General features: G+C 50.2%; 6 protein-coding genes and 1 pseudogene across 13 annotated transcripts; 5 read left to right on the top strand and 2 right to left on the bottom strand.

Moving 5' to 3' along the window:
* The first annotated feature begins 15688 nt into the window (after nucleotides 1-15688).
* Nucleotides 15689-16393, top strand: LOC101519815 (large ribosomal subunit protein eL15-like; annotated as a pseudogene).
* Nucleotides 16394-25201: 8808 nt separating this feature from the next.
* On the top strand, nucleotides 25202-39962 carry GOSR2 (golgi SNAP receptor complex member 2). 2 transcript variants are annotated; one of them, XM_004597289.3, is made up of 6 exons: nucleotides 25202-25465; nucleotides 31720-31784; nucleotides 33128-33236; nucleotides 34000-34132; nucleotides 36480-36620; nucleotides 39301-39962. In XM_004597289.3, the coding sequence occupies exons 1-6, from the start codon at nucleotides 25437-25439 to the stop codon at nucleotides 39460-39462; spliced, it is 639 nt and encodes a 212-aa protein (XP_004597346.2). In that variant the 5' UTR covers nucleotides 25202-25436; the 3' UTR covers nucleotides 39463-39962. The 2 variants fall into 2 exon arrangements, with proteins under 2 accessions (XP_004597346.2, XP_058531885.1); XM_058675902.1 differs by lacking the exon at nucleotides 25202-25465 and adding an exon at nucleotides 25663-25726.
* Nucleotides 39963-61343: 21381 nt separating this feature from the next.
* RPRML (reprimo like) lies at nucleotides 61344-62351 on the bottom strand. The gene has a single exon (XM_004597288.2). The coding sequence runs from the start codon at nucleotides 62021-62023 to the stop codon at nucleotides 61655-61657; it is 369 nt and encodes a 122-aa protein (XP_004597345.1). The 5' UTR covers nucleotides 62024-62351; the 3' UTR covers nucleotides 61344-61654.
* A 15177-nt stretch (nucleotides 62352-77528) lies between these two features.
* On the top strand, nucleotides 77529-80523 carry LYZL6 (lysozyme like 6). Its single transcript, XM_012930393.2, has 4 exons — nucleotides 77529-77747; nucleotides 78899-79057; nucleotides 79915-79993; nucleotides 80248-80523. The coding sequence occupies exons 1-4, from the start codon at nucleotides 77609-77611 to the stop codon at nucleotides 80315-80317; spliced, it is 447 nt and encodes a 148-aa protein (XP_012785847.2). The 5' UTR covers nucleotides 77529-77608; the 3' UTR covers nucleotides 80318-80523.
* A 2433-nt stretch (nucleotides 80524-82956) lies between these two features.
* RDM1 (RAD52 motif containing 1) lies at nucleotides 82957-98104 on the top strand. Of its 3 annotated transcripts, XM_012930387.2 has the most exons (6): nucleotides 82957-83112; nucleotides 83390-83569; nucleotides 88826-88948; nucleotides 91234-91405; nucleotides 93542-93640; nucleotides 97945-98104. In XM_012930387.2, exons 1-6 carry the CDS (start codon nucleotides 83017-83019, stop codon nucleotides 98061-98063), a joined length of 789 nt encoding a protein of 262 aa, XP_012785841.2. In that variant the 5' UTR covers nucleotides 82957-83016; the 3' UTR covers nucleotides 98064-98104. The 3 variants fall into 3 exon arrangements, 2 of the variants coding, with proteins under 2 accessions (XP_012785841.2, XP_012785842.2); XR_009246927.1 differs by lacking the exon at nucleotides 91234-91405 and having other exon boundaries at nucleotides 97945-98081; XM_012930388.2 differs by lacking the exon at nucleotides 93542-93640.
* Nucleotides 98105-100597: 2493 nt separating this feature from the next.
* Nucleotides 100598-116458, top strand: MEIOC (meiosis specific with coiled-coil domain). 5 transcript variants are annotated; one of them, XM_058676435.1, is made up of 8 exons: nucleotides 100601-100890; nucleotides 101287-101418; nucleotides 104199-104353; nucleotides 106540-106644; nucleotides 108436-110299; nucleotides 110752-110886; nucleotides 113438-113618; nucleotides 114891-115937. In XM_058676435.1, exons 1-8 carry the CDS (start codon nucleotides 100825-100827, stop codon nucleotides 115097-115099), a joined length of 2847 nt encoding a protein of 948 aa, XP_058532418.1. In that variant the 5' UTR covers nucleotides 100601-100824; the 3' UTR covers nucleotides 115100-115937. The 5 variants fall into 5 exon arrangements, with proteins under 5 accessions (XP_058532421.1, XP_058532422.1, XP_058532418.1 ...); XM_058676436.1 differs by having other exon boundaries at nucleotides 100601-100830; nucleotides 114891-115934; XM_058676439.1 differs by lacking the exons at nucleotides 113438-113618; nucleotides 114891-115937 and having other exon boundaries at nucleotides 100599-100890; nucleotides 108436-108794; nucleotides 110203-110299; nucleotides 110752-110783.
* A 4304-nt stretch (nucleotides 116459-120762) lies between these two features.
* Nucleotides 120763-137351, bottom strand: CCDC43 (coiled-coil domain containing 43). Its single transcript, XM_058676278.1, has 5 exons — nucleotides 137089-137351; nucleotides 130283-130370; nucleotides 129061-129197; nucleotides 123128-123191; nucleotides 120763-121728 (listed from the first exon to the last, which is right to left on the bottom strand). The coding sequence occupies exons 1-5, from the start codon at nucleotides 137296-137298 to the stop codon at nucleotides 121541-121543; spliced, it is 687 nt and encodes a 228-aa protein (XP_058532261.1). The 5' UTR covers nucleotides 137299-137351; the 3' UTR covers nucleotides 120763-121540.
* Nucleotides 137352-139330: the final 1979 nt, after the last annotated feature.

Genomic DNA, 139330 nt, shown 5'->3' with positions numbered 1-139330 from the left:
CAGGTCCTCTGCCATGTATTCCTGTAGCAGGTGAGGAAGGCTTCAAGAGCATCCAATGGGGGAGGCACAGGGGGACTTCCTTCTTCGAAACCCTCAGCCAGCCTTGCCCCTGTCTACGTCCTACCCTGAGATTCAGCCCCAGAAAAAACTCCCAGCCTATCCTGCCCTGCTCTGGCCCTTGCTGTGTTCTGGGCTCTGTGAGGCATGACTTAGCGACCCTGATGCCTAGTGCTGCTGAGATGGGCCCAAGGTCAGTTTCTCTGCATCCTGTGGAGTGACCACGCCACCTGTCTGATTTCCGGCTGGCGGAAGATAGCCTGAGAAGCCAGGCTGTAACAGACTAGAGTGTGACCAGGACACTGGGGGCTCCTTGGCCTGTCCCCTCCCTTTGAAGTCCTATTCCTATCTGCACATACAATCACCGGGCGCTCCTGCACAAAGGTCTCAACATGACAAGCACAAATGGGTCCCTGGCTGTGTGCTGGGCCCCTGAGCCTCCCTGCCCCTGCCCTGGGAGTGCAGGGCTCAGCTGGCCTGAGGCCTCAGGGCCAGAGTGAAGGGGATCTGGGAGTGCAAGGCTGCCTCCTCCTCCTCCTTCCTGCAGAGTGGGGGCTGCCGCCTCTTGGGTGTCTCAGCCCCCACTCCCGGCCCTCCTGAGTCCCCAGGGGCTATGGGGCCTACATTCCTTCCCTCTCTCTTAGGCCCATTAGTGTGTTTACGCTGCAGCAGGCCCAGAGGACCCAGCCCACCCCCACCTCACGGAGAGTGGTGGCCCATGGCAGGGTGGAGAGCCGTGGGAGAATCCAAATTCCTGCCCCGCTGTCTGGGCAAGTCCAGGTCGGCCAAAGGCCCGGGGAACAGCGGTAGCCTGGGTCCCCCACCCCTTGCTGCTAGCTCTCGGGGCTGACAGCCTCTAATCTCCGCTGTCTTCACACAGCCGCCTCGAGCTGGGGGTCATTCAGAAGCTGGTTTCCCCTTGCTGGCAATGTGTCAGTTCTGGAACCCAGAGGCAGGAGGCATCAGGAGCCGAGCAGGTGTCCCGGGTGCCCCCCGCCTCCGCTCAGGAAGGATTAAGGGGTGCTGGGGGTGCACACATGCAATTCTCAATTCTCCTGTTGCCCCTGGGGGCTGAGGGAGGGGCAAGGCCTCAGCTTCCCTACTCGCAGAGGCTCAGAGGCTCCAAGTTTGGCAAAGCAAGAGGCTGCGGCTGCTGATAGCAATGGAAAGGGGCTTCCAGCATGTTCTGTACCAGGCCGTGCCCCCAGGCTCCAGGCTCCTTTCACTGCATCTGACTCTCAGGACAGCCCACCAGGTGCATATCAGCTCTGCCTTAGAGCTGAACAGATTGCAGCCCAGCAGGGTCAGGTCACTCAGCTGAAGCTGCTCGGCAAAACCACTGAGGCATTTGGAGCACAGTGGAGAGGTTTGGAAGGCAATGACCCAAGGTGCTGGGAGGGGGGACAAGGGAGCCAGACCTCAAAATGCTGCCTTCAGGATTCCCCCTGTTTCCTGTTCCTGCCATCCAGTCCTCCCTCTCCCGTTGCCTTAGCTTTTGCCTCCATCAGCTTCAGTAGGTAGATGAATGAATGAATGAATGAGTGGAAAGGCAAATGAACAAATGACTGGTGAGCCTTGCTCTCTAAGCTGTCCCTCAATCCCATTTCTGTCCCCACAGTGTCTGGTCACTGCAGGCTTCCTGGGAGGAACAAGGGGCTACACACAGAGGCGACATCAGAGATTCCTACAGCTTCAGTGGCCGCTGCCCATTCCAGAGACAGGAAAAGGGAAGTTCAAGATGAACAGGTGCAGACGTAAAGATGGGGTGTGCAGAAGTAAGGGCAGGACTGCTGGGCCTTTGGAAGTGCCTCATCCAGTGATGACTAACTGTGGGGATTGTTTTGGTCCCACCGGGAAAGTAACACAGGAATCAGGATTTGCTTCACAGAGGATGGTTGGGAAAGAGCAACAAACAGTCCTTCAACATCACATAATCAGTGTCCTGAGAGGAAAAGCCAAGTGGAAAAGTCTCCTTTCTTCTCAGTGCTCGCTGATGGAAAAAGGGAGAGAGATTTTCCAATAGAAGTCTCGCTATAGCTAGATACAGAGATAAAGATTATAGTTGGACACACATCAGCAGGTAGGCGAGTGGCAAAGGAGACAAAGATAGACGACTGGGCACAAATGATGTGCATGGCAGCATGCCAAGTGCCAGGCTGGAGCAGTTACAGAGACAGGCGCAGGGCCTGCTCTCAGAGATGGTCACCACCTGTCAGGATGATGGGACCCACAGGCCCACTTCCCCAGGCGGCCGAGCTCCGTGGTGGCTGGGAGTAAGGCTGGGGGGCGGGGACACCTTCCACTGTTTCTTATTGCTGCTTTTGAACCTCCATGCTTTGGGATGGTCTGAGTGCCACCTAATGTCGAGAAATAGAAAAGTAGGACAGATGAGGTGCAATGCACTTGTTTTCAACAGGTAAGATTTACAGGGCATTGTGGGAACGTGGAGAGAACCCAACCTGAGGCTACAGGGGGTGAGCAAGCAGTGTCCGTGAGTGGTTATGGCTTGAACCACATAGGGTTGCTGGGGGATAGGAGGGTGTTGCCAGCAGGCATCTGGGACAGGAAGTGCTAAATGTATTATTATTATTATTATTATTTTTATCTACCAGTTCTGGCTGCTGGAATTCTAGTGTGATACATTTCTGGATCCTCAGAAGTCCTGAGCAACAACCATGACACAGACCCAGGTACCCCAAAACCAGGAGGGACAGGGTCCCTCCCCCCTTAGACCCCCAGACAGGCTGGCATTCATCTGTCTGTGTACCTTGGGCTGCCCACAATGCTTTGCCCAGAACAACTCCTGACCCTCGGTGGGCCTTCCCAGGAGCAAGGGCCCATGACCACCACCTCCATTTCACAGATGCAGAAACTGAGGCCCTGCAAAACTCCAGAGAGCTTTATGAGGTCTCATGGCCAGGCCTCTTAGCCACTTTCTGGCCACAAACACCGCCCTCCTGATTTTCTGACGTGCCCGCCCAGCCTTTCCTTGTAGCGAGCAGGAAGAGCCTTTCTGTGGTTCAGCACAGCTGAACCCTCACCTGAGTCCTCAACTTAGAGCCCGTGAGATTCTGAAAAACTGATGTCCTAGGCCAGCGAAGCAGCATAGCGAGCTGAGCTGCTGCTGACGATATCGGCATCTCATGTTGGAGAAGCTGGGATTTGAATCAATCCAATCCCTGCTAATGCACCTGGGAAGGCAACAGAGGATGGCCCAAGTCCTTGGGCCCCTGCCCCCACGTGGGAGACCCCCAGATAGAGTTCTGGGTTCCTGGCTTCAGTCTGGCAAGATCCTAGTCATTGTGTGTATTTGGGAAGTGAACAAGTGGACTAAGACTTGTCTCTCTGTCCCTTCTCATCTCTCTGCCTTTCAAACAAATACAATGAATCTTTTTTTTTTTTTTTAAAGATCTTTCATTTGCTGGGTTACTTTCCAATACTGCAACAGCCAGAGCTGACTTATCTGAAAGCAGGAGCTGGGAGCTTCCCCAGGTCTCCCACATGGGTGCAGGGTCCCAAGGCTTTGGACCATCCTTGACTGCTTTCCCAGGGCACTAACAGGGAGCTGGATGGGAAGTGGAGCAGCTAGGACACAAACTGGCTCCTATACATGAGGTCCCAGCACTTGCAAGGAGGAAGATCAATTGAGTCATCATGCCAGGCCCTAAAATGACTCTTTTTTTTTTTTAAAGATTTATTTATTTTTATTGGAGACGCAAATTTACAGAGAAGGAGACCATCCGCTGGTTCATTCCCCAAAATGACCTCAACAGTCAAAGCTGAGCCAATCCAAAGCCAGGAGCCAGGAGCTTCTTTCAGGTTTCCCATGCGGGTGCAGACTCCCAAAGCTTTTGGCCGTCCTTGACTGCTTTCCCAGGCCACAAGCAGGGAGCTGGATGGGAAGCGGGGCTGCCAGGACATGAACCAGCGCCCATATGGGATCATGGTGCATGCAAAGTGAGGATTAACCTGTTAAGCCAACGCACTGGCTCCTAAAATGAATGTTTAAAAGAAGAAAATCTTGTGACATTTTGGGAACAATCAATTAGGGGTGGAAAATGGGGGTAGGGGAATCCCAGACTACACAAAATTGTATGATAAATTTCAAAAATAAAATTTTTTAACAAGATAAAAATAATAAGAAGAAATCTGATTTCTAGGGAGGCCAAGCAGCCTCTAGCAGGATGGGTATGGGGGTGTCATGCACTCAGGGGTGTGCCCTTCCCCCAGGAAGCCCTTCCCTTGGCTGGAAAGCAGCCCAGCTACAGAGGAGTTATGGGGGGAGTCAACCAGCCACAGGGAAGCACAGCTGTTCCAGGCCAGGGCCGCAGCTCCCTTCTTGAAAGAAACCAGAAGTTATGTCTTTTTTATAAAATATTTATTTACTTTTATTGGAAAAGAGGATATACAGAGAGGAGGAGAGACAGAGGGGAAGATCTTCCATCTGATGATTCATTCCCCAAACGGCTGCAAAGGCTGGAGCTCAGCCAATCCAAAGCCAGGAACCAGGAGCTTTCTCCAGGTCTCCCACGTGGGTACAGGGTCCCAAGACTTTGGGCCCTCCTTGACTGCTTTTACCAGGCCACAGGCAGGGAGCTGAATGGGAAGCAGGGTTGCCGGGATTAGAACTGGTGCTAATATGGGATCTTGGTGTGTTCAAGGTGAGGATTTTAATTGCTATGCTATTGTTTCAGGCCCAGAAGTTATGTTTTAACTCACTTCTTCATCACACCTTGATGGGGATCAGCAGACCTTCAGTGATCATGTCTTACAGCCCAGGGTGGCTAAATAGAAACCCTAAACCCTAACACTGAATGAGACCCCTATGCCCCCAGGACCCCTCTTGCTGGCGTCACCATCCACACCTATGCTGTCTTCTCTTTCCTTCTAAACCCTTAGTAGGGGTAAGGCCTCCCAGCTCTTCCTCGCCTTCCATGAAGCCCTCAGGCCTTGCTTTGTGCTGCTTTTCATTGACTCCTGAGTGGGACCTTTGACATTTGACCTCGGGAAGCAAAAGAAGGTAACCATGAGCCACCAGAGCCTGGCCCTGTGACCTGTACCAGGACGTGTTACTGGCAGCTACCCCATGTCTCATTCTCTGCGTCATCTATAGAGCTGGCACCACACACACCCAGCACCCTCATCGTGAGCACTGCCATCCCAGCGTCCCTCTGCACCAGTGCCTGGCACATCGTTATTCCCAACAAGTGTCCACTGCAGGTGTTTCACACTGCGTCTCCAGGCTAGCTATTTTCAGCCCACGGCATGAGCCCTGCTGGCGTCGCCACGCTGAAGACCCTGCCTCGTGTCTCTCCGCCTCTGCCCAGCCCTCCTAACCAGCCCCGCTACTCCTGCTGCCCTTGGCTGACTGTGAAAGCCGCTGTCAGTTCAGATTAGGGCCCATTACGTTCCTTCATCTCAGCTTAAAATTTTTGTGGTTTCCCAACCCTGTTTCAAGAGCAGAAGGCAGACCTGTGAACCACCCGGTGGGCTCTGCTGGTTTCCCATCACTAGCCAGGGGGCTGGGTTGTAGATGACCATAATCCCTGCAAGTCAAGAGCCGAGGCCCCAGGACCCACAAATGGGTGGTCTGGAAATGCAAGCCTCACCACCTTGGGTCTTGGGACAGACCCATTGCTTGAGGTTTCAGGACACACACTGCCAGCCACATTGGGGACTGCATTTGGTTGCTCAGTTCAGGGCTGTGGCTCCTGCAGCCCCAGGTGTGGCCTGTCCTTTGAGTGGTGTCCTCCATTTCTCAGACTTGACTGTGAACTGCTCTCTGAAGGTGTCACCAGCGAAGGTGAGGGAAACAGAGGCTGAGGCACGTGGGAAAGACTCCCAGTGAGAGACAAAGTCAGGGCCAGGGGATAAGGAAGAGGCTGAAAGCAAGGAATAGGGGTAAGACAGAGCAAGCACCACTCAGCACTCACGTTCATGGGCCCTGAATGGGGCCGGGGGCTTCGTGCCTTGTCCTGTCCAGTCCCCTGCTGCCCAAGAGGCACTCCTGTCACCACTGTACATGTGAAGAGGTGGAGTTACAGAGAAAACACCTGTTTCACCCACAGTTACAGTAAGCAAAGGGAAAAGCAGGGCTTGAATCCAGGTTGGCCTTTCACTATGGCAGAGCACCTGCCAAGAGAATGTGGGAGGAAGTCCCTGCAGGTTGAGGGCTCTCTCTCTCTCTCATCAGTCCCTGCCACTGAAGGTCCTAGAACAGACTCTGCCTTTCCAGGCTGGGTGACCCAGGATCTGAGACTCACAGTTCCATCAATGAGCTGGTTTTTCCACATACACATTACCTTTGATGACTCCTGTGATAGCCCATGACACAGAAAACTGGGGCCCAAGGAGGTGAAGTCCCTTGCCAAGGCCATGGGTGACAAACACCTGAGCCAGAACTCAAAGCCAATGAACCTGGTGGCTGCAGATGAACCTGGTGGCTGCGTGGCCAGTAGGCGCACCGCTCTCTGCAGCTCCCACGCCAAGTTGTGTTGCCCCCAAGGGCTGAGAAGCTTCTGGTGGGCACCCCACAGAGAGGTCAGCTTGGCTGTGGAGGGTACCTTGGAAGGAGTCCCCACCACCTTGAGCTGTGTCCCTCCACCCAACACAGCCTGGACAGCCTTCCAGCTGGAAAGTCTACACGTGAGACCCCCTCTTGCCTTGCTCCTAGGAATACTCCTTCCTTGTGTGCTGTTTCATGTCAGCCAGAGGACCCTCTGCCAGGTCTTCAGGGACCCCAGAGCTTCTTTGGCCATGTGTGAGTGGTCCCCGTGGCCGGTGAGGTAGGGTAAGGAGGAGGTCCTTGGTTGAGTCCAGCTGGCCATGCAGAAGCTCTGTGCTCCTGGCCAAACAGGGAACACCTTGCATCCAGGGCTTCCAAACATCAGAGACATCATTAATGTGCTCATGACAGAGTGGAGCACAGCTGGCTGCCTGGCCACGCTGGCCTGTGGTGGCCTTGACAACCTAATCTCCATCCATGGTTCATCTGGAGAACTCAGGACCACAACACCCTGCTCCATCCTTTCATTTACTACAAGGAGAACACCCAAGGCTTGGAGAATGCCATGCATGCAGGACCTCCTTAGGTGCCACCCTCTTGGCATCCAAGCAAGAGGCTCTTTCAGGGACTTCCACCCTGGCTCACCACACTGCAGTGCAGCCCACCAGACCACACCCTTCCCGTCCCTAGGCCTAAGGCTCCTGCTCTGTCACAACAGGGAGGGTCAGACACCCTGACCTTGGGTCCTCCGAGGCTACAAGCACCACCCCTTTGTCCCCACGTCTGGTCTTCACATGAGGTCACCAGATGAGGCGCTGGCGACTGTAAAGCTCTCTTGCGACAGGTGCCAGGAAATCTACCAATTGGACAATTAGGCCTGCCCCGACCCTGTGTCCCCTGAGGGGGCAACCTTGGACCTCGGCAGCCCTCCCCACAGTGGCGGAAACCCCGCAGGGGTCCCTTGGTGGAATGTGGCTGTGGTGGGCGCTGGGACAGAAGGCTCGGCTGACAGATCTAAGGCTGCCGCCTGCCACTAGGTCTCCAAGGGGTGGCGTGCAGGCCTCCCTCCTGTGGAATGGTGAGCCCGTTCCCCCCTGCCCAGCGTTTAATCTTTAATGCAGCGCCGGCTGCCCTGGGGCGGGACCCATCAACCCAGCCGCTCTGATAAAAGCGATAATTAGCTCTTTTTCAACTTTTCCCTTCTCCCCCTCCACACTGTCGCTGACGTGTGAGCATTGGGAGGATTCCAGCTAATGGCCCTGCCCTCCACAGAGTCCCCAGCTCTTGCAGTAGGGAATGCAGAGGGTCATTAGCCAGGCCTCCCGGGCAGGGGTCTGGGCGCAGGATTTACTCGCCCACCTGCTCTGGGGCGTCCTAGCTACCCGGGGGAGCAGATCCGGCTTCAACATAGCAGGCCTGCCCAGACCTGTTGGCCCCCACCTTCCTTGGTGGCAGCCACTTGCCCACACCTAGGCAAGGTCCCTCAAAGGTGGCCTGCACTTCCCCCTGGACACAGGGCCATCCATCCCAGAGGCATCACCCTGCTTGCAGGGCGGGGAGCCCACTGACTGGGTTCAGTTGCCGGTCAGTGTGAGGTTGCTGGCTGTGATCCCCGCCCCCGCCCCAGCTCTGGCTGATAATAACTAACTTGTACATAGAATCTCGACCCTGGCACACAGCTTCTGAGCGCCTCAGCTCAGGGCAGCTGCGGCCCAGGGTGTGGCTGACCATGCAGGCATGACAGCTCAGCAGCTCCCCCATCACATCCTTGGCCCCTGGTCTGTGTTGCAGGAACTTGAACCCGACTGTGTTGACGACTTGGGGGCCGTTGTGTGGATTCAGGGAGCAGGTGCAGGGTCTGCGGCCATGCCTCTGGGTTTTACAGAGGTTAACTAAGTGTGGCTTCCTCAGGCTTTAGCCTCACCATGGACCCCTTGGCTTATCCGGGTCCTGCAGCAACTTCACAAGCAAGGGAGCCCCTTCCCCAGGGTGAAGGGGTGGCTGACAAGTGGCGGGTGCCAGAAGGTTCCACTCAGCCAGGAGCTCACCTCCTTTCAAGCGGCTGCTGGAGAAGCTCCTCATCCCCATTCTAGTTGTGTGCACCCACAGCATATCAGGGCAGGGCCTGACCTGCCCCTGAGGGCCAGTGGCCTGGAGCTGAGGCTGGGTGGGGTTGCAAAAAGACCTGGAGGAGGTAGGGGAGCTACAGTTTAAGGGAAGGAAGACAGAAGTTGGTGCACAAGCCATGAGCTGCTGAGGCCCCAGCCAGGTCACCCAGGAGGCAAACATGGCTGTACTCTGGCTCTGACCCCACCCACCCATCCACCTGTGCTGCCGCCACTGCAAGGTGGCCCTTGTTCCTCATTGCTCCCTGTCTCTTCAGGACCCAGTGCTCCCACTGGGGCTCAGCATGTGGGGAGAGAGACTCTTAGGACACCGGGAGCTGGGCAGTGCCTGCCATGAGTCCAGAGCACTGAGACACTTTAGCTTGGCTATCCACTATGCTTTCCCAGAGGCTCCCAAGGGGGCTCCAGAGGACCCAGAAGTTGGCAGATGTGTCCCCAGACACACAGTATGAGACAGGACTGCACATCCCATGCAGGCTCGAACTGCCACTTAGGAGCACCCATAGACTCAGGTTCAGTTCCTTCTCTAGCCAGTGCCAGCCAGTGCTCACAGGCCCTCAGTCACCTAGTGCCTGAAGCTGCCAGCGCGTGGAATCATATGGGCCTTCCTCCCTCATGGCGCATGGTCACCAGCAACTGGATTGCCCAGGGTTGTTGTGTTAGGTCCAAATTATAGATGCTGACTCCACAGGTATGAGAGAACTTGGGACCCGAGGCCCCCATGAGCCAAGAACATCTTTACCTGCTCTGCTGACACCTGCCATCACCTAGGGCTCCTCCAGTTAGCCATGAATTCCAACTCCATGCCCTCTGCTCCACCCCACCCCTGGCTCAGTCCCTGGGCTCATCCTGAATAGGGAAGGTATGCTGGCTGGAAGAGCGCGGTCGCAGACTCTGGGCGTGCCTCCCCTCACTGCTGTCCTCTGTGGTGAACACTCGTGGAGACCCCTGGACCCCTTGTTCCACTGCCTGAACCCTGCTTGGCTCCAGAGTTCTCGCTGCGGACTTTCCAACAAGGAAAACAAGAGGCGTCAGGTGGGCGGGGGAAGGAGGGAGTGTCAGGTCTTCTAATGTGGTCTCCTAGGTTCCCAGAAAACACACTGGTGAGTGGGGTCAAAGGCCATCTGGGAGAGGAGGGGTGAGAATCCCTGGGGAAGGGCAAGAATGGGATGTGACCGCTGGAGTCACGAGCCGGGGCCACCCTCTCCATCCCGCCCACCCCAGGTCGACATTTCCCTAATTTTCCTGCCTTGAAAATGTTCCTACAGCCTGGCTGAGAAACCTCAGGAGACTATGTGGGGAGGAACTTTTCGTACTTTTCTTTCTACTTCCCACCCTCCCCCAGTCAGCTTGTTAGGCAGCAGAAGGCTAAGCAACGTCACAGATTGGCCTGCTGCCCCCAAGGGCTTCCATGGCCAAGTTCAAGGCTGCTTTCTGGCTGGCGGTGACTTGCATCCCATGGCTGTACTCCTGGGACCTGGCCTCATCTCTGGACCACCCAGGTCCTCCAGCTGCCCCCGGTGTGAGTGAGGAGAGCACAGGCAAGAACGACTCCAAGCCTGGAGGAGAGTGAGCGACAAGGGCTGGGAGAGGAGGTGGGTGGCAGGCAGACAAAGAGGAGAGAAACCCCAGGAAGGTTCTGCAGGGAGGCTCAGGCCTCACAGACCCCTGGCATTCTAGCAGAGTGTGGCACAATGACACCATCATGCGTGTCCACAGTGACAATAACAGCAGCCAGCAGCCTTCGCACCTGGAAGGCCTCTGCATTGCTGGCAACAAAGTGACAAGCATCAGCTGGGTGGTTAGGGGGTTGATCGCTGTCATTAAATTCCTACAGCGATCCCACATTGGATGTAGGGTGATGTCTACTGCTGTGGTCCAAGGCTATGGATGTCCTAGGAGATGTTGAGGGCACAGCCTTGGCTCTATCCCTTACTGATTCAAGGGCCTCAGAATAAGACTCAGGTCCTCATCTGTGACAGGGACACGTGGGTCTGTGTGCTATCCACATGTGGTTGTGGGTGTTATCCACATATAGGTCTGTATGTTACCCGCACGCAGGTCTGTGTGTTATCCATACATGCAGGGCACCCTGATGGCCAGAAACAGGAGTAGGCTAACAGTGTTCCACTGTCACAGCCTCCTCTTGCTCCGTTCTCCAGCCCCTTGGAAGTATAGTCACCCCTGGAGAAGGGAGCTGGTGAAGGAGAGGCATCCATGAGAGTCTGTATTGGCTTCTCTCATGCCACTGCATTCAGCATTACCAGACACAGTGGGGGCATCTAGCTCACCCGCAGTGAGCACCTCGGCAGCAGGTGTAGGTACTTTTTCCTTCCACGTCATCAAGAAAGGTGGCCAGGTCTGACGATGTGTGTGACACACTCACTACTGTACACTGTCTACAGACAAAAAGAGGGTGGAGCCAGGGCACAGCCTGCCCTTGTGGCGTCTACATTCTGGCGGGAGAAGGGGCAGAGATAGCAAGACACCAAGGGCAGGTGTTTGGCACAGCAGTTAGGGCATGGCCCGGGGTGCTGCATCTTGAACCAGAATGCCTGGTTCCGTTTCCAGCTCTCCTGCTTCCAATCCAACTACCTGCTCATGTACACCTGGAAGTCAGCAGGTGATACCTCATGTGGGAGACCCGGATTGAGCTCTGGGCTCCTGGCTTCAGGCTGGCCCTGCCCTGACTATTGCAACTAGCAACTGGAGAATCAATCTCTCTCTCCCTCTCTCTCTTTCCATAACTTTGATTTTCAAATACATAAATAAATATTCCAAAAGAAAGATTCCAAGTGTGGTATATTTTATGATTAGATATAATGCAATTGAAATCAGTCACATAAAGGACTTTGAGAATCCTAGATAGGGATTCGAGGAAGGTTGTCCCAAGAAACATTGCCGTCCAGGCGGGCAGCGTGGAATGTGTCAGTTTAGGCGATGTTTTCCCTTTGCTATAGGGCCAGCCCGGTCTTCGGTTGTAAATTGTCACGGAAGAAGTTGAAGCCCACAGGTGTCTACTCGGGCCAGCCCCAAAGGCAGTGCATAGTGGGTGTCCGTGGCAGGGAGGAAGGAAGGCCTTGGAACTTATATTTTCCCCATAAAATATTGGGAAACCCAGGTGAAGTGCTAGTGAATGGTATGTGTGTGATTAAGGGAGAGGAAGGGAGAAAATGTGGTGGCAGGAAGTTTTTGCTTGGGCAAGTTTAACAACAAACAAGGAAGTTTGTGGCCAAGCAGTGAGTGGAGAGGGAAAAACAAACAGCCCCAGCGGGGGGCTGAGGTAGCCAGGGTGGGCTCACCACACTGCTCCTGGGGCAGGGGCAGATATGGGGGTCCCTGGGTCCAGGAGTCAGCTCCGCCTTCTTCTTGGTAAGGTGGACTCGTTTGAATCTCTCATTCTCGGGAGTAGGATCCCAGCCTGCACCTGCAGCTCGGGGATAAAGCCTGACTCATCTACTACAGGTGTAGTCCTTTTTTCTCCTTTTTAAGAGATCAACGTAAGCCCGGGTACGTGATGCAGCGTCAGCCCCTGTGTCTTGAAGGAGAGTTCTGCTGGGGTCTGTGAGAAAGAAGCCACTAATTCCCACACACTTTGGTTCCGGACGGCATTGACCTGCTGCCCCAGGTTGTGTGGCAGCCATTTTGACACCAGGAGGTTGCTTGGACACAGGCAGGACTATAGACAAAAAAAAAAAAAAATCAGGGTTTTCAGCGATGCCACTAGCAGCCCCTGAACTGGTAAATGGGATGTGTTGGCCTTTCCTCTAACCTCATGGTCTGAAATAAGTTTTGACCTCATCAAAGCTGTTTTAGGAAGGGCTCCTGGATATTGTATGCTCATTGGTGCCAAGTCCCTCACTATGAAGCAGCTGGGACAGGAGCAGGGAGCAGCATGGCTTCTCCCTCCCTAGCTCTCAAGCACTAAACCAGGCACAGAGGACAGACAGACAGACAGACGGATGGACAGACAGCTCTAGTCACTCGAGGCAGCTCTGTCCCAGCCTCTGCTCTCCTGGTTCTCACAGCATCCTTGATCAAGTTCAGAGTGGCAGGAGAGGCCTTCCTGTGGACACAGGCCTGCATTCCACTCAGAGCCCACAGGGAAGTCTCCTCACCCCCTATTCCCTGCAGCACCCATCTCCCTGGGGCCCCTCCCTGGGCCTCTGCCTCCAACCACACCAAAGGGAGCTGCCCGGCCTCATGGGGAAGGAGCAGCAGCTCTGGGACTTGGGGCCTCAGTTTCCAAGTTTGGTTCAATGGGGACCACCCAGGTCCTCTGGAGAGGGCCTCACACAACCCCTGTCACAGAAAGTATTGGTGCCCAAGGAGATGATCCTTACCGTAACCTGACCCTCAGCAGTCCTGCCAGGCAGGAATGGGCAGCAGAAGGCCCGGAGCGGTAGCCTAGCTGCTAAAGTTTTCGCCTTGCATACATCAGGATCCCATATGGGCCCCAGTTCTAATCCTGGCTGCCCCACTTCTTATCCAGCTTCCTGCTTGTGGCCTGGGAAAGCAGTGGAGGGCAGCCCAAAGCCTTGGGACCCTGCACCCACATACAAGACCCGGAAGAAGTTCCTGATTCCTGGTTTCAGATTGGTTCAACTCTGGCCATTGCAGCCACTTGGGGAGTGAATCAGCGGACAGAAGATCTTCCTCTCTATCTCTCCTCCTCTGTAAAGCTGACTTTCCTATAAAAATAAAACCTTTAAAAATAATAAATAAATAAAATTAAAAAGGAATGGACAGTAACAGGGATTCCTTCCGCTCTCCCAGTGAACTCCCATGTCCCACAGGGTTGCAGAGCCAGCCCTGCAGTGTGGCATCTGTGACTGCAGAGCCCAGGATTCGCTGGGACTTGAGCTTCTCAGGTATCAGTCAACACCCAAGCCATCATTCCAGAAGGCCTCCGTGCATCCAAACCACGGGGCTGCACAGCCAGGAAAAAAAGCACATGCGTGCACACAAAGCACACGCGTACATGACTGTGCGTTTAAGCCCAGCCAGAGTCCTCTAAGGGCTTGCCTCCTTGTGAAGGAAAGGCCCTGCCCAGTGCTGACAGGGAGGCCAGGATTTCTTTCCACAGCATCTGGGAGGAACGGGCAGGGCCGGATGAGGGCCACAAACTTCTCCCTTCCTCCAGGAGAGGAAGCGCCTCCTGTGCCCCCTGCGTGCAGAGCGCTGGGCGGTCACAAGGGCGCTCCCGGCCTGGCGTCCCCTTCCTGAGCACCAAGGGGCAGCACAGCAGCCCAGCGCAGGAAGGAGCTCCAGGCCCTGGCCCCCGGCCAGAGCTGAGGGCTGACATGGGAGGTGCAGCCCGGAAGCCACAGCAATGCCTTCACCCCAACCTCTTCTGGAGCCTAGGGAGCAGTGGTAGGGGAGGGTTACTCTCCCAAAAGTAGATAGACACAGCATGGGAAAGGACTTTCCAGCACAGCGGGTGGGGGCCGCAGAGGGCCTGAGTAGGGAGTGGAAGAGGTGGGGGGCAGGGGACAGCAGGTGCAGGATCAGCATCTCCAGGATAAGAGTTCCCTCCCAGCATGAGGAACACATGCCATTGCTCATTCTGGGATTCTAGAAACCTCACAGCAGACCTTCAAGGAAGGTACTGCATCTGGTCCATTTTATAGACTAGCAGGTAGACGCACTGACAAGAAGACAAGCCACTGGCCCACAATGGCTCACATGACAGGTGGCAGAGTCAGGATTGAAATCCCAGCTGCTGAGCTGAGGGCCTTGACTTGATGCTGCCCTGTCTCCCAAAGGCACCAAAATTAAAGACCCTGCAGGAGCCCCATGTGTGCGCCAAACCCAGGAGCTGGGTCCTGTTGGGGCTCAGCACCTGGAAGGCTCCACTGCAGTGAGTATCAGGTGGCTCAGGCTATGCTGTGGTGGTGGCTCAGGCTATGCTGTGGTGTTTCCCCAGGACAAGAGAGGCCAGCAGGCCAAGGAGACCATCTAGACTCCGGTACTTTCTTGTTAGTTTTTTTTTTTGAGATTTATTGATTTTTATTGGAAAGGCAGATTTACAGAGAGAAGGAGATACAGAGAGAAAGATCTTCTGTCTGCTGGTACACTCCCCAAGTGGCTGCAACAGCTGAAGCTGAGCTAATCCTAAGCCAGGAGCCAGGAACTTCTTCCAGTTCTCCCATGTGGGTGTAACGTCCCAAGGTTTCGGGCCATCCTCAACTGCTTTCCAGGTCACGAGCAGGGAGCTGGATAGGAAGCGGGATCTCCAGGACACAAGCCGGCAACCATATGGAATCCCAGTGCATGCAAGGTGAGGACTTTAGCCAGTGGGCTACTGCTCTGGGCCTTTCCAGTGGCTTTCAAATACATGCTTTCCTTAGACTTTACCAAAACCCCCTAAAGAAACGCCACATCTGAGGAATAAAGTGACTTGCGCAACATGCACATCTGCCAGGGACCCAGTGTGTACGGGTCCACAACTGCCAGGAGAACCTGCCAATCAAGGAAAGGGGGCTGGGCAGAGAACTCAGGCAGCACACTCGGGAGAGGCAGCAGGAGTTAAGCCACTATTCCAGCAGTTCTGATGCCTCCACGAGTAAATGCAGACTTGGGGTCTTCACTGGCTCTGCTGCTCTAAGGACTGCTGGCCCCCAGCTGGGCTCCCCTCAGTGAGAAGAAGTCCATGATTTGTTCCCAGCTGGCCAGAAAGGGCTAACTGGCAGTGAGGAGAGCAGCTCCTGCTTGTCCACGGGAGACACCCTGGTCAGCACCAAGCCCTGCACGGGCTGCCTTCTCTCCTATCCACACCTACTACGCAAAGAGGAGATCAAGAGCATTGACTAGACACGGTGAGATGGCTAAATCCTCACCTTGAGAACACCAGAATCCCATAAGGTGCCTGTTCATGTCTTGGCTGTTCCACTTCCCATCCAACACCCTGCATATGGCCTGGGAAAGCAGAGGAGGATGGCCCAAAGCCTTGGGACCCTGTACCCACATGGGAGACCTGGAAGAAATTCCTGACTTCTTTCTGTCTGCTGGCAGCCATCAGGTGAGCCAGGATGGGTGCCTACAAGTACATCCAGGAGCTGTGGAGGAAGAGGCAGTGGGACGTGACGTGCTTCCTGCTGTGGTATCGCCAGCTGCCAGCTCTCAGCGTTGCACCGGGAACCCCGCTCCACGCGGCCCGACAAGGTGCGCAGTCTGGGCTACAAGGCCAAGCAAGGTTATATTATCTATAGGATTCATGTGCGCCGCGGTGGCCGCAAGCGCCCCGTGCCTAAGGGTGCGACCTATGGCAAGCCCGTCCATCATGGTGTTAACCAGCTCAAGTTTGCACAGAACCTGCAGTCTGTGGCCGAGGAACCAGCGGAGCGTCACTGCGGGGCTCTGCGAGTCCTGAACTCTTACTGGGTTGGTGAAGATTCCACATACAAGTTTTTTGAGGTGATCCTCATTGATCCATTCCACAAAGCTATCAGAAGAAATCCTGACACCCAATGGATCACCAAGCCCGTCCACAAGCACAGGGAGGTGCGTGGGCTGACTTCTGCAGGCCGCAAGAGTCGTGGCCTTGGCAAGGGCCACGAGTTCCACCACACGATTGGTGGTTCTCGCTGTGCAACCTGGAGAAGGCGTGACACGCTCCAGCTGCACCGCTACCGCAAACACCAGTCATGTTTGTAAACCTCGTACCTAATAAACCGTTTAGGACAGTCAAAAAGAGAAAAAAAAAAGAAAAAAGAAAAGAAAAGAAATTCCTGACTCCCAGCTTCAGATCGGCTCAGCTACAGCTATTTCAGTCCTTTGGGGAATGAACCAGTGGATGGAGGATCTTTGTCTCTCCTTCTCTTTGTAGATCTGCTTTTCCAATAAAAAAAAAAAAAAAATATATATATATATATATATACTTTAAAAAGACCAATAGTAATAAAATAAAATGAGAAAAATGAAGTTCCTTTTAGCTGATGAATTATTTATTTCTGGAATTTTCCATTTAATATATTTTAAAGGATTTTATTTATTGGCAAGAGGACATTACATAGAAAAAGAAAAAGAGATCGTCCATCTGCTAGTTCTCTTACCAAATGACCACAGTGGGTAGGGCTGGGCAGGGCCACAGCCAGGAGCATGGTTTCCCACATGGATGGCAGGGGCCCAGGCACCCTTGGTCATCTTCATTAGCAGGAAGCTGGAATGTAACTTGTGTCATCAGTGATGTAATTAGCATTCATATGGGATGCCTATACCACAGTGAAGGCCTGACCTGCTGTGTCGAGGGGCAGGGCCCCCGTTTGATACTTTTGTGCCACAATTGACTTTGAGTAACTGAAATCATAGAAAGCAAAACCTGCACAAGAGCAGCTGCTGTACTCAGGGCACCTGAGGCTTGCTGACTGCTTGAACTTCTGAGCGTGAGCCAGCTGCAGGTGCAGGTGCTAGGCTGGACAGCTGGGCTGGGCGGTGGGCCTCTGCCCTTCACTGAGGGCCCCTCCCACTCACCAGCACCAGTTCTTGGCATGAACAAGGACTTGAAGATCCTCAGTGCAACTTAGTCATCTGCTTAAAAAAAAGATCAAGATTGTCTTTCAAACTGCTATTTTCCTAAAAACAGGGCCAGACAATTAAAAAAAAAAAAGGCCTCATATAATTTCCATTTTGCCCTGGGCCCCTTAACTGCAACTCCATTTGCAGGGCAGAGAAGGGGGAGTTAGGGAAGAGTTCAGCCCCAGCATGGTGAGAGAGCAGGCAACCCCCTAATCCCCCACCAGTGGAATGTGTTTGGTTCCTGTGGCCTGAGGTTTTGGGATGGGTGAGTGGCAGAGGCCCCTTTAAAAAGCCAAGCATTGAGGCAGGCCAGGGCCTGGAGCCTTGAGGGTTCCTGATGGATGGCTGAGCCATGCTCCCGCTCCCCACACGCCCTCTCTGTGAGGTCTGGCTTGTGCAAGGAAGCCTGTGAGTGTTGGGACACGTTGGCCCCATGGCCTGCAGCAGGAAGGAGGCTCTGAAGGATGCCTGCTGTCTGGCCCTCTCCTCCTCGCCCCATGCCTCCGGCTCCTGGGCGCTTCCCTTTGAAAGCTGCAAAATTATCCTGGTGAATGCAGCCTGTCTCCCGGGGGCATGGATGGATGGCTGGGCGAGGGAGGAGCTGGCCTGACTGCCTAGGCCTGGCCTGAGAGAAATGGGGACAGGGCAGGCAGGCAGAGGGGGAAGGTATGTGAGCTGCAGGGGGCCTTCTCAGAGGGAGGGGCTCTGAGACCACCCTGAGAATCACCGCGAGTGAGACCTCTGTGGCCAGGTGAACCCTGCCTGGCTGTTGCTGAAGTTCATGCAAGCTCAAAGCAGGAGCAGCAAGCAAGTGTCCAGGGTCTACAGTGGCACCCCAATTCCTCCCGAGAGTGAGAGCCTGGAAATTTTGTGTCCCACAGGCTGCAAGTCATGCATGATTCGCCCACCCCACTCTGCAGCTCAGGATCCCAGAGGTCTCAGAAGAGTCCTGTGAGGGGGTATCTCGCCAGGGACACTTGGTCACAATTTGTGTGTATGTTCAAGTCCTGAGCAAGGAAGGAGAGAGTTTGGGTGGAAGCAGTGCCATCTTTACATGGGGTCAGCCTCCCATGTTGGAGCAACAGCTGGAGTTCCCAGTAGCCTGCTTCGGATGCAGCTTATGTGTCTAGCAAGGCAGTGGATGATGGTCAAGTGCTTGTGCCCCTGCCATCCCTGTTGGAGACCCAGCTGGAATTCCAGGCTCCTGACTTCAGCCTGGCTGAGCCCTTGCTGGTGGCATCACTTGAGGAGTGAACCGGTGGATGGAAGGTCTCTTCATCTTTCCTCTTCTCTCTGTTACTTCACCATGGAAACAAATTCAATTAAATAACTCTGGCCCCCCCCACCACCTAACTAAATAAATGAAAGAAGTTAAATAGTGTCCTCTGGACTCTATTTGCCTAAAAAGCCAAAGGTATAACATGTGTGACCAACACATTTAATGTTAAAATGCTAGACATCACTTGAAAAAGGACTAAGAAAGGGGTGAAATTAATAACATTTAATATAACATATCCAAAATACCATATCAATAAAAAATATTCGTGAGTCATTAACTTTTTTTTTTCTTAAGGCAGAGTGACAGAGAGAGAAATACTTTCCATCCATTGGTTTACTACAACAACCAGAACCGAAGCCAGAAGCCTGGAACTCCATCCCGATGTTTGACAGCGATGGCAGGGATTCAAATACTTGAGCCATCGTCTGCTGCCCTCCAGCAAGTTGGATTGGAAGGAGAGTAGCTAGGACTCAGACCAGGTATTCCAACATTGGGTGCCTGTGTCCCAAATGGCAGCTTTCCCCACTGTACCATATACCTGCCCACATCTTACATTTGGGGGTTTTTAATCTTTGAAAACTCAGTGTATGCCTTATACTTACAGTACACCTCAATCAGCATCTGCCACAATGCAAGCATTCAGTCTTCCATGTGCTCAGTGGCCAGTGTGCTGGTTGTGGCTGCTGTAGACAGTGGCTGGGATGACAGCATCTTAATTCCAAGAGGAAAAGCAAAAGGGGTACACCAAAGTATAGAGTGCTGGAGGGGGCCTAGAGAAGGGTTCAGTTCCTTCTTGCAGATTTTTCAGGCTGAGCTGGGCTCATCTCCCTCAGCCAACCTGAAAGCAGAGAGAGGATTCCTCCTGAGCTCTGGCCCCAGATCTGCAGTTCTGAATGGCCTCAGCGTGCAGAGCCTCACAGCCGCAGACATCTCCTGGGAGGCAGCATGGGACAAGGAGCTGGGCACTGGACTGGACCTTCAGTCCTGGTTGGCCTCAGACGCTGTGTGATGTGGAAAGATCACATCTCTTCTCTGGGCCTCCTGACCCTTAGGAGTAGGTAGGTGTGTTGGTTGGTGGGGAGTTGATGGTGTGTCAGCTAGCTGCCAAGGGCACAGCAGAAAAATAGCCAATACCCCTACCTCCCACCCTACAGCAGAACCCCAAGGATCCACTGACTGGTGACCAAGCGTGGCAGAGTGGGGACAGGGACTGTGTTCAGGGACTGTGGTATAGAGGTCTATGGTTGGCTCTGTTCAATGGGACTCAGTGCTGCCACCTGTCCCATGTCTCTCCGCTTGTATGCTGGCCTGCCCCATGCCTCGCTGCATTCTGAACATCCCCTGAAGCACCTGAACCCTGGGCTGGCAAAGACCAAAGTCCCATTTCTCAGGCTATACCACGGTGACCAACAGCTACATGAATGGACAGAGTCCACCACAAGACCGCTGCGGTGGCCTCCCCTGCACCTGCACCACGCCTCTTGCCACCTAGCCTTTCCCCTCTGCTCCCATGGAAGCCCACACATGGGCACACCTACCCCACGTGACTCTGAAAGCCTCTATCTGATCATCTGCAAGAGCAGAAAGCAGCCCTCTGCCCTGGCCCCTCCCAGGTGATGGGGTTAATCAGGAATTCTCAGAGCTGCTGAGGGAGGGAGGGGGCCAGCTCCTGATGACCTGGGGACACATTAGCCAGTGATAAGTGGGGCTACCCAGACCCTTTTATTCTGTTTACAATACACTGGCTTTCCTTAGACAAAACCCTGCTCCCCCCACCTTGCTCCTGGCTGTTATGGCTAACATGAGACAATTTGCTGATGGAGGGCAGCCCCCTTGGAGACCCCATCCCATCTCCACATCCCCGCAGGCCACATCCCTCCCACCTGGTGGGTCCTGGAGCAGGTCACAGGTGCCTGCCTCCCTCGTTCATGGAGGCCCCTGAGTTCATAGATGTCATCTTTTCTGTCTGCTCAGCTTTAATCCAACGGGGCTGGGGAGCACACCCAGCAGCGGGAGATTAAGTTTCCCTGGTTAGGGAAGGGATTGGGGGTGGGGAGGGAGTGGTTAGTGTTGCTGCCGTGCAAAGCAGAAGGCACCCAGAAATGTCCCGTTTACCTGCAACAAGGCCCTCTTTGGGTCCAAAAAGCAGGATGTCACAGCTGCCACCTGGATGTGACCACACAGCCTGGCCCTGGATCTTTCCATCTCCCACCAGTATTGGACTTGGGCAAGAAGTTAATTTCTCTACAGATTGGGTGGTGCTACCCCGCCTCCCACCAGGGAGTGGTGAGCTTACAATGAGAAATGGCTGGGAAAAGGCTTGACGGCGAGGCATTTTATTTGGTAAGCTGCTGTGTGCAAGTTTTTTTTTTTTTTTTAAGATTTATTTGGGGGCCCAGTACAGTTGCCTAGCTGCTAAAGTCCTCGCCTTGCATGTGCCAGGATCCCATATGAGTGCCAGTTCTAAACTGGCTGCTCCACTTCCCATCCAGCTCCCTGTTTGTGGCCTGGAAAACAGGAGGATGACCCAAAGCCTTGGGACCCTGCACCCGTGTGGGAGACCTAAAAGAGGCTCCTGACTTTGGATTGGCCCAGCTCTGGCTGTTGCAGCCATTTGAGGAGGGAGTCAATGGAAGGTAGATCTTCCTCTCTGTTTCTCCTCTTCTCTGTATATCTGACATTCCAACAGGTTGAGTTCCAGGGAGGAGGGATACACACACACAGAGTTTTCACCCACTGTTTCACTCCCTAAATGACTATAATAGCCAGTGCTATGCCATGTTGAAACCAAGAGCCAGGCACTTGATGGGGGTCTCCCACATGAATGGCAGGGCCCTAGCACTCGGGCCAACCTGCACCGCTTTTAAGGTACATTAGCAGGGAGCTGGATCTGAAGTGGAGCAGCCAGGATTCAAACCAACGAACCAGCGCTCTGATGGGATCCCAGCGCCAGTGCTCTGAGGCTGCCTGACATGTTTTGCTCAGGAAGGGACTCAAGAGGAAACAGAACTGAGACATGTGTTGGAGAGGTACAGGGACCACCAGGATAGGGGAGTGACTGTGTGTGTGTGTGGGCGGGGGGAGGGGAAACAGGTAGAAGGAGTAATAGTTATGCTGTCCAACCTGATTGAGGTGGCCAGCAAGCCAGAGCAGACGCAGGTGAGTCTCAGAGATGAAAAGGCAGCTTCATCCCAGGGGCCAGGCTGGATACCCTGTCCAGGGGACTGTACACCAGCTTGCCACCCCATCCCCCTGAGCACAGAGGCTCACTGGGAACCAGTCTCTTAATACTAGAACTTTGCACCGATGGGCAGGGGCCTTGGCATTCAAATGAAGCGGAAGTACATGAAGTCATTTTACTGATTTTCCTAAAGTACTACTTCATCCCATTCAACTGAGCTTGAAGCTTCCCAGCGGTGCTGCAGGGTGGAGGTGACGGCTTTTCCCATCTGCAGCATGGCTGACTCACGGTTCTAGCTTCACCTTCTTCCACCACAGATATCCTCGGCTCCCCACAGGGAGGACCCTCCTCCCATCTTCCAACATGACCTCTCCACTTGCCAGGAGTTCCTTAGGCCTGCCTCATTGCGCAGTTCCATCCTTTCCATACTTCAGGCCCAGACAAAATCCCATCTCTTCTGGGAAATCTTTCTTTTATCACCAGAGTCTGAAGACATGACTTCTTCCCATGCATTCCAAAAGAATAAGCCGTGCATCCCTCGCGTTGCACATTCAAGCACTGTCTTGTACTGTCTGCTATTCATGAGCCCCGAATTCTGCCACCCTGACTATATAGCCCTTGGCTGCATGGCAGACTACCCCAGCATTCAGTAACTTATAAGCTGCCCCTTTTACTATCATTCTTGATTTCCAGCAGGGGCTCAGATGGGCATGTGGCGTCAACAGGATCATCCCAGTCTGTTTCCTTTCAGGATACTCTATGACCTAACACTTCATCCATGAGGTTGACCAAACTTTGGCATTCATATCTATGATGGTGTCCAGGGCAACCTGACAAGAAGATTGCTTCCCCCTGGCAGCAGAGGGTGTCTTTTCTGGGGTTGCTGGGCAATGTCGGGACTCTAGAAAGGAACTGATTTCTGATGGTGAATGATTTTCACTCACATTGGAAGCCAGAATTGAGGACTCAGGACTGCCTTAGGCCACCCCAATCCTTGAAGGTGGGTCACCTGGGAGGTCAACACCATGGTTCTCACCAGCCTATGTTGTGCCACAATAATGATGAACGGCAGACTCCTTTACCCTAGGTGGGGTCCTTCACCTGCAGCTGGCACAGGTGGTCATCCCTGTGTGGTCAACACACAGACTTTGCACCACCTGTTAGGGTCTCCAGAGGCAGCCATGCCAATGTTACCCTTTGAGTCCATTATTCAATCATTCCAACTGGCTTTTGCCAGTAATGTTCTGTCCGGCTTCTGATCAGCCCAGTGACTTCATGAGCTACTGGGGCTGGTCTAGGGCTCTGTCAGGTGAGGATCAGATATCCCTTGAATGCATGGAACTCTACTTCTTGCCCCACCTACCCTGTCAATTCCCTCCCTCTACCAACAGGTTTCAGTATGTGGGGCTGCAGAGTACAGTGCCTGTGTGTGGATTTCCACGTCTGTCCATTTGGCAGGGCTCTCTCCAGGGCTAGTGGGACCCTAAGCAGATATTTTCTTGAGTCTTCTCTATGTAAGTAATTTGGTTAACCATTTTTTTTTTAAATAAAACTCATTGACCCATGTAAGGAATGGTGATTTTTCAGTGAAAATTTAGAGAGGAACGCAGTGATTAAGGCCCAAAGAATTCAATAGAAGACACGGTTGGATGACGTATTGTTGTCTCTACACCACGAAATTCTGGACAGCAAATTAAAAAAAATTTTTTTTAAGATTTTATTTATTTATTTTAAAGATTTATTTATTTTTATTGGAAAGTCAGATATACACAGAGAAGAAGAGACAGAGAGGAAGATCTTCCATCTGATGATTCACTCTCCAAGTGAGTGCAACGACCAGAGCTGCGCTGATCCAAAGCCAGGAGCCAGGAGCCAGGAGCCTCCTCCAGGTCTCCCACACAGGTGCAGAGTCCCAAGGCTTTGGGCCGTCCTTAACTGCTTTCCCAACCCACAGGTAGGGAGCTGGATGGGAAGCGGGGCCACCAGGATTAGAACCAGCGCTCATAAGGGATCCCAGTGCGTTCAAGGTGAGGATTTTAGCAGCTAAGCTATCGTTTAAGGCCCTGGACAGCAATTTTTTATTCACAAACTCCTGCATGCTCCAGGCAAAACCTGTAATTACTGTTACCATCAACCAAGCATAGTAACAAACTCGGGATCATTGGAAGCCAGCATTTGCTGGCAGAGTGAAGGATGATGAAGTGTTGTGATTAATGATGCAACCAGCATTGAATAAACGGCACTATCAATGTGGCCGGCATTAAGCAAAGGGCACCATTGATGTAACCAACACTAAATAAATGGCATTAGGAAGCAGAGAGGCAAGAAGAGCTACACAGATCGATTCAAACAGGTTCTGAGAGCCAGGACACAGTGAATAATAACATTGTTCTCTTTTTCTCATGGTAGCCAGAAAGTAGCCAATTAAAAAAAAAAATACAGCCAGAGTTCCTGAGCCCAAACAGGAAGTGACAGAGTCTGAATGTTGCAAAGAATCTTCACACGCACTAATTGGACAACAGACAAAAATGGGAAGTGTCCTCTACCACTCTAAATCTCCAGTGACTAATCAGTGCATTGATGCTTGTATCTGGTTTTCTCTGGGACTCATGGTTTCTCTGTGATTGAAGTCTAGGTAGTCACCCCTTTGCCCACTCCTTAACTGGTTTCCTCTGAGTCCAATGTTGTGGCCGTACAGGATGTGAACCAGTGGATGCAATACCTCTGCCTCTCCTCTCTGCAAATCTGCCTTTCCAATAAAAATAAAATCTTAAAATAAATAAATAAAAATACATACGTACTTTGAAGCCTGGTCACAGCCCATGAGATAATTGAGGGACTTCTACCTTACCCATCCGCTATTATCTGTAGATGGTACATTGTGTATACATGCTTAATCAACATTAGAGTGGGTGGAAAATTAACATCAGGGGGGAAATTTACATGAATGGACAGTCTCTTGAGACACAAAACCGGGTGGGATCCAGGATATTGGAGAAGAGAAGCATCGACTTGTCAAAGGAAGAGGAACATCTCCTCCCTTGAGAACTCCAGATAAGCCTGCCCGGGAAGAGTCTCCGTGGTGAAGAAGTGTCTAAATCCTTCTAGTCGTAACCGGAATGCCACCTCGACCCCGGTCCAGCTCATCCTCGCTGGGGTTTTCTCCCCTTTTAGGACGCCGATCTGTATCCCGGTTTTCTTCCCTCGACAGGTCTTGGCGGGGCAGGGTCCCCCCACCTCACGCGCAACACCTAACAAGCTCTCATTCCGTGTGGGTTTACTGCCTGGGTAGGAGGGATCGAGGGGGAGATGGGCTGAGAAGAGCCGGCGCCCGGTAAGCAGCCCCTCAGCTACAGGGCATGGGGCGAACGAAGGCCACCAGGGACGTCCCCCGCTCTCTACCCACAGACACGAGCCTCATCCCTGCTCGCGCGCCATCAACCTCTGAGGGCCTCCCCCCACCCCCGCGCACTCCGCGACTGCCCTTCCCAATGCCTGACTCGATTCTCAAGCTAACCCTCCGCAAAAGCCTACACGGCTTCGTCCCTGGTGTGAGGTCGGACCTCTGGCTATCCTGATCATCCTCCCGTGTCGGTTTCGTTTCCTTGCGGCCCTTCACTGCGACCACGGCAGGAAGGCGGGCCTGCGGGCACCCTAGCCGGCCAGGGCAGGGGAGAGGGGGTCCTGCGGCCGGAAGCCGGAAGTCGGAAGGGGTGGTGGTGAGGACGTGTTCCCGGGACGCCGGAGGGTGAGGCCGGCGGGGCTGGCGACATGGAGCCGCTCTACCAGCAAACGCACAAGTGAGGGCCGCGGTGGGGGGCGGGCGGCCGTGAGGCCCGGGGTGGCTGGAGCCGAATCCCTGGCGGGGTGTCCTCGAGGGCCCGGGAAACGTTAGGACGGATGGCCTCTGTGGGGTTCGGGTGGGTTGGGGGGCGCGGAGGTCGCCCCTGAGGTTCTAAGCCCCCGGCCGGCTGCTGGGTGCGGGTGGCGACCGCGAGGCTCGGAGCGGGGAAAAGGAACCTTGATTCAGGTTGGACTTGGCTAGTTGCAGAACTTGCCGTGTAAGTGGCATCCGCTGCTCCTGCTTGCTCGTCACATCTGGCTACCCTTTAAGTCAGTCCGATTTCGATTTGGCTTCTGTATTCTCAGTTCGTAGGTGGTGGGGTCTTTTTTGGAGGGGGGTGGGTAGAAGGGGAGGAGATGGTCCCTATTCCATTTTGAGGGGGAAAATATGACATTTCTTACTGCGGTTAAAATGTCACTTCCCAGTGTTGAGTGACGTCGAGTACCCATCAGCGGTCTGCGCTTCCACAGCTTTGTCATCATCCGGAACAGAAACCCGGCACCTGCCAGGCAGTAGCTGCCTGTTCCTTCCAGGGCCCCCAGCGATGGTGCTTCTGCTTTTTGCGGACTGCCTTATTCTAGACTAACCTCCCGTGATGTTTTCCAAACCCATCCATGCTGTATGCAGCATGTCTTGGAATTTCATTTAATTTTTTTTATTTTACAAATTTTAATTTATTTTTACTTATTTGAAAGTGGAGAGAGATCTATTCACTAGCATATTCCCCAAGTACCCACAGCAGTCAGGCGTGGGACCAAGGGCTGAGCCTGTGTCCTCCGCCTGGGTGAGGAGGACCCAACCACCTGAGCTGTCACTGCTGTCCCCCAGGGTGCGCAGTCCCGCAGGCTGAGACTGGGGGCAGAGCCAGGGCTTGGGCCATCCCCAGGAGTGTCCTGCCAGCCACACCTGGTGCCTGCCCCTCCTTGAGACTGAGGGGTGTACCATTGTTCCCATGCACCGTGTGCTGTTACCAGTCCGTCTGCTGGTGGACGCCTGGACTAGTGAGAGTAATGCTTGAAATGAACATGGGGTACAGCTACCTGGTTGAATCTTGGTGTTTTTTTCATTTTTTTGAGGTTTACATGCACGTCCATCGTATTGTGAGAACATTGACATGGATGCTGCAGCTTGGTTCTACTGAGAACACAGGGCTTTGGGGGTGAATTGGAACTTACCCCCCCAGGCTCCCTGATATGTTGACTGCAAAATACATGCCGTGGGGTGTTTCCAACAAGGCGATGAAGATCTTTGGCCCTTTTTTGTTCTACATCTGTGGGTTTTTCTTGTTTTCCTTTGGTGATGAAGTATTCGTTTGTGGGGGGGGGATACAGAATCTACTTTGTAGTGACACTTTGATTTTACGCACTGGGGAACCATATTCTCATATAAAAATGATAGGAAGGGACTGAAAAATCTGTGAGTCATTTGAAAAAGGGGTGAATCAAATCATTCCTCTGCTAGAACAGCAGCAAAGCACAGTGAGTTTCGGGCCTTGGAGTTGATCTGTGATGTACAGTCTCATGTTTGGTTAAAGATGTCACTAAGGAGGCTGCGACCTAGTTCATTTTCAGGAATTTTTTGTAAGATTTATCTGTTTTTAAAACAACAACAAAAAAAGATTTATTTATTTTGTATTAGAAAGGCAGCTTTTACAGAGAGGAGAGACCAAGAGGCCTTCCATCCGTCCGCTGGGTCACTGTGTCAATTTACAAGCATAAATTCACTGGCTACTGTGTTGCTGTGTAGGATACATAGCGTTTTCTGTTGCACTTTGCTCTACAGCCCTTGAAATAATTGCTGTGATTTGTATCTGTTGTACAGTGGAGATAGAGACGGCAAAGTTAAAGGACTTGCTCAATGTCCTTCAGTTTGTACAAAGTGGAACTAGACCTTCGGCCCGATTCCTTAATTCCAAACCGTGCTCCCCACTTGCAGAGGTCAGAGGCAGCATGGGGTGTAGGGAGGGGTCATTTGTATGCTTTAAAAGACGGTTCCATTGTGAAAATGTTTTCTGGATCCCTTGTAGATTTTTTTTTTTTTTAAGTAGCAGTGACACCTGCTGTCCTACTTCTCGGCTGTCCTGGGATGGCCACCCAGGCCCACCACGCACCATGGCTAGGTGGCTGAGGCTTTCTGCAGTCCACATGTGCAGATGACCTGTTCCTTATTGACTTCCCATATGGTTTTTTGCTTGGCTAGTAGTTGTATTGCTTTGCTGTTTTACACTGATATCTTTTCAACCTGGAATTTGGAAATTGGAATCACACTATTGCCTTTATCCTTACATTTTATTTTTCTTACATTTGTATCCATAAAGCAGTATGTAGTACTGTTTTGTGTGTCTTTTGATTTATAAAGATTACTCATTTACTGTTGGATTTTCCTTTTTTTTTTTTTTTTTTAATTTGTTTTTTATTTTTATTTGAAAGGCAGAGTTAGAGTTCTTCCACACACCGTTTCACTCCCCAGTGGCCACAGTGGCTAGAGCCAAGTCCATGTGAATCCAGGAGCCAGCAGCTAGGAGCTTCTTCCTGGTCTCCCACGTGGAGGCAGGGGTCCAAGGACTTGAGCCGTCCTTCACTGCCTCCCTGGCGCACAAGCAAATCAGCCAGAACATGAACCAGTGCCCTTATGGGATGCCAGTGCTGTAATCAGAAGGTTAGCCTACTATGCCGTGCACTGGCCCCTGGATTTGTGTATTTCATTTAATATTTCTTAAAAATATTCTCTTTCGGGCCCGGCGGCGTGGCCTAGTGGCTAAAGTCCTCGCCTTGAAAGCCCCGGGATCCCATATGGGCGCCGGTTCTAATCCCGGCAGCTCCACTTCCCATCCAGCTCCCTGCTTGTGGCCTGGGAAAGCAGTCAAGGACGGCCCAAGGCTTTGGGACTCTGCACCCATGTGGGAGACCCGGAAGAGGTTCCAGGTTCCCGGCATCAGATCAGCGCGCACAGACCCGTTGCAGCTCACTTGGGGAGTGAAACATTGGATGGAAGATCTTCCTCTCTGTCTCTCCTCCTCTGTGTATATCTGGCTTTCCAATCATAATAAAAATCTTAAAAAAAATATTCTCTTTCATTGATACTAATAGATCTTAAAATTTGTAAAGATTTATGTATTTAACAAGCAGAGTTACAGTGAGAGGGGAGTCAGATCTTCTTCCATTGATTCATTCGCCAGGTGGCAGTAACAGCCATGCTGGGACCAGGGCACAGCCAGGTCTCCCACATGGATGGCAGGGGCTAAAATACTTGGGTGTCTTCTGATGCCTTTCTAGGTATATTAGCAGGGACCTGAGTAATACATGAAGTAGCTCAAACCACTGCTCAAAAGGGGTGTCTACACAAATACAAAATGACAGCTTGAAGCTGTTACTCTGGTATATTATACTGGGCACTGTAGATGGTGGCTTAACCCACTGCTCCACAAAGCCAGCCCTTCTAGTGTATTGTATGTTGCATGGTTTTTGTTTGCTTGCCTGTAGATAGCAAACTGAGCTATCAGCATTTATTTTAGTCCATTCTTTTCCAACTGGTTTGTATCACCAAGTTCCCAAAGATGGAGGACTGCTTCTGGACCCTGTGTAGTCCTCTTGGTTCAGGGCTGGGGTTTGTCTGTCCCTGTCTGTCTGTACCACTGTCACTGTAGGTTTGTTTTTTTTTTTTTTAAGATTTATTTATTTTTATTGCAAAGTCAGGTATACAGAGAAGAGAGACAGAAAGGAAGATCTTCCATCTGCTTATTCACTCCCCAAGTGACCATAACGGGTGGAGCTGGGCTGATCCTAAGCCAGGAGCCAGGAGCGTCTTCCAGGTCTCCCACACGGGTGCAGGATCCCAAAGCATTGGGCCGTCGACTGCTTTCCCAGGCCACAAACAGGGAATGGGATGGGAAGTGGGGCTGCTGGGATTAGAACCGGCGTCCATATGGGATCCTGGGGCTTTCAAGGCGAGGACTTTAGCCACTAGGCCATCTTGCACAGGCCCTGCCACTGTAGTTTTAATTTTAACTTTGTAGTCAGTTGTCACAGCAGGGTGTGGGCGGGTCACTCCTTCATGCTCTGCAGAGCTGTCCTACTGCTCTTTGCTCTTCTCTCTCTCCCCCTCCCTCCCTGTGTGAGCTAGTCCTGTTGATAGCATAGCCAATTCTCGGTTTTGCTCTATTGAGCCTTTTTGAAAATTGACCTCAATGCTATATCCAAATCTTCAATAAAAATCCTAATTTTCCTTTCCATCACTGTTAACCAGCAACTCCTCCGTAGCTGTTTGCATGGTTACCCTAATGCAGGTGGTGGTTCCACAAGCTGGATTGCTACACATCACACCCCGCCCATCCCAAGGCATCCTGGCCTTACCGAAGTGGCAGTCTGTCTCCCTGGCTCTCATAGCAACTTCTCAGTTGCTTTGGAGGACTGTAAGTCTCGCCTGGGAGTCATGTAGCTGTCCTTGCTTCTTCTGGTGCCCTAGGTCATGTTTGGAAACCACAGAGAGGCCCTGGAAAAGTCTAGAGGCAAACTGAAACTCAAGCTAGCATTGAGGAATTGGGAATCCAGTTTGTAACCCTCCTGTTGTGTGTTCTCACCAGGTCTGGGGATCATCCAAGAGCTCAGGAGGCCCTTTTCACGTGGGCACCGATGGGGAGAGACCCACAGCGCCAGGTGGCGGCTGTCAAGGGACTAAGTGTGGGCGCCACCAAGAAGGTTCTGGGCGACACTGGCCACGCACTGAGAGGCCTCAGAGGGCTCTGAGGCCTGACGCCGAGGACCTGGTCACTTGTCCAAATGAGACAGACTCCACAGTATTTACTGAACAAGAGGTCCCTGTCTTCAGGGTCTGCAGACCCCTCCCTCCTCTCAGGTCCACCTCCCTTTTGGGCTGAACATGTGTGTGTGCTGTTCACCTGGTGTGCCTTTTTGCCTCTGCTCGTCATGTCTTCCATCTCCCAGTCCTATCTCCCGTCATTGTTCAGCAATGCCCCCTCTGCACCAGATGCCCCCGCCTGTTTATGCTTAGTTGTGCTGATTTTCTCCAAGGTCTTGGGGCTTTTTCACATCTGTCTTGTCATCCCTAATTACATTGTTTCTCAGGGATGAGGATTTTTATTTTTTTTTTTTTAAAGATTTATTCATTTTATTACAGCCAGATATACAGAGAGGAGGAGAGACAGAGAGGAAGATCTTCCGTCCGATGATTCACTCCCCAAGTGAGCCGCAACGGGCCGATGCGCGCTGATCCAAAGCCGGGAACCAGGAACCTCTTCCGGGTCTCCCACGGGTGCAGGGTCACAAATCTTTGGGCCGTCCTCAACTGCTTTCCCAAGCCACAAGCAGGGAGCTGGATGGGAAGTAGAGCTGCTGGGATTAGAACCAGCGCCCATATGGGATCCCGGGGCTTTCAAGGCGAGGACTTTAGCCGCTAGGCCACGCCGCCGGGCCCAGGGATGAGGATTTTTAATCTCCCTTGCCTTTTGGCTTCCCAGTGCAACTCATTGCTCAGCACATTGAGTCACAGAACAAAGTGAGACATTGGCTGGAGCCACATCGGGGTTATCACCTGCTGTGAACAAGCTTGTCCCTGAACAAGTTATATAACCGTTCTGGGCTTCAGTCATTCCTTCATACAAGGAGCATGTTAATAGTAATTTTTCACAGGTTGGTGATTGATTTAGCAATCTTAGATATGGTGAACACTCACTAAAAAACAGCTTACTACGGGGTTGGTACAAGGCTGAACTTGAACATGCCAGGATCCCATGTGGGTTCTGGTTTGTGTCCCAGCTGCTCCATTTCCCATCTAGCTCCCTGCTTGTGGCCTGGGAAAGCAGTCAAGGAAGGCCCAAAGCCTTGGGACCTTGCACCAGTGTGGGAGACCTGGAAGAAGCTCCTGGCTCTTGGCTTCGGATCAGCTCAGCTCCAACCATTGTGGCCACTTGGGGGGTGAACCAGAGGATAGAAAATCTCTGTCTCTCTGTAAATCTGTCTTTCCAGTAAAAATAAATTAATCTTTTAAAAAAAGAAAATGCCTACTGTGATTATTTTTAATATGAGTGTTAAGATATTAGAAGCCATGCCAAAATATGTAGCTTTAAGTGCCACACGGAAAGTTTACAATTCAGCAATTCTGTCAGTTTAATCAGTTCCGTGTTGGTATCAGAAAAACTGCAGGGCTGCTGATTGCTCCTGTCTCCCTCATTTCCTCCCTCTTCCCTGATAGGCAGGTCCACGAGATCCAGTCTCACATGGGACGCCTGGAGACAGCCGACAAGCAGGCCCTGCACCGTGAGTAATTAACTGCCCAGCCGAGCCCTTTCTCTGATGACACGGTGCTAATGGGCTGGGTTTCCTGACTGCGTTCTGCCTCGGGGCTTCGTGATTCAGCCGGGAATGAGTCTTGTTAGGGTGGACAGAAAAACCCTATGGCCGAGTCACTGATTTCCCTGATTGCGCCCTCTGGAATCCCACTGTCTGATCCCCCATTAGCCCTCCGCTCAACCTGACATGGCCTATGGGAATAGAAGCCCTTTCCCCCATCTGTCTTCGTGTAATGACCTAGTCCTTAGAGGAATGTGCTTCATAAAAATGCACATGTTTAACTGGAATTAGCCCTTTCTGAGCCAAGAATTGTGGCTTTTTTTTTTAGGAGGATTATTCAGAAACAAGTAGCAGTATTAATTAGTTTAGTTTCCACGTCGAAGTTTCCTTTAAGAAGCATGCTGCTTTTTGTTTTTGAAGGTCTTTGTCTTATTCTAAGAAAAAGCCCTCCTCCTCCTTTTTTTTAATTAGATGCTGAGACACCACCTGCAGAAGGTGCCTTGTCGCCTCACTGCTTGCTCTCCGGCCCATTTCTCTTGGTTTTTGTGTTTTGTTTCACAGCTCCAAAAACATCTGGGTTCTGAGCCCCACATTTTGTAGCTGGTGTTTGTCCAGGACAGCCATGGAGGCCTGGGCGGGGGCAGTGCCCCTGCTGCCGCTGCTGCCGAGCGAGGCGCAGTTGGGATGCTTTCTTTTCATGTGCAGTATAGCTCTGTCCATCAGACTGGACCTCCTCAACAGTCTCATTATTACGTGGCTGGAAATGGGAAAAAGGACATTTTGACTATCTTATCAAAGGGCTAAGGAAAATGACTATATTCATCTTATCTGTGTCCCTCGTGGGTTCTTTCCTGGGCCTCTCCTGTTGAGAGTTGCTCTGTTCTGGGGACTCCCACCTCACTTGGCCACCATTCTTACTGAAAACCCAAATGGAATTCTATGAGCTTCACCCACCAATTTGCCCCTTCCTTTGTATACTTTTTAAAAAAACTCATTACTAAATGGAAGTCAACTGGCCATCTTTTTTTTTTTTTAACTAGATACTTATAATCCATATCTAAGACGAATCTCCAGAAAGAGACCTGAATTGGAAAATTTACCTTAAGATGTTTATTTGGTCACTCTACGTGTTCATCGTATCTCCTAAGGCTAAGATATCTGCAGATTTCCCTTTAGCTCTTTGAGAATTAGCATTACTCATTAGTACAGTTTTCTTTTGAAATGTGTTAATTAGATATAGGAAAAAAATTTATCATTCTGATTTGAGTTCACTCTTTTTCAGCAGTTACCCTTTTTTGTCTTTTGTGCAGTAGTAGAAAATGAAATCCAGGCCAGCATAGACCAGGTGTTCAGCCGTCTCGAGCGCCTGGAGATCCTGTCCAGCAAGGAGCCTCCGAACAAGAGACAGAATGCCAAACTGTGAGTGCTGAGCGCTGGCATGACCCACATGCCCTGGCTCCGTGAGGGCAGCCTTGCCCCCCCCCCCCCAGGCTACAGAATATTCTGGAAGCCCATGCACACGTTGAGAAACTTGAACTCTGCAATGGTAAAGTCACCAAAACAGCACAGGTCTGTCTTAGACTCTTTCACGGTGAAAAGCTGGTGAAGTTTGTGGCCCAGAAGCCTGTAACTCTTAGTTGTCGTTTTGAAATTGTGCCTCCAGCTCTGCTTTTCAGAGCAGGTCAATCCCTGACCGCTTGGAGCTGGTCTGGGCTGTGTGCTACCTCTACTTGGGTTGAAATGAAATTTCGTTCCTGATCATTTCCATTAGACTGTAATGAAACGCTGATCTAATATTTGATATGCTGCCGTGAAATTAATATGAAACTGCCGCGTCCCTGTGCCCAAAAAGCTTTATGGAACCTCCCTGACGCTTTCACTTGAAAGCTGCCCTTAGGCTTCTGGTAGGCGAGTAATCCACAGGTCAGGAGGAGGTCAGCAACCTGCTTCCTGTCACCTGTTCCCTGTCATGCTGTATCAGAGGCAGAGCCAGCAGGTATTCAGGCAAAGCTGGTGGGAGCTGTTTGCTTTTTCACTCTCAGTGTTTTTGAGGGCAGTCACTGTGCAGGGGGATGGAGTGGGAAGAAGTGGGGAGTCATCCCATACCTCAGTACAGCCTGGCCTCTTCACGTTGGACCACCCTGGGTTCCTGGAATTTAATCTCTCTCTCCATCAATTCCAGTCGTGTCGACCAGTTAAAATATGACGTCCGGCACCTGCAGACTGCTCTCCGAAACTTCCAGCATCAGCGCTGTGCGAGGGAGCAGCAGGAGAGACAGCGAGAAGAACTACTGTCTCGTACTTTCACCACTAACGTAAGCCAAGCACCTGACGGATTGCTGGGCTTGGAATTTCACCTGAAGCAGGGTGTCTGAAGCAGGTGACGCTGAGGAGGCCAGCTGGAAATGACGCAGACTTTGTGCATTGCCATGGAGCCTGCACTACATAGGCAGTCTCTTTTTTTCCCTACATAGAAACCTGAAGAGGAAGCAGTTAAGTGGGGAATGAGCAGAGGTGAAAATGACCTGGTTTGACTGGTCTGATGCAGAGAGGTGGAAGTTCACCTGGTCGAAATGTTTCTCTGATCAGATAGACAGATGATTAGAAGTTAGCCCATTTGTCGGGGAGGCGGCATTTCAAAGCTGCCTTCAGGCAGTGGCCATTGTGCTGGATAGGTGTGTGGTTCCAATGTCAGGTGCATTAAAATGCTTTTTCGCATAGTCTGAGCAGCAGTTTGGAGGAATTTGTTAGCAGACATTTGGGGTTTGACCGCCTGACTTGCATCTGAAAATGGCCTGTTGGTTCACATTTCTGAGTTCTGGGAATCTGTTGTCCCTGCCCTGCAGTCTCAAAAGAGTCATTTGTTGCTGGAGAATACTGTGGTCCTCCTCTGCATCCTGTAGGATATACTCCATCGAGTTGGCTTTCGGAGGCGGTTCCAGCTTTCAGAGCCTTTGGCAGCCTTCAGATCTGTTCCTGCATCACAGAGGTTTCACCGTCATTGCTGCCTCCCTGCCAGGCCGCCAGCTTCCCAAGGATGTTGGGGGCTGGGACGTGTGCTTAGTGTGCTGGGCCAGAGGTGTTTGCTCAGCATTGTGACACTGCATACTGCAGGCCCTCACCCAGTGGTGTCCAGCCAGGAGGGCGAGAGTTTAGATGAAAGGTAGTCCATGTACATGCTTGCTTTTTGTAAAGAGAAAGCTCTGGTCAAGTCAGACACTTGAGTTTTTTTTGTTTTTCTCAAGTTTTTGTTTGAAAGGCAGATTTACAGACAGAAGGAGAGACAGAGAGAAAAATCTTCCATCTGCTGGTTCACTGTCAAGTGGCCACAATGGCTGGAGCTGAGCTGATCTGAAGCTAGGCACTTCTTCTGGGTCTCCAATGTAGTGCAGGGTCCCAAGGCCTTGAGCTGTCCTCTTCTGCTTTCCAGGCTACAGGCAGGGAGCTAGAAGGGAACTAGAGCAGCTGGGGTTAGAAATGGCGCCCATATGGGATCCTGGTACATGCCTGGCAAGGACTTTAGCCACTAGGCTACCACACTGGTTCCAATACTGGAATCAGAATTAGCTCTTTGCAGTGCTAGTACTATAAGGGATTAAGACAGAAGCATCTAGAAAATTAGATGATGTGACTGTTACCTGTGAGAAGCTCCCATTAGCATGGATGGTTGAAAACGTACATGGGACATGGTTGTGAACGTAAGCAGCAAACATTTTTGTGGCGGTTGAAGCTGGGGTTGAGGTTGTAGTGTTGGCAGGCGAGTTTGTGGTTTGCAGGAAGAGGACAGTGACCCGCTCCTGTCCACGGTCACTTTCCATGTGAAATGAGAGCTGTGCCAGGACTCCTGCCCTGCTAGCCTTGTACCTGGCTGTGTGAGCTTGGACAAGTCATTCTACCTCCTGCGCTTTAGTGCTTTCGTGTGTCAAAGGGGGGTCATTCCCATGACTGTCTTTAGGTGAGTTTACTGTACAGAGCCCATAACCTGGGAAGCAGTTGATCATGCAGGGTGACCCTCCCCAATGCGCAAATCTGAAATCTGAAATGCTTCAGAAGCTGAGGCCTTTGGAGCACCTGTTTGGTGTGAAGTCTGTGCGGGCAAGCTGGAGCCCAAGAGATTGGGGTCAGCAGCCAGCTGGCCCTGAGCCTTTTGTGGGGCATTTCCAGCCTGGAGTGGTTCTTCTCCCTTCATTTCATTAGCAGGCCTTCCTCGCCTGCTCAGAACAGAACCAACCTTAGCACTTTGAGGCCTGAAATGTCCAGTCTCTTCCTAGGCCAATCAGAGTGATACATTGTAGGTAATACAGCTAAAGAATCAAAGCAAACATCAAGCTCTGTATTAGAGGGAAGCTTAGGGGACCTTTAGAACAAGCTGGGTCAGTGATTGCAGAGACACCTTTAGGAGAAACGCAGGGGATCTTGGGAGTCATTTTTTTCCGGGCAGAAGCAAATTACCAAGACGGTGTAACTCATTTGGTTAGGAAAGTTCTCCCCTGTGCGGAGGCAACCTCAGATCTTTGCTCTGTCTTTGTTCCGTTCCTCTGATTCTCAGACTGCCCCCTGTGGCTTGGCTTGGCCTCGGCCAAAAGGCACAGCAGTCAGATGGCGCTTGGATCCCCAGGAACTGAGTAGCAGGGAAGTTAACCGAGTGCGTTTCTCTCACAGGACTCTGACACCACCATACCGATGGATGAATCCCTACAGTTTAACTCCTCCCTCCAGAAAATCCACCATGGCATGGACGACCTCATTGAAGGCGGGCACAGCATTCTAGATGGCCTGAGGGCCCAGAGGCTGACGTTGAAGGTGGGGTCCCTGCTAGGGGACAGGAAAAAGGCTTCTTGTTTTGCCCTCACCCAAGCTTGGTCCTCGTGTTGTGGTTTGTCCTTGATTGTGATACGGTGATGGTGGATCCTTTGAGAGCCTTCTTGTGAGGGTGGAGCCCCAAGTATCCAAGCTGCCTCTCTCCCTGCCCATGTGTGAAATGAGCCATGAAGTGACCTTTGTTGGGATCTAGGTCTTTGTCCGTTTACTGGCTTTAGGAAAGCAACAGCCACTGTGTAGACTGAGTCCCCAGCAGGGTCGGCTCCAGGAGGAACGGAGGTGCGGCTGTGCTCGGGTACTTCATTCCAGCGTTGTTTCCCCTCAGGGTCCCTGCAGGTGCTCCTGGAAGACCGCCTCGTTGGCATGGCTGGGCCTTGGTCCCCAGGGAGTGGTTTCCCACAAAAGTGCTAGGCTCTGATGTCAGCTCCCATGTCCCAGCCTCAGCCCTTTTCCTGTGTCAGCCCTGCTGGCTCCCAGGGTGTGGGCTCTGCTGTTATCAGGGTGTGGCCCTCTGTGAACACAGCACTCCCAGCCACTGAGCTGTGAGAAACAGTCCCTCGGAAGCGTGCGCTTTATCTCGGTTTTTGTTGGACTGTGTTGAGCCTGACAGCTGCAGGGGATTCCAGTGTGTATCTGCACAGCCCCTGCCATCCCTGCCAGGGAGAGGGCCAGGCCAGCCGCCCGCTCAGAGCTGCCTGTGTTCCAGGCGGCCTGGACAGGGCTCTCCGAGCGGCCCTGCAGTCCTCCCCACCGACTCCTGTTGCTGGGGCTGCCCTTTCTAGCAGAAAACTGCTGGTTTGCTTTCCCTCTCAGAAAAACCTCCCTGTTAGGACAGGGCTCGTGGGTCACCCTGAGGAAGAGTAGTGTTGGAGATAATGGGAAGGAGCGGGTAAGCACCTGACTTAGGCCAAGTTGGAGCCAAAAGGTGGTTTTTTTGTTTTTTGTTTTTTAAATAACAGTGCTTGAAATCCCTCTGGGGTGATCCTAGACTCCCGCTCTTTGCACTTCCGGTACGGTGAGATAATCTGCCAGAGCCAGGCAGGATCTTTACTGGGAGTGTTTCACTGTTGCTGTCGTGGCAGTCTTGTCCCTCTGGTCTCTGGTGGCAGTGCGATCTGACCTGAGGCCTCCCTGGATGGGCTGGCGCTGGGGCCTGTGGGACTCGGTGCTGTTGGTAGATGCGTGCACCGCGCACCTCTGCCTCTTCCCTTGGCAGGCGGATGGGCAGCGGTAGGTTAGCCGCCACCCATACACCATGTGCGAGCAGCTTGGTGTCTGCCCCAGCGTTCGTTGCTTTACTCCTGTGACCTGTTAGGGAATTAGTGTGCTTAATGGAAATCAGAAAGCTAGGAAGAAGGGCAGGCTGGGTAGTTTGGGCTGTTGGTTTAGGAATAAAATACCCTTTGGTTTTGGAGGTGTAGGGTGATATCCCTAGAGGAGTTTTAGGTCTCTGTAGGTCTGTCTCTTGTGTCTGTCTCTGCCTCGTTTCCCTCTTCACCCCACTTCAGTCTGTCTCACTCAGTAGAACCGCTAAGATTCTGCTCAGAGCGTCGCCAGGTTTGTGGCCAGGACCCTTGGTGCTGGGCTCAGAAGAAGGTTGCTAGCACTGCCTCTTTTTCTTTTAAACTATAAAGTATTGTCATTTAAGAATTGTGTTGTTGAGGTGTGTCTGTGGGGGAGGGGCTTGTGCAGTTGGTGAATTTTGCCACTCACATGCTCCTTGCTGTGTCACTTGCACTCCCTTCAGGATGAGCACATTTCCATTGCCCCTGGAAGCCCCCTTCCTCATCCTCTGGCCCTCTGGCCGCGCTCTTGAGTCAGCTTCCTACAGGGTGTTTATACTGTTGTGTGGTGAGTGTCCACCATGTGGCTGATTCACTTGCATGTTAGTGATCGGAACTCTGCCGTGCATACGAGCCACCACTGGGTTAGCCGTGTGCTAGTTGATGCGCACTAATCTTATTTTCCAGTTTTTAGATGTTATCCTTTTTGGTTTTTCTCAATGCTTTATTATAGTTTTGGCCATTACACTTTTTTTTTAAGATTTATTTATTTTTCATTACAAAGTCAGATATACAGAGAGGAGGAGAGACAGAGAGGAAGATCTTCCATCCAATGATTCACTCCCCAAGTGACCGCAATGGCCGGTGCTGCGCCGATCTGAAGCCAGGAACCAGGAGCTTCTTCCAGGTCTCCCACACGGGTGCAGGATCCCAAATCCTTGGACCATCCTTGACTGCTTTCCCAGGCCACAAGCAGGGAGCTGGATGGGAAGTGGAGCTACTGGGATTAGAACCAGCACCCATATGGGATCCTGGTGTGTTCAAGGCGAGGACTTTAGCCACTAGGCCACGGCACCGGGCCCCTGGCCATTACACTTAATTCTGTGATCTGTCTCAAGTGATTATATAAAGTAGGAATGGAGGTTCAGTTTTTATGAACACACATGTATGAGACAGGTATGTGTATCCCAGGGTGATCCGTGTGTGGGGCAGCCATCTGTGGGGGAGGCTGCCTTCCCCCTTGCATTGCTCTGGAGCCTTGCACCGACAGGAGGCACCCCTTCTCCTGGCTGCTGTCCACGTGCTCCAGGCCTGCCCGAGAGCGGCGGTGCAGCCAGCAGCACGGAGCTCATCCTTGTCCTGTCTGCTTTTCTGCCCAGGGCACCCAGAAGAAGATCCTCGACATTGCCAACATGCTGGGCTTGTCCAACACGGTGATGCGGCTGATCGAGAAGCGGGCCTTCCAGGACAAGTACTTCATGCTCGGCGGCATGCTGCTCACTTGTGTGCTCATGTTCCTCGTGGTGCAGTACCTCACCTGAGCCAGCTGGGCCCGACAGGACAGTGTTCCGCTGCAGGAGAGTGTGAGTGTGTGTGGTGGGGGGAAGCCTGAGGCGCCCTTCAGAATGTATGCCTGCCTTAACTGTGAAGACACTCGGGAGTGACTGCCACTTCCGTCCTGCCCTGTGTCGGAGGGAGACCAGTATCGCCAGGACGCTCAGTGCTGGAGGGGGTGGAAGAAGTCTGTTGTGACACGCGCTCTCACTGGGGGGGAAGGAGTGGCTCTGGGGGCCTTATTCACACAGCTGACGGGCACCCTGGGAAGATTTCCACAGCGGGCCTTGCCCATGGGACTGTCCACACCTTGTCATCCTCCAACCTTTCTGGCTACTGAGGCATAAGCTGGCACCAAAGTGACAAGGGGAGGAAAGAAGCCACCTTTTCCTGCCCGGTAATAGCTCCTAGCCACCTCCCTCCCTCAAAGTAGTACATCTGTTTAACACTCGCGTCCCTCCCTAGACAGAGCCACCTAAGGGAAGCTGCTGATAGTGAGTAATAAGACTTTCCACACTGCAGTGCTGGGTGTCTGTCCCTTCTCGGGTGAGGCCCACTTCAACCTGCCCTGAGGCCCAGGCACCAGCCCTTGAGAGTCTTAAACCACAGTGTGGCAGCTGTGCCCAGGCCCTGGGGGCCTCTGTGCCTTAGGAAGCAGCGGACAGCGAGTTGCCACCTGCAGCCTCTTCTCTGACCTGGGCACTACCAGGCAGGCCCCTGTTGTGCTCCACAGTAAGGGCAGATGCCCCCTGCCATCACCTGGTGTGTGCATCCTAGACAGATGTTTTCAGGGACCAGGACCCTGTTTCTTCTCAGACCAGCCCTGGATTAAGGGTCTGCCAGTACCTGGTGGATAGAGGAATCTCGCTATGAAGTTGAGCTGTCTTGAAGTCTGGCTCATGTGATGAGCCACTGAAAGTGCCAGGAAGACCTGGCTGGCATACTTGTTCCTCTGTCACAGGCCCTTCTGGGACCAGAACACTCTGAATGCCCCTGAAGAACTGGAAGCCGGGACACTGTTGGCCGCACCTGGCATTGTCTTTGCCCACCTGCTGGGTCCCTGGGTTGTGTGCTGCCCCCCTCAATCATCTCCTGTGGTCGCCGGAGTGTGTTGATCTCTTCAGGCCCATCTGGGGCACAGCTCCCCTTCTGGCGAATTTTCTTAATTGTCCCCGATTTGTGACAGGTGTTTCCTGGGCACCAGTTCCATGCCTTTGGTCAATTGGGATCTCCATTGCTTCCACCCTCTAGGCCCAGATTGGGGCCGTAGGAGTCTAAGGAAGGACCCTGACCCCTCTGAGAAGGAATAGAGACTGCCAGGCTGGGGACCGTATCTTGAGGGGCCAGCGGGAGGTGCAGCATCTGCCTTGGGGAGGCGCAATCTGAGGCTGCCTCCATCAGTAGCCCTGCTGTTCCAGGAGCCTCACCCAGGGCCCTCGGCAGCCCTTCACCACTGATAGGTGCCTGAGGATTCCAGCAAACAGTGACAATATGTGAAGAACACTTGAGCCATTGGGACTTGAACTCTTGGAAGCAGAAACCCCACCTCCACTGGCAGTGGGGACGCCTGCTCTGTGGAGTATGCCCATGTTCAGAGCAACTTCTGATTTTGGAATAGATTGTGGAGGTGGTTTGTGGTCTTTCCTGTCTGGCTAGGGAACAGCCTCGAGTAAGTCTAGAGACCCTGAGGTACTGAGACTGTTTCATTGTGCACCCACCAGTGCCCTGTGTGAGAGAGTGGTCATGTAGTCTTCCACCCAGCACTCTGTGAGCAGGGAGGATCCTGGCCGGGGACGGAGCGCCCCCTAGTGAAGCTGGGGGTGAACTGCAGCGTGGTGATGGCGTTTCCTCCGTGGGTGGGGACCCATCTTAATTTCCAGCAGCCTTCACTTGGGCCTTTCCTCCTGAAGCGTTTTACTCTGTTGAGTTTCAGTGGGTTTAATTCGCAGACTTGGCTTTACACTCAGTTGTTTTTGCAGCACATTAGCTAAATAAAATTGAGCTTTATTTTACTTAGAAAGTTGATTCTGTAAAGGAATTTGACGTTCACTGTAAGAACTAATGACCCCTGTTGGTACTTTTCTAGGCCAGAGATTCTCAAATACTGTTCTCTGGCCACCTCAAAAGCAGCCATGAAACCTAAAGTTAATGTTCTTGGGGGCCTGCCTCAAACCTGAATGAAAACATTTTTCTAAGTCTTGATGTGATTCTTATGGGTGTGTTTTGGAGCCACCATGTCTTTGGCAAAAAGCTTTGGTCTTCATCATAGAGGAGCGCGTTCGAGAGCCTGTGCACGGCAGGGCTTGCTGACTCAGCGCCGCGTCATCGTCTGTCCAACCTCATTCCAGAAGAGTCAAGACATCACAGTGTGCAGGACTTTGCTGAACTAGAGATGTGGACAGGTGAGGGACAGGGCAGCTCCACACAGAGGAGGCCACTCAGAAGTGCTTTTGAAGCACTCCACAGAGACCCAAGGTAGCCGCGTCTCCTTCCGGCAGAGGGAGACACTTCAGCTGACCCTGCTCTGTGTGTGCGTGCATGCATGCGTGCTCAATGTGCAGCATGGTTGCTCAGAGAAGCTCAGACCATTTGTGCTGCCTCACCCATAACCCTTACTGGCCGTGAGGCAAAGTTATTGTCCCATGTGCTTGACTGTCCAAGCTGGACCCTGTGTTATCCACATTGTGTAGACCAGAGGTCATGCTTTGGTGGCTCTCCACAGCCCCTGTGGGGGTTACGGGCTCTGGCCCATTGCCCAGGCTGGCGGGCCTCCTGCCCTTCCCTGGAGGGGCTCTGCTGGCTGTGGCACAGGCATCGTTGTGTTCCCAAGACCGAAGCGGCAGCCTGTGGCCATCCAGTGTAGTGCTGTTGGGCAGTGTTTGCAGACCATTGCTGCTGTGGCAAGTTCCCTGCTAAAATATCCTAATTGAAGGAAGGCAAAAGGATTTGCAGGAAGCTTTTGGCTGGGGAGTGCAGGGGTACCCACAGGCCTGCCACCAGGGGGCGACGTAAGCCTGTGTGGTGGGTCTGCTGAGCAGCTCCACCTCCTGAAGGAGGTGAGCAGCTGGCTGTGTTCCTTTCAGCTTCTGGCCATACGTGACCTTCCAGATCCCAGCTGTTGCCTTTCCTTCCCTTCAGTGCAGGGCGACTGCACAGACCAGCTTGGAAAACCCTCCTCCAAGTATGCTCAGGGCAAGTGTTGCAACAGCCGCTGAGACCTTACCCCACTTTGGAAGATGCATGTTCAAGTCCAAGCTGCTTACCCAACTCCAGGCTCATGTATGGGGGTCTTGCTGGCTTCAGCCTGGCCTAGCTGTGGCCCTTGTGGGCATTTGGGGAGCTCTGTGTTATTCCACGTGGTCCATGAGAGAGGTAGACAGGGTAAGCTCCTGGAGGCTCATGTCTCCCTCAAGCACATTTAAATTCTTCACTGTGGACCCTCCTCCCCTGACCCTGTGTCCCATGTGAAGGTCTCACCCCAACCCCTTCTGACTGGCATGAAATGCGCCCTGGGGCTTTGGAGAAGGAAGGCAGATGACAGAGAACGAGAGGTGGGGATCTGCCATGGGCTGGTTCTCTTCCCCAGTTACCCACAGTATCCAGGGCTTGGCCAGGCTGCAGCTAGGAGTGAGGGTCTCTGGGTATCCCACGGGTGACAGGAGCACAGTACCTCCCTGCCTCCCAGGTCCTTTAACAGGAAGCTAGGTTGGAAAGGGAGTAGCAGGTATGCATGGCTTGCAGCTTACCCAGCTGTTTCCTCTGCAATGTGCTAGACTTACCCCACATCCCCACAGACTGAAACACCTCTGGTCCTACCTGCGTCTAGGGAAGTGGGAGGGACTCAGCGTGGCATGTGGCACAAGAGGTAGGTGCTAAGGAAGCTACTGGGTAAACAGCATGCATGTGAGCACACAGGTAGTAGTTCAGTGAAGCTGGTGTGGCCAGTCCAAGAGGGAGCAGCCAGAAGGTTTAAGACCATCAAGGCCACACACATATAACCCCATTGACAGTGGTGACCAAATTAAGAGGAAAGCATGGGGTCCCATGGAATGCTGTGGCATAGGGGTGCTTGGTCTGGCAGAGGCTGGACCAGGCCAGAAGTCCCTTGGCATCCCCAGGATAGGGAGCCTTAGGCTGGACTCCCTGTATGTATGTGTTCTATCTAGTGGCCTGTGTCGGCCTGAGGAAGAGAGCCCTGTGCCCAGGGGGCACAGCTGGCAGCAGCCACCACTCACCACAGTATGCACTAAACTAAGCCTCAAACCTTTGCCTCTTAAAATGGGTCACATGTCCCTTACTGAATGGGCTGGGGGGCCTAGTGACCCTGGGTTTGTGGCTGAGTCCACAGGCCTGCAGCAGTGGATTCTCCGCCACCTCCTTGAGTCACCTGGCAAGTTTAAGAAGTGTTCATTAGGGGTCGGGCATGTGAGCACTTATTGGGCCTGCACTGGAGGGTCTTAAACACAGCCTTGCAGGTGCCTGCATGGCCAGGGCTGGGAGCCCTGCAAGTACCGCTGCAAGTGCCTCTCGGGAGGACAGGCTGTGCCTGTGTAACTGGGAAGGCCAGACCATGGCCCGTGGAGCACCCTGTGCGTGTGCGGAGTGGAGGGAGGGAGATGCAGACCTAGGACGGGGGGGCACTGGAGGCATTCGTAAACCCCCATCAACCTTTAACCACAAGGCGAGGAGGGAGAGGGAGAGGGCAGAAGAAGGTGGCCCAGCATCTGCGAGGCTCACAGCTTCCTGGCACAGGCTCAGAGCCCTTTGCTGAAGGCGTGAGGCACCAACGCCCTGGCAGCTGGCAACTTCCCCAAGAGATATGGACAGGAGGGGCCAGCCCAGGTACGGGCTCCACTTGGGTAAGCCCTGCTCAGCTAAAGCACTTGCACGTGGCAGAAACCAAGGCAGGGGGCTCCAGAGGAGGGTGACCCCGTGTAGGTGATCACTCCTGGGTGCTGCCCAAGTTCTTGCTGTTGCTTGCATGCAGTGGATGTGAGTTCTGGATCCATAGTGACTTCTTCCAGGGAACACTTTGCTTCCTCCTGCCATGGGAGTGGGCCACCTCTTGTGCCCTAGTCCAGGAGCCCGGGAGACCACAGAAGGCAGCCGAATGCCAGAGCCAGAGCCGTGGTTTCTTTTGTGGGGAGTTAAACAGCACCTCTGGGGGTGGAGGAGGCAGCTTTTGAACACACATACAGGAGCATTCAGGGCAGCTGGAGCTTCCAGAGCCCTCCACGTGAATCCAAACAGGCGGACAGGATGGGAGCTGGCCCATGCTCTTGCCTGCTTCAGACCCCATTCAGTAGCCCCAGAAGGGCTGCTCTCAGCAAGGCACTGGGGGTCCTGGTTGGCTAGCTCAAGCAGTTTGGGACCTCAGGCTAATGAGATCAGAACTCCCAATTCCAAATCCCAGAGAAGAACTGGGGGCTAAAGGTAGCATAGTGCTTTGCCTAGGGTCTGGGCAGGTGGGGACGCTGGCCCTGGCACCTGTGGAGGACACCTCCCAGCCCACTGCTTTGCCTTTCTGCTCAGCTCCCAGCGACAACCTCATCACACCTGTCCTGGCCCCAGCTACATTCTATGGCCTACGATGGCCTTGGATTACTGCCAGGGTGGCCAGATTGGCACCAGAGGTTTGTCTGGTTTGAGTGAGGATGTCTCTCCAGACTCTTCCGATTAGGATGTAAAGGGCACTCAATGTGGCCAGACTGCAGCAGCCCCCAGAGGAGGTGAACAGTAGACAGAGGCCATGAGCTGGCTGGAGCCACAGGACCCAGAGGCCCCTACCTGTCGCCCACCACAGAAACTGATGGTGGGTGGCATTCTCTTGGGTTACCACTGGCCCATGTCTCATCTGCCCAGACCCAGTTTCCATGGCAACAGCAAGCTTCCTGCCCATCCTTTTCAGCCTTAAAAGAGTCCCGCCCCAACAGTGTGAGCCAGGGCATCTGGCCCAGCTGCCGTGCCAGCCCCTGGCTCCAGACAGATCCCAGGGTGGGAAATGAGTTTGGGGGCTGCCACATGGAGCCCCTTCAGGAGGCCTGGCTCTTGAAATCTATTGCAGAATCACACCTTAATTGGATTAAGCCCCTGCTCCTGTCTGGCCATGTTCCTTCCTGGGGAACCTAGCTTCAGGAGATGGTCCCTGATGCCTTCCCAGGCCACACGGGTGCAACAGGGCAGTCCCACAGCTCCCACTGTCCACAGCTGCACAGGGAGGGAGGCTGCAGTTTACAGTGGCCCAGGGACATTTGCAGGAGACACGCCTGGGGGAAGAAGCCGCCAGGCCCCAGCTGTCTGCTCTTCCCCTGCACACACCCCTCCCGCATGCCCAGGTCCAGCCCTCCCCTCCCCTCCCCTGCCAGAAGTCTTCATCCCTGAAGTGTCCGGCTCTACATCCTCCCAGGGCGAGCGGCTTTCTTTGGCTTCCATCAGAGCTCCATGTATGTTTGGTCAGGAGAGGGGAGATTCCTGGAGCTATTTTCTGATTGTGTTTTTGTTTGTTTTTCTATTCTGGAACATTCTTGTAGTGGGCATGTGTTGTGTCTGTGCTCAGTGTTGGGTTCATGTCCTTTTGCACATGACAAGTCCTCACTCCCTTCTGGTGACACTTTCCTTCCCTAGAGCCACCGCCTCCATCAGCCGCCTCTAGCATCAAGCCGCAGGGGGGACCACGTGACTACACAGAGCTGATTGGAATCTGCCCTGCTATTCCCATCGCTCCTGCTGCTTTTCTGACCAGTATCTGTTCTCCCCTGCTCTCACTAATAAGAAATTATTATTATTGGCTTCTCAACTCCAAAAATCTCAAATGGAGACACTTGCCCCTCCTGTCTTCTTGTGGCTCAAGGTGGTCATGGCATCCAGTTCTGGCCAGTAAGATGTGGGCAGAGGTTGCTGGGAGGGACTTCTGGGAAAGAGTCCCAAAAGGATTGAACTGACCTGACCCCTTCAGGCCTGATCCTAACGGAGGGCCGCCTTGGTGAGCGATAGGACAGGCCTACCCTGAGGCTCTTGTGGCCCTCCCCCAGTGTAGAGAGGCTGAGAATGAGCCCGCTGAGCCGTGCCCCAAGCCTCCCACTTAGAGGGGCCAGTAAGTCCTCTTGCTGCTGTGGCAGGTGCGCATGGGGTTCCGGCATCTTTCATGAAGGAAGCCTGGAAGAAAACCTCTCCAGAACCACCACCACATCTGGGTCTGTCTCTCCCCTCCCCCGAGGTCTCCCACAAAATAAGACGTGAGATGCAAAACTGGTGTGCCACCAATAGCAATGCAGACGAGCCAAAGACTGTCAGTGCTATCCCCCGCACTGGGGTTTACCTGAACTGACTCACCAAGGAGCAAACTCGCTATCCCTTATGGAGAGCCCAGCCACACCCTCCTCTTGCCTTGGAATCCCTTCTGACCAGTTTGTTCCTTCAGCACTCACCAGCTCCAGGAAGTCTTTCCAGATCAGATCTCGGCTCCCTCATCCTACCCGCCTTTGTGGTCCCCTGCTCACATTCATGCATGGCCCCAAGTATCAGGTTCCAGGCTATGTTTGAGCAGTTATACATGTGCCCAACCATAACTCCACTCCACCCCTACCAGGTGATTGAAGAACTTTCTAGAAGAGGGGCTGTGTCTTCATTATGAGACTAGGAACTCCTGGAGGGACCCTAACTCCCTCTCATGAAGGGGAGCAGCTGTTACTGCCTCTCTCCTCCTCAGACAAGCGACAGGACTGTCTGAAATCACCCCCTTGATGCAATGGAGAGAGAAAGAGGGTGATAATGACCACAGCAGGGCCCATCTTGATTTTTTTTTTTTTTTGGTCACTCCCCAAATGGTCACAACAGCTGGGGAAGGGTCAAGCAAAAAAACTAGGAGTCAGAAGCTTCTTCTGGGTCTCCATGTGGATTCAGAGGCCCACAGACTTGGGCCATCCTCTGCTGCTGTTCCAGACCGTAAGAAGGGAGCTGGATTAGAAGTGGAGCAGTTGGGACTCAAACCTGCGTCCATGTGGGAAGCCAGTGCCATAGGCAGTGGCTTTATTTGCTGCATCACAGCGCAGGCCCTCCCCACCTTCTTTTAAAAAAGATTTATTTCTTTATTATTGGAAAGGCAGATATACAGAGAGGAGGAGAGACAGAGAGGAAGATCTTCCGTCCATTGGTTCACTCCCCAAGCGGCTGCAATGACCAGGGCTGAGCCAATCCAAATCCAGGAACCAGGAGCTTCTTCCGGGTCTCCCACATGGGTGCAGGGTCCCAAAGCTTTAGGCTGTCCTCAACTGCCTTCCCAGGCTATAAGCAGGGAGCTGGATGGGAAGTGGAGCCACCAGGACAAGAACTGGTGCCCGTATGGGATCCCTGTGCATGCAAGGCAAGGACTTTAGCCGCTAGGCTACTGCACCAGGCCCAGTACCGGCCTGTTTTAACTTTGGAAGAAAAATTAGTGAAGTCCAGGGGGTTAGCCCTGGGTCAAATCCCTGCCATACCCCCTCTCTGACCCCGCCCACCCCTTGCCACGCAGCAAGGCAAGACCAGCAGCCCCCGGGATTCAAGATTGTGCTTCCCCAGCACTCCACTTTCCTGGATCCTCCACTGTTAGGCACTGACCAGTTTGTCTATTGAGAAGTTGATCAAATCTGCGTGGACACCCAGAGAGTAGCCGTGTTTCCTGTGTCATGGCTCATGATGAATGGGAGGAGCTCATGTGACTGACAGGACCCACAGAGAGGGATCCGTGCACTGCTCTGTCTTCCTCTGTCCGCCTCACCATCTCAAGACCAAGACCTTGAGCAGTAGCTACGTTGGGCAGCTGTGAAAGCAAGGCGCTAATGTGGGACCTGGAAGGAGGTGATGGGTTCCTAAGAGCCAGGGGGATCCATGAAGCCACAGAGGAGGCAAAAAGGATCTGCATGGAGGCAGCTGTGGCGAGGGGGTCACAGGGAGTGGGGTGAGGTGCAGAGGCCCAAAGGTTGGAGCGTTGGATGTGAAGCTAGGGTGGGGCCGGAAGCCCCAGGAGCAGGTTGATGGCAGGTGGTTTGGCAGAACAGGCGAGGAGGATGCAGGGCCCCAAGATGTGTAATCACTGCAGGCTCGCATCAGACATCTGCGTGTGGGAGGACGCACTCACCAGGCTGCAGGAGTGGGGAGGAGCAGGGCTCTGATTGGGTGCCACCTTGACTTTGTGACAGGTGACGGGCACTCTGGCTCATTTCCTCATCCCCCACACCCTGCACCCACCCCTCAAGGGGCTGCTGGCTCCCGCAGTCAGCTGTTTGGGGTTAGCTGCTGTCAGGTGTGTCAGTGGCTCAGAACACCCTCACCTACACACCCACACAGCCCTTGGAGAGCAGGTGCCTTTATCCCCATCTGTCCAGAACTTTCTGTTGGCAGCAGCTGGCCAGGGGGCATTGGAGGACACAGGAAAGGGGGCGGCTAGCTGCCAAGACAGCTTGGGCTAGGAAAACCAACGTGGAGGGTGAGGGTAGAAGCAAGCATCTCCAACCCCCACACTCCCAAGCATCCATACCACTCGCCAAATAAGGCAAAAGATGGGACACATTTGCACAAAAACTCGAGACGGGATCTCCATGGCAACAGTTACCCAAAAATCCACTCCCGACAGTCACAGCAGCAGGAGCTAGCCAGGAAGAGTCTGGGGGCGGGAGACGTGCGTGGGGGCTCCCGGAAAGGCTTCCTCTTAGTCTCAAGCTGGAGGAAGTGCTGAGGGCAGGAGCTAAGGCATCTTGTGGCTGGCTAGGGTAGCAGCCCCGGAGAAGCAGGGCAGGACAGAGAAAGAGCCAGAAAGAGCAGCTACCCGGGGGTCTGGCATCAGAGGCTGAGCTCCCTCAGGCATGAGGGCTTGACCACCAGGCACCCTACAGTCCTTCCCTGACCTGCAGAGACCTGAGCTTGATTAAAGGATGGACTCAAATTCCTGGAAAGCCCAAGGCACTGGAACATGTGCAGCTGGGCGTAGCTGACGAGTGACCCACGCAGGGCAGGCAGGGGCAGAATCTGACATCACCTCCTATGTGAGTTCTCTGAACTCTGCCCAGGTCCTAAGACACACACACATCCCTCTTCCTGGAGCCAGTGTGAGACTGGGGGCGGGGGGTGGGGAAGCAGCAGCATGAAGCAGGAATACTTTTACCCAAGTGCAGCCAGGCGTCAGGACAAGTGGCCAGTCCTAAGCTTTGGGTGACAGTCGGATGGGGTCGGATGGAAGCTGGAGTATGGCCTATAGCTCCAGAAGCAGGCGCCAACATGTGTGGCCTCCAATTAAAAAAAAAAAAATTCTGAGATGAAGGGCATTTGGCCCAGGAAGGAAAAGCATTTTTACTCTCTTTGGAAAAACCTGAGCCCAGGCCTTCCCTATGGCTGGCAGGTGTCAGGTCGCTGAGCTTCTGTAATGCTAGCATCTTTGTGGGAAGGGGAGACATGGTCCTGTGCCAGCTCTTCCACCCCTGAGGTGAGTTGGTGGGTTCAGACCCTGCCCAGAGCCCCAGAACAAGTCTCTGCCTCACTCACAACGCCTAGGGCATCTGGAACCTCTACCAGCTTACTGCATAGCAACGCCTGCCACAGCATCACTGCACAAAGGGACTAAGCAGGGCATTTATCACACACTTTCTCTGTTCTGGAGTCTCTCCTTTGCTGCACCGCCCCTCGCTCCCAAATTCTCCTCCCCTGGGGCCTTTCTGACCACAGGAAGTCCTCCCAACCCTGGCCATGCCCTTCTTTCTTCCACTTCTGGGCTGAACAGGAGGAGAAAGACACAAGTGAGTGAGGCCACCTGAGGAGGGCTGGCCGGGCCCCCATGCGGGTCTGACAAATGGGCTTCCACGTGGCCACCACATGGTCCTCAGCAAAGAGGCTGGAAACTCGGCGGCACCAGGATTCCCCATAGTGTCCAGCCTGAGCAAGGCCTCCCACCGGCCAGGCGCCCATGGTAGGCTGTCAGTAGCCATTTCCCCAGTTGACCCAAGATGGGGAAAGAACCCTCCAAGCTTAGCAATGCCCCAGGTCTCTGAGGTGGACAACTGAGCAGCAGACGCTGCACCCAGGAAGACGGCGGGGGAAAGGTGCAAACCTCTCTAGATCCTCACTAGCAGGAAGATGCAAATGAATGCCACAGCAGGAGGAAGTCACGCATGCACACACTCCATCCCCAAATGCACCATGCCAAGTGCTTGCGCGAGCATGGGACCACTGGGCACACAGCATGGCTGATGAGGTGTCAAAAGGGACAGCCACAGCGGAAACCAGTTGGCAGTTACTCCTAAGGGAAGCATGACTATAAGACCAGACATATCACTTTTAGGACAGGACCCGAGAGACAAACACCTGTGTTCACACACGCATGCAAAATCTATGGCTATATTTATGCCAACTTTATTCACAGATTCTTCCATAAACTGTATACACTCAAATATCTTTCAGTTGGTGATAGATCAAAATGAAGTTTAAATTTAAAAATCTGCGCTGTGCAGGGCAGGTGTAAGAGGCTGGGCCCCACACTGGAGCACCTGGATTTGATCTGCAGCTCTGCCCCTGACGCCTAAAGCAGATCCAACAGGGCAGCAGTGATGGCTCTGGTACGGAGCTCCTGTCACCCAAGAGGGAGACCTGAATTCAACCTCGGCCATGTAGAAAGTGTGAACCAGCACAGGGGAGTTCTGTCAATCAACTAAATAATAAAATTGTGAGACACCCGTACAATGGAGTGTGACAAGGAACCAGCCACTGAGATATGAAACCACATGGTTTCACAGAGCTGAGAGACAGAGAACCGAAAAGGCAACCCATGGAATGGCCACACTCACCTGACTCGGAATGAAACCCCGTGAGGGTGGTTGTCAGGGGTTACGGAAGACAGCACATCTGGCCACCAAGTGGCAGCACAAGGGAGGGTTTTTTTTTTTTCTTTTTTAGGATTTATTTATTTTTATTGCAAGGTCAGCTATACAGAAAGGAGGAGAGACAGAGGAAGATCTTCCATCTGATGATTCACTCCCCGAGTGAGCAAAATGGCTGGTGCTGTGCCGATCCGAAGCCAGGAGCCCAGATCCTCTTCCAGGTCTCCCACGTGGGTGCAGGGTCCCATCCCAAGGCTTTGGGCTGTCCTCGACTGCTTTCCCAGGCCACAGCAGGGAGCTGGATGGGAAGTGGAGCTGCCAGGATTAGAACCGGCGCCCATATGGGATCCTGGCATGTTCAAGGCAAAGACTTTAGCTGCTAGGCCACGCCGCCAGGCCCACAAGGGAGTTTTTTGGGGGAAGGGAATACTATCCAGCTAAATGCTACCTACCTAAAATATAATACATGGAACAGATTGAAGAAAATATATACAAAGGAAATATTAACAGAATAAAGCTAGTATAGAATATTCATATTCAATACAATGTACAACCTTCATTTAACACATCGTAAGCAGAGTTCCGTTCTGTACTCTGTATTGATGTGGGAGAAATGGAACCTGACTCCTCTCCTGGCAGACGGCAGTGAGAGGGCTGACCACATGATCTGAAAGGATTTCATTTGGTGGGCAAACACTTGTTCCGGGCTGCTGTGCTGCAGCACGTTAAGCCACTGCCTGTGACATCCTACAACAAACAGCAGTTCAAGTCCTGGCAACTCCATTTCTTACCCAGCTCCCTTCTAACACACCTAAAAAGAAGCAGCTGTCCCAAATCCTTGGGCCTCTGTACCTTCATGAGAGACCCAGGTGGAGCTCCTGGCTCCTGGTTTTGACCTGGCCCAGCCCTTGCTATTGAAGCCATTTGGAACGTGAACCCCAGTGGTTGGGAGGTCTCTCCACTTCTGCCGACCTTTCAAATAAATGTTAAAAAAAAAAAAAATCTTGTTCATTAACCCCATGAAAAGCCAACAAAGTGTAGTGTTTCTAAAAAAGGGAAAAGGAAGTGAAGCAAACTTGGAATCCCCAAGCAGAAAGGTATTTCTGATCAGGGCGGTGGTTGATTAACAAGATGCACCTCCTTGAACTTACCTCCTATTTATGCCCTGTGAGGTTTCCTCCCACGTGCAGCCCAACTGGCCTATGACTTATTTTGATAAATAGGACATGGCCAAAGGGAATATACACTGATTCTGAGCCAGTTTGGAAGTTCCAATAACTTCCATATTTGTCTTTTGGGCAAGAAAGACAGATCCAAAAGAGGAGCTGTCTTTTGCCCTGTGATGAACAGTATCCTGCTGTCCAGAATGTGTGGAGAAGCCATAAAGAGAAGAAGCCACAGTCAGACTAGAGTGTGTGGAAAGAGGTGCTGCCAGCCCAGCCCCACCTTCCAGCTGTCCCTGCTAAGGCTCCAGGAATGGCTGCTGTAGCCAGAGGCCCCCTGCCTGTCACAGTTGCAAAACAGCATTACCTGCAGCAAAGTATCTTCCCACTGTGTCCAGAATCATGAGAGGCAGTAAATTGGCCATCCTACTCCTTGCTCTGAATGTGCTAGGTTCCCATATGGGCGCCGGTTCTAATCCTGGCATCCCCACTTCCCATCCAGCTCCCTGCTTGTGGCCTGGGAAAGCAGTTGAGGACAGCCCAAAGCCTTGGGACCCTGCACCTGAGTGGGAGACCCAGAGAAGGCTCTTGGCTTCAGATTGGTTCAGCTCCAGCCATTGCAGCCACTTGGGGAGTGAATCATAAGATGGAAGATCTTCCTTTCTGTCTCTCCTCCTCCTTTCTGTATATCTGATTTTGCAATAAGAATAAGAATAAATCTTTTAAAAAATGACCATCCTTTTAAACCAAAAGGTTTGGGGGACAGTGGTTATGCAGCCCTAGGTAACCTCCAAGATCACTTTCCTTGTATGTTGGATTGTGTGATTGCTGGCTAGGTTCATAAATGATGTTACTGAACCATGTCTACAATACTTAGAATTATATATAGCTAACTCCCATTTTAAAGATGAACAAATAAAAGCAGGGCTTGAATCAACAACTTTTTCCAAAAGACATGTTCACTAATTTCAAAGGCAGAGTGACAGTGAGACAGAGAAGAGGAAAAGAAAGAGACCATTTTGTTCACTGGTTCACTCCCCACATGGTCACAATGACGTAGGTTGGGCCAGGCAAAACCAGGAGCCTAGCACCCCATCTGGATCTCCTACAGGCGAGGCAGGGATCTAAATATTTGGTCCATCTTCTGCTACCTTCCCTGACACATTAGATGGAGGCTGGTCTGGAAGCAGAGCAGCCAGGTGCTGTGATCTGGGATGCCAGTGTAAGAAGCCTAACCCTAACTCAATCAAGGACTTCTGGGTCATGGACTCCACACTCCCAGCCATGACGTCATGTGGCATGTGGGTGGTTCAGGGGTGAAAACTGAAGACATTTCATAGTGAATCATGATGTCTGAGCCCCTCTTGGTGTGAACTGCCTTTCAAGCTTCCCCCTCTGTCCGTTTTCATCCTGTGCTCCTGACGACGAGGGAGTGGATTCTGGAAGGATAATCAGATCAGTAGGCGGATGATCTAGTTGGGGATTTTATTATAGTTTTGACACATTTCATAAGAAGCACTAATCATTCTCAAGGTTCAGTTGTTGCTGGAGAAAATGTAAATGCTACATCTGTTCCCTGCCAGCTCTTGTTCCTCACAAAGGAACCCATGTTCCTGAAGAGGGCGTGGGCCTTGTTGCCTGTCTGGAGCCACCCCTGGGGAATCCTGAATGAGGGCTGGGACAGGTGGAGAATGGTCAAGTGTATAATGGTCCGTCCTCTCCCTTACACCCGGGTCACAGTGATGCTTTGTCAAAAGCACTCAGTGCAAACGTCAGGGTCAGGCCAGGACATCTCTCTGGATTTCTGCCCCAGGGTGGGCTGAACTCCAAGCTCTCTGGAGTCTTCTCTCCAACCGCAGATTGCTGAGTTCTCATGTGAGGAGGAAGAGTAGATATGCCAGTCCAGCAACTTCTGGAGTGCCGAGAGCAGCCAGTAATTGTGGAGAACAGGACAGAGCTCAGGAGTCCAGCAATCGGGACTTCAGCACCACGGACAGCACACTGGCCTTGCACAGGGCAGTGGGGACAGCATCCTGGGAGAAACACAGCTTTCCTGTGGTTAGCTCAGCCTTCTGGGTTTGCATGGGAGAGAGCTCAGGAAAGGAGCAGTCATCCATGGTCACACAGTAGTCAGGGAGCCCGAGAGAGGCGCTGGAGGTCTGTCTGCTTACACCTCTTCAAGACCCTGAGATTCTGAGCCCCACAGATCAGCAATGACACAGCTAGCATCTGACTCAAGGTCTCTGGCATCAGAGAGTCCTCTTGCCCTTGGCAATAACAAGAGAATTAGGCAAGCATAAAGAGCACCCGGCCCTGTTGGGAAGGTCTGTGATTTGGCCTCTGACTAGAAGCTCGTAACAAGAGCTCCCTACAGCCAAGGTGATGTGGGCTTCCAGAAACAGTCTGGTTGCCATGGCAACTGCATCTCAGGTCTCATCTCCGTGGAAATTCATTGGAGTTCTTTCACAGTCTGGGAAGTAGATGTGTGATTGCCCATATGTAGGTCCCAGAATAATACAAAAGACATCTTCAGAGCAGGTCTCTTGCTACCCAAGCTCGCAGCCAGGATCACGCAAAGCCATTTCCAGCTGACCTTGGGGAGGCTATCTTCTCACCACCATTAGCAAACCTCTCCTAATCCTTGGTGGCTCAAGACACAATTGATTTTTCCTTTGCTATGTCCACCCATGGCACTGCCCCAGGGTTACTGGTGCCAGCGAGGGGTGCTGAGACAGGGGCAGAGGAGCCAGTCCTTCTGCCCTCCACCTTTGGAATCCCCCAGGGCTGTCCTCCTGCATTCTAATCCACCCCGTCCTGACTGGGCATCGCTGGAGCTGTTAGCATCATTCACAGCAGGTCTCGCCTGGTCTGGACTGTGGCACTCCTGCCAACGTGACATGAGCTGGTATTCATGTTCCAGGAAATTATCTTAGCTTCAGGTCCCCTAAGGACACCCCTTCTGTTTTGCAGCAATGCTGTGTCTTGGCCTTGATAGTGGTCCTGGTCTTAATAATGACACAAAGCTGGCTGGCATGAGTAGGTAGTCCATCAGTAGTCCATAAGTAGGTAGCTCCCCGCCTCTGCTTCAGCATTTACAAACAGCAAGTCCCCGGCCCCACTTCGGTCTGTCTGATGGTCAGGTGGAGCCTCTCCTCACTTGTTCTCTTCTTCAGCACCAGTAGCTGTAGGACCATCTCACGGCTTAGGGACAAGTTCACCTATTAGCACCTCAAAGGGAAGTAGTCTTGTGGATCACATTCCACAGCAGAGAAAATGAGTGGTGGCTGCAAAAATGTTCCCCTAGCATCTCAACTAGTGACAGAGAAATCAAGGCAGGGTTCCACTTCAGATTTTCAACCAAAAGGGTGACATGTGCCAGCTATGCCCTCTCCACAGCTGTTTTGAACTTGGATTGGAGCTCTCACTCTGTGACTACTTAGCGGTGGTGGGACATGAGTGGCCTTCACCTTGTTCTAAGCAGAGTGGAAATGTTGAGCAGTCCCTGCCTTGGAGACATGATTAAATAAACAATAATAATAGTAATAAACCAGGAAGGACTGCGAGACCAGATGGGGCATGCGGCACACCTGTCTCCCGATGTCAGATATTCTCTTTATAACTCTATTTATTTATTTGAGAGGTAAGGAGACAGAATGAGAGGGAGAAAAAGAGAGAAATCTTCCATCTGTTGGTGGACTCCCCAAACACTTCCAAAAGCTGGAGCTAGCCTGGGTTGAAGCCAGGAGTTGGGAACTTCATCCAGGTCTCTCACGTGGGTGAGAGGGACCCAATGCCTTGAGCTGTCACTGCTACCTTCCAGAGTCTACACCAGCAGGCAGCCGCAGACGGGAGCCAGAGCTGAGGAGTGGACGCGGCACTCTGATAGAGGACCCTGATATCCTACTTAGCCAGTGACTTAATTGCTCGACCCAAGCGCCCATCTTAGAAACTGTTCTCCCAAAGGGGAATCATTCCAAGGAATTTCCAGTTGGATGTGGAGAGCATCCCTCCACTTTCTGCTTGGTCCATTTGATTGCAAGGCTTGGACCACTAGGAGGCATGAGTTTCTTGAAAACAGGATTGTGTCCTGCACTGAATCATGCTGGGTGCTACATGAAATGCCAAGTACAGGGAAGTCAGCGCTAAGCCTTGAAGGCAGTGGGGTGGGGTCAGGCCCTGGCAGCATCAGCTTCACATAGTGTGGAGCAAGACACACGCCTCACACCAGGGCAGCACCATCCATGGCTCAGAGACGTCTGAGCCCAACTCCAGCACCTGCGGCCTGGGCAAGAAGCCTCTCATCCTGGGGGAGCTCAACTCCCTCAAGGATCACAACGCCACCCCCACAGGCGCACTTGTTCTGTGCGCCTGCAGGAACTCTGAGGTCAGACCCTGTGCTGGCCGAGGCAATGCTAGACAGTTCCCTACCAGTGCTGCCGGGGAGATGGCAGCTCCTGGCTGGGCCTCCTGCAGGCCTCTGACTCTTTCTCTCTCACCTCCTCCTTCCAGCCTATCTTCTCTCTCCCTCCTCTTCTGCCTCCTCTTCCCCTTCCTCTTTCCCTCCTCCTCCTTTTGTTGCTCCTGGCTGGGCTCAGTGGAAAGATACCCTACAAGAAGCACCAGAGGCAGGGAAGCGAGAAGGTTTAGGGTGCACAAAGGGTCCCTGAAGCCCAGACAAGGTCCGTGTCTGCCAGCCTCCCACAGCTGGCCCAGGGCAGCTGGGAGCCAGCAGCCCCAGCCTCTGCCCACTGGATTATTGTTGCCAAGGTCCTGAGTCCACGGCTGGGACCCTCTACCCAGGTACTGGCTAGCTCACAGTACACCTCCAGCGCCCACCCAACCCCATGTCTCACATGGTGGTGCTGGTGACCCGGAAAGAGACAATTGAAGTGTCAAGGATGGCACCAGGAGTTGTCCATGCAGCCAGTGGGTTCCATGGTTACACTGCTAGCACAAGAATGGCCCTTGTCTTAGCAGACCCCGCAGCACCCAACAATGAGGAGATACGTACATCCAGGCACAGCAGGTGCTCTGCCACCATCTGCCCAGGGTGCGAGCTGGAACCTATCACTACACACATGAGGACATTCTAAGAGAGCTGGCTGTGGTTGGAAACTGTGGCAGTCCAGTGTTCCCTAGGGACTGTGCTGTACCTGCCCACAGCCCAGAGCGTCCCTGTCCCGTAGTCTCCAGTTTGGGCCGCAGAGCTGTTGCTGCAGGCGCAAGTAGCGGCAACCTCAGGACAAGGTCTCTGGCTGCAGCCCCACCCCGCCTGGCCAGAGCTAGGGTTTGGCCTTCAGGGGGATGTGAGCTTGATGGGCAGGAGATGATCTTGATCTGCCTTCAGGGGATGGACTGAGAAGCACTGGTGTCCTTCAAATGGAGTCTGTGTACGGAAACATGTGCCCATGCATCCTGGCCCCTCCTAGTGGAGCAGCAAGGTGGCAGGGGGAGGTCATGCCAGGCCTCGTTCTCTCTGGAGCCCTGGCCTCCCTGCAGGGCTCCTGCTGCTCTGTGAGAAGCCATGGCTGCGGGAGGAGGAAGGTGGCTCCCAGCAGCCATGGCTGTGGACCCCTGTGTGTGAACTTTGCTTGGACAACAAGAGTACGTGTAGTGAGGTAAGCCCTCCCTGCCACCCCTTATCCAGAGGACCCTGTGCTGATGACGGAATATCCAACTCCAGAAATGCCATCTTCAGCACAGATCATCGTTGCATGGTATGGAAGCAACTCTCCCAGCGGGGACTTCGCACCTGTAAACTCTGGCTCCACCCACCTCTTCCTCCCCTGCTGGCCTAGCACAGACGCTGGCCTAGGTCAAATTCACAGCAGGTTCTTGGGACAGTCCATGGAACTGAGCTATGTGCAAGGAACTAGGAGCCTGCTCCTGATGCCCCCAAAGTGTGCTAGGCCCAGGGGGAGTGGGGCAAAGTGAAGGCTGGAGTCCTGCCTGCAGCATTGAGCCCTGGATCTGTCCATCCGAGCTTCTTGGCTTCGGGTAATCTCTCTGAGCCTCAGTGCTTTCATCTGTAAAATGGGAAGAAGGGTGGGAGCTCAGGGCTTTTCATGTTAGGTGCTTGATAACTTCGCTTTCTTCCAGAGCATGCATGTGCTGGGAAGGCTACCAAATACTTTACAAACACAAGTTGCTATTCTTATTTACTTGTTTATGGCCCAGGGAGCCCATTTCAGAAAACCAAATCACTTATTTTACTAGGAAAGTGTCTACACGGTAAGCACACTAACTGGCTGCAGTGCAGTGTCCCTGTCACTGCCAGGCTCCAACTGCCTGGGATACTCACCTCCCAGGAGCCATGGGGCCTGTCGCTCACAGTATGTAGCTTAGGAAACTGAGGGCCAGAGAGGTTGTGCTACTTTCTTAAAGGCACAGAGCCAGGAAGCAGAGCAGCCAAGATTTCAAAGATTGGAATCCCAGGCTTCTCACTTGTGAGCTCAGAGCCCTCTGAGATTTGCTCCCAGCTCCCACCATGAGGGTGCACTCCTGCAGCCCTGGGAGAAAGGGCTTCTGGAAAAAGTGCCCTCCTGCGCCTTCCACCCAGGGACCCAAAGCTCAGGATTCTTGTTTTTGTTTTGGTTTGCTTTTGATTAATTGTATTTATTTGAAAAGCAGTGTTAGAGAGACAGAGGAAGAGGGAGAGAGAGTTCCTCCATTTGCTGGCTCACTCTCCCAAATACTCACAACTGGGGCATAACCAGGCTGACAGCAGGAGCCAGGAACTCAGCTGGGTCTCCCTTACAGCTAGCAAGGACCCACGTACTGGGGTCATCTTTTGTTGTCTCTGCCAGGTGAAATAGCAGGGAGCTGGATTGGAAATGGGACAGTAGGACTCCAACAGACCATCATTCGGGATGCCAATGTTGCAGATGCCAGCTGTGCCACAACGCTGGGCCCAAGGTTCAGCATTCTAGTGCCAGCTCACCTCTCCTCTGGAGCCCAGGGCCTCTATGGCTCTTGTCCAATGCAGCTTGGTGTTCCTACTAGGTCTGAGGTTGGCATTAAGGCAGCGCAGCAAACGCTGAAACCTTTTAGGCCTCTGAGAGCTGAGGCGCCCCACAAATGTCACCTCTTACCCCGATCCCTTTCCAGGAGACCCTCACACTTGCTGGTCTTCTTCTTGGAGCTTGAGTCTACCTTTGCACCTTCCCGCGTGTATTCATGGGCACACATGCCCATGAATGGTGCCATGATATGGGCTGGCACACATATGTACATTTGTCAAGGATGAAAGCTCAAGCAAGCACATTAGTGCAAACATGTCTCCGTTTTCTCTTTTTAATGATGAGAACATTTTGCACAGCTTGCCCTGCCCACTAAAGCTCCCCGCCCCCCGGCCCCAGCAAATTCAGGAAATTTGACTCTTGAATCACCCTCCTCTGGGGCAGACTCATTTCATCAGTGGAACGTTGTCGTGGCATTCACCCAAGCTGGCTAGGCTGGAAAGTATCCAAGCCTGGGTTTTTCATGGAAGCATTGTGTTTCGGTCGTTTGGGGTTTTACATGATTGCTGGCACCTGTCTGCACTGTGTCCTGGGGTCACCGGGTCAGCTGAGGCTGCAGACTCCACCTGTGCTGGGAACCAGCCATCCTGGCTGCTTCACTCCTAGAGGGTGCCCTCCCCCAACCAGGCACAGCCAACCACAGAGCACAGGGACTTCGGCCCCCAACAAGGAACCTCTGGCCTTTGGCCTTAAGTGGCCTGGCCTGTCCAGCTGGGGGAGACCCTGGTTCAGTTCTGAGATTTGAGCAGCAGGATTGGGGGCAGGGGCAGGGCACATCCTGGCAATGACTGATTGCAGAGGGGTGTTCTGGGCAGGAGAGCCGGGACCTGGCACAGGCAGGGGCAATTCTCACTCTTGTGTTGGAGCCTTTCACCACCTCCCTGTGGAGCTAGTGCCTGGGACATGAGATTCTCTTTCCAAAGTCAGTGAAGGATTCTGCCATCTTCCTTTTCTTTCACAGAGACAGGGAGAAACTGGCCAGTGTCTTCTCCTGGGAGCTCCAAGCAGGAGGCAGTTGGAGGGGCTGGCCCTGGGGCTTAGGGCGTGTGGAGGCTAAAGGCCCAGCCTGTTCCCTGGAGTGCCCCACATCTGCAGCTCTTCCCACCCCCAATCTCAGCCATCTGCAGGGGGCAGGGCCAGCCCCTCCTGGGACAGGGAGCATACCAAGGGATCACCGCTGGTCTCCTTCCAAGGCTGGGAGGCACCTGCAGGCACTGCTGGCTCTGGGCAGCCCCAGGCACAGGACACCTGCGGGAGCAGGGATAAAGCCCATCTCCACCTGGCACCTGAGGGAAGGCAGGGGGATGCTGTACTTCGTTTCCCTTAGAAAAAGAGGGAGCTGTAGAAGCCCTCTCTGCCCTGGGGTTCACAGTCCAATCCATTTGTCTCCCAGTCCTTCCAACTCATTCTCGGGGATGTGTTTTACTGCTTTTCCCCACTCTGGGCTCGACACACTTAGATTTCTTTCTTTTTTTTCCTGTCTCAGAGAATAGTCTCAAATTGCCGGTGATTTAATTACTCTCACTGCTGTCCGGCCCCCGCAGGACTGCCTGCTCTCCCAAGAGCTAAATTCCCCCCCTTTCCTGTATCTGATCCCTTAGCTCCGCGGCCACGCCCGCCACACATGGGCTAGATCACCCCCTAGGACCTCCGCCCCCTCCCCATCAGCTCTCACCACCCCTGCCCACCCCAACACATTCTACGGCACAGCTCCGAATGACTCTCGGATGGCTGCTATTTTATTTGGCGATCTCGCCCCCAGGTGCGATCGTGCTGACATCTCCACGACTCCATCCTTCAGCTCGCCCTCCCCTGCCTGTAACTCGAGCCCCCCCATCGACAAACGCATCTGATTTCCACGCTAGAGCCCCCCAGCCGCAAACTGTATCCCATATCCACTCCCACGCAGCCTTGGATGTCTTTTTCTTAAAAAAAAAAAAAAAAAAGGTATAAAACAAAAACAAGCAATAAAATAAGCCTCCCCCGCCCCGCGCGCTGGACTGAGCCCAGGTGGAAGTCCAGTCCCGCGTCGCCGCCGCTGCGAGTCCCGCGGCAGTGTCGACGGACCACGCGCCCCGAGGCGGTCGCTCCCCGTAGGCGGCTGCGGAAGGTCCTGGGCGCGCTGCTGCGCCTCCTCTCCGGGCCCGGCGCTCAGTACAGCCCCAGGATGGCGGCGCCCACGTCCCTGGAGGGTCGGCGCTCCTGCGCCAGAAAGTTGATCATGCTTTCGGACTTGATGAGCAGGTTGCAGCCCAGGAAGAAAACGCCGAAGAGCACGGTGAGCGACAGCACGCAGAGCACGGCGATCTGTGCCACGCGAGACACCCACAGACTGCGCTCGTCCGACGCCAGCCCCGCGGGCACCCCGTCGCTGGCTGCCAGCGGCGCGCCCCCGGGGCAGCAGCCCAGCCACGTGGCCAGTCCGTGGCTGCGGTTCCCGAGGGCGGCCCCGGCGCCTCCGCCCCCGCCGGCACCGCCCACCTCCTCCAAGCCGCTGTGGTTCAGGAAGGTAGCGTTCATTGCAGCTCGGCGTCCGGAGTCTGGGGGTTCAGCTTGCGGTCCGGGGCGCGAGGGGGCTACGTAGGTTCGCTGGGATCCGCAGTCTCGGGGATGCCCGTGTGAGTCGCGAGGTCGGCTCGGGCGGCGGGGACAGGAGGAGGGCGGGCAGGTGCCGGAGGCTCTGGCGCCCTCTCGGGCCGCCTATCCGCTGGGGGCTGCGGGCGGGAAGCGGCGGCCCGGAGGAGCGAGCAACAGGCGGTGCAGAGCTGCCGCCGGAGCGCAGCGAGCGAGTCGCTGCGGGCGGCGGAGTTGGGGGGCCCCGGTCCGCCGCCCCGCCCTTAGCAACGGCGCGCCCCGCCCTCCCCGCGGCGCCGCGGGTGCGGAGCGCGGATGGGGGGCGGGAATCCCGCCGCGAGCGCAGGCTCCACAGCGTTCGAAGCTAGAAAGGCTTTGGAGAACCCAGAAGCCGGTGCAGGCAGCTGTGTCCATCCAGGGTTTCGGACTCTTTCCCCGGGCGCTCTGGTGGATGGGTCAAGTGCTTGCGGAAGGGCGCCCGACATCACGGTTCGGCTCCTGGGAGGAGTAGCTATGAGCCCGAGGAGCCCGCCCCACCCAAGCCGCGACTCCCCGAGAGTGCAGGGTCAAACTTGTTGGTGCGTCTGGCTGCAGGCCTGCTCTGCTGGTCTCTCTTCTTTCCCAGGTGATAGTCAAGTGCACGGCAACTGAATCCACAGGTGCAGGGTCTACGGACCCTGGGCGAAGCAATTAATACTTGAGAAGTTGGATTGCTGGTGTCTGGATAGATTTGCACGCTCTGTCCCAGCCTTGCTTCCACGGTTTCCAGTTTTGTGGTGTGAACCATTACCTGGAAGTGCTCGCTCAAACTGTCTGTCTCTGTCTGCCTCTTAAGAAATTGAAAAAAAATGAATCTGCCTTTAGAAAACATATCCTATAGCAAGATGGCCTCCAGACAAGCGCCGGTGTCCTGCTTTTCCTGTGTGTTTTAAAAGCCCCGGAGGGAGCTCCTGGCTCCTGGCTTTGGATCAGCTCAGCTCAGGCCGTCGGAGCCGCTTGGGGAGTGAATCAGCAGATGGAAGATCTTCCTCTCTGTATATCTGACTTTCCAATAAAAAAGATAAATCTTAAAAACAAAAACCCTCCCTGCTTTAGAGGGAGCGCCGTGCTGACCATAGTACTGACCAGTAGCTGGGACTGTTGGGAAGGTTGAGCGGGCAGGCAGTCGGCTGATGGCAGTGAAGGAGAGAGAAGTGGCGGGACGCTCCCAATTCACTGCTTAAATGTCCTCACAGCTGTGACCGAACCAGGCCCAAAGAAGAAACTCACTGGCGGTCTCCCTCCAGCGGTGGCTGGTGGTCTGTTTACCTGGACCATCACCACTGCCTCCTAAGGTCTCCCAGGAAGCTGGTGCCTTCAGCGCCAGGCACCCCAACACGGTGTCTTAACCAGCCTGTTGTCCAGATGCCCGCCAGAATCCTCATCCTGATGATGAAGAAGCAGAGGCCCAGGCATGGTGCACAGCATCCTCTCCGAGCCAGGAGAAGCAAGGAGAAGCAGGTGTCTAGCCTGGCCATCAACCTCTGCTTTGTCATCCCAATTTCTTTATGCTCGGTTATGTTGTTTCTCCATCCTCTCTCCTCTCCCGAGACCAAGCCCTGAACTCTGGATACACCCTGCACTTGGGGCCCATGGCCTTGACTCCACCCAGCAGATTGGTCAAGTGCTTAGTGCAAAACTGGAGGTAGGAGCCGTGAGAACAGGGAGGCCTTGTCTGCTCCAGCAGTGATGAGGCTGGCGTGATGGTTGGCCTTTGCTTGTTTCTTAAGTCTTTATTTATGTATTTGAAAGGCAGAAAGATAGGGACAAAGATTTTGCATCTGTTGGTTCACTCTCCCAAATAATGACATCATCCAGGTGGGGGCCCAGAGCTGGGGTCTCCTCACTTCCCACGGGGCAGAGCTCCGAGGACTGCAAGTACCACCTGCTGTCTCCCAGGGTGCACATCGGCTGAGTCAGGCCTTGAGCCAAGCACTCTGTCTGACAAGGTGAAGTCGGCCTCTGGACCACATGCACGCCCCAGGCTGTCCTTTCACTAAGTCCCTGTTACACACCTTTGGCTCAGAGTGTCTGGTTGGCTTTCCCACACCCACACAGCTCAGAGCCAGATCCCTCCTGTCCCAGAGCCCTGCTCCAATGATTCCTACCCAGCCTGACCTCCGTCATCCCTGAGCTGTTCTTTCTGCTCGCGTGGGAGACCAGGGCATTGTGTGTGACCTGGGAGCAAGAAGACAGAAAGGGGGAGAGAGAGAGAGAGAGAGAGAGAGAGAGAGAATGGAGGATCAAAGCTATTTATTCAGAACTTGCTATTGCAAGACAGTCAGCCACCCTTGCAGAGGGACAAAAGGGAAGGCTCTGTGTCCCAGCTGAAGATGAGAGAAGGGGCTTCCGTGTGGCAGATGAGGGGGCAAGTTGGCTTTCTGTGGCAGCTCCACTGGGGGTGGGCACAGGATTCAAGAAGCTGTCCGTTACCGAGCAAGCCCTGGCCACACGGGGCTGACGGCCACAGGAGCTGTTGCTTGGTGGCAGGCTTCAAGTCTGAGTTCTAATTCTGTGTCGTGTGGTTGGACTGTGTTCTGCATATAAGGTCTTCGAGTCAGGAGCGGGAGGCCTGCTCAGCCTGAACCCAGGCAGCTGCTCCCTGCCCAGGGATCCCCACTCCTACTTCTCCCTTTTGGGCCTCCTGGTGCCCCTGATCCTGGCAAATGGGGCTCTGCTCTGTGGAAGTCACCGATTCCCCCTCATCAAGCAGGCAGGAACAAGAAGTTGCCAGGAGCTTGGCCGGTGGCTCCACCCCAGAGTATGTCAGTTGGCGGCTGTGATCAATGTGTTGGCCGTGTAAGGCATGAGTGGGGCCAGAAAGCAGGCTCCCTGGGTGACTACAGAGAGGGGACCCTCAGTTCCCCTCACTGGGCCCCTCCAGGGCTCTGTGGCCACTCCTAGGGAACAGGCTCAAAGGTGAGCTGCTGGTGGGTAGGGAGGTGCAGCAGAGCAGGGGTGCAGAGGGAGATGCAGAGGCCTTGCAGAAAGCAAGCCTTGGCTCCATTTGACAGCTGAGGAAATGGAAAGAGAAACATCTTGCCCATGATCGCAGAGCTGCAGATGGGCCCAGCCTGGACATGAACCCTTGGCTGTCTTCCAACGGTCTCCAGCCTTGTTACAGCACTTGGAGTGTGAGGAGGGGGGTCTGTGAGCAGGTGGGGATATTTAGTTGCTAGGGGAGGACCCTCGCAAACCTCAGACACCCAAGGAAGCCTCTCCCTGCCAGGCTGCCTTTCCTGGCTCCAAGGCAAGGCAGCCAGCGCCTCTGGGCGCAGCTGCCACCCACACAGGCCTATTTTTACCTCTCCCTCCTGACAGGCCTGTGTCTTGGGGCTCTGCAAGGGCCATCTGGGCAATCTGGCTCCCCACAGCAGAGTCACTCTGGGGGGCTGAGTGTCCCGGGCCCTGCAGCTGTTTGGGGGTCACCTAGGAGCAGCAGGAAGTTCCCTTTCCAGATTGCTAGCCATCCTCTGTACCTGCAAGATTTTAGGAGTTTAAGTCAGTAAAATGCCCTGAAGGGAGAGAGGGGTCTGATCAGGGAAGGGTCCAGGCCTGGCGTCCGAGTGACAGCACACTCCAGGGAGGCCCAGAAGCCCTCAAGCCGGGCTGATTTCTACAGTGGATACAAGCAAGCCCTAGGACACTGTTCATCTGCTTGGCTGGTTCTTCCTGGGATGGACATGCATTGCTGCTGCCCAGCTCCCATTGCGTGAGGTGGAGTGTGAGCTAATGACATGTTCCTGTTTGAAGGACAGAATAAAGGCCTGCCTGAAGGAACCCACCCCCGCTCGGCCCCTGCTCTGTTCCTGGAGGGGCAGGACAAGGCAGAAGAAACCCCAGGCTGCCAAGGAGGCCCCCAGGACACTCAACTCAGGATTTCTGCCCCATCTCTGGCTGCCTTCAGATCTGCATCTCAGAGAACATCTGGATTTCAGAGATCTGCAATCTGTGGTTGCCTCTGCCTCTGGTTGGCTGTGTGACCTCGGACAAGTCAAATACCCTCTCTGGGCTTTGATGGGTTCATAATCAGAAAGTCAATCAACAAAGCTTTATTTACAAAACCAGGCCATGGGCCCAATGGGCTGTGGCCTGCTTTCCTCTACCCCATGCCTCCTGTGGGCTTCAGGAACGTGAGGGCTAAGGCCTGGGCCCAGCCTGCCACTGATGATGCCTGGGCCTCTGCTACCCGCCTGAAGGACAAGGTGGCAGTCAGTGTCAGCTTTCCTCAAGTACCACCACCATCGCGATCACTGGCTGTGAGGCCTGTGGCAGAGCAGACCCAGACGTCACAGGGTTCTTGGCAGCCATGAGCTGGGCATTGCAACTACTCTGGGCACTGCTACACACCACTCTGCAGAGCTGGGCAGATGTCCAGTGGCCTCTCTGGCATCAGTCTCCTTCCCTGCAGGACACGATGGAAGAATTGCCTCCCGGAACTTTCAGGAAGGCTAAGTGAGGTAACGCCTGGCAGTAGCCTGGTATGGAGAGAGCTCTCAGTCAGTTCTGCTGCTATTATTTATAATAAGGCCCTTCCTCTCCAGCTCTGACAATCTGTGCTTCCGACGGCAGCGTGTAATTAAACGCTGAGGCATCTGGCTTCCCGGCTAAGGAGAACAAGTTTGGAGGATGGGAAGGGAAGCAACAGAGCCTTCTGGGTTGTCTGTGTGTGCACCAGCCTCACACATTTTAAGCAATCATATTTTTTATGCTAAGATTGAGTTTTAGTGGCTGGTGTGGTAGTGTATCAGGCTAATCCTCTGCCTGCAAGTGCTGGCATCTCATATGGGCATCAGTTTCTGTCCTGGCTGCTCCATTTCTGATCCAACCCCTTGCTTATGGCTTGGAAAACAGCAGAGCCTTAGGAGCCTGCACCTGTATGGGAGACCTGGAAGCTGCTCCCGGCTTCTGGCTTTGGATTGACTCAGCTCCTGTCAATGTGGCCATTCGGGGAGGGAACTACCAGAAGGAAGATCCTCTTTGTCTCTCCATCTTTCTGGAAATCTGCTTTGTATCTGTGTTTATATTTGGCTGTGGGGTCCACCATGGCCAACAGGTGGAAACACCCTCCAGTGATGAGCTTCTGAGAAGAATGAGGTCTCACCAGCAAGGGACTGTAAGTTACAGGAAGGACTGGAGTGGGAACTGTGTCGCAGCATGGAAGTGGCTCAGAAACACGACCCCAAGTGCAAGTGCAAGGCGCCAGACCACGGTTGCTCAGTCTGCAGAACAGACAGATGCACATGGTCGCCGCCAGGGGCTGGGAGAGGAGGGAACAGGAGATACCATGTAAGGATACAAGGCTTCCTTTGGGGAGCAAAGCCACTCGGAAGTCAGTCACAGTGGTAGTCAGACATTGTTGTGAGTGTACTCATTGCCATCCCTCGCTCCATTTAAATGGGTTCACCCTGGGATGGTGACACAGCCGGTTAAGCCTGATCCACCACCTGCAAAGCCAGCATCCCATAGGAGCACCAGTTCATGTCACAGCTGCTCTGCTTCTGATCCAGCGCCTTGCTGCTGCAGGTTGGACAACAACCTAAGGTGACCTAAGTGCTTGGGCCCCTGCAGCCACATGGGAGATGTAAACCAAGTTCCAGGCTTGCAGCTTCAGCCTGGACTCAGCCCTGGCTCAGGGGCCATCTGTAATTCTGCCTTTCAAATAAATAAATCTTAAAAACTGCAACAGCCAGAAAAATCAAGAAGTCATCAGCTTATCACGAGCCATTCACCATGCACATGGAGCCCCTGCCGCAAGCCAGACTCGGCTGAGTAGGGAGAGAATCCCTTGCCCTGGGAGTTCAGCCCACAGAGGAAGAGAAGCAGAAGGCGTGGCGTGTGTGGGCACCCAGGGCACAGGCTGCTGCGGGGAGTGGAAACTTGGCATCATTTCCTAAGCAGCAGGTGCCAACTCCTGCCGGGTATGGCAAGTCCTTGCATCCTCTGCCAGCAGACGGAGCAGCCCAGGGCAGGATGTGCAGGCATGGCCGGACTCTTGTTCTCCACCCCAGGACCAGCAAAGGCTGCCAGGTAGGTCCCCTTCACTGCGTCTAGTAGCACAAGTGTGGGCTTTCCCTGAGTCTCATCCGGGACTGTGGAGCCGTCTTGCCCCCGAGAAAGTGGGTGTTGATTGTTCTGCCCGCTGTAAACACCAGCTGTTCCTTTCCCTCATAGCCTCCTCAGAAGCAGCATCCAGTCAAAACCTGGTCAGCATCTCACGGTTCATGCTGCAGGAAAAACATGGCCTTTGCTGCAGTCCGGCCCCCCACAGCCACACACCCACCCACAATCACTGGGCCCTGAGATGCTGCAGTTCCTGGAATGTTCTCGTGCTCCCTGGAAAGCCTCTCATCAACACAACTGTCTCTACTTGGATTCTGTGTGCATCCAAAAAGTCTTCCTAGGGCCAGTGTGGTGGCATAACAGGCTAATCCTCCTGGGGCCAGCATCCCATATGGGTACCAGTTTGTGTCCACTTCCCACCCAGCTCCCTGCTTGTGGCCTGGGAAAGGGATCGAACACGGCCCAAAGCCTTGGGACTCTGCACCTGCGTGGGCGATCCAGAAGAACTCCTGACTCCTGGCTTCGGATCGGCTCAGCTCCAGCCGTTGCAGGCATTTGGGAAGTAAATCATTGGACAGAAGATCTTTCCTTTCTGTCTCTCCTCCTCTCTGTATATCTGACTTTGCAATAAAAATAAAGTAAATCTTTTCAAAAATTCCTTTCAAGAGAAGATAAAAGGCAGCTCTTGTGGGCCGCTTGGCTGCTCCTGAGAAGACAATGCTTGTCCTTGGCTTTGATATCTGGAGGCCACTCTGCCAGCACCGAGCGGCTGCTGCAGGGCTCTGGATCGGCGCCTGCCCTTGACAGGCAACCCTGCCTTCTCACTGTCATACTTCTGCCTGGGCCGATGCCACATTATGGAACACCCACTGATGCTTCAGCAGCCACTCCTCCAGAACTATTGGGCCCTATTGCCAGATCCTACAGGTATGCACACACACACACACACACACACACACACACCACTGTCATGCGGCCCCACCTGCCCAAGTTCTACAGCCCAAAAGCCTGGCCAAGCTCCAGGCTTCCCACAGCCCAGCAGCCTGGCTGAACTCTAGGCTCGCAGCTTGCCTGTGCCTGCCGTCACAATTGGAATGCTTAAAAGCATGTTGTCTCCCTCTTCAGCTACAGACTCTGATTTTGAGCTGGGCCTGTGAGTGTGTGTTCAAAGCCCACTATCTGTCATCCCTTGCCGCTAGGTGTGGCCACAGAAGGTAAAAGAGTTACTGGACCTGCATTCTGCTCTGGTCCCTGGCTCCACATTCCAGCCGGGCTGCAAACAAACATCATCATGGGATGCCAATGTGCCACCTCCCTCACTGGCCTCTGCCCACCTGTCCCGCCAATAGAGTCTCTAGGAAAACAGCCATCTTCGCACAGAGCCTTGCAAGTTCCCTGAGGGCATGGCGGGGGAAGCCACCCCCTGGGCCATCACCACTGCTGCAAATTCTCTTGGAGTGCAACAAGTTTCTCCAGGAGGAGAAACAATTACCACCGTCTGCTGCTCAGGAACTACCTGAGGCTGGTGACCTACTGGGTCTTCGCCAAGCCCACATCTGGCTTCAAGCCTGGGTTCACATCCACGCCGCCAGGCAGGTTACTTACTCTTTCTCTGTAGCCGGTTGTGGAAGAGCACACAGCATCAGTACCGTGCCTCATGCAACCTGGGTCTCCATGGCAGCGGTTCAAGGCTGCCCATCATCCTCACCCCACCCTCAGCAAAACCTTCTCCCCTTTCTGCTCCCTTCTAAACACAGCCTTTCCAAGGTCTCATTTTCTCAGTGGTATTCAGAGCTGGTGGCTACACCTTGGGAGCTGCAGGATCCAATCACGGAATTGTGTTTTGCTTTCTGTCTGTGGAGTTTTCAGGCAAGGTGGGAGACCTTTCAAAGGTGCCTTGGGAAATCAGCTCCGCCGCAATTACTCCCGGTCAACTCTGCATGGCCGACCAGAGCCGTGGCAGTGACCTCAACACTCAGCTTCTGGAAACAATCTGGGAGCACACGGGGGTCGCCTGGTGCTGAGGGTGTTGGGGGTATTAATGCTGCCTCACAGGCTAGGGAGCTCGGAGCTGGGACTTCTGTGGCAAAGTCACTTCCTGTATGTAAGTCCCTGCTTCCCTCTAGTGGCCACTGTAAAAACTGCACAGCCGTGACATGTAGAAGGTAGTAAGAACACCCCACACACAAACTTTTTTTTTTCTTTAAGGTTTATTTCTTTATTTGAAAGGCAGAATTACAGAGATGGAGAAAGAGATATTACTTCCCCTGGTTCAGTTCCCAACTAGTCACAGTGATCGAGGCTGGGCCAGGCCACGCCAAAGCCAGGCAAAGGCCCAAGCACTTGGTCCATCTTCACTGCCTTCCTGGTTGCATTAGCACGGAGCTGGATAGGAAGAGGAGGAATCGGGACTCCAACAGGTGTTTATAGGGGATGCTGAAGTTGCAGGTGGAGCCTGGACCTGATGTGTCACAGTGCTGGTCCCACACACCCACTTTGCAGCCCACCCTATCAATGCTGGAGTTTTAAGCCACACCAGACTGCCTTTTCACAAGATATACTTTGTAAAATGATAGTAATTTGTACATATTTAAGCACTTTTTCTGAAGAAAGGGCTACAAGAAACTGCACCTCATACAGTACAGTTCGGTAACATCTGAAAGGTGTGGTACTCCTGAAACCACATCGCAGGCAAGACAACGAGCTTACCCATCACTTCCTGTGCCCTCCCTAAGCCCCATTCAAGCACCTACCGTGTGTCTGCTTTCATTCTAGATCTGACTATCTCCTGTCAGTGTAGCCAGCCAGGGCATGCTCTTCTGGGTCTGGAGTCTTGCACACGCCACAACGATTTTGAAACTTAGCTCTCGTGTCTGAGTTCTATCCAGTCACTTCTCATGGAGCACTATCCATTGTGCCACCGTTGGTTCATCCACTCTGAATGGCAGGTAAAACTTGAGTTGAATGCCCTCGCTAGAATCCACAAGAGACACAAAAGGAGGGACATTGCTGGCAGGCAGTCCAGTGCACTTGTCAGGCAGTGGCCCCTGGAGTGTGTGTGCATTGCTGTGGTCAGCTGCTGGCACTGTGTGTACAGAGGGACAGCAGTCCACCAGCAACAAGGCCAGCCAGGCAGAGGGGTGGCCTCTAGGCGCAGCAGCCATGCTACAGGGCAGTGCAGGACACAGGGGAAGGCTGGGTTGAGTCAGCTCTGTCGGGCTCCAAAGCCCAGGGGCACTGCTGCTGGAGGGCACAGTGCCCTGTAGCCCGATGCTTGGGGACTGGCATCTTCAGCTTGGGTTGAAGAGAGAAAAGTAGATCCTGGGGCTGGTGCTCATGCTGACATGCTGCTTTTTAAAGTTTTTTTTTTTTAATTTGTAGTTTTCTTTTGAATATTGTTTATGTAGTTGAGAGGGATGCCCACCCAGGTGGGGAAGGTCAGATACAGAGGAAGGTGACTGGGACAAATGTTTCAGGTTTCTGCCCATCCCCCTCCAGTGCCCGCAGGGGAGGAGGTGGAGGGGGCCGCTCCTCACACTACATCAACACCTGGGAACGGGACAGTCACTTGATGACACCTTAGAGGTTCCGATGTGGGCAAAGAGTGTTCCGAGCGTGTTACTTGAGTCATTTTGACAGTTCTGAGATGTTGGTTTCAATGCTCCAGGGTCTTTGCAAGGTCTTTCCAAGGTCAACTGGCTGCCAAAGTCCACCTTAGCGCGTCCACGGAGCCAGGAGCATACTGCAGTGTTTGGCTAGGTCAGTTCTGCCGACGTCCCCTGCTGTGACACGCTCCTTTGATGTGGGCAGTGTGTTTGTACTGGATCACCCTGCACTTTCTCCAATCTGACCACCACCCAGGCCCGCTCACTGAGCCAGTGCTAGACTTTTTCGGTTCTTTTTTTTTTTTTTTTTTTTTTTTACCTATCTGAAAGGCAGAGACTGACAGACAGCTGGAGATCTTTTCATTTGCTGTGTCGCTCCCCACACTCCTGAAGCAGCTGGGGCTGAGCCGGGAGGAACTCACCTGGTCTCCCCTGCGGGTGCAGGTGCCCATCTTACTTAAATCAGTGTCTTCTGCCTTGTGCATTAGCAGGAACTTGGGTCAGAAGCAGGGCAGCCGGGTACTCAAACATGGGCTATGATACAGGACGCTGGCGTCACAGGGGATAGTTTATAACTTGCTCAGCTACAGCACTAGCCCCATATATTTTTTTCACATTTTATGGAAACCTGGAAGCAGAGGCTTCCTTAGATTATTTCAGCTCCTACAATGATTTGTTTTCTTGGAAGCATACATTCCTAATCCTGCCTGCAAAGCCCGCAAGAGGAGGCCCTGTCAAGCTCTGTACCCCACATGTGAAAGTTACATTAATTAGGGGCTACAGGTGCCTCTGGCAGGCTCCAGCACAACAGATCTGGGCCCCAAACACCCACCCCCAGGCTGAGCGGGAGGTTCTTCCACATCTCATCCCGTGGCCGTGGAAAAAGTACCACCTCATCTACAGGTTTATCAGGCCCCTTCAGGTGCCCTGCTGGAGCGCACAGAGCCTGTGAGTAGAAACATGGTCAGATGGAAGCAGGACCAATTAGCTCACTAGTTAGCCCCTTTGCCACAGGCTCCCAACACCTGCGAGCCAAGCACAGTCAAGTCCCTTTACCCAGGAGCATAGAGCATAGGATTCCCTCTCGTTTTTTATGTTCCTACTTATAATCCTAGAAGGGCCCAGTCTCTGCAGCTGGCATTGTGGTTTAACAAATTAATCTGCTGCCTGCAACACAGGCATCCCATTTGGAAGTCGGTTTGAGTCCCAGCTGCTCCATTTCTGATCTGGCTCCTTGCTAATACCCTAGGAAAGTAGCAACAGATGGCTAAAGAGCTTGGGCCCCTGCACTCACATGGGAGACTCAGAAGATCCTGGTATTGACTTAACCCTTGTGTTATTTGGGAAGTGAATGAGCAAATGAAAGACACCTCTCTCTCTCTTTCTCTCTCTCTCTCTCTCTCTCTCTCTCTCTCTCTCGGCTGCAATTTCCAGCATTCATTCCAGGTCAGGTCCCTGTCCCCAGGGTGGAGGCAACATTACCCCCAGGAGTTTGGAGCCACAGAGACTGGGTTCGCAGCTACAGCTCGGGGCTCAGGGGGTCTCTCCAGCTCTGCCTCAGCCCCCAGAGGTGACTTCACAGTTGGCTCAGGCTCCCCAAGAACCGTGCCACAGTGGCTCGTCCAGTGGTCACCCCCAAATACCCCCTCCCGGGTTTCCATCTCGTCTGTCCCTGCCTCCCCGCTCCAGCGCCTCGTCGCTGGATGCCATGTGGCCAGAGTCCCCTTGCTGTTTTCTTTCCATTGGATGCTGCCAGCCTTTTGCTACATGGTGACCAGTGATGCTGAGCTGTCATGGCCTACGCGGGGAGGAGACAAGCTGTCAAGTGGCTAAACTGATGCAACCAGTGGCATAAACCCAGCTCAGGCTGTGTCCATGGCTAGGGCAGCCGAAAGGGTCTGGCTGTGTCTGAATCTCAGACAGGTGGGGCACCTGCTCAGACCCGCTGCCTCAGCGCAGGCCTGGCCACTCACTCTGTCCCCATGTAACGAGCAACCTCCCAGTCTCCAGCCTAACATCCATGGACATCCACCTAGCATCAATTCAAAACGAGTTTCTTCTGCTGCCTATGGGACAACAGTCTTGCTTAGGGGAGACCCCTACCCAAACACCACATGGGCAGGGGTTTCCCCAAGGTATCCTGTTCCCACTAAGGCAGGGAGGTGGGCAAAGCAAAGCGACAGTGTCCTTTGCCCTGTCCTGCCCCAGGGAGAGGCCCTGCTCACACCACCTTCCAGGCCCAACTGTCAACTGGCATGGTTTAAGCCAATGTAGGTTCAAGCACGTGATGACATCACAGACCTGAAGTTCCAGAAGGCTGGGGTGGCCCAGATCATGGGGAGCTGGTAGCTGAGTGAGGCTGAAGTGTCACAGGTAGGAAGAGAACGCTCCAGGTCCCTCAAACTGCCTTGGTCGATAGATTCTTCCTGAAAGTCCTGGGCCACCTGGGTCCTGAGGGTCGGAGACGGAAGGGGGAGAGGTAAGCTGTGAGAGAGGGTGGGGGCACCCCAGTTCTGCCCAGGAAAGGGCTTACGGGTAGAGTTGGAGTTCCCTGTTGTGCAGGCTCAGGACCTATGGCCTAGAGGGGCAGCAGAAACAGGGCTGTGGGGGATGCAGGAGCCACTCATACTGAATGTCGGGTGATGTCTGTCTGATACTCTAGCATGGCTGGGTGCTGAGTCTTACTTTGCTACATCTGAGATCCTTGGGGGTAGGAGAGCGAGAGAGGCAAGACATGGTACCAAGCCAGGCTGCCATGGCAGCAGGCCAGGGAGGAAATGAACCAACAGGGAGGCCACGGTGTCCAGACAGAAGCTGAAGGAAAGGGTGAATTGGTGTGTCCCCAGCCTGGGCACATTTTTAAGGACAAGGACATATACCTGCATTCAAGAACTATCTCCTACCTTGGTTTTCAAGGCATTGTGGAGAACACGGGACAAATTATTTTCTCTGTTTCCTCTCAGTCTGGCTCTGTCTGTTATTTCCCCAGGATCAGACACAGGCCATGCCCCACCCTCCTGGCCAGAACACAGCTGAGGGACACTGCGTCCTTCCCGGAGTATCATATGTCCTGTGCCGCATTGTCCTAAGCACTTGGGACTCCTGGGTATCACATCTCCTACTGTCCCTAGCTGGTGGTGTGAAAGTTGATGGCAAAGTCAAAACACTCTGATTTCTCCACTGTCTGGCTACTGTTTTCCCTGGCCTGCTAATAGGCCATCTCTGGGGAGATGCTTCCAGCTCCTATCTGGTCCTCCCTGAAGCGCCCCACCCCTCTCAGGCTTAGCCTTGTGTTAGCGGAGTCTGGCTCACACCAGTGGATGACAGCTGTAGGAAGGCCACTTCCCAGTCAGCACCGAAGTGTCAGGAAGAGCTCCCCGTGTCATGTGTCCGTCTGTCCATCTGCTCTTAAGAATGAACCCATGGAGCCTTGTCATTCCACGGCTTATCCTCTGTGACTGACACTTTTATTTTGATGAACAAATTTCCCCCCAAATTATCCAGCAAATTAGAGAGGGTACCAACAGCACAAGCAACAAAACAACAACAACAAAAAGAAACGCATAAATAGGATATTATTAAAATTCCAAACTCTGGATTTCCAAGAGCCACATCAAGAAGGTGAAAGGCACACACAAAACGGGAGAAGATACCTAGCTTGGCAAGGTCCTTGTATACAGAAGACATGAGGAACTCTTTTTTTTTTTTTAAGAGGACCCAATTTAAAGATTTATTTTTATTGGAAAGACAGATTTACAGAGAGAAGGAGAGACCAAGAGAAACATCTTCCGTCCACTCCCCAAATGGATGCAACAGCCAGAGCTGAGCTGACCTGAAGCCAGGAGCTTCTTCCAGGTCTCCCGTGCGGGTACAGGGTCCCAAAGCTTTGGACCATCCTCCACTGCTTTCCCAGGCCACAAGCAGGGAGCTGGATGGGAAGCAGGGCCGCCAGGACACAAACTGGTGCCCGTAAGGGGTCTTGGTGTGTGCAAAGTGAGGACTTTAGCCATTAGGTTACCACGCCGAGCCGTACATAAGAAACTCTTACAATTCAACAATAGAAATGATCAATAACTCAGAAAGTAGCACTGTTTCCCAACAGACACAAATGGTTGACGGGCATCTCAAAGATGCCATCGGGGGTCAGACAGGAGGCAGATGCTAGTCAAAGCCACCAGGTGCCAGCACTCAGACCCCTGGGAGAGCTCTGCCTCAAAACTCACACCAGGACTAGTGCTGGTAAAGATGTGAAGACCCTTTTGGGGACAGGGCACTCTCAAATCATGACAGTGTGTGAACTGCACATTACACAGCACAACTCACGCCGGTTCTCATGTCCAGTTGCCATATGCTACTCTATTTTGGTGTTCTGGTTCAAGCTATTCCAGCCGTATCTGCAACCTTTTTTGTTGGAGCCCAACAACCTATCATATTCCCAGGTGCATTCTACAGGGAATATGAAACCAATATCTGGGCACTTATTGTTTCATTTCATCCTCCCAACTCTATTAGGTAAGTAGGTATACAGCATAGCTTCCTTTCACAAATGAGGCCCAGAGAGGTTAAGTGTGACACACAGCTACAGTGTGAACCCAGACCTCTTGATCTTCATTGCACACATGGTAGATGTGTTTTGTTTGTTTTTTATTTTGTTTTTTTTTTAAAGATTTATTTGTTTTTTATTACAAAGTCAGATATACATAGAGGAGAGACAGAGAGGAAGCTCTTCCGTGCAATGATTCACTCCCCAAGTGAGCGCAATGGCCGGTGCTGCGCCGATCTGAAGCCGGGAACCAAGACCTTCCGGTTCTCCCAAGGCTTTGGGCCGTCCTCGACTGCTTTCCCAGGCCACAAACAGGGAGCTGAATGGGAAGTGGAGAAGCCGGGATTAGAACTGGCGCCCATATGGGATCCTGGCGCGTTCAAGGCAAGGACTTTAGCTGCTAGGCCACGCCGCCAGGCCCTTGATTTTGTTTTTAAGATGACTTATTTACTTGGAAGGAAGTTACAAAAAGAAGGAGACACAGAGAATCTTCCATGCGATAATTAACTCTCCAAATGGCTGCCATGGCCAGGGCTGGGCTAGACTGAAGCCAGGAGCCTGGGATCCCATCCAGGTCTGGTACATAGGTGGCAGGGGCCCAGGGGACCAAGGGAATTGGCTTGGAGCTGGAGAAGCCAGAACTCGAACCAGTACCCTAATGGGATGCCAGTGTTGCAAGTCACAGATTAGTCTGCAGCACCACAATGCCAGCCTCTAGGTTATTTTTACAAGCAGGTCACTCATACTTGCTTTATGAATAGAAATCAAAGGATAGAACCTACACAGAAATCACCTAAAGGAGGATACGCCTTGCTGGGAGTTGAGGACCACACATCTCGGATGTGGGGCTGGAAGGAAGCTAACACCAGGTATCCTGGCCCTTCTGCAAGCACAAGTTCCAGTGCACACACACTGATGCCAGCGCAGTGTAGTTTCCATCCATCTCCCTAGGCTAATCCGCAACGGCCGCCCGGAGCTGAGTGCCCATTCCAAGAGAACTTATGATGGGAGTATATAGGACTTAGTGTTGACCACTTGAATCTGGGAAATGGGTGTAGGGAGATTTGTGATACTATTCTCTCTTTTTTTTTTCCTTCGACTGAAAAAAAGAAAATTCATACATTAATAGATGAGAGAAAAGCAGGTGGGCGGCCAGGTGGTGGGCCTGGGGTGAGCAGAACCATGCACTCTCTCCAGATTGTCCCAGCACTCAGGAAGCAGCAGCAAGAAGTCCACAGGACGAAGCCCACGGTCCTTCACCTACACCTTCTCCCTCCAAGGATGGCGAAGGTGCTGCTCATCTCCTGGACCAGCTGCCTCCTGGTCCTAAACCATGCCTACATCATCCGCCGCTGCGAGCTGGCCAAGGTGCTGCACGAGCAGGAGCTGGAAGGGTTTGAGGGCTTCTCCCTGAGTGACTGTGAGTGCCATTTCCTTGGAACCATTTCTCCTCGTGTGCTCACACCCCCGGTCTTCTCTCCCCTTCATGTTTCACACTCACAGAGCAGCCCCTTCCTAGATACCTGTTCTAACACTCAGGTTCACCCACCCACTATGAACTGAGCACTTCTTATGTGCTGTCCCTCGGGGCGTTCACAACGCTGAGCAAGAGAGCCACAGTAAGCACACACTAGAGAGAGACAGAAGAGACAGAGAGCAAGAGAAACAGAAAGTGTCACCTGGTAATAAATGCTTGGAGAATAAGGCAGGATGAGCAAAGCAGTGCTATTCTGGGTGAGACACAGCAGAAGGCCTCCCTAAGAAAGTAACATTGAACAGTACTCAATTTAAGAAATCTCTGATCACCCCAATGCATGGGAAAGAACATTCCAGCCTGGGCAAGGCCTGTCTCTTTTGGGCTCAGAATTCATGCACATCTGTCCTGCAAAACTTTTTCCTTTTATCTTGCTCTGTGTTTCTTAAAGATTTATTTATTTTTATTGGAAAGGAAGATTTACAGAGAGAATGAGAGGCAAAGAGAAAGATTTTCCATCTGCTGGTTCACTCCCCAAGTGTCTACAACGGTCACAGCTGAGCCGATCCAAAGCTAAAAGCCAGGAGCTTCTTCAGGGTCTCCCACGCATATGCAGGGTCCCAGGTCCATCCTCCGTCGCTTTCCGAGGCCACAAGCAGGGAGCTGGAAGGGGAACGGAGCAGCCAGGATACAAACTGATGCCCATATGGGATCCTGACACATGCAAGGCTAGGACTTCAGCCACTAGGTTACTGTGCCGGGCCCGCTGTGTGGTTTTTCAAGGCGCAGGTCTTCTTTCTAGACTTCAGCACCTGTCTGTGAGCCAAATAATGCCCTTCACCCAACTTTGCACAGGTTCTGGCGAATAGTTGGTGCTCAGAGAGTGCAGTGAGCATGGATGGACAGAGGATGGTTGTCAAGGGATAAGTGGTCGGACAAAAGGACAAGAGAAGGCTGTGGCTCTTCTAGCCCTCTAGTCCCACTTAGCTGCTTAAGCCTGTTTGTTTCTTCCAATTCTCCACTCCCTTTCTCCTCAACTCCATTCTCATTCAGCTTGGTCCCCTCAAAGGCCTGACCCCTTTTCTCTCCATTCTAAGGGCTGTGTCTGGCTTTTGTGGAAAGCAACTTCAATACTTCAAAGGTGAATGAAAACGCAGACGGCAGCTATGACTACGGCATCTTCCAAATCAACAGCCACTTTTGGTGCAATGATTATCACAGTCACTCGGAGAACTTTTGCAACGAAGACTGTCAAGGTCCGCCCAGGGCGTCAGGGTGGGAGCACCTGTAGTCACAGGGCTTCTCTCGCACTCACCACCTGGGAATGCTCCATGGGGGGGGGGGGTTCAAAGGATCGGGGGACTCCTTTACTCACCAGAGGGTTGGACTAGAGATCCAAAGGCCTAGTCACATGGGAGATTCTGCAGAATCCTGGGGCAGCACCCAGAAAGGCTCTGAATGGCAGCCAGAAGTGGTGGGACAGCCTCAGCAGCTGAGATGGCGTGGGTGCATTTTACAGGTGTCTCATTTCATCCAACTTTCCCAGCAGCAAACTGATTATCCCCACTTTACAGATGAGCACACTGGGGCTCACAGAGAGCATTGAGTGCCAGACTGCTGGACTTGAAGGCTTCACTCTAACCACTGAGTAGTACTGTGTCCAGCTGGTAGTTTCTCCAAAGGACAAGTTGAAAACACCCCACGTCAGAGCTCAACGGAGTCCGTGATTCTGCCCCATGCTGCTCCTTCATGCTCTGGCTAGCATCCTAGGGCTCCTGTGCCTGAAGAGCTCCCACCCCATTAGATAGCACTTAACTTGGCCTTTGTGTTCCTGTTTGTTTACCTCCTCCCTCTGGAAGCCTCACCACCAGCAGCAGAAACTTTGGGTGAGCCGGCATCTGCCCTGGCTACGAAAAATGCTCCTGCATATGTTCAAGTTTCATTCCTGCCCCTCCTTGTCCTAGCTCTCCCTCCCCACAACCCCCAACAACTGGTTAAGTGGGCCTATGGGAGGGAGGCTTTGCCTGACTAGAGCTGATCACGACCTGCATAGCACATAGGGCTGTTGTCTGATTCTCGCCTTGGGAATACCCACAAGAGTTCTTCCTTTCAGAAATGCTGAACTCCAACCTGCTCTCATCCATCAACTGCGCCAAGAAGATTGTGTCTGGGCCAAGGGGCATGAAGAACTGGTAAGAAGGACACACTGGGATTCAGCTAGGGGCCAAATCCCCAAGAAGGAGGGGACAGAGCAAGGCAGCAGCAGATGCCCAGGCGCTCCCTTGCAACCATCCAGATGAATGTGGCACAGTGGTCAAGCCCTAAGTCACAAGACCTGGGATACCCAGTTCCCCCTCTGATACCACATCTGATGAAACTCTTTTAGCCGCAGTACCAGAAGATGCCACTAGGCAGGAAGTAAGAACCATGTCTTTGCTCTCCGCAGGGTGGAGTGGAGGCTGCACTGTGCAGGCCGTCCACTCTCCTACTGGATAACAGGATGCCACCTGCTCTGAACCTCGGACTCCCATTTTCACATCTTCCTCCTCTTGCCACTACTTCATCGTCTCCTTGTCATTTCCCACTGACAAGTAATACCACCCTGAGCCCCAGGAATAAATGGCTGCCTTGGGGTTCCTCCGTGCTCCCGTCAGGTTGGTTCCCCTGGTTCCTGACTGTTATTTGTAAATGAAGAGGACTACAATAAAGATATTTCTATGTTCTGAGGTTTATTAAAACATTTTCTGGGCCCCGTATGGTAGTTAGTGGCTAAAGTCCTCGCCTTGAACACGCTGGGATCCCATATGGGCTCCAGTTCTAATTCCGGCAGCCCCGCTTCCCATCAGCTCCCTGCTTGTGGCCTGGGAAAGCAGTCAAGGACAGCCCAAAGCCTTGGGACCCTGCACCCACGTGGGAGACCTGGAAGAAGCTCTTGGTTCCTGGCTTCGGATCAGCACAGCTCTGGCCAATGCGGTTACTTGGGGAGTGAATCATCGGACGGAAGATCTTCCTCTCTGTCTCTCCTACTCTCTATATATGACTTTGCAATAAAAACAAATCTTTAAAAAAAACATTTTCTGTGCTAAGACTGTTTCTGCATGATTCATTCCCCTTGAATCTGAGCACTTGAGACAGGAGCAACAGTGTGCAGTTGGGTGTTGGCAGTGTTGCTTCTGAGGTGTTCCTAGCTCCGAGGACAGGGAGAGACAGCCAGAAACCCTCCAGTGGACAAAATCTATTATTGGTTTGAAACAGATTCAGGAGCCAAGACATTCCTCCAGCACTATTTTGGAAAAAGAGCTCAGAAGTGGGTGAAGAGTGGTATGGTGGGGGTAGAGAAATGAGGCCAAGGGCTAGCGTTTTTTGCTTGTTCTGAAAGAACAGGCCAGAAACTAGGTGACAACAAAAGGGTTCTCTGGATAGGACCTGGTGTGTTTGGAGGCGCCAATTTGGAGTAGGACCTACTAAAGGATCAGAAAAGTATACACAGCTACCATGAAACTCAGCTGTGACCTTAGCCACTCATACCTCACACTATAAGGTTTGACTGGTCAGTGGTTCCAAACATTGGCTTTCACAGGCCAACCAGATGTAAAAAGAAGCTAAGCCTGGGGTGGGCATCTGGCCAGGCAGTGAAGGCATTGCCTGTGATGCCCAAATCGCCTATCAGAGCACCTGGATGAAGGTGCCAGCTGCTGCTGACTCAAGCTTCCTAACACACCCCTGGGAGCAAGTGAGTGACTGCTCCAGAATACGGACCTTGAGACGAGTGGAGGAGCTTTACATTGAGTTCCAGGCTTCTGGCCCTGCCCACTCAGGCCTGGGCATCGCAGGCAGTTGGGGAGTGAACTGTGGGTACAGTTGTTTCCTTTAAGTCCACGAGTCTGTGTCCATTGATTCTCAAGTCAGTCTTGGACTGAGCCCTGGTTCTGTGTGTTTCGTTTTTAAGTTCATCCCTGAAGGTCCTTGGCTCAGCCAGTGTTGTTCTGCCTCCTATTTCAAAATGGAGTTGTCCTGGTCAATGTGGCTCATGAGCCATACACTGAGGACAGGTGGGAATAGCATCATGAACCGGCACAGATTTGAGGATTATCATGAAGAAACCACAGGAGAAGGTTCTGCAGGTGCTTCTTGGCCTAGGACCTACCTTCCCACTCAGGATAACCCCACCTTTGGGTACTCTTTGTCACCACCAACAGCTCCAAGGAGAGTGGGCCTATTTGGACCCAACCTGATTTCCCCCAAAATTTCCCTCTCCTCACACAATTTCCAGCCCATATCATCTACTACTCTCCCACCCCCTGCCACACACAGGCGACTCACCAGAATCACCCAGGACAACCAAGGGATTTTTTTTTTAAGATTTATTTATTATTATTTTTTTAAAGATTTATTTTATTTTTATTACAAAGTCAGACATACTGATTGGAGGAGAGATAGGAAGTGGAGCTGCCGGGATTAGAACCAGCGGCCATATGGGATCAAGGCAAGGACCTTAGCCACTAGGCCACGCTAAGATTTATTTATTTTTATTGTGAAAGATATAAACAGAGGAGGAGAGACAGAGAGGAAGATCCTCTGTCCGATGATTCACTCCCCAAGTGACCACAATGGCTGGTGCTGAGCTGATCCGACCCCAGGAGCCAGGAGCTTCTTCCGGGTCTCCCACTTGGGTGCAGGGTCCCAAGGCTTGGGGCTGTCCTGCTTTCCCAGGGAAGCGGCGCTGCTGGGACACGAACTGGAGCCCATATGGGATCCCGGAGCGTTCATGGCGAGGACTTTAGCCGCTAGGCCACCGCAGCGGGCCCCAACCGGGGGATTCCTAAGGACTTCATCCTTGACTATGAGTGGCTCGGGACTCAGGCTGTGAAGTGCATTTGGGAAACTTCTCAGGCGTCGTCACTTCCAGGCCGGCGGCGGCGACGGCGTCTCCCACAGGCTCGGCGGACAGCGCCGAATCCCGGGGGCTCCGTCGCCCTCCGGCCTGAGGACGACGCCGGCAGACCCAGACACGGCCGATGTTCTGAGGTGAGCATCCACCCCGAGGGGCTCCGCAACGCCAGGGGCTCCGCCACGCGAGGGCGGAAGGCCAGAGATGCGAGCGACCAGGAGCCGGCCCCGCCCCTCGAACGCGGCGCCCTTCGAAATTCGCGGGCGGCCGTGCGCAGGCGCAGCACGGCTTGAGCCTCGGCCGCGCAGGCGCAGTGGCGAGAGGATGGCAGAGGTGGTGCGTTTTGCAGTTCCCACTGAGAATGACAAGACCTTGCTGGTGTGGGAGCTGAGCTGGGGACTCACGGCCGAGGACTTGCATGTGAGTAGGGCCCGGCTGGAGGGAGGGATAGAGAGGCGCCGAGTCCCGCCTCGGCCGCCGCGCAGCCTCTGCGGAGAGGTCACTTCCGAGGGTCCGTGGCTGTCGCCTGGCCCTCGCAGAGACCGGGGAAGCCCCTCTCCACAGCCCAGCGGGTGGTGTCTTCTAGGGCTGTGAGGAGAAATCTCCCTGGTCAAATGAGAAGGCTTTAGTGGCTCCTGGGGGACTGCAGGGGAGGTGGGTGCACGCTGCGGCTGACTGGGCGTGGGGTCGCCCACAGCGCTCTCTTTTTGCAGCGTTCTCCCAGTTCGGCCTTCTGTATTCGGTCCGGGTCTTCCCCAATGCCGCCGTGGCTGGGCCTGGCTTCTATGCCATCGTCAAGTTTTATTCCTCGAGGGACGCCCGCCGAGCGCAAGCCGCGTGTGACCAGAAGCAGCTCTTCCAGGATGCTCCCGTGAAGGTGGGTGCAAACATCCCAGCTCCGTGGCGTCATGTGCAGAGCTCGGTAACAGTCCAGCACTCGCCTGCACGATGTACAGGGTGCTTTCAGCTGCATTGTCATCCCAAGCCTCCTGTTGACAGGTTTTTTTTTTTTCCTTTGTCACTTTCAAGATTTATTTGAAAGACAAAGAGAGAGATCTTCTATCCGCTGGTTCACAGATGGCCACAATAGCCAGGGCTGGGCCAGACCGCTGCCAGGAGGTCAGAACTCTGTCCTGGCCTACCACGCAGGTGGCAGGGGTCCAGGTGGTTGGACCATCATCCACTGCCTTTCCCTGCGCCTTAGCTGGGAGCAGCAGAAACTTGAACCAGCCCTTGGGATTTGGATAGCATTTTAGGTCTAGCTTAACCAGCTGTGTCACAACCCTGGCCTCTAGTTGCCAGTTCTTTGGGCAAAGAAACTCAATTGTGAGTAATGACTGTTAATGGTCTTTGGATACTGTACCCATGAGCTTTCGTGCCGGGCCCAAGAATTTCATTTCATTCTTTTGCTCATTCTGTCAATAGACCATCAGTGCTGGGTTCTAGAAATGAGAAGAGTGAGGTGTGGTTCACTTAGGTACTTAAAGAGTTTGTCAACTAGTGATAGGGTATATACGTAAACAAATCAGTCAGGAATTAGTAAGACTGTCATATTATTTGAATTTTAGTGACTATATGAGGGCCTTCAAAAAGAAAAATTAGGTGTGGGTTTTGGCACAGTAGCCTAGCAGCTAAAGTCCTCACCTTCAACATGTCGGGATCCCATATGGTCGCCGGTTCGTATCCCTGCAGCCCCACTTCCCATCCAGCTCCTTGTTTGTGGTCTGGGAAAGCAGTCGAGGATGGCCCAAAGCTTTTGGACCCTGTACCCATGTGGGAGACCTGGAAGAACTCCGGCTCCTGGCTTCGGATTGGCGCAGCACCGGCCGTTTCACTCACTTGGGGAGTGACTCATCGGACGGAATATCTTCCTCTCTGCCTCTCCTCTGTATATATATCTGACTTTGCAATAATAAAAATAAATCTTTAAAAAAATTTTTTTTAAACTGGAGCCTATGTGGCATAGTAAGCAAAGCCTCTTTCTGGGATGCCAGCATCCCACAAGGGTGCTGGTTCATTCACAGCTCCTCTACCTCCAATCCAGCGCTATCTGTACCTGGGAAAGGAGCAGAAAATGGCCCTAGCTTCCAGACCCCTGTACCCACATGGGAGACCCAGAAGAAGCCCCTGACTCCTGGTTTTGTTGCAGCCATTTGGAGAGTGAACCAGCAGATGGAAGATTCTCTCTTCTCTCTTCCTCTCCCTCCTTGTGTGTGTGTGTGTGTGTGTGTGTGTGTGACATCCTTTTTTTCTGTACCTCTTTCAGATGGATAAATAAATCTTGAGGGTGGGAGGTTTTTGTACCGGTGTAAGCTGTACTAGCTTGTTATAGCTCATTCAAAACAACTGTAGTCTGAAGCACCAAGAGGGTAAGACACCAGTTTGAAAAGAGCTTGTATCAGAGGAACATAATTCTGTTAACATGGGAGCAAAAACAAATGTACAACTATAGTGGAGCTTGGGTGTAAGCATGATGTCATACTAATGCTTTAAGTGGTGCCCAAAGCACCAGCAGTTTACAAATGAATAAGCCCCCCCCTTTTTTTGAAGAAGGGATAAGATGATGTTGAAAATGAAGCCTGCAGTGGCAGAGCATCCACAGCAGTTTGGGACGAAGAGACTGGTCTTGTTCCTGCCTTAACTGAAGAGAAGACTGACCATGAACACAAAAAGCAGTAGCCAGTGCTACCAACACCTCAGCTGGTTGTTAGACAGTCTAACTGAAAAGTCAAAGTGGAGCAGTCTTTCTTCTTCATGGGTGCTAATGCTGCTGTGGCCTTAGGCTGATGAACAGAGCTTTCAATGGAAATTTTCAACAGCTGGGATCAAAATTCTACATCATTTCTTAGAAAAATTGTGAAAAGAGATGAGACGTTGCTTTACTAATATGATCCTGAAGACAAAGCATGACCAAAGCAATGGCTACCAAGAGGTGGATATAATCCAGTGAAGGCAAAAGTATGCCAGTCAAATGTTGGTCATGAAATATACTTCAGGGGCCGCCATTAGGCATTCTTCTGGAAGGAACATTTCAAGTTTAAAAGTCCCTGGGGGGGGGGTCTAGTGAGATAACCTAGTGGCTAAATCCTTAACTTGTGTCTGCTGGGATTCCATATAGGCTCCAGTTTGTATCCCAGCTGCTCCACTTCCTGTCCAGCTCCCATCTTGTGGCCTGGAAGGGCAGCGGAGGATGGGCCAAGCCTTGGAACCCTGCACCCTTGTGAGAGACCCAGAGGAGTCTCCTTGCTTCGGATTAGCTCAGCTCCAGCTGTTATGGCCACTTAGGGAGTGAAACAACAAGATGGAAGATCTTTCCCTCTGTTTCTTCTTCTCTCTGTAAGTCTGCCTTTCCAATAAAAAATAAATCTTAAAAAAAAAGTCCCTAGGGCAATGACCACATGAAAAGAGTGGATGTTCCTTGCTGCATCCAGCATGGTGGGGTGTTGGAGTGATTTGAAAGAGTAACAACATACAAAATAAAGAAGCCAACTCGGATTAAAGTTTTCTGAGTGGGAACTCCAGGGGATACTTTATCCATTGAAGATAAAGAGGCCCTGAAGTGTGGTTTTTATTATCAGCAAGGACATAAGCCATCAATCATTGATGATAGGCAGTTTCATGAAAAACAAGATCTGATGATGATGAAGTTTAAACATCATAAAACAAAGAACAATAGAGAGTTTCGGTGTTTACACGAACATATTTTTAACACCGGTATGATTGATTACTGAGAAACTTGTGACCAGGGTAACAATCGTAACAGTGGGAAATTTTGAGGGGCTGTGTTATTGTCAACTAACCATTAACTAGGGCTCATGAGATGTTTACTGGGGCTACTAGTACTTCCTGTGTGGCTTCAACATGCATGCCAACCTGACCTTTGCTACTGTTAGCATTATACACTTGACTGCCTGCCTTTGTGGCTCAGCCAAATGGGCTTCATTTAATAACCTCAGGGTGTGGGCCCAGCAGCGTGGCCTAGCGGCTAGAGTCCTCGCCTTGAACGCCCCGGGATCCCATATGGGCGCCAGTTCTAGTCCTGGCAGCTCCACTTCCCATCCAGCTCCCTGCTTGTGGCCTGGGAAAGCAGTCAAGGACGGCCCAATGCATTGGGACCCTGCACCCGCGTGTGGGAGACCTAGAAGAGGTTCCTGGTTCCCAGCTTCGGATCGGCACGCACCGGCCTGTTGGGGCTCACTTGGGGAGTGAATCATTGGACGGAAGATCTTCCTCTCTGTCTCTCCTCCTCTCTGTATATCTGGCTTTGTAATGGAATAAATAAATCTTTTAAAAAAAATAACCTCAGGGTGTGGTGAAATTTTAATATTTAACCTAGGGGGTGCAGTGAAATCCGAGAGAAAGCTAGGCCTTTGTTCGTTCAGGCACTGTGGTGGCCCCCACTGCTTGCCTTCACCTGGTCTTGCTTTAATGCAGGGAGTTGGTTCTGCTGACAGATGCTGGGTGTCCCTGATGATCCTGTGAGGCAGCCCGGCCATCTTGTTTTCAAGTCTGGCCTCTGTGCTCATCACTAGTTCCACTCACCTCACAGCAATAGTCTTTATATGTACATTAAACATTTTATTTATTTGTTTGTTTATTTATTTATTTATTTTTACTGGAAACAGATTTACAGAGAAAAAAGTCATCTGCTGGTTCACTCCCCAAGCGGCCACAATTAAGCTGAGCCAATCCAAAGCCAGGAGTCAGGAATTTCTTCCTGATCTCCGACACAGGTGCAGGGTCCCAAGACTTTAGGCCATCTTCTACTACTTTCTCTGGCCACAAGCAGGGAGCTGGATGGGAAGTGGAGCACCTGGGACATGAGCCGACCCCCCATATGGGATCCCAGCACATACAAGGAGAGGATTTAGCCACTGAGCCATTGTGTCAGGTCCCTAGTACACTATACTTTTTTTTTAAGATTTATTTATTTTTATCACAAAGTCAGAAATACAGAGAGGAGGAGAGACAGAGAGGAAGATGATTCACTCCCCAAGTGAGCCGCAACGACCGGTGTTTTGCCAATCCGGAGCCAGGAACCTCCTCTGGGTCTCCCACATGGGTGCAGGATCCCAAGGCTTTGGGCCGTCCTCAACTGCTTTCCCAGGCCACAAGCAGGGAGCTGGATGGGAGGCAGAGCTGCCAGGATTAGAACCAGCGTCCATATGGGATCCCGGTGCGTTCAAGACGAGGACTTTAGCCACTAGGCCACCATGCTGGGCCCACACTACACTTTTTAAACATGAAAGACGTTTATGAAAGAATGAGTGATGTACAAAATCCAAAGTGTAACATTGAGAATTCACGCTTGCATTCTCCAGCAAGCTTGTTCATGCCCATGAACCTCCAACACTGAGTTGCTTATAACCATCACAGAGGTCAGTACTTAGGGCAGGGGGGCCTCATAACTGCTTTCTGTGCTATTCCTACGCAGGGGCTGCCAGACAGGAAGGCAGATCCAGCCTTGCCCCTTTGCTCACCCATTGTCCTAGTGTTTGCCTCTGAAGGTCTCCCCTTGTGGTTTTCTTTCCTTTTTTTTTTTTTTTTTAAGATTTATTTATTTTTATTGCAAAGTCAGATATATACAGTGAAGAAGAGACAGAGAGGAAGATCTTCCATCTGCTGGTTCATTCCTCAAATGGCCACAATGGCTAGAGCTGAGGTGATCAGAAAGCCAGGAGTTTAGGGTGTCTTCCAGGTCTTCCACACAGGATCCCAAGGTTTTGGGCCATCTTCTACTGCTTTTCCAGGCTACAAAAAGGGAGCTGAATGGGAAGTGGAGCAGCTGGGACACGAATCGGAGCCCATATGGGATCCTGGCACGTGCAAGACAAGGACTTTAGCCACTAGGCTACTGTATCAGGTCTCCCCTAGCCATTTTCATAATCACTGTTCACCACCAGAGGTCAAAGAAGCTTTCTGGTTTTTCAGTATTCCTGAAAATGACACAGAAAAATATCATGCCTTAAAATATTTACTTAGGGTTTGCTGTGAATGTAGTGCTTAAAATGTTCTGCCCCATTTAGTCTTCGCAAACACTCTATGAAATCAGTACTGATAGATCTCATGACTATCCAAAATGAAATCTTTGGCAGGCTGTGATATTTGTTGGTCTGTCTTTTTGTGACTTTAGGTTCGTCTTGGCACCAGACACAAGGCAGTTCCACATCAGATGCTTGCCCTCAATAGCTCCCGATGCCAAGAACTGGCAAATTACTACTTTGGTTTCAATGGTTGGTCCAAAAGGATCATCAAGGTAAGCCCTGTAGCTTTCCTGTGACTGGTCACCCTCTCCTTCTGCGTTACAGTTCTGGCTCTTTTTTTTTTTTTTTTAAAGATTTGTTTATTTCATTACAAAGTCAGATATACAGAGAGGAGGAGAGACAGAGAGGAAGATCTTCTGTCCGATGATTCACTCCCCAAGTGAGCCACAACGGCCTGTGCCGCGCCGATCCGAAGCCGGGAACCAGGAACCTCTTCCGGGTCCCCCACGCGGGTGCAGGGTCCCAATGCTGTCCTTTTTTTTTTCTGATGCCGAACAATTTTAATGTGTCTGGGATATATATCATAGTGTCAGGGGTTTCCTGGCCAGCAGGCCCAAGGAACACTGAGGTGTGAGAAGATGGTGTTATGTGGCTGAAGAACCACCAAAAACAAACTGGAGAGGAATGTCCATTTGTTGGGACTAACTTCCAAGCTTATATAGAGTAGAAAAGGGGGAAGGCAGAAGGGTGTTCCCAACAGTACTCCCGCACAATGAAATTGTAACTGTCTAGTAGGCATGCCTATCTCTCTCAAGCCTCTAATCAAGCAGAGGTCACATTGCACACCAAGAACTCGCAAGTGTGTTTCAAGCCACATGCAGGTAGGCAAAGAGAAGCTAGCACCTGGGCTGAAAAGTATGTGTGCGGGCATGCTTATTACATGTGAATGAAAAACAGAATGTGAATTGAATTTAACTTCTTGGAATTGGTTTTCACATAACTTTTTAAAATTCATAAAAGTAAACAAATTTCACATACATCACGGAACAGATTTATGAGCATAGTGGTAGTTCTCATCCTACCCTCCTTCATGCCTGTGTTTCTAACCCGCCTTACTCTTTCCTCATTCTTTATTTTCATTTTTTATCTTTCATTTATTATTAGTTATTATCATTTTATGATGCAGTTATGATGAAGGCCATCCTTGACTGCCTTCCCAGGCCACAAGCAAGGAGCTGGATGGGAAGTGGAGCTGCCGGGATTAGAACCGGCGCCCATATGGGATCCCAGGGCGTTCAAGGCGAGGACTTTAGCTGTTAGGCCATGCCGCCAGGCCCCAGTTCTGGCTCTTAACCAGAAAGACTGAACAGGGCGTTAACAGGAGACAGGAGAGCCCTCTGCCTTTAGGGTAACTGGGTCTGCATGTTATGGATTAGCCTACCCCCCAAAATAATTGCAGCTGTCATCACTTGGATGGTGGTACTTACAATTTGTGTGACATGTAATACATTGTCTGTATCAGGTAATTCAGAGGTGAATCTTACTTGATTTTGAACCAATAGTGTTGTGGGTGAGAAGGGTGTGATTTTTCCACTCCTGGTCCTGTCAGGCACAAAGATAGACATTTTGAGTGCTGACACAAATTCCTTTTTTTTTTTTTTTTTAAGATTTGTTTTTATTGAAGAGTCATTTACAGATTGAAGGAGAAACAGAGAAAGATCTTCCATCTGCTGGCTCACTCCCCAAGTAGCTGCAATGGCCGGAGCTAAGCCTGGAGCTTCCTCTGGGTCTCCCATGTGGGTGGGTACAGGGTCCCAAGGCCTTGGGCTGTCCTCAACTGCTTTCCCAGGCCACAGGCAGTGAGCTGGATGGGAAGCGGAGTAGCCAGAATATGAAGAGCCAAATGGGATCCCTGTTGTGCAAGGGGAGGGGCTTTAGCCTCTAGGCTACTGCATCAGCCCCTGACACAAATTCTAAGTGTACAACATGATAATATGTATTTAAAAGGTGAGAAAGTGAGCACACACACACACATAAGCATGGGTTTGCCACACACAGAAATATCCATCATGACTGGGCAGTAGACCTGGGGATTTGTCTGAAAGGAGATGGGTGGGGAGGGGAGGTGGAAAGAACTCCTGGCACCCTCTAAGCTGTAGCCTGTGATGGAAGAGAGATCCCCTCCCAATTGTTGGTCTTTATGAATTTGGGGAGGTGGTTCAGGTTTGAGGCCTCCTGGGAAGTATATGGCACTTCCACAAGTTGGAGTTTGGTTTTGGTGGCTTCTTCTTAGATCTGGGGTAAAGCAGATGCATCCCAGGAAAGGGATGTTCGGATTGACAAGTGGGAGAACAGAACTGCACACGGATTGGGGGTGGTGGGCGTGGCTTGAAGTTACCTCTGACTGTCTGAACCTGCCTCTGTCCGCCTGGCCCACATGAGGACACTTCAAATGTTAACTGGTATTACTGGAGTTTAAGTTTTGTTTCTAACCACAATACATTTTGAAGTTCACGTAAGATCCTATGAAACCCCTTTAATGTAACAATTCTAACAGCTTCAGGAGCTTTCTGACCTTGAAGAAAGGGAAAATGAAGATACAGCAGGCCAACATGCAAAACAAAGCTTGAAGTTCTTCTGTGCTTTGGAAGTGGTGTTGCCCGCGTATGAGTGCAGGAGTCTTGGAGCTGGTGTGGCAGAGGAAGCCCTGGACACACTGCAAGAGGAGGGTCTGTTCTCACTGCCAGGGCAGCAGGGTGGTGGGAGGATCTGTTTTCTCTCTCTCTCTCTTTTTTTGAAGATTTATTTATTTTTAAAGGAAAGGGAGATATACAGAGAGAAGGAGATACAGAGAGAGAGATCTTCCATCCGCTGGCTAACTCTCTAAGTAGATACAATGGCCGGAGCTGAGCCGATCCAAAGCCAGGAGTTTAGAGCCTCTTCTGGTCTCCCACCGGGTCCCCAGGTTTTGGGCCATCTTCTGCTGTTTTCCCAGTCCACAAGCAGGAACCTGGATGAGCAGCCGGGACTAGAATCTGTGCCCATATGGGATCTTGGCATGTACAAGGCCAAATCTTTAGCCACTAGGCTACCATACCAGACCCTTTTTTTCTCTTTCTAAAACTCATCTTTGGGCTAGCATTGTGGCACAGTGCAACTTGCAACACCAAAATCTCATAGCAGAGCATCTATTTGGATCCTGGCTGTTCTACTTCCCATCCAGTTCCCTCTTAATATGCCTCAAATGTCTGGGTACGTGCCACCAGCTGGAAGACCAGGATAGGATTCCTGCCTCCTGGGTTAAGCTTGGCCTAGACCTAATGAGTGGACCAGTAAATGAAAGATCTCCCTCTCTCTTTATCTCTCTGCTTTTCTCACTCTTCCTCTCTCACTTGCTCACCCCACCCAATCTCTCTGTCACTGTGCCTTTCAACAAAGTGAAAAAAATCTTTTCTAAAAAACAAAATCCATTTTTTACAGCCCAAAGTCTTGGGACATGGCTCACACAGGGGAGACCCCAAAGAAGCTCCTGGCTTCAAATCAGCTCAACTCCAGCCGTTGCAGCCACTTGGAGAGTAATCCAGTGGATGAAAGATCTTTGTCTCTCCTTTCTGTAAATCTAACTTTCCAATAAAAATAAATAAATCTAAAAAAAATCCATTTTTTCAGAGCCATGTCAGGCCCTCCCTAATAAAAGTATGGGTAGGTTTTTACCTTGGGCAGTACCTCACAGAACCTTAAAATTTAAAAATTTTTTTAAATACTTATTTATTTTTATTTTAAAGGCAGTTTTACAGAAAGAGAAGGAGAGACAGAGATCTTCCATTCACTGGTCACTCCCCAGATGGCTGCAATGACCAGAGCTGAGCTGGTCTGAAGCCAGGAACCTGGAGCTTCTTCCAGGTTTCCCACATGAGTGCAGGGACTCAACTTGCAGTGCTTTTTTTTGTTTGTTTGTTTGAAAGGCAGAGTTACACAGAGAGAAGGAGAGATAGAGATCTTCTATCCATTGATTCATTCCCCAAATAGCCACAGTGGCTGGAACTGGACTGATCTGAAGACAGAACCTTCTTCCAAGTCCCCCACATGAGTTCAGGGGCCCAAGCACTTGGGCGTCTTCTGCTGTTTTTCCAGTGTGCATTAACAGGGAGCTAGATTGGGATGGGAGCAGTGGGACTCCAACTGGTGCCTATATAGAAAACCAGCACTGTGGATGAAGGATTTACTTCCTATGCCACAGCACTGGCCCCAAATTTAAAATTTTGAACTGATTGCCTGCAGAGAAGCTTAGAAAAGGGTGAGAAATACTATTTTCCAAGTTTTTGGTTGGGAATTTTCTTAAACTCTGCTATAAACTTTCAGTTCAGTACTCACAGAAGGGCTTGAGTAGAACGTGTCAAATGTGTGTACCTAGAAAGTCTTCCCCATGGATACTGAGTGTGCTCCAGAATCCATATCCCTGGGTTTCAAGCCAGGGGCAGAGCTGTTAGCAAAGGGATAAAGTGGGCTCCAGGCCATGCCAGGCAGCACACGTGCACTTTCAGTCTTTGATGCCTGGTGGGGAGGGTCTGGGAGTGATGTGGCTTCAACTCATCAGTTTGAAATCTGTGGGTAATGTGAGAGATTTGGGGGCCAGGTGCCCCCTTGGAGCTCCCTTCCGCACTTGTGCACCAGGAACTTCTGGAATAGATGGGAAGAACAATCATAGGCCCTCCCAGGATGTGCCTGCAACAGGGCTGCTTATTCTGTTCTTTGTGTCACTAAGATGAGGACCTGAGATCTGTGGATCTGTTTTTATTGTCTAAGCCTCAAATGACTCCCACACATCCAGACCTGCCACACCCACTTGTTGTTCTTGGATCTAGGCTCTCTGTTGGTGCTTATGAAGAGGAAGACAGCCCAGAACCTGGCCATCCAGAAGGCTTTGTTGGATGCTTTCCAGAAACTGTCAATTGTGGTTTTAGGTAAGACTTCTTTTTAAAAAAATATTTTTAATGTTAATATTTTTAATATTTATTTTTTATACGAAAGGCATATTTTTACAGTGAGGAGAGACATAGAGAAAGATCTTCTATCTGATGATTCACTCCCCACATGGCCTCAAAATCAAAGCTGAGCCAACCTGAAGCCAAGAACCAGGAGCTTCTTCCAGGTCTCCCACATGGACACAGGGTCCCAAGGCCTTGGGACATCCTCTGCTGCTTTCCCAGGCCACAAACAGAGAGTTGTGATAGGAAGTGGAACAGCCGAGACATGAACCAATGTCCATATGGATGCTGGCACTTGCAAGTAGAGGATTAGTTAGTTGAGCCATCACACTGGCCCCACAACTTTCTTGATTGTCCTCAAAATACTTCTTTTTCAGTGAGCAGATAAACTCATTTTGAAAAGTTAGTTGGCTAGGGCCCAGTAGCATGGCCTAGCAGCTAAAGTCCTCGCCTTCAACGCGCCAGGATCCGATATGGGCGCCGGTTCTAATCCCGGCAGCTCCACTTTCCATCCAGCTCCCTGCTTGTGGCCTGGGAAAGCAGTGGAGGATGGCCCAAAGCTTTGGGACCCTGCACCCGCATGGGAGACCTGGAAGAGGTTCCTGTTTCCCAGCTCCGGATCTGCGCAGTACCAGCCGTTGCGCTTACCTGGGGGAGTGAATCATCGGACAGAAGATCTTCCTCTCTGTTTCTCCTCCTCTTTGTATATCTGACTTTGTGATAAACATAAATAAATCTTTAAAAAAAGAAGTTAGTTGGCTAAAAATATGGATCTCTAAGATACTGTTACATCCTTATTTACTAAGCTCTTTTATAGTATTGTTCTCAAATTAGTGACATTGTGAGAAAAATGACTATAACTGCCATTGCCCCTACTTTAGAATGTTGACTGATTTACCTCAGCTCACACTGAAAGAGTTTGAGCCAGCTCTTGTTTCCCAGTCACTTGCGAGTCATACAGAATAACTGTCAGCTTTGGGTACCAAGATATGAATCCTAACTCTGTCTCTTAGATTTTTTTATGCAATTTTGGATTTTTCAGTCACAGAGATTTGAAGATATCTAATATCTCGAAGCTATAATCTCTTTGTAAAACAGGGTTAGCACTTCAGCAAAACTTTTAAAATGAGATGATGAATGTAAACAGCTTCTAACTATGGCTTCAGGGTAAACAGTGTGTGTTAACTCTTACCACTGTTGCTTTCTCTCTGAAAAAATGGGTAGATAAATTCTACTGAGGCCAGAATTTGTCTCTGAATCAAGAATTCCCTTTCAGTCTATTTCTGACATGGATACAGTCTCCTCTTCAGCTGCTCTCCTGTGAGCCTTGGACGTGGTCCTGCCGTTGACTGAGATCTCTGCTGGGTACTGCAGTGGTGGGAACGGTACAGGCTGCACCTGGCAGAAACTGGGTCTCTTTTCACGGAGTTCTGGAATAGAAGTTCTCTGCTGCTTCACAGCCCTGAAGGCTCGGAGACACCAAAAGCCTAGCTGAACGATCAGAAGTTCTCATTCTCCCCTCGGGTCCCTCCCCTCCCTGTCCATCTCTAAGGTCTCAGCTGAGTTATCACAGGTGACCTTGGTTGGTCTTAACCTTTCCATCAGGGCAGCTCTCCCTGCCACTAGAATTCCCATCATTGTAAGAACCATTAAGAACAACGCTTAGGTGACAGTGGCCGCTGTATCATGTTTGCAGTACCACCCTTGTCTGCTGGCTCCTCCTGCCCGGCAGTGGCCTTCATGTTGCGACCTTCTGCCACTACTGGTGCTGCTGCTCACTGCCACACTCATCTTCTTGGCTTCCTGGCACATTCTAGCATTTGAGGAGCTGAAAATTGACTATAGGAATTCTGTAGATCAGTGCAGTATCCTGAATCTGTTCCCTCTTGTACTTCCAGAGTACCTCATTCCTACTTTGCGTCTGTGTCAGGTTTTTTTGTGTAGCAGAATGGCACACACTGTTGGTTTTGGTGTGGACCCCATGACATAGCCATATCTGGAGGTGTACAAGTAGACCAGTGACGAGTGACCCAAGACTCTGACCCCACAACCATGCAGGTGTTCTAGCACAGTATCAGTAAGAAGCATGGTGCACATTAGCTTTTTATCTTCTAGCATTTTCTTCCCTTTTTCCTTTTTATTTTGAAAGGCAGATTTACAAAGAGAAAGAGAGATCTTCCGTCTTCTGCTTCACTTCTCAAATGGCTGCAACAGCCAGTTGAGCTGATTTGAAACCAGGAGCCAGGAACTTTCTCTGGCTCTCCCATGTGGGTGCAGGGACCCAAGGATGTAGCCATTTTCTGCTGCTTTCCCAGGCCATAAGCAGGGAGCTGCATCAGAAGTGGAGCAGCCAGGGCTCAAACCAGTGCCCATATGAGTTGCTGGCACTGTAGGCAGAACCTTAGCCTGCTACACCACAGTGCCAGCCCCTCTAGCATTTTTTAATCGTTTATATTGTGTGATCAGTGTTTTGTGAGTTCTTGGAACAATGCATGGAAGAATTGGTCCAGTTAAGTGCATGCAAAAAACCTTGCAAAAATCACCATATGAAGGAATTCTTTCCAGCAAGTTACAGGAGCTGATCAATTACTCTGAATATTTATTCATAAATTTTTCAGTGTTTCCACATTTTTTTTGACTTATGGAAAGAATGTTTTCATATGTTACGTGGATAAAGCATTTAAGTGGAATTGTGTTTAAACTGATTGCCCGTGGTGCTGACAGGTGAATTTGCACTCTGTGAAATAGCCATAGTCCTCCAAATGCTTGCATTGATCGCTGTCTCTTATTAATCCACTGGAAGCATTTCTTTATAGGATCTCCTGAGGCTTTTCTGGGGTTGTTGAAACGGCATCTAATTATCAATCAGCTACAGATATTAGCTCCTTCTGATAAAATTAAAAAGTCCTTCTTGGGGGCGGCATTGTGGTAGGTTACACTGGCACCTGCAACTCCAATGTGCCATATCAGGAATGCTAGTTCAAGTCCACCATTCTGCTTCCTATCTGGCTTCCTGTCAGTGCACCTAGGAAGGCAGCTGACAATGTCCCAAGTATTTAGATCCTGCCACCTATGTGGGAGAACTGGATGGAGCTCTGTCCCAGCCCAGGCATTTGAGAATAAACCAAAACATGGAAGATCTCTCCCCATCCCTCTTTCTGTCACTCTGCCTTTCAAATGAATCAATCTTTAAAAATAATTAAGGGAAAGGAAGGATAGAAGGGAAAGTGGGAGGGAGGAAGCAAGGATGGATATCTGACTTCTGGGAAACTACTTGGATTTCCTCCTCTGTCAGATAATTATACCTATAGATATTCATGGTTTTTTAAGCTTTGTTTATTTTTATTTTTAAAAAAGATTTACTTATTTTTATTTGAAAGGGAGATATACAGAGAGGAGGAGAGACAGAGAGGAAAATCTTCCGTCCAATGGTTCATTCCCCAAGCAGCCACAACGGCTGGAGCTGAGCCAATCCAAAGCCAGGAGCCAGGACCTTCTTCTAGATCTCCCACACAGGTGCAGGGTCCCAAGGCTTTGGGCCATCCTTAACTGCTTTCCCAGGCCACAAGCAAGGAGCTGGATGGGAAGCAGAGCTGCCAGGATTAGAACCAGTGACCACATGGGATCCCAGTGAGTGCAAGGGGAGGGGCTTTAGCTGCTAGGCTACTGCTGGGCCCTGATTCCCACCTAATATTATTTAACCACATTTTCACTACATTTAAAAATGCCCATGTAATTGTTTCTTAGTTTCTATCTAAGATTACAAAGTTCTTTGACCCAAACATAGTTGATACATCATACATTTTTTAAAAGTTGAAACTTAGGTGTTAGATGAGGAAATTTCTAGGAAAATGCTCTTGCTGCTTTTGTAAACCAAAAGGTCTCATTATTGAGGGCTGTAGTTATATGCAGGAAGTTTTAAAGCAAGAAAAAACTCTGGGGCTGGTGGTGTAGCAAGGGGTTAAAGCTGCCACCTATGACACTGCATCCCAGAGAGGCACAGGTTCGTGACCCAGCTGCTCCACTTCTGATCCAGCTCCCTGCTCCTGGCCTGTGAGAACAGCAGAAGATGGCCCAAGTGCTTGAGCCACAGCCACGGCATTAGAAACCCATATGAAATTCTTGCCTGCTGGCTAAACCCTGACCAATACAGCCAGTTAGGGGATGAACAACCAGTTGGAAGATCTCTTTTTGTCTCTCCCTCTCTCTCTGTAACTGCATTTCAAATAAATAAATAAAACTTAAAAACACTGAATCGGTTCTTGTTCACTTTATTTCAGAAAGTGGTAAAATAGCTGTGGAGTACAGACCCAGTGAAGAGCTCATAGATACCGGAAGTGAAGAAGAATTACAGAATTTAATTCAAGTATGCGAAGATGAAAGTTCAAGGGTTACATAGCCCTGTCTGCTACAGCCCCCGCCTGCACTGCCCAAGGCACCCTCTCCACTTTGCCCCTCCCTCGATTCCTTGCAGTGTAAAACCACAGCTCTCCCAAAAAGAAACATGCCTGCCATCTGTGTCTCCCCACAGTGATCTTCGGCTCAGGATAAAATCGTTTTCATAAAATTACCATATTGGCACAAGCGGTCTGACTGGATAATCCGACTAGGTTTCCATCAGACACGTCTGCAGTTTCCAGCAAACCTGAGCAGTGATGGGCTCATTGCTCTTAAGATACCTGGACTGTTCTGGAAGGTGCCACATAGGCAGAGGGATTATTTTTGAGTTCCATCAATAGCTTCCATACTATTTTGTCATTTGATATAATTGACTTAAGACTTAATTTTATTACAGGTTAACTAACATCTAGAGTTTATTCTAACTTGACTGTGTCTTCTGATTGCTTGTGAATTTTTTTTTAATTGTCCCTTTCCTTTTCATTCTGTGTGGACATTCCCAACATTATCATTCCCATGTATTTTTATTCTTATGATAACTGAGGAGGCCTTGTGACCTATCCTATAAATCTCAGTCCTTTTAAAGCCCAATAAATGTTATCTCTGTTAAAAATAGTAATAAAAATCATCATGACTAACACACCTATTACTATCATGCACCTGACGCCATGAAACTTCTGAGATCTTTCTAAACAGAACAAGGGAATGGGTAGGACTCTCTGGTTACCCAAGCTCTGACCTTAAGAATCAGGTAAGCACTGCAGCAAACCCACCCCTCAGGTTCCAGAGCGTGGAGGGTGGAGATGGGCCGAAGAGCCTCCCTGTGAGCATCCCATGTGGGTGCCAGTGTCCTAGCTGCTCCACTTCCCTTCTGGCTCCCTGCTGACGGCCTGGGAAGCCAGTGGAGGACAGACAACCCAAAGCCTTGGGACCCTGCAGCCACGAGGGAGACTTGCTGGAAGCTTCTGGCTCCTGGCTTTGGATCAGCTCAACTGCAGCCATTGTGGCCACCTGGGGAGTGAATCCACAGATGAGGATCTTTCTCTCTGTCTCTCCTTGGTCCCATAAGTCTGTTTTTCCAATAAAAATAAATAATATTTATTTAATATTGCAAAGTCAGATATATAGAGAGGAAGAGAGACAGAGAGGAAGATCTTCTGGCTTCAGATTGGCTCAACTCCAGCTGTTGTGGCCGCTTGGAGAGTGAATCATTGTATGGAAGATCTTGTTCTGTCTTTCCTCCTCTCTCTATATCCTTTCCAATAAAAATAAATAAATCTTATTTTTAAAGGGTTCTCTCTCGTACTTTCTGTGTATCTTGCTAATTCTTAAAAAAAAAAAAAAAGATTTATTAAAAAGGCAGATTTACAGAGAGCAGGAGATAGAGAGAAAGCACTCCCATCCCCTAGTTCACTCCCCAAGTGGCCATGATGGCCAGAGCTGAGTTGATCCAAGCCAGGAGCCTGGAGCTTCTTTCTGGTCTCCCACATGGGTGAAGGTCCCATGACTTTGGGCCATCCTCTACTGCCCTCCTAGGCCACAAGCAGGGAGCTGCATAGCAAGTGGAGGATATGAACCAGAGCCCATATGGGATCCCAGTGCATGCTGCGCTCTCTCAGTAATTCTTTCAAGTCAAGAAAATAAAATTTAAAAAAATGTACTCTCCTGTGCCAATTCACCTCCCAGATACCCAGGAATTGGTGTAGTCTGCCAGCTCTACCAGGCGGTGCGCAGGGACCCAGCACCTGAAGCTTGCTTGCTTCCCTACAGCGGTGCGTTAACAGGAAGCTGGGAGCACCGTACCCAGCACCCAGGCCTGGCACTCCACGCCTCAGGCAGCGTTCTACCCACGGAGCCAAATCCCCCCTCAGTGCATGCATTTTAAAAGCATTGTCTTCTGAGGGACAAAAAATATTTTCCAGAGACATCACACCCCCAGTGGTACTGCTGTGAATGGTTTGCCAGGTGCTGGGAAGGGTCCTTGTGTCATAAAGGTCAGAATGAACTTTATTCAAAAGCCACCTTCACACTCAAATGTTCACAACCGCCCAATGTCTGGGCCTGTCACACTTAGGGTGTCTCTCCTCAACACTACCCGACCCTAATGGTATCTTTCCCCGTGCAGTTGGGTACAAGGACCCGTGGGTTTCTGCTACAAAGGATTCTGGGAGCTAGGAGAAGGACCAAAAATGAAAACATTGGCCCAAGGTATGTATAGCGTAGGGTCAGATGGTCAGGTTTATATCTCTGTTGCTGGGTGGCTTGTCAAATCTTCCTAGTATCTCCAACACTTACCTGTCGGGCAGGCTGGTACGCCCCGCCCCTCCTCTGATCTATCAACCAATCGCCAGGCTGGTGCTGGTCCATCTGAGCCAATCGCGGTCATGCTGACTTCGAGCGGGAAAAGCTCCATGCGGTAGCCCAGTGAGGTGAACTAACCGCTCCCGGTGTCTGAGGCGGGGAACAGCCCCGGAGCCGGCCGCCTATTGGCTGCGCAGCGGACCAATGGAGGGGTGCGAAGTGGGAGGCGGGCCTCACACAAAGGGGCGTGGCGCGAGGAGGGCGGCTGCCGGGTCGCGCGCGGGTCGCGATGTAACGGCCTCTCGCTGAGTGTCCCTGCCCGCCGTGCCCCCTTCACCCTCAGACCAGCTCCAGGCGGCGGCCGGGGACGGCGGGGTGCGGCCCGAGGAGGCCTCGACGCCTCCCCTCAGCCCCGTGGCCGCCACCTCCCCAGGAACCTTGCCTGGTCCAGGAGGGGCCCCATGGAGGTGAGAGGCGGAGAGACCCGCCCGCCCCCTCACACGCGAGGCCTGAGGGAGGGATGTGAGGTAACGGGCGGGGATGGGGACGGTTAGGAGTCCAGTGGGGCGGCCCGACGACGACGACGACGACGCGGACCGAGGGACGCGTCCCGGGACTGGGTTCTCTGAGGAGGCCGGACGGGGCCGAGGGAGTGGGTCGCGACAGGGGCACCGCGGGGGCCGGGGAGTGGGGCGCGGACTCGGGGCGGCTGACAGGCTGGCGGGGGGGAGTCCCGGGGCTTGGAGGGTCCCCGCGCCCCCAGAGGCCGCCGCGTCCCTCCCGTCGGGCGGCGACACCGCGCGGGCCTGTGAGGGAGGAGGCGGCGCAGGGCTCCTGAGGGGAGGACGGGGCGGCCCGGGGCCCCGCGCGGCCAGGCGGCTGGCGGCGGCCACCCGACCCGTCCTCCCGCCCTGTCGCTGCAGCCCAAGGTGGCGTTCCGGGGAGGTGCGAGTCGCTGCTGGAACCTGGGCGCCGACCCCAGCGGCAGGTTAACCGACGTCTTCAACAGCGTGCTGCTCACGGGCTCAGCCTCCTACGACTGCTACAAACAGCAGGTCCGCCCCCCAAGCCCGCGGACCCCGACGCCCTGAACCCTGAAACCCCGTCCCCGCTCACGTCCGCGCCCCGACTCCTCGATCCCAGAACCCCCCCATGTCCATGCCCTCAACCCCGACCCCCAAGCCCCCTCTCACGTCCACGCCCCTACCCTCGAACCCAAAGCACCTCTCCCACCTTCTCTCCCTTGGGTTAAGGACCAGAACACCCCATCCCCTCAACACAGGCTATTGAAGAGGAGTGACGAGATAAAGTTCCTCCTGGATCCTTGTTACCAGCCTGTCTTCAACTTAAACGTGATGCCAGAAATGTCAGAAAATTCTTTTTTTTTTTTTAAAGATTTATTCATTTTATTACAGCCAGATATACACAGAGGAGGAGAGACAGAGAGGAAGATCTTCCATCCGATGTTTCACTCCCCAAGTGAGCCGCAACGGGCCGGTGCGCGCCGGTCTGAAGCCGGGAACCTGGAACCTCTTCCAGGTCTCCCATGTGGATGCAGTGTCCCAATGCATTGGGCCATCCTTGACTGCTTTCCCAGGCCACAAGCAGGGAGCTGGATGGGAAGTGGAGTTGCCGGGATTAGAACCGGCGCCCATATGGGATCCCGGGGCTTTCAAGGCGAGGACTTTTTGCCGCTAGGCCACGCCGCTGGGCCCAGAAAATTCTTAATTTAAAATATATATATATTTTTTGAAAGGCAGTTACCCAGATAGCTGCTCCATCCGCTAGTGCACTCCGCAAACGACCACAAGGAGGCGGGCTGGGCAAGGAGCCAACCGCTTCTTCAGAGTCTCCGGTGCAGGAGGAGCCCGGGTACCTTGGCCATCTTCCCTGTTTCTCCCACACCCTGGCAGGGAGCTGCGTGGGAAACAGAGCAGCAGGCCCCACAAAGGCCTTGTGTGGCGGGGTGCTCATGGCACAGGGAGCAGCTTAACTCGCTGTCCCACAACCACCGGCCCCAGAAAATTTTTGTAGTAAAACCGAAAATTCAGTTTTCCTTCAAAAATTTTTTATATGTGGGTAGAAACATACTGTTAGTGATTTAAAGATTAGCATTTTCTTCTCTGGCTGTAACAATATCTTTACTTGCTTGCTACCATTTACCTTTTAAAAATTTGATTTTCTGATACAAATTAGGACTTAATGTAATGTAAGTCATTTTCAGGTGAAGTTACTTAACCAGGACATGAATTTTAGGAATTTTTTTTTAAGATTTTTTATTTATTTTTACTGCAAAGTCAGATATACAGAGAGGAGAAGAGACAGAAACATCATCATTCCGATGATTCACTCCCCAAGTGAGCGCAATGGCCGATGCTATGCTGATCCAAATTCAGGAGCCAGAAACTTCTTCCGGGTCTCCCACACGGGTGCAAGGTCCCAAAGCTTTGGGCCATCCTCCACTGCTTTCCCAGGCCACAAGCAGGGAGCTGGATGGGAAGTGGAGCTGCCGGGATTAGAACCGGTGCCCATATGGGATCCTGGCTCGTTGAAGGCGAGGACTTTAGCTGCTAGGCCATGCCGCTGGGCCCAGTTTTAGGAATTTTTTTCTTAAGATTTATTTATTTTTATTGGAAAGTCAGATATACAGAGAGGAGGAGAGACAGAGGAAGATCGTCCGTCCAATGGTTCACTCCTCAAGTGACCCCAATGGTTGGTGCTGCGCCAATCCGCAGCCAGGAGCCAGGAACTTCTTGCAGGTTTCCCATGTGGGTGCAGGGTCCCAAAGCTTTGGGCCATCCTCCACTGCTTTTCCAGAGCACAAGCAGGGAGCTGGATGGAAAGTGGGGACACCAGGATTAGAACTGGCGCCCATATGGGATTATACTTTAATCCACAACATTACATTAGTTGCTTTTTTAAAGATTTATTTTTATTGGAAAGAGATTTATGGGGCCAAGGAGAGACAGAAAGATCTTCATCTGTGGGTTCACTCCCCAAGTGGCCACAGTGGCTGGAACTGAGGCGATACAAAGCCAGGAGCCTGGAGCTTCTTCCCGGTCTCCCACGTGGGTGCAGGGTCCGTCCTCCATAGCTTTCCCAGCCCACAAGAAGGGAGCCAGAAGGGAAGTGGAACAGTCAGGACATCAGCACCCATTTGGGATACCAGCACATGCAAGGCAGGGGCTTTAGCCACTAGGCTACCATGCTGGGTCCAGTATATTCTTTTCAGGTCATTGTAAAAACTGCTTCCAACAGAAATTGCAGTGGCACTCTCAGAAAAATCTCTTTCATGCTTAAGTGTCCCTACCTTTAGAATGCACTATTAAAGATAAACAGGTTTGAAGTAGTAGTCAGAATTTAAGCAAATGAATGTAAAATATTTTGAGATCTTAGAGATGGGAAATTGGAAACTATTTCTTAATTTTCATATTTTGCTATTATACTATAAATTTAGTGTTGCACAGTTAATATGTTTTTTTAAGATTTTTTTTTATTGGAAAGTCAGATATACAGAGAGGAAGAGAAACAGGAAAATCTTCCTTCTGTTGATTCACTACCCAAGTGGCTACAACAGCCAGAGCTGCACTGATCCAAAGCCAGAAGCCAGGAGTTTCTTCCCAGGTCTCCCACACAGGTGCAGGGGCCCTAGGCTTTGGGCCGTCCTCGACTGCTTTCCCAGGCCACAAGCAGGGAGCTGGATGGGAAGGCAGGATCCATATTTTCCTAACTTTTATGCTTATTAGTTCCTCTGATTTCTTATTATTTTCCTAAAATTCTGTAAGAAATGAAGTTTTGATGTCCTTGATATAAAAACCTTTCTTAAAATTTTCAGAGTGAAGACAGTGTAGATCTAAGGCAGCCGTACACTCCACTTTCTTCAGCAGAATATTCAAGCTCTGTAGACTCTTCACTTTTCTATGCACCATGGTCTACTTACGGAGATGATATTAAACAAGCTTCTAATTCTCAGATCACTGTAAAGAACAGGTAACTTAGGTTTCTCTTGTTAAATGAAGTTTCATTACACAGCAAGAGAAATGTATTAGCTCTTTATTCCCTGGGTCAACATTTTAATGTTGTAGCATTATGATTTTATGTTGGTCAGATTTTCAGAAAAGCAATTTTTTGTAAATAATTTTTACTTTGTCACTTTTTAAATTTATTGGGGATAACCTTTAGTGAATAATTACTGATGAGATATGATAATTACTAGATCTGTTTTCTTACCCAAATCTGTTTTCAGTTACTTTTTTCTCTTTCTATATACTCAGTGAAGTTTTATCAGACACAGGGATTTTAATTATTTTTATGCAATTCAACCAGTCATTAAGGCCTGATCTGTGTCAGGTGCTGTCCTACTGGGGACACTAGAATTAATGTGGCAAGTGGTTTGTCTGCCTTGATAATCTTTCCATTAAGCTGATGCTGGTGAGGATGATGGGACTTGCAGTGATATGCCAGGCACTGCAAGTGCGTTGGTGTGGTGAGGGTTGGAAAGAGGTTTAGGATCTCGTGGGAGCACTGTAAAGAGCAGCCGAAGGAAGGGTGACTTCCATGTTTATTTTGATTATATATAATGGAACTACTGATAGGTGCTAATGCCTTTTAGTTTAACCAGGAAATAAACTTACTTGTTTAATCCAATTAATTTAAAATGTAAAAATTTAAAACTTATGATAAATTCTCTAATCACTTTAATAGACGATATAATACAAAAATATTTTCTAAGTTGATACATGTTACTGAACAAATTCAAACTTTATCAAAAGATATGTGAACTTCATTCTGTCTCCTCACCTCTAGTAACAGTTATTAACAATGTCTCTCTTTTTTTGTTGTTGTTGGAAAGGCAGATTTACAGAGAGGAGAGACAGAGAGAAAGATCTTCCATCCACTGGCTCACTCCCCAAATGGCCACTTTGATCAGAGCTAAGCTAGCCTGAAGCCAGGAGCCTAAAGCTTCTTCCGGGTCTCCCACATAGGTGCAGGGTCCCAAGGCTTTGAGCCGTCCTCCACTGCTTTCCCAGGCCACAAGCAAGGAGCTGGAAGGGAAGTGGAGAAGCCAGTACCCAAGTAGGATCCTGGCACATGCAAGGCAAGGATTTACCACTAGGTTATTGTGCTGGGCCCACTCTGAGTTTTTTTCTATGTATATGGTAATACATTGTTATACAGAAAAATTTTATATTGAATCTTTATTAAGACATGATATAATAGAAAAAGTAATACTTTTTGGCAAACAGTTTGTTCAGTAAGTAAACAGTTTGGCAAGTCATATACCTGTGTAAAATACAAGTTTCTTCATAAATTATCATTCATCCATTCAACAGATAATAACTGAATGGTTATTGAGATGTCTACCCTGTGATGTTAGGAAAATTAATTACATATTTGAGTGTTATGCAAATATAAGATAATTTTATTTATAAAGTATCCCAACATTGAAATGTTAGAAAAAAGTAGGGAAAAGTAAGCAGATACAACTTAGAATGGCAAAATATTACTTCTAAGGAAGAAATTATCCAAAAACGCTATTAAGTAAAAGGTACAAATTTTACATGTGGTTGTGGTTTTTATGTTTTAGAATATTTAAATAGCTTGTTCACTAGGCAGGATTTCTAGTACATGGAACTTGAACCAGGAACTACTTTGGCAACCATTTGAGGATAGACCTCAAATTTGTTATATTTAATTTAATTTAATTTAATTAATTGAAAATTCATTTTGTATATAGGATTACCATAACACATTTCACTTATTCATCCAATATTTAGAATATAAAGTCACAAAAATAGAGCAGTTGGTTCATGTAGTTTCCAAATCACAAATGAGGATCCCAAGCAAGTGTTGACAGAATGAGCAGATGTACTTTCAGAAACAGCTTGGTACCAAGAATGTTGGTGACAGTGTGGGTCAGAGATTTATGTTTTGGTCACCTAAAATGAGTATTGTGTGATGTGGAGAAATGAGGTAATTATACCTTATAAACTAGACATAAGTTTTGAAATAAAAGAGAAATAGTTATGTAGGATACATATCATGCATAAGTGCCAAATGCCTTGCCCTCTATTTATCTGAAATGATGGTGTAAATTAAATACAAATATTATATACAAAAAGTGGTAGAGTAAGTCTGGATCAATATATCATGCCTCATGTGGTATTTATTTTTAGGATTCAAACTGAAAGAAATGACTATGGCAGCGAAACAGACTTATATGGACTTGTGTCTAACATTTTGGAAGAACAAGATAAGTCACAGCCGTATTTTGCTGAAGGGTTAGTAGATTATTTAAGTTTTATAGTATGTAATAAGCTTCTAATCCACATATTGTAGGCTAGCATGTCTTATTAACTTTTACTTAATAGTGGGTCATCTGACAGACATCTTAGTTAAAATTTTGATAAAAGCCTTATTTTGCTGAAGTATTTGCCATGTAACTGAAAATTCAATCTAAGGTTTTATTTGGTGAACTTGAAAAATTAGTCTTGCCAAATCAAAGCTATTTCCCATGAGCTCATGGGCTAAAATTCGGCTTAAAGAATATAAATCCCAAGGGCCTTTTGTACATAAGACCTAAGGAATAAAATTTCTATGTATTATTGCTGTGCAGAAATACATATAGGAGGGTTTTAACATTTATTTATTGGGCCCAGTGCAGTAACCTAGTGGTAAATCCTCACCTTGCATGCACTGGGATCCCATATGGGCACCAGTTTTAATCCAGGCAGCACCACTTCCCTTCCAGCTGCCTGCTTGTGGCCTGGGAAAGCAGTCGAGGACGGCCCAAAGCCTTGGGACCCTGCACCCATATGGGAGCCTAGAAGAAGCTCCTGGCTCCTGGCTTCATATTGGTTTAGCTCTGGCCGTTGGGACCACTTGGGGAGTGAACCAGCAGATAGAAGATACTTTTCTCTATCTCTCCTCTCTGTAAATCTGCCTTTCCAGTGCTTCCCAAGCCATAAGCAGGGAGCTTGATTGGAAGTTTAGCAGGTGGGACACAAAAAGGCACCCAAATGGGACGCTGGTGCCACAGGCTGAGGATTAACCAAAAGTTAATTAAAAGTTTTTAAAACTATATTTATTTTATTTGGGTGTGGAATTAATGTTACCCAAGAATCCTATTTCAGAAGTCGAGAAATACATAGCATATGTGTAATTAATTAAAATATGTTTATTTCAAAAACAGTTAAGATTTTATTGAAACATTGTGGTCAATAATGCTTATATCATATTACATATAACATAAGTAAAGGAAAAACTCATTTATATTCCACTTACTATAAACAGTTCATACAGGCCCATGATATCACTAGCCTTAGACTTAAGTTAATACCTTTGGAAAGGTACAGTGAAGATGTTTTAAAATTAAAATTAATGTAGCCACACTTAACAGCAGGGACACAATCTAAAATATGTGTTAAGCTATGCTGTTTTCATGTAAACAATCCTAGATGGTCTATGCCAAGCACTTGACGGGGCCCTTAATGCAATCAGAAGACATCTAAGGCTGCTACCAGTGTAACATGACACCCTTTTCATAGTAGGCTTTTTTTAGAGGCAGTATATTGTAATGATAATAAATCTAGAACAGTAATAATCTAAAACAGTAATAAATCTAAAACTAATAACAATCATTTGTTACCAAGTATTACATATTGTAAATGTTATGTACTGTATTTTTACATGACCATCAGCCACAACACCACAAACATTTGAATGATACATTTGCTGTGACAACATTATGATGACATCACATCGTATCACTAGGCATTGGGAATTTTTCAGCCCCATTATAGCTTACCAGAATAATAGTTCTACAATATGTTCAGTTTGTCACTACTGAAATGTTCTATGACACATTGCTGCAATTATATAGCAGATAGTACATTTGTATGATAGAGAATAATTTGGAGGTAATGGTAGGCATAGAAGGCAGGGTTAGAAAAGGATTTGAGAATGGTGAGGTGTAGTGGGACAAGATAAATGGTTTTGAAAGGATTTCCTACCTTCTCCACTAAAAAGTCTTTACAACATAAATTGTAATTAAGTATATTTACTTGTTCTAGGACCTGCTCCTCCAATTTAAAGTCAGTTTGGCCAATGAACAACAGCAGATTTGCAGATCACCATGACCTCTTAACAGAAACCAAAAGGCCAATAGACACAGCCATCTCTCAGCAAGCTTTTTATAGTGGCGAGTCTGTGTCAGCAGTGGAAAAGCAGTACCTGCATAATAGTAACCTCACACCACAGCAAAAAATAGATGAACTTTATCATGGATTTACTGGTTTAGACCTTGAAGAACAGTGGATGCACCCATCACGAAATGATCATTCTAACTGTTATAATATCCAGACAAATGATACAGCTAAGGCAACATTTCAAGAATATCCATTTATCAAAAACTGCTTTACACCACAAACCGGTCTGTCTGATATCATGAAAGAATCAGTTGTTGATACTTATCCTTATGGAAGAGAGAAGAGGTGTGCTAAAGGTCTTGAAGCACCATTACAGCAAAAACGTGCAGAGATGCTTCTTTCCCAATTTAACAGATATAATGAAAATACAGATTATTGTAGACACCCAGAATATGCTCATCCTAAGGCTAAGCTTAATAAATGTTCGAATTTTAGTGTACAAGATAGCAAAAAATTAGCTAATGGCACACCTGAAACACCAACCATAGAAGCAGACACCTATACAAAATTATTTCAGGTTAAACCAGCCAATCAGAAAAAAATGGAGGAGACAATACTGGACCAACAGAATTTCACATTTTCCAAAACTACACCACATCTGGTAGAGAAACAGTTTGCGAAAGACGCAGCATTTGCTGCTGATTTTGGCTTGAAACCAGAATATGTATTAAAACCTCACTCAGCTTGTCCAACTAATAATGATTTTGCAAATGTTGCAGAAAAGCAGCAGTTTGCTAAGCCTGATCCCCCAAGTTCTGAGTATTTTAAATCGATGAATTTATTATCAAACTCAGCAACATCTTCAGGAGGTATCAATGTAAACAGACCAACGTGGATGAATATTCAAACAAAAACTAACACTCCTATTCCTTATCGAAATCAAGGTAACTTGATGAAATTAAATAGCCATTTAAATGTAGCTTCAAAAGTTCCTAGCCATTCAGATTTCCCCCAACTACCCACAAATTTAACCCCAAATAGTAATTTATTTCAGAAGTATTGTCAAGACAACCCCTCGGCATTTTCCAGTTTTGATCTCAGTTACAATGGTGCAGAAAGAATCCAATCTGTCAGTCATATGGAAGGACTGACAAAGACTGGAGAAGAAAATCTCTTTGAGTCAGTTACTGATAAAAAAATAAAGCAGCCAAATGGATTTTGTGATAGCTACTCATCTCAGCAGTATGGGATCATTGAAAATGTAAACAAACATAATTTTCAAGCCAAGCCCCAGAGTGGACATTTTGATCCTGACGAAGGACCAAAGCATTTAGATGCCTTACCTCAAAACGCGTATCAAGATCTTCTGGAGTCACAGGGTCATTTTAATAGCCACAGACAAGGAAGTGGTGACAGCAACATTAATAGCCGTGTGGGTCGCACACAGGCATCATGCTTTCCAAGTAATTATATGATGGGAGATTTAAGGCATAATCAGGGTTTTCAACAAGTTGGTTCAAATGGGTTTCCCTTAAGAGCCACCCACCCATTTGGCCATTCAGTTGTTCCAATGTTGGATTCCTATGATTTGTTTTCTTACGATGACTTAAGCCATTTATACCCTTATTTTAATGATATGATGTATGGTGATAATTCCTTTTCTGGTTTTGTGCCAACATTTGGATTTCAAAGACCAATTAAAACCCGTAGTGGACCAGCCAGCGAACTTCACTTTCGCCTAGAAGAGTGTTATGAACAATGGAGGGCACTAGAGAAAGAGAGAAAAAAGGTAAAGTTGTTGATGGAGGAGTCACTGAGTATGTTCCTTTGCCTGTCTTCACTGTCTACCTCCCTTACAGTTGTCTGAGTACTCACCTTACTTCTAAGTTAAAATCCTCCATAATGTACAGTATTTGTCTCATTACTGTAAGGAATTATAGTTATTTAAGCATTAAAAAACCTTGAGATGTTTATGTTCTAAGATTTCTAAGTTTGTCAATGAAGTAGATTTTTTTCCTTAAAAGGCTATCTCTTTGAAATGTTTTTAGTATTAAACAGTTGGAATATCCAGGCATTTTTTATGCATTAAACATGACAAAAAAAAACAATGTACTATGGTTTAGATTTATTATTGATAGCAAGACAAATGAGTAATTTTCTATTTCTTGGGCCTATGAAGAACATTATTCAGGAATTATGTTTAGAAAGCTCAACATCTAAAAGTTGCGTAATTTTTTACAGACTGAATTAGCCCTTGCTAAGAATTATCCAGGGAAAAAAGTATCCAGTACTAACAATACTCCAATTCCAAGGCTGGCCTCTAACCCATCTAGAGTCGATCGCTTAATTGTGGATGAACTACGAGAACAAGCCAGAGTAAGCTATGTTATATTTTTTAATTGCTTGATTATTTTTAAAGCATTTCATCAGGTTGGAATTCTAAAAGATTTTATTCTTATTTATTAAATTTATATTATTAATTTTCAGTTTGTTCTAAAGGCAGAAAATTAGAGAACTTTCATCTGCTTGTTCACTCACCAAATGACCCCCACGGCAAGGACTGAGCCAGACCAAAGCCAGGAGCTTCTTCTAGGTCTCCCGCATAGGTGCAGGGGCTCAAGCACTTGAGCCATATTCTGCTGCTTGCCCAGGCACATTAGCAAGGAGCTGAATCAGAGATGGAACAGCTGTGCTTGAACAAATCTCTACAGGGCATGCTGGCTCTGCAGGTGGCAGCTTTACCCATAGCACATTGCCAACCCCACCAAAGTTTATTTTCTAGCTTGATTGCAAGCTGTATTTATCGTGTGAAATGGTCGCTGGGCCCTCAAGTAAATATATTTTAAAAAAGAGAAAAAAACACCTAATTATTATAGTGACTGGGTTTGATGCCTTCCTGTAGCTGCGTTCCACCTAAGTGAAAATGAAGGCTCAAGTAATTCGGTTCTTGCCATCTGCTGAGAAGCTTGGCTTGATTTCCTGGCTCCTAGCTTCAGGTTGGTTGCAGCCCTAGCCTTTGAAGGCCTGTGGGGAGTGAGCTTTCTTTCTGTCTCACTCTCTTAAATTAAAAAAAAAAAAAAAAATTGGGATAGGCGTGGTATCTTAGTAGCTAAAGTCCTTGCCTTGAATGCGCTGGGATCCCATATGAGCGCGGGTTCATGTCGTGACAGCCCTGCTCCCCATCCAGCTCCCTACTTGTGGCCTGGAAAAGCAGTCAAGGACAGCCTAAGGCCTTGGGACCCTGCACTCACATGGGAGAAACAAAAGAAGCTCCTGGCTTCGGATCGGCTCAGCTCTGGCCATTGCAGCCATTTGGGGAGTGAATCAGCAGATGAAAGATCCTATCTGTCTTTCCTGCTCTCTGTATATCTGACTTTCCAATAAAAATGAATAAATCTAAAAAAAAAGTTGTCATCATATTTCCATATTATCATGCATTTTACATATAAACTCGCAGTTCCTGGAGTTTTTGCTTGCTTTTTGTTTTGAAGATTTATTTATTTTTATTGCAAAGGCAAATTTACAGAAAGGAGAGACAGAGATCCTCCATCAGTTTGTCCACTCCCCAAATGGCCACAGCAGTGGGAGCTGCATCGTACCAATCTGAAACCAGGAGCTTCTTCTGGATCTCACATGTGGGTACATGACTTGGGCCATCCTCTGCTGCCTTCCCAGGCCACAAGCAGGAAGCTGAATGGGAAGTGGAGTGGCCAGGACAACAAACTGGTGCCCACTTGAAATCCCAGCACTTAGAGGTGAGGATTAGCCCATTTACCCATTGCACCAGGTCTGAGAGGTTTATTTTTCTATATTTTCCAGTTAATAAAGAACACCAAGTTCTAATGTGAATTATTAAGTTATTTAGTTCTCTGAGGCAATTACTTGATATTCAAATCCTAAATTTTTTCCATAAACCTTCCAAGATTAGTATTTGAAACAGTTTAAGCATATGAAACATCGAACATATGCAGCCTCTTAAATTTCATTTTTCTTTTTTAATTATTTTTCATTTTTCATTATAGTTTCATACAAGCTTTTTTTAAAGTCTCATTAATCAGTTTTGAGAGCCTTCTGAAATTTTCTTAATTTTAACAATTACAGGATTATTGCTTCAATGTAAATTTTAATAATTTTCTGTATTATGTATTCCTTAATACTGTCACTAGTATTATTATTTATATTTCTGATTTCCAAAAGGGGAATACTTTTTTTAAGATTTATTTATTTTATTGAAAAGTCAGATATATAGAAAGAGGAAGAGAGACAGATCTTCTGCCCGATGATTAATTCCCCAAGGGCCCCAACAGCCGGAGCCAATCCAAAGCTAGCAGCCAAGAACCTCTTCCAGGTCTCCCAAACAGGTGCAGGGTCCCAGGGCTTTGGGCCGTCCTCGACTCTTACCCAGGCTTCAAGCAGGGAGCTGGATGAGAAGCGGGGCTGCCGGGAAAAGAACCAGCGTCCATAAGGGAGCCTGATGCATGCAAGGCGACGACTTTAGCTGCGAGGCCACCGCACCGGACGCAAGGGGAATACTTTTTCTCAAGGTCCAAATAGACTTTTCATATCAGTGTAATCAACTTAGTGCCTTTCCTTTTGAGTGCAAATAGTTTTTTCTTTAGAATTCACTAATTTCTAACAGTTCTCTATTTGCACGTTGTTACTTTATTTGCTGAAAACAATATCAGATTTTTAAATTTGTACTATCTGTGACATGGAAATACTTGAATTTATCATTGTTGCTTATTCTCAGTTATCAACCACAAAAATCTTATAAAACATAGATTTCCCATTTTCCTCTCTCCCAGTATTGTCTTAGGAGGCATTTAGTGCTCTTATCTTTATTCTGCGTCACTAAGGTTTGTTTTTAAGTTAATGGTATGTGCCTTTCAAGTAATGAGCCTTGTCAAAATTTGCAATGTTCACTCAGGTTGTGACTTTGCTAGGCAAAATGGAACGTCTCCGAAGCTCTCCTCTTCATGCCAATATCTCAACTGCTCTTGACAGACACTTGGAATCCATTCACATTGTCCAGTCACGTAGAAAGGATGAAATTGTTAATGCATCAAGTCGGCAAAGGCAAGGAGTTCCCAGATGCCAAGATGACAGAGGTACAAATATTAATTATTCTTGTGATGGGGCAGTGAAATGATTTGATTATTTGATGAGATCCAGTTCTAAGGAAAAATGGGTAAATTTCTTTTTTAGATTTATTTTTATTGGTAAGGCAGATATACAGAGAGGAGAGACAGAAAGATCTGTCCATTGGTTCATTACCCAAGTGGCCAAAATAGCCAGAGCTGTGCCGATCCAAAGCCAGGAGCTTCTGGGTCTCCCACGGGTGCAGGGTCCCAAGGCGTTGGGCCGTCCTCGACTGCTTTCCCAGGCCACAAGCAGGGAGCTGGATGGGAAGCAGGGCTGCTGGGATTAGAACCAGTGACCATATGGAATCCCGGCACATTCAAGGCAAGGACTTTAGCCGATACACTATCGTACTGATCAATACTTTTAAGCATTAAAAAAAATAAAGCACTTGGTTTGCACAATCAATAGCTTTTTTTTTTAATAAAAAATGCTCATTTAGGAACGCCCAGGGCTATGTAAACATTAAGATATATTTACATGAGTTAAGGTTCTTTAAATTTTACTACTACTGAGGGGCCAGCATGGTGGCTCAACAAGCTAATCCTCTACCTGCAAATGTCGTCATCCCATATAGCTGCTGGTTAATGTCCCAACTGCTCCGGGTTCAATCCAGCTCCCTGCTTGTGGCCTGGGAAAGCAGTTGAGGATGGCCCAAGTCTTGGGATCCTGCACCCCCATGGGAAACCTGGAAGAAGTTCCTGGCATCAGATTTGCTCAGCTCTGGCCATAGCAGCCATTTAAGGAGTGAACCAGTGGATGGAAGATCTTCCTCTCATTGCTTGTCTTTATAAATCTCCTTTTCCAAAAAAAAAAAAAAAAAAAAAAAGGAATAGCTTGTCAACTTCTTTAAAAAACGAGATTCTAAAATCTAATGGGAAGGGCCTGGCGGCATGGCCTAGCGGCTAAAGTCCTCGCCTTGAAAGCCCCGGGATCCCATATGGTCGCCGGTTCTAATCCCGGCAGCTCCACTTTCCATCCAGCTCCCTGCTTGTGGCCTGGGAAAGCAGTTGAGGATGGCCCAAAGCCTTGGGACACTGCACCCGCCTGGGAGACCCGGAAGAGGTTCCTGATTCCCGGCATCGGATCGGCACGCACCGTCGCGTTGAGGTTCACTTGGGGAGTGAAACATCGGATGGAGGATCTTCCTCTCTGTCTCTCCTCTCTGTATATCCGGCTTTCCAATAATAATAAATCTTAAAAAAAAAATCTAATGGAAAATGACACTGTTTGTGTTACAGATGTGTTTGCCCTTGCTGCAGCAGTCAAAGAGATGTGTGTGGCAACACGGAAAGCACGCACTACTCTGTGGTGTGCTCTGCAGATGACCTTGCCCAAAACAGCCAGTACAGCTGGCCAAGCAGACATGGAGAACTGTGAAGACAAAACCCTTGAGCGTGTAAGTAGCAGCAGCCTAATGACCCAGAGAGGTGAAACAAGCAAACATTGAGGAAATGGCAGCAGTAAGAAGAAAAAATGACCAGTTAATGGATCAAGACATGCCAAAAGATGTTAATGAACTTGTTGCACTTGCAGTACATTAATTGTCTTTCTGATCTGAAGTTAGTATCTTAATGAAGTCTAACTTTTGTTTTAAAATATTCTATTTGGAATGAATCGGATAGTTTGAAGTGAACTCAAAGGTAAAAATTAACTACTCCACAGTTCTGAGTAGTCAGACAACAAGTTTGCTAAAGAGTGTTAGTATTTCCTAGCAACTAAAATATTGCTTAAACCCATTTTGCAGTGCAGGTAAATGCAAATATGAAATTCTCCTAGGGGATAAGTTTCATTTAGTTCTGCTTTAGTAAATATAATTCCAAATAATGAATCTAAGTGACTGTAACCCAAGTCTGGCCTCTGTCTAGTAACCAAGACAAGTTTTGATTGTGATATAAAAGTATTTTCCTTACAAAACTGGATAATACCTAGGGAACAAAGGAAAACAATAATAAACCCAAGATTCATGTAAAAATTTAAAATTGCTACCATATTTATAAATTTGAAATCTTAGTGCCTAAATATATGGAGGGAAATGCATCTGATTCTCCTAAATTAGTGATACAAATGCCAATGTTAAAACCATGCAAGTTACTGAATATAAAACCTATTCAAATCATTTGTGTATATTCTTTAAAATTTAATTATACTATCGATTTAATAATTCTAAATTTTAAAGTATTTAAATTGAATCAAAACATATCCTTTATATGGATCTTTTAGACTTGATGCACAGTAACTATAATTATTGTTCTAATACCCTTAGTTTCCTGCCTTTTATGAGGGTATCACGAAGTTCTAAAATACATTTTTTAAAGTTAATCTTTAACTAGTTTAGTTTGAAATTGGTTAGTGTATATTTTGTGTAGTTGTGTTTATTAGTTTACTTCTGTATTTTTTTAAAAGGATTCTTGAAAGCTTGGCTTTTTCAGTTTCTCATCACTTAATATCTTTGTATAGAACCTAAGTAATTTATTCATTAATATGAAATGTTGGTATTATGTGACTCAGAAGACCTTGGGTTTTAAACATTTCTAGCATGAGTTTAACTATAATGTACTGATGAAATTTATTGAAATATCCTTGACTAGAACACTAATGTTTTAAATGTTGGTGCTTTTCTTAGTTTTAGAAATCCTGGTATTAAAAAGAGTGTAATCACACCACATAAATTTTCTTTAGATGATGTGCAGCAGAAACTGAGTGAGAATGCAGGAGTAACTGTAGGGAGAAACATTTGATCACTGAAATGCCATAGAGCTACCCAAATAAATTACATTGAGGGTAGTCAAATAAACTAGATCACCCCATCACAGTCACTGCATAGAACATGGTTAAGTTTTACATAGGATATGTTGGATGTTATGAAAACAAATATTGTACTGAATTTATTCTCTCAGGAAAAAAAATAAATTACTTTGTTGAAAAAAACTTTTTTTTTCATTTTTTGAGAAACTCACAGATTGAGGTGGGAGGTGGTAGGATATCCCATCCATTGGTTCAGTCCTCAATTTGCTGCAATGCCCAGCACTGTCCCAGGACAAAAGCCACAGTTGGGAATTCAGGTCTCCCCTGTAGGTAGCAGGAATCCACTGCTGCTGTGTCCCAAGGTCTGTCTCCATTACCAGGAAACTGAAATCAGGAGGCAGCACTGGGAACCAAACCCCAGATACTCCAACGTGGGATGCAGGCATCCTTTTTTTTTTTTTTTTTTTTTTAAAGATTTATTCATTTTATTATAGCCAGATATACACAGAGGAGGAGAGACAGAGAGGAAGATCTTCCGTCCGATGATTCACTCCCCAAGTGAGCCGCAACGGACCGATGCGCGCCGATCCGATGCCGGGAACCTGGAACCTCTTCCGGGTCTCCCACGCGGGTGCAGGGTCCCAATGCATTTGGCCGTCCTCAACTGCTTTTCCAGGCCACAAGCAGGGAGCTGGATGGGAAGTGGAGCTGCCGGGATTAGAACCGGCGCCCATATGGGATCCCGGGGCTTTCAAGGCGAGGACTTCAGCCACTAGACCACGCCGCCGGGCCCGGATGCAGGCATCCTAACCAATGATTTAACTAGCAGGGAAGATGCCAGCTCCAGTTTCATCTCACTTAACTCAATAGAAATCTGATTGTAGATTAATCAGTGCCATTCAGAGCTATCCCTGGATCTAACTTCAAAAATAAAACTGTGCTCTTCCCTTATTATGCTAATCCAAGGCAAGCCAGAATAAATTTTAAAAGATCTATTTATTTTTATTGCAAAGGCAGGATCTACAGAGATAAGGACAGAAAGATGTTCTGTCAGCTGGTTTACTCTCACAGTAGCCACAATGGCCAGAGCTGAGCCAATCTGATGCTAGGAGCTTCTTCCAGGTCTCCCACGTGGGTGCAGGGTCCCAAGGCTTTGGGCCATTCTCCACTGCTTTCCCAGGCCACAAGCATGGAGCTGGATGGGAAGTGGAGCAGCCGGAACATGAACCAGTGCCCATATGGGATGCCAATGTTTGCAGAAAGAGGATTAGGTTGCTACACCACCACACCAGCCACTAAAACTCAATCTTAGCATTAAAAATGTGGTTACTGGGCCCGGCGGCGTGGCCTAGCAGCTAAAGTCCTCACCTTGAACGCCCCGGGATCCCATATGGTCGCCGGTTCTAATCCCAGCAGCTCCACTTCCCATCCAGCTCCCTGCTTGTGGCCTGGGAAAGCAGTTGAGGATGGCCCAATGCCTTGGGACAGTGCACCCGCGTGGGAGACCTGGAAGAGGCGAGGCTCCTGGCTCCTGGCTTTGGACTGGCGCGCACCGGCCTGTTGTGGCTCACTTGGGGAGTGAATCATCGGACGGAAGATCTTCCTCTCTGTCTCTCCTTCTCTCTGTATATCTGACTGTAATAAAATAAAATAAATCTTTAAAAAAAATGTGGTTACTTAAAAATTATCTTTGGGGATACAGCATATTTTAAATTTGAGAACAGAGTAAAAGAGCTCTCATTTGCTGGGTGCCTAAAATGACTCGATAGCCATGAGGAGCCAGAAATGCAATCCAGATCTCCCACCTGGGTGGCAGAAACCAGCCACTTGAGCCATAACTGCTGTTCCCAGGATCCACATCAGTAGTGAGGCTGGAATTAAGAGCTGGAGCTGGGCACCAAAATCTATGATGCAGGACGCTGGAGTCCTGATCAGCAGCAGAGCCACTAGGCTAAACACTCTCCCTGGAATAGTAAACATCTTAAATATAATGGATTTTTAGCACTTGAGTTAACTTTTCTCAAAGCTTAATGAGCTAATTTTTCTGTTTGTTTGAGAAGGTACACTTAACACAAACAGAAAAATTAGCTCATAAGCTTTGAGAAAAGTTAACTCAAGTGCTAAAAATCCTTTATTCCTTCAGAGACTAAAATGAAGGTGGAAACAAACCAAAATCCCAAAATAAGAGTTACTAAATTAAGAAAAGGGAGAAAAAAAATTACATGGTGGAATAGGCTGTTTCTGCCCATCACACTGGCATTTCATACAGGAGCCTATTCATGACTCAGCTGCTCCACTTCCTATCCCATTCCCTGCTTATGGCTTGGGAAAGCAGCAGAGAAGGATTCAAGTTCTTGGGACCCTGCATCCATGTGGAAGATCTGGAACAAGCTCCTGGCTCCTGGCTCTAGGCCAGCCCAGCTCTTACCATTAACAGCCATCTAGGGAGAGAACGAGTGGATGGAAGATAATTCTGTCTCTCCTCTCTGTAACTCTGCCTTTCAAATAATAAAATATTTAAACAAATTCAAAAAAAGAATTACTGAACTAAAATGAACTCTGCCCTATCCTATCCATAGCCACAGCCTCCTGCTATCATCATAATAAAGGACTGATTCTACCAGTACTTCTGATACTTCAAAAAGCATGGTCTCCTAATTTCAACTTTGCAAAAAAGGAAAGAGAATTTATGGATTTGAAGGAAAAGAGGCTCCATTAGTAGACTATAGGCTTTAGAGGTGGGTGTTGTGATCTGGCTGATTAAGCCATTGTTTGAAACACTGCATACTATTATGAGCCTGACTCTGATGAAATCTTGCCTACTCTTCAGATCCATCTTCTGCTGATGCACCTGGAAGGCATTTAGTCCATGACCTCCATGCGGAGTTCCCAACCCCTCACTTCAGCCTGGTCCAGTCCTAGCTTTTTGGAGCCATTTGTGTGAAACAGTGGATGGATGTGGGTCTCTCCCTTTGTTACCTTCAATTAATTTTTTTAAAAAAGCATAGAGGCCCAGTGTGGTGGCCTAGCAAGCTAAAGTCCTCATCTTGTATGCACTAGGATCCCATATGGGTGCCGGTTCTAATCCCAGTGGCCCCACTTTCCATCCAGCTCCCTGCTTGTGGCCTGGGAAAGCAGTCGAGGATGGCCCAAAGCATGGGAGACGCGTAAGACACTCCAGGCTCCTGGCTTAGGATCAGTGCAGCTCCGGCTATTGCAGCTGCTTGGAAAGTGAATCAGCAGATCTTCTTCTCTGTCTCTCTTCCTTCTGAATATCTGACTTTCCAATAAAACTAATAGATATATATTTTTTTTAAAGTTGAGGGGCCCCGCACGGTGGCCTAGCGGCTAAAGTCCTCACCTTGAACGCACCGGAATCCCATATGGGCACTGGTTTCTAATCCCAGCAGCTCCACTTCCCATCCAGCTCCCTGCTTGTGGCCTGGGAAAGCAGCTGAGGACAGCCCAAAGCCTTGGGTTCCTGCACCCGCATGGGAGTCCTGGAAGAAGTTCCTGGCTCCTGGCTTCGGATCAGCGTAGCACCTGCCGTTGTGGTCACTTGGGGATTGAATCATCGGACGGAAGATCTTCCTCTGTCTCTCCTCCTCTCTGTATATTTCTGACTTTCCAATAAAAATAAATAAATCTTTAAAAAAATATAAAAAAGACATAGATTGAAGATACGTTCCACAGTGACTTTCCACATGGACCTTCTGCGGGAAGCTGGAAGGAATCAGATTAAAACAGAAGGTGGTGACTTAAAATTAGTTTATTTTGTTTTAAAAAGGTGGGTTTTTAGAAAAATTTTTGAAATGCCACAGTTATAGGAGTGTTTGAAGAGGTAACACACATCTCCTTTTCTTAACCATGCTGGTTTTTTTTTAACCTTCTACACAAAGGTAAATTTTTGGTAGTTAATGATATAAAACACAAGTCAACACATTTTGTTTCCAAAGGGCCAGATGATAAACAGCTTAGGTCTCAGGACCACATACGGTCTCTTTTATGTATTCTTTCTTTTATAATCCTCTAAAAATAGTAAAATCCATTTTCGGTCTATACCATACAAAAACAGACAAATTTAGCCTGTGGGTGACAGTCTGCTGCTGACCCCTGGCATAAAAGATCTACTTTGTCCAACCAGAGAAACCGCTGGCTTCAGGCTTCCCGGCAGGGTGCTGCCTGAACCGAGGAGGGGAGGCCCTCCATCTCCCAGCTCGCTGGTGGCAAGTGGAGACACACGGCGCGCTCCCGCTCACTGCCGACTTCCAAGCAGGTCTGCCATTCACTCTGGTCACAATCTGATGAGCACCTGCCGTGTACTCTTAAACATCTCTGTGTCAGCAGACATGTCCAGTGTTCCCCCCTCCCTTTAAAAGGGCAACTCCGCTAATTCCTCTAAAATCAGGAATGACTAATACTCATAGACTTTGTGGCAAATCAGAAAATTTCTGTCAACTAACAATGACACAGCCTTCTTAGAACAAAGTCACAGCCTATATGAGCAAAAATATGTAACTGTCTCACATGAGAAGATACCATTTTCTTCCACAGGCTGAAACCATTAAAGAAAAAAAAAAAAATCTAGAACACCTCCAGTGACTTCCATCTTCCTAACTTTACTGCCATGAAACACACACTTGCTCTGGAACGGGGGGTGAGGGGAGTGGCGCTGCTCATTTGCCAGTTCAGCCATAAAACCATGTTTAGGGGTGAGGCCGTGTGGGGTCATTTGCACTCCCACCCACACCCCAGCAGGGCGGACTGCTCCTGACTCTTCTCCTTCAGAAGAAAGCGGGCATCATTGGTTTTCTGGACCCTCCTGCCACGTGCCCAAGGTGAAGGAAGACTTTAAGGTGGGCAAAAGGAGCACAGGACTTCAGCATTAAAACAGAAACGCTGTCCCTATTCCAGATCTTTGGTACAGATATCAACTGTAAGAACGGGGCTGCCCACACCACCCAAACATGGCACATTCTGGAATGGGAAGTGAGTCTGAATGTCCTTTCCATCGTGTCCACAACGGGAGAAGTGCCTTGCCAAGCCACTTGACAGCGTCCTCTCGTTTTTCTCGAGTCCCTGTATGTACAACCACTGCTCCCTCTGGTCAAGTTCACGGTGGGAAGACCAGAGCGGGCCAAGGTTATCGCTTCCGCTCTCCTCGCTGTGTCCTTTTCTTCTCTTTCTCCTTGCGCTCCTGCTTGGCCAGTCGGTCCCTCTCCCTCTGCAGCTTGTCCTGCTCCTTCTTCCTTTGCGACTCATCCCGAAGCGAGTCTCGCTCCAGTCTTCGGGCATGGAGGACATCTTCCACGTTGGTGTTTCGGAACAGAGCTGCAGATGTGTTAAGGGGATCAAGTTCAGGTCACACAAAGTCATGGCTCTGTCTACTCATCCTGGCTCTCCTCTTACCATGTGCTGAGTCCTAACTGCTGTCTTCTATTTAAAAAAAAAGAAAGAAAGAAAACCTTGGGGACCGGAGCAGTAGCCTAGTAGCTAAAGTTCTCACCTTGCACATGCAGGAATTTCATATGGGTGCCTGTTTGTGTGCTGGCTGCTCCACTTCCCTTCCAACTCCCTGTTTGTGGCCTGAGAAAAAGTAGAGGAGGGCCCAAAGCCTTGGGACCCTACACCCACATGGGAGACCTGGAAGAAGCTCCTGGCTTGGGATCAACTCATCTCTAGCCATTATGGCCATCTGGGGAGTAAATCAGCAGATGGAAGATCCATCTATCTGTTCTCTCTGTAAATCTTCCTTTTATAATAAATCCTTTAAAAAAAAGTTTCCAGCTTTTAGTTTTGGGAAATCCCAAAGCTACCATTTAAAAATTCTAAAATATTCCTCAGAATATTTATTCAGTCTTAACTAAATCTGTATTTAAAAATATTTTACCACAATAAAATTTCATTCCAGAATAAGTATTTGTATCATTCAATAGCAAAATACTGCTCAAGTATCTAGACTAGTTAAAAGGATTGGAGTGTGAGCAACAGGCAAAATGTTTACGTTCTTGTTACTCTCAAACTTTAAAAAGATCTAACATGTTTAACCTTATTAAACAATCAGGCTGCTTTTTTCAAGACTACAGGAATTTAAACATAAAAATCACATTCCAGGGTTCAGCACTATAACCTAGAGGCTAAAGTCCTCGCCTTGCATGCGCCGGGATCCCGTATGTGCGCTGGTTCTAATCCCGGCAGCTCCACTTCCCATCTAGCTCCCTGCTTGTGGCCTGGAAAAGCAACTGAGGACGGCCCAAAGCCTTGGGACCCTGCACCCGCATGGGAGACCTGAAATAGGCTCCTGGCTCCTGGCTTCGGATCAGCGCAGCTCTGGTCGTTGCAGTCACTTGGGGAGTGAATCATTAGAAGGAAGATCTTCCTCTCTGTCTCTCCTCCTCCCTGTATATCTGACTTTGTGATAAAAATAAATAAATCTTTAAAAAAAAGTAAAGTTTTTAAGAACAAAGACAAAATTTCATTATCCTTCAGTGATTACTGCCATGTTGGCAACTTGAAGCAGCATGCAGGGAGTACAAAGGCTGACTTTCCCTTAGAGACCCTCCCGCTAATCCCTGACTGACTGGCCACACCCTGGGAATGGAGCTCCCCCTGCTGGCAGGGCCTGAGTGCCTGGATATAAAGGCGGCCCTTAGTCAAGACAGCACAACAAAAACAGACCCCCAAGAGGCACCCTTGGAGAACCGAACGGGTACACACACAGGAAGGATACATTTATCAGAACCAAGGTTCATGGTGGCAGCGCCCAAGTCATCCTCATCTGGGTTGGTGAGGGAATGTTAAGGAAAGTCACATGGCAAATGAAGGCACAGCCAGCACCAAGGACACACCCAGGCACTGAGTACACCTGTAGGAGGAAGACTGCGTTGGAGGGAGGGGAGGGAAAGAGGGGGAGGGGGGAGAGGGGAGAGAGGAGAGAGGAGAGAGGGAGAGTGAGAGAGAGAGAGAGACAGAGAGAAGGAAAGAGGGAGGGAGGGAGTTCCTGGTTGGGGAGGTGCTGAAAACCCAGTAGGTCAGCTCTAGGAATACACATTAAGAGAAGATTATGTGGATCTTCTATAAGCTAACTTTTAAGGAGGCTGAAAAAAAAATTTCAGGTTGGCCCTGGCAGATTCCCAGGTGACCTGAAAGGATGGCAAGGTGGCAAAGTGTGGCTCCATGAACCCCTGGGAATCTGTTAGAAAGGCACCATCTTGGGCCCTGCTCTGGTGGTTAAGTCAAGAAATCAGCTTAAATCTGCTTTAACAGCTCCTGCAGGCAAACTGGCAGTCTTAAAGTTCTTTTCTAGCTCAAGAATGAAGATTTAGTCATCAGAACCATAACTCTGCCAACTTGAACAAGAAGAGGCATGAGGAAACCTGACAGAGAAACTGACCCCAAAGAACCTCAGGAGGTGCCTGGCGAAAGGTACGAGCAACTGAGCACACTGGCTCCCTTGGGGGAGGGAGGCTCAGCAGGCTTCCGGGACAACCCCATCCTGGCAGCGTTTTTTGACCCGCAGGGATACCTGTAGCCAGCACACCTTCATGGTTAGTGTATGAGCAGAGGAAGCAGCCCACCCCGTCCCCCTAACCCCCTCCCCCCGCTGATGAGCTCTGGGTGATGAAATATTGCCTAGGGACATCCATAGATACGGACACCAGAGATGTAACTGAGGAATCCTGAGGGACACCTATCAACAGAGCGACTGTACTGGCTGGTAAGTGAGGGGACTGAGACCTGGTGGTATAGAGGGGAGGGAATGGAAGATCTGTATGGGTCAGACTGATTCATCAGCCCACAGGGGAGTCCTGAGATGGGCTTGTTATTGCAGAGCATCACTGACCATCACATGCCATACCATACGAAAGCTGTGGCTAGGGGCCTGTAGCAGACCTAGATCCAAGTACCTGATTGAGTATTGAAACAGGCGACAGGTCACATTAGGCAGGGCCATGACAAAAACCAGCACCCGAGAACCAGGCGTGGGGGTAGATTCCGTGAGGGAGTAAGTGGGCCCATCTCTATGGAAATATAAGTCCCACTGATAAGCTCAAGATCTGGGGTGGTGACTGGCTGAACAGGGAGTGAACATGGAACTCGCCAATACTCACGGTACAGGAGCTGAGAATAGGCTGGGCAGGTCAAGGCAGCAGCATCCAAATGTGCATCCTAAAATAGGGTGTGGGGTGGGCCAGGCTGCATACAAGGCCAAAATGGAAGGGCACACTATGTCGCGCACTGGCCTAACACCCACTGGCATGTATGAGATCTGGGTCTGGCAGTGGGTCAACTGGGGGAACCTGGAAAACTCCCCTAGTGGGTCACAACTGTCACTGATGCTCACATGGTCCAGGCCTGGGGATTGGGCAAGCCGGGCATAGTAGTTCCAAAGACTGGCCAAAGTGTGGATTGGCTATGAAAGAAGGCAGACCAGGCAGGACCGAGCAAATCTTAGCTCACAAACAAGAACAGAAATCAGGATGGAGCACAGGTCATGCTGAGCTAGGCTCCTACACTGGCTGGTTTGCATGAGCCAGGGAGGCCAGGACACAGCATCAAAGGCAAAGGCCGGGCCCAGCGGCGTGGCCTAGCAGCTAAAGTCCTAGCCTTGAACGCCCCGGGATCCCATATGGGCGCCGGTTCTAATCCTGGCAGCTCCACTTACCATTCAGCTCCCTGCCTGTGGCCTGGGAAAGCAGTCGAGGACAGCCCAAAGCTTTGGGACCCTGCACACCCATGTGGGAGACCTGGAGAAAGTTCCTGATTCCCGGCTTCAGATCGGCACAGCATTGGCCGTTGTGGTCACTTGGGGAGTGAATCATCAGACGGAAGATCTTCCTCTCTGTCTCTCTTCCTCTCTGTATATCTGACTTTGTAATAAAAATAAATAAATCTTAAAAAAAAAAAAAAGGCAAAGGCCAAGACAGGTGAGGGGCTGTGCCAAGATGGGTTACAGCAACCACTGGCACGCGCGATCTGTGGTTGGGAGCAGGCCCGGTCGTGGAGCTAAGAGAACACCCTGGCTGGGTTGGTATTCCCAGTGGCGAGTTCAAGGTCTGAAGTGGGGGCTGCGTTCTGGTATGGATATGGCTGCAGTGTCCCTTAGCACAAGTGTGGAAAGGGGCTGGGCACTCTGAGTTGGGCTAGACTCCAGCACCATCTGATGCTTTGGAGGACCAGGATAGATGAGAACAGACTAGGCTAGGTCTCTGCCCCACTGAGCCATGTATGAGCTGTGTCTGGGTATGGATGAGCCTTTGCTGGGCTGAAACATCCAACAGTAAGAACTAGAATGGGTTGAAGGCCAGTCAGGAAAGGCCACTGTTCCTGCCAGGGCAGGAGGTGGACTAAGTAGGGCTGGCCCATGGACCCACCAGTATGCGCAAGATCTGGCATTGGGAGAGGTTCTGATGGAGGGGCCTGGTCAACTCCTCTGGCAGGACACAGTCCCTGCAGGTGAGTGCAGAAACATGATGGGGAGCAGCCCAGACCAGGCCAGGGAAAGGTACCCACCGGCATACATTTGGCACAGGTCAGGGGCGGACCAGGCTGAACCAGTACACATCACTCGCTGGCGAATCCGAGCACCAGAAGACAGTGTGGGTCGTGCCAGGTTCAGACACAACACATACCAGTACGGCTAGGATGGGGTGCCAGCTGGGCTGGGCTAGGCTGTAACCCCTACCAGCGGGAGCTGGAATTGGGGGTGGGCTGGGCCAAGCTACAGCACCCACTGGCAAATGCTGAGGCGAGGAGGGCCAAGCCAGACTAGGCCGCAGCACCCAACCAGCACACATGAGAACCAGCGGGGGAGAGGGAAAAGCCGGTAGGAGGAATGGGGAGGGCTCCCCTGCTGGACTGCGAATCCCACTAGAGAGCGTGAGTTGGGATGGGGGCAGACCAGAACGGCAAGGGCTACACCTGTGGACCTCATGTGAGCTAAATCAGGGGAAAGCCAGGCTGGGCTGACTGTTCCTACTGGTGCAAGCATAAATCAGAATGGGTGAGAGTTGGTTGGGCTTTGCGACAGCATCAGGTGGCAGAGGCTGACACTTGGGGCCTAATTCCGTCAAGTTAAATCACAGAACCACCTGCACAGAGCATGAAGTGGGAGTGGCCCAGTAGGGAAAAAGTGGGCACCTCCCTCTTGGGCTACCACTCCCACTGGACAGCATGAAAACCAGGACTGGGGCAGGAGTGGCTAAACAGAATGGCACCCGCCAGCATGTGTGTGGGCTGGAAAGTAGGGCTGGTTGGGTTGAACTAGGGTTCAAAGCCCACTGACACGTATAAGAGCTGAATGGGACGTGGGACAGACTAGACAGTCTGCTGTACGTACTGGCAGGTACGAGAACCAGGGTGGGGGGCAGGCCTGGTGGGGGTTATTGGAAGTCACCCTGACTAGGTGCAGCTCCCACTGGTTTATGTGAGGGCCGAGTGTGAGGTGGGCAGAATCAGGCTTCACTGAAACATCCATTAGTTCACACGGAAGACAGGTCTGGAAACAGAAATAACCCAGCAAATGTAACCACCAGCATATGCATAAGCTGATTAGGGTGAAGGACTGTGCAGCACCCTGTACTGGCATTCACACACAAGAATCAGGTCTGGGATCACCTCAGACGAAGTTTCTCTGGGGATCCCTCCAATGGAACTGACCTCAGAATCCCAACCATGAAGAGACTATGTCAGCCAGTGGATTCTAAGAGATTTCATCATGCTGGGAATGGTGAGATTGGCAGCAAATCAGAACTGATAAACTATCAAAACTGCATGAGCAGGACCCTCGGAGCGTGCCCCACCTCGGGGACCTGGGATGGGTGGGAGGCTGGGTGGGGCTTCTCCCTTTGTTTCTCCCCTGACTCCAGATAAAAAAAGAAAGAATAATATTAATGTGGAAACGATGGTCTTACCCACTTTCCTATAGCCTTAGACCCTTTGTGCCCTAATCAACTATATAAAGATTATTAAAATAAAAGAATTAAAAACAACCAAAAAAAAAAAAAAAAGAACCTCAGGAAGTGTTCCTACACACATGATCAGATAGCTGACATTTGTAGGATGACATCCGCTGTGTGACATGCCACAACCTTCATTCAAGCAGAATCACTAAACCAAGTATTTATTAAATATTAGTTTCAAATTTATAGGAGACTAAAGCTACTTCTACTAGTAATACAACCTTTTTGTATAGTTCCTACTCAAATTCCATACTTATTACAGTGTTGATTACCAGGTTCAGTTTTAGTTGTTTTTTAATTGGAAAGCCAGATTTACAGAGAGACAGATCTGTCCATTGGTTCACTCCCCAACTGGTTACAACAGTAGGAGTTGAGCTGATCTGAAGCCTGAAGCCAAGAGCCAGAAGCTTCTTCTGGGTCTCCCAACAGGTGCAGGGTCCCAAATACTGGACCATTCTCCACTGCTTTCCCAGGCCACAAGCAGGGAGCTGGATGGGAAGTGGAGCAGCAGGGACATGAACCAGCATCCATATGCGATCCTGACAGTTGCAAGGATTTAGTCACTAGGCTATCGTACCAGGTCCCAGTTTTAGCTTTAACTGTGTAGTCATATTAATAAAAATATAAAAAAATTCGGGCCGAGCATGGAGTCCTAATGGCTAAAGTCCTCACCTTGAACATGCCAGGATCTCATATGGGCACCAGTTCTGATCCCAGCAGCCCCACTTCCCATCCAGCTCCCTGCCTGTGGCCTGGGAAAGCAGTCGAGGGTGGCCCAAAGCCTTGGGACCCTACACCCATGTGGGGAGACTCAAAAGAGCTCCTGGCTCCTGGCTTCAGATTGGCGCAGCACTGGCCGCTGCAGTCACTTGGGGAGTGAATCATCGGACGGAAGATCTTCCTCTCTGTCTCTCTTCCTCTCTGTATATCTGACTTTGCAATATAAATAAACAAATAAATAAATCTTTAAAAAAAAATACTTCAGGGCTGATGTTGTGGCACTACAGCTAGCTTAAGTTCCTACCTGCAATGCTGGTATTCCATATGGGTGCTGGTTCAAGTTCTGGTTGCTCCACTTCTGATGAACTTTCTTGCTAATGCATGTGAGTAGGCAGTGGAGGATGGGCCAAGTACTTGAGTCCCTGCCAACCACATGAGACCCAGGAGGTCCAGGGCCCTGGTGTTGGCTTGGTATAGCTTTGGCCATTGCAGCCATTTGGGGAGTGAACCAGCAGATGGAAGATCACTCTCTCTAACTCTCCATCTCTCTCTGTAGTTCTGCCTTATAAATAAACAAAACCTTAAAAAAAAAAATTAAATGTAATTGCTCCAAATTCAGGGGATCCTTCACTCAAGAACATGCAGGATCTAGTCCAAATTTTGCCACTAATTCTCAATTCTTAGTGACTTGGTTTCCTTTCTATACAGGAAAGATGATAAAAGCCAATGACAGATACGATAGCACACGGTGTCCTGCAAACAGAAGGGACCACATCTCATTTCCTGAAAGTACATAACAGTCCTGGAATACACTCCTGGTTTTACTCCATGGTTTTCAAGGATGTCCCACAATACTAAGTCCATTGTCAACTGCTCTGATATCATTTCCCATTCTTACCCAGGAACACAGAGACATGGTCCATCAGAGGGGGCAGGCAGGTACCAAAGATCATGGCCAACCATCCAGCCCCCAGAAAGGATATTCTTCCTCATCAGTCACATCAGCGTACTGGGCCAGCAGGGCCGCCTTCCTCTGCCTCGCCTCTTCCGACACCAGTCTGGGCTTCACCACGATCTGCGCCTGCTTCTCAATGAGGGTGGCGATGGCCTGGACCTCATCTGGGAGGTGGTGGAGAGAAACAACAGGCTGTGTCAGAGACGAGCCGCTCAGCACACTCCAGCCTTCCGGAGGGCGTGTGCCACGGCTGCCGGCAGCTGCCCTAGGTCCCAAGGCGGTGTCTCAAGGGCCAGTAAGCAAGGCAAGGAAAGGCCACGCACGCCAAGCATCACGGCTTGTGCCCATCCCGTCTTGTACAACGACCAGAACAGTGGACACTACAACAGTACACGGTGTTCTGCTACCTTAATGAAAATGCTGAAGGCATTGTATCAGAATCACAGAAAATTAAGCCTCCACACATGCAACTTTTGTCCCTCTTTTCCTAGAAACTTGAAAAAGAAATCTAAAATACTTGTAGCTATGCCAAATGAAATTCCATAAATTAAAGAATATTTCACAGTCCCAGCACAGTAGCCTAGTGGCTAAAGTCCTTGCCTTACATGCACTGAGATCCCATTTGGGTGCCAGATCATGTCCCAGTTGCTCCACTTCCCATCCAGCTCCCTGCCTGTGGCCTGGGAAAGCAGTTGAGGACGGCCCAAAGCCTTGGGATCCTGCACCTGTGTGGGAGACCTGGAAGAGGATCCTGGCTCCTGGCTTTGGATTGGCGCAGCACCGGCTGTTGCAGAGGCTTGGGGAGTGAATCATCAGACGAAGGATCTTTCTGTCTCTCGGCCTCTCTGTAATACCTGACTTTCCAATGAAAATAAAACAAATCTTTAAAAAAAAAATTGTATTAAAGGGCCAACACTCTGGCCTAACAGGTTAAGCTTCTGCCTGTAGTGCCAGCATCCCAACTGGGCGCCAGCTCTCATTCCAGCTGCTCCACTTCTGATCCAATTCCCTGCTAACGTGTGTAAGAAAGCAGCAAAAAGGTCTCCCTGGTCTTTGGACCCCTGAACTTATGTGGAAAACTTGGAAGAGGCCCCCAACTTCAGACTGGCCCTCTTTTTCATAAATCTGCCTTTCAAATAGAGAAAATCAAGAAAAATGAGGATCCAAAGACAACAATGAAAAGATCTATCATCACAGAAAAAACTTTTGGAACAAGCCCTGGAGGTCACACATGAATTTCCAACTCTACCTTCTTTCTTCACTTTGGTGACAACACTCTGAGATTCCGACCATCGTTGCACAATTTCCTTGCAGATATTCAGAAGAGAATCTTCTTCCTGGTTAGAAAAGTAGCACAATTAATTTCCTGAAAAAACTCTAAAACAACAGCAACCTGAGGCCAAAGTTGCAGTTTAAGGTAAATCTGCCGCTTGGTATCTGACAACTGGTCCTGGTCCCACCTGCTCCACCTCTGATCCAATTCCTGGGAAGGCAGTGGATGATAGTCCCAGTGCTGGGGTCCCTGCAACCCACATGGGAGATACAACAATAGAGTTTGGGCTCCTGGAAGTGGACCCATTTGGAAAGTAAAGTACACCAGTAGTTGGAAGGTACACCTCTCTCTGCCTCTCCCTCGACCCCTGTGGCTCTGTCCTGCCACCTAACAAAAGCTCATGTGGAGGGCATGGCTGTCCTAGGATGAGATGAACCCACGGGAAAGACTTGGGAGTGCCAAGCCCATTGTGTACAGAGGCAATCCTGTGTGTCGTTTTTTTTTTTTTTTTTTTTTTTTATCCATTTTATTGTATTGTTGTTGACAATCTTTACATAGTTAACTATAGTTGAAGGAAAAACAAGAAAAGAAAAAAAAAAGGTTCAGGGGGATAGGGAGGTAGGCAATGCTATTATGTCCATATTGTTTCCATCATGTATCTGAGGTAAAGGGGGATATTGAGGGAGAAGCTCCACCTGGTTTCCCGCCCACCCCAAGTCCCGGATGTGGGGCATGCTCTGAGATATGTGCTCAAGTGGAGTTAATAGTTCTCCAGTTATGAGTCACTGCCAGTTTCGCTCGATGAGGTGGTCCACTGATTGATATGGTCCATCATGAAGTCTCCATTTGTCCCATATTTCGCTGCCAACATGTAGCTGAGATGAATGATTGTCCTATTCTGTCTTCTGTCCTTTCTTGGTTAGAATTCTGAGTCCAGCAGTTCAAGCGGGGAGATCTCCAAAGATACTTTGAGGTATTCCCAGATTAGTTTCTTGTATGTTCTAGCAAGCACAGGGCCCGGCACAGTCCATCACCCTGATCAGCTGGTGGTTGCAATTGCTGGGTTGGTTCTGTTTTCAGTCCCGAGTTGCACTGGAACCAATGGGTGTTGCAGTCCAGTCTGGTTCCGCCCTTACTTCAACCAGTGGGAGCTGCAGCCTAGTTGGGGCGACCCACAATAGCCCCCACCAGACCGCCCCCTACCCTGGTTTGCCAGTATGTGTAGCAGAAGACCAATCTGTCCCCCATCCCATTTGGCTCTGGTACTTGTCAATGGGTATTAAGGCTTAGTTTTATCTAACCAACTCAACCATCCAGCCCTCACAGATATTGTTGAGTACCTCTCTATCTAGCCATCCCAGCCCCCATCCTAGTTTTCATGCCCTCCCACGGGAATAGTGACCCAAGAGGGGGGAACCCGCTTTTTCCCTCCCAGGTCTCTCTGTCCCGGTTTATGCACTCTTTAGGTGGTCCTGTGATTTGACTCGACAGAGTTAGTCCCCAGTGCCAGCTTCTGCCAGCTGATGCTGTGGCCCTGATCTAGTCCACATGCAGCGCACAGGTGTTGTAGCCTTGCTTAGTCGTGTCTGTCTCTATCCCAGCCCACGCTCTCCAGTCTGTGTGTCGTTTTTTAGCTTTCTGAGCCTCACACATTCTCAGGATTCTACTAAGTACAAATGAAGACGTATACAATATGTCTACCCTTCTTGACCAAGAATAGGCATTCAAAAATGCGGGCCTGACTAGTGGTGCGGCATGTAAAGCTGTGACCTGGGAAGACAGCACCCCATGTGGGAGCCAGATCACGGCTTAACTGCTCCATTTCCAATCCAGCCCCCTGCTAATGGCCTGGGAAAAGCAGCAGCAGAAGGCACAGATGTTTGGGCCACTGCCACCCACATGAAAGACCCAGATGGATCTCCTGGCTCTAGCCTGGCACTGCCCTGGCAATTGCGGCCATCTAGGGAGTGAACCAGCAGATGGAAGAGCTCTCCCTCTTCTGTTAATTCTTTCAAACAAACCTTTTAAAAAATGGCATTTCCAGGCCTAGCAGCTAAAGTCCTTGCCTTGAACGCGCCCCGGGATCCCATACGGGCACCAGTTCTAATCCCAGCAGCTCCACTTCCCATCCAGCTCCCTGCTTGTGGCCTGGGAAAGCAGTCGAGAACGGCCCAAAGCTTTGGGACCCTGCACCCATGTGGGAGACCTGGAGGACATTCCTGGCTCCTGGCTTCGGATCGGCACAGCACCAGCCGTTGCGGTCACTTGGGGATTGAATCATCAGATGGAAGATCTTCCTCTCTGTCTCTCTTCCTCTCTATATATCTGAATTTGTGATAAAAATATATAAATCTTAAAAAAAAAAAAAGGCATTTCCTTCCATTCTGCCATGGCCACTTTGACCCCCTTCATGTTCTAGCCTCCAGGACAAGCCTTCAGAGTTCACACTTAGGCACAGGCATTGAAAGATGCAGAGTGCGTAACACCACCAACTGAAACGTGGGCATTCCATATGGGAACACCAGTTCAAGCTCCTGCTGTGTAGCTTCCAATCCAGCTCCAACTCCGGTCGTCGCAGCCATGTCATACGTATACCAGCACGTGGAAGCTTTCTCTCTCTACCTCTCTGTCTCCTTGTCTTTCAAGCAAATAAATCTTTGTTTTTAAAAAATCACATTTATTAAGCACATGCCAGTTACCATTGTAAAAACTTCACATGAGCATCTGTAAGTCTTAAAATAATCCCATGAAGCACTATGTTACTACTCTGTATTTATAGAGAAAACCAAAGCACACAGGTAACTTGCCTGAAGTCATACAAGTAACAATGCTTTAAACAGGCTTTCAACCCAAGCAGCCTCCCCCGCCGTGCTTAACTGTGAGCCCATCTCCTGAACAAAGTGGTTCACTCCTCCAGTCTCCTCACCCAAATCAAAGCAAATCAATCACCCGTCCTCTTTAGAACTTCACCCGGCAGATGCCTGCTACAGTTATGGTACCAAGACAAGAGCAGAGGGATGAATAAAAAAACAGTGTCTAGCCTCACAACTCTTAGCATGGAGAGGGCTGCTAGAAACAGCCACGTGAGCTGTGGCTTCTTCACTCCCACTCCACTGTCGATCCTCTGATAAACATTCCACTGTCGTCACCTGCTAATGCCGCTCTCTGTGCCAGCCACGAGGTGTGGACCTCAATCCTGTTCCAGGAGCTACACCAAGCACTCAGGACGGTGTCTGTTAGACACCAGTCCACAGTAAGACCCTGAAGACCCAGTTACCTAGGGGAAGTACTGCCGGTCAAAACACAGAGGCTCACGGAAAGCATTTGCAGGCTGCTTCGCGCCCCTGACCACAAACCACCACTCTTGGCTCCTCCCTCAAGCGCTTGCTCTCAGATTTTTTGTTCCGAAGGCTGCATCCCCATGAAGTCTGGGGACTGATCTGGTTTGTTTTCTGTCACTCCCAGAGAGAGACTGGGTCAACTCCAGACTCCTGGTAGTACCTGCAGCCAGCTGGTCAGCTGACCGACCAAGAGCAGCACCTTGAATTGTGCCTAGCATATACCGATCGGCCCTTTCTGGTCTGGAAAGACACTACCCCACCATGTGGTGTCTGACCAATCCTCTCCAGGGTCCTTTTCCACATAGCAGGGGTTGAGCAAAGGATGAGAACATGTGGCATGTGAATGGGACAGGGGAAGGAGGCAGTCTTGTGAAATGATCTTGTCTCCTCCAGTTTACGCAACAAGAAGCTATAAAGAACCAAATCTTCATCTAAATGACTTTGCCTCTTCTACCAAGAGACTAGTAACAGTCCCGGCCAACTCCTGCATCTCCTTGACATCTAGTGGCCAAGAATGATACTATGGAAAGGATTTGACAATGAGCATGGAAGCTATTTTAACTCTTTCAGGGAGTCCTCAGAGACTTCTCACCTGGAAAAAAAAAAAAAAAAAAAAAGTTTGGTTCCTTCTCCCCACCTCTCACCACTATCACCTGAAATGTCAGGCTCCAAGAAAAGCATTTATTCCACTGTGTTGCATTTCCACCGGCCTGCCAAGCTGCCTGCCAGACTGTGCTAACATGTCCCCATCTACAGGCAAGGGCAGGCTCTGGGACAGACAGACCTGGCATAGCTGCACTGGCATCATATTTCAACCAAGTACCCAATCCGTGATCTGTGCTTCCACCAAGTCAAAGTAACACTGTCCCAACACAGCCTCTCCGTATAATACACTGGGATTCAAGAAAATATCTACTGGGACAACAGGGCATTTGCCCAAACAGCACGCACTTGGGTTCCACACCCACCCTGGCTCCTGGCTCCAGCTTTCGACTGGTCACAGCAGGTGACAGCTTAGGTAGTAGGGTGTCTCCCACGTAGACCGAGGTCAAGGATTCTGGCTTTGGCCTGGCCCAGCTTTAATCATCATAGCCATTTGAGGAATGAAGCAACAAATGGGAATTCTCTCTTTCCCTCTGTCACTGTCTTCTTCAAATAAATAAATAAGCTTTCAAAAATGAAAAATTGAGTTTTAAGGACTATAAAAGAGGATCCACATATACTTTGAATGAACAGGGATATTACCATACATGTACATACTTTGTAGGGAAAGAAATACGACAGAAAACATTTAAAATTTCTTGGGGGGAATCCAGTGTGATAGCCCAGTGACTAAATCCTCGCCTTGCATGTTCCATGATCCCAACTGCTCCACTTCCTCAAAGCTCCCTCCTTGTGGCCTGGAAGAACAATAGAGGACAGTCCAAAGCCTTGGGACCCTGTGCCTGAATGGGAGACCTGGAAGCTGCTGGTCAGGACTCTTGGCTTCAGATCAGCTCAGCTCCAACCACTGCAGACACTTGTGGAGTGAACCAGCAGATGGAATATCTTTCTCTCTGTCTCTCCTCTCTGTAAATCTTTTCAATAAAAATAACAAATCTTTTTTTAAGAATTTTTTGGGCCTGGTATGGTAGCCTAGTGGCTAAAGTCCTAGATTTGCACATGCTAGGATCTCATATGGGCACCGGTTCGTGTTCCTGCAGCCCTACTTCCCATCCAGCTCCCTACTTGTGGCCGGGGAAACCATCAGAGGACAGCCCAAGACCTTGGGACCCTACACCCACATGGGAGACCTGCAAGAAGCTCCTGGTCCTGGCTTCGGATCAGCTCAGCTCTGGCCATTGCAGCCACTTGGGGAGTGAATTAGTGGACAAGAAATCTTCCTCTCAGTCTGTCCTCCTCTCCATATATCTTACTTTCCAATAAAAACAAGTAAATATCTTTTAAAAAATTGTTTTTTGGGGGTCGGCTCGGTAGCCTAGCAGCTAAAAGTCCTCGCCTTGAATGCCCCGGGATCCCATATAGGCACCCATATGGGCGCCAGTTCTAATTCCGGCTGCCCCACTTCCCATGCAGTTCCATGCTTGTGGCCTGGGAAAGCAGTCGAGGACGGCCCAAAGCCTTGGGACCCTGCACCCATGTGAGAGACCTGGAGGAAGTTCCTGGCTTTGGATCGGAGCAGCAAGAGCTGTTGCGGTCGGTTGGGGAGCGAATCAATGGATGGAAGATCTTCCTGTCTCTCTTCCTCTCTGTATATCTGACTTTGCAATCAGAATAAAATAAGTCTTTTAAAAAATCGGTTTTTTAACTTATTTTGGGTATCGGGGATCAAGGAGGCACTTGGGCCACATATCATTGCTTTCCCAAGCACATCAGCAGAGAGCTGGATTGGAAGTGCAGCAACTGTGACTCAAACTTGTATGAGACGCCAGTGCTGCGGTGGCAGTTTAGCTCACTAGGTCACGATACCAGTTTGAAAACAGGTTTGAAGGGTAAGAAATGGATTATTCTCCAATATGTTCATTGGTACAGGAGAGAGGGGAAGGCCTCTGACGAGGAGCGAACCTCCCTGGAGTTCTCCGGCAGGAACAACTCTTGGTGCTACAATGTTCCATGACCTGACCAAGCAGATTTCATTCTGGAGCCTGTCATTTAGGAAACAATTTGTAAGGCGGCATTTGTAACCAATCTAACCTGTAACAACCAACCTAAAATGGGATCTTCAGGGTGGAAGAAATGAAGACGAAGTGGCAGGAAAAAAAATCACACTGGAATATTGTCTTAATGTGCAGAGCTGCAAAGTGCACACCCCGAACTCTCATACCCGCTTTAAGGAGACTACAGACCAAGTTCATCTCTTAATCCCATCCTCTTCCCCTAGCCCACCCACTCTAGTTTGTTCCCACATTTTTTAATACGGTAATAAATCAAGACCATTTGCTCCACTTCGGCTTAGACGTGAAAACCTCATCAACCTACATTTTCCGGACTGCCACCTCAGAAACATGCACCGAGAGGGTACTTTCTACAAACTCCTGTCTCCCGGCGCTACCTCCTGATGGCAACAGCCATCCCAAGCTCATCTTCTTGCCTACACCGCACACTGTAAAAGGACAGGTATAATCGTTACAAGTTGTCCGATAAAACTCCCAATTAGCCAGTTGAACGCCTTTCACAGCAGTGCCCACCAGCTTACCAGCCGGCATCTGAGAAGACCTCGTGCCCGGGATTAGGGGAAACTCATTCATCTCTATGCACCTGCAGCCCCAATCCTAGGAGACAAGCCCTCTCCCTGGCGGCCCACAGCCCAGAGCACGGATACAGCTCGTCCAGGGAAAACCATGAAACTCCCGGGACAGCGGGCAGGGGAAGGGAAGATCACAGTGCCAACAGGGTCTTGAGAGGCGTGCCCGAGGCTAAAGGAACAGCAGGGCGACCCACCAAGAAAGCCGACAGGATCCCCTGCAGAGCATCCAGCTTCTCCTCCTCCTCCTCCTCCTGCAGGACCCCAAGGATGTAAGCGCCATACACGGCCTGGTCCACTCCCAGAGCCTCCAACCGTCCATCTAGCCACGGCCCAAAGCCGCCGCCTCCACCTCCGCCGTCGCCTTGGCAGGAGGCGGCCGCGCCGGCTCCGCTGGGCGCGGCCATCTTGGGGTCAGGGTCTTGCTGGCCCCCGGGACGCCTGCCGCAGGGCCTGACGGGCCGCGCCGCGGGCGCATTGCGCATGCCCATGACGGGTGGAACCGGGCGGCGTCTGGCGCGTCGCGGCCCTGTGACGTCGCCGAGCGCTGGCAGGTACGCGTTCCTGAGTTTGTCGCGATTGGAACTCCAGCGCTTCGTTCTCATCCCGGAGCTGTAGATCCGCGCGAGGCTCGGAGCAGGGTCCCTCCTGCCCCTGCCCACAGGAGCCACTGTCCCCTCTGTCCCTGAGAACGCCCGCTCCGGAGGCGAAGGCGGGGGCAGGCACTTGGCTCCGGGCGACAAAACCCGAGCCGTGGAGGAGGCCGGCAGGGCCCTGGCCTGACTGCTTCTTTCAGCAGAGGTTTTTTTTCCCCATATGGGCTCCGTCACGTTGTTACTAGGTACTCGGATAGTAGAGAACTGGGACCAGAGGCCGTGTCCCTGAGGGGCCTGCAGTGCAGTGGGAACAGGTGTTTAGACAAGTGAGCACGTGGCCAGGTAAGGATGTCCCAAATGTGGGAACACAGGGAAGTGTGAGGCGAGAGGTTGACCTGGGGCCCCAGCACGATGGCCTAATAGCTAAAGCCCTCCCCTAAAATGCACCAAGATCCCATATGGGCGCCGGGGCGCCGGTTCTAATCCCAGCAGCTCCACTTCCCATCCAACTCCCTACCTGTGGCCTGGAAAAGCAGTCAAGGACAGCCCAAAGCTTTGGGACGCTGCTCCCGCGTGGGAGACCCAGAGGAAGTTCCTGCCTTCTGGACTCACATCGGCTCAGCTCTGGCTGTTGTGGTCACCTGGGGATTGAATCATCAGAAGGAGGATCTTCCTCTCTCTTTCCTCCTCTCTCTACATATCTGACTTTGCAATAAAAATAAACCTTTCAAAACTCATTTGCTTCAACAGGTGACAAGGAACAGGAAACGGGAAAAAGTCAGAATGGCTTTTTACAATATTAAAAAGATGCTCCATTCCATTAATGTTTTATCACATTCATTTAAAGAAACTTTTTTTTTTTAAAGGAAAATCTTCCATCTGAGCTGAGCCAATCTGAAGCCAAGAGCCAGGAGCTTGTTCCAGGTCTCCCATGCAGGTGCAGGGTCCCAAAGCTTTGGGCCATCCTAGACTGCTTTCCCAGGCCACAAGCAGGGAGCTGGATAGGAAGCAGGGCTGCCAGGATCAGAACCGGTGCCCATATGGGATCCCAGCGTGACCAAGGCGAGGACATTAGCCGCTAGGCGTTATCACATTAATTTTAAGCTGTACAAATTAAAATTGCTATGAGATACAGTATTTCCCAGCTCAAAAAAATCTGATGATACACCTGTGTTGCCTGTGACTGGGGAACAGGCCCTGGAAATGTTGACATGAAGGTTACTAGAATCTTTTGGAGGACTCTGAAAAACACCCAGTGTTTCTCCTGCAGCTGCCGTAAAGCGGAGTGACATGAGGACACTCAACTGATGAAAAGCTGTTTGTAATCAAGGAACAAAAATGGGCTGCATGCTATTTAAAGGATATATTTTTTTGGAAAATCAGATTTATAGAGAAGAGGAGATACAGAAAGATATTTCATCCACTGCTTCACTCCCTAGTGGCTGCAACAGCCAATGCTGAGCCAATCCCAAGCCAGGAGCCAGGAACTTCTGGGTCTCCCATGTGGGTGTAGGGTCCCAAAGCATTGGACCATCCTTCACTGCTTTCCCAGTCCACAAGCAGGGAGCTGGGAGGAAAGTGGAGAAGCCAGGAAACAAAAAGGCACCCATATGGATTCAAGGCTTCTATATGCATGCAGGCAGGGACTTTAGCTGCTGGGCTACCACCCAGGCCTTGCTGCATGCTATCTTTAGGAAACTCTTTCAAAATGCCTGCTGGAACCATACAAAGAAATACTGTATAGTTTTAAAATTGAATGAGGAAACCCCTCACATGTTGATAATATTTAGCAAAATGAAGATATATTTTTAAGCAAAAAGGGTGAATCTCAGAATAGTGTCAT

The sequence above is a fragment of the Ochotona princeps genome, chromosome 17, assembly GCF_030435755.1.
Source record: "Ochotona princeps isolate mOchPri1 chromosome 17, mOchPri1.hap1, whole genome shotgun sequence".
Lineage (NCBI taxonomy): Eukaryota > Metazoa > Chordata > Mammalia > Lagomorpha > Ochotonidae > Ochotona > Ochotona princeps.
This window is presented reverse-complemented; position numbering and strand designations above follow the sequence as displayed.

What these genes read in the sequence shown, in the direction of transcription:
- GOSR2 (XM_004597289.3), top strand. Translation starts at nt 25,437, where the DNA reads ATGGAGCCGCTCTACCAGCAAACGCACAA. An exon ending in CGACAAGCAGGCCCTGCACC is followed by an intron (nt 31,785 to 33,127) that starts GTGAGTAATTAA and finishes TCTTTTGTGCAG; the next exon opens with TAGTAGAAAATGAAATCCAG. An exon ending in AAGAGACAGAATGCCAAACT is followed by an intron (nt 33,237 to 33,999) that starts GTGAGTGCTGAG and finishes CATCAATTCCAG; the next exon opens with TCGTGTCGACCAGTTAAAAT.
- RPRML (XM_004597288.2), bottom strand. Translation starts at nt 62,023, where the DNA reads ATGAACGCTACCTTCCTGAACCACAGCGGCTTGGAGGAGGTGGGCGGT.
- LYZL6 (XM_012930393.2), top strand. Translation starts at nt 77,609, where the DNA reads ATGGCGAAGGTGCTGCTCATCTCCTGGACCAGCTGCCTCCTGGTCCTA. An exon ending in GGGCTTCTCCCTGAGTGACT is followed by an intron (nt 77,748 to 78,898) that starts GTGAGTGCCATT and finishes CTCCATTCTAAG; the next exon opens with GGCTGTGTCTGGCTTTTGTG. An exon ending in TTGCAACGAAGACTGTCAAG is followed by an intron (nt 79,058 to 79,914) that starts GTCCGCCCAGGG and finishes TCTTCCTTTCAG; the next exon opens with AAATGCTGAACTCCAACCTG.
- RDM1 (XM_012930387.2), top strand. Translation starts at nt 83,017, where the DNA reads ATGGCAGAGGTGGTGCGTTTTGCAGTTCCCACTGAGAATGACAAGACC. An exon ending in TCACGGCCGAGGACTTGCAT is followed by an intron (nt 83,113 to 83,389) that starts GTGAGTAGGGCC and finishes GGTCGCCCACAG; the next exon opens with CGCTCTCTTTTTGCAGCGTT. An exon ending in ACTGTCAATTGTGGTTTTAG is followed by an intron (nt 93,641 to 97,944) that starts GTAAGACTTCTT and finishes ACTTTATTTCAG; the next exon opens with AAAGTGGTAAAATAGCTGTG.
- MEIOC (XM_058676435.1), top strand. Translation starts at nt 100,825, where the DNA reads ATGGAGGTGAGAGGCGGAGAGACCCGCCCGCCCCCTCACACGCGAGGC. An exon ending in GCCTGAGGGAGGGATGTGAG is followed by an intron (nt 100,891 to 101,286) that starts GTAACGGGCGGG and finishes CTGTCGCTGCAG; the next exon opens with CCCAAGGTGGCGTTCCGGGG. An exon ending in TAGAGAAAGAGAGAAAAAAG is followed by an intron (nt 110,300 to 110,751) that starts GTAAAGTTGTTG and finishes AATTTTTTACAG; the next exon opens with ACTGAATTAGCCCTTGCTAA.
- CCDC43 (XM_058676278.1), bottom strand. Translation starts at nt 137,298, where the DNA reads ATGGCCGCGCCCAGCGGAGCCGGCGCGGCCGCCTCCTGCCAAGGCGAC. An exon ending in GGATCCTGTCGGCTTTCTTG is followed by an intron (nt 130,371 to 137,088) that starts GTGGGTCGCCCT and finishes TTTTCTAACCAG; the next exon opens with GAAGAAGATTCTCTTCTGAA. An exon ending in GAACCTTGGTTCTGATAAAT is followed by an intron (nt 121,729 to 123,127) that starts GTATCCTTCCTG and finishes ACACATCTGCAG; the next exon opens with CTCTGTTCCGAAACACCAAC.